The sequence below is a fragment of the Nothoprocta perdicaria genome, unplaced genomic scaffold, assembly GCF_003342845.1.
Source record: "Nothoprocta perdicaria isolate Ctin4 unplaced genomic scaffold, notPer1 scaffold_141, whole genome shotgun sequence".
Classification (NCBI taxonomy): Eukaryota; Metazoa; Chordata; class Aves; order Tinamiformes; family Tinamidae; genus Nothoprocta; species Nothoprocta perdicaria.
Genome location: NW_020454550.1, coordinates 306,101 through 417,860, shown reverse-complemented (window position 1 = coordinate 417,860; position 111,760 = coordinate 306,101). Strand labels below are relative to the sequence as shown.

General features: G+C 37.3%; 1 protein-coding gene across 1 annotated transcript; it reads right to left on the bottom strand.

Moving 5' to 3' along the window:
• Positions 1-22,443: 22,443 nt before the first annotated feature.
• Positions 22,444-95,186, bottom strand: COL21A1 (collagen type XXI alpha 1 chain). Its single transcript, XM_026034311.1, has 30 exons — positions 95,147-95,186; positions 87,793-87,912; positions 85,852-86,403; positions 82,771-82,939; positions 82,406-82,622; positions 80,336-80,509; positions 77,948-78,025; positions 75,725-75,733; positions 74,205-74,288; positions 73,109-73,171; positions 63,785-63,838; positions 63,543-63,596; positions 60,849-60,902; positions 60,152-60,205; positions 59,306-59,359; positions 59,174-59,227; positions 56,624-56,677; positions 42,875-42,919; positions 42,579-42,632; positions 38,691-38,744; positions 37,350-37,403; positions 36,969-37,040; positions 32,756-32,791; positions 32,051-32,095; positions 29,996-30,028; positions 25,989-26,135; positions 25,835-25,889; positions 25,321-25,521; positions 23,923-24,000; positions 22,444-23,231 (listed from the first exon to the last, which is right to left on the bottom strand). Exons 2-30 carry the CDS (start codon positions 87,878-87,880, stop codon positions 23,044-23,046), a joined length of 2,874 nt encoding a protein of 957 aa, XP_025890096.1. The 5' UTR covers positions 87,881-87,912; positions 95,147-95,186; the 3' UTR covers positions 22,444-23,043.
• Positions 95,187-111,760: the final 16,574 nt, after the last annotated feature.

Sequence of the window (111,760 nt, the reverse complement as noted above, 5' to 3'; positions counted from 1 at the left end):
TGTAGGTGTGCCTGCTTGAGCAGGAAGGTTGGACTAGATGATCTGTAGAGGTCCCTTCCAACCTTAAATATTCTGTGAATTCTGTGAATTGTGACACTCTTTCGTCAACCACACATACAGCAACATTTTGGKTTTTTTGTCTTTTTTTACAAGTAAAAGAAGACACAAGTTAATATTTTGTTTTTATTGCATTTTAAATATGTATTCAATTTAATGAACAGTAAAAGAGGACTTCATGTTATAACACAGTTAAATATGACCCCATGAAATATTTATCTCCGCTAGTCTTCAACATTCAGGTTAAAAAATGACTTTGATCTACAATAGCAGTAGTTCCTGAATCTTTCTGAAAAAAAAAAAAAGATGGATAGGATTGTTTTGAAAGTACAAGCACAGTGTACAAACAATTTGATATAATTCCAGATTAGCACTTTACTACAAAAAGAGAAAGAATGAAAAAAAAAAATTCCTCTTTTGGGATACTGCTAACAAGAATAAGAGGATCTAGAGGGCACTTTTCAGGCACTAATTTCTTTATTAATATTGGGATAAAACTCCMTATATCTGTATTTTGCTACATAAGCCAGAAGTTCCTCTTTCAGAAATTCTAAGTAATCAGCAGTTCCAATTAAATCAGTATATCTGGAACTGATTTTGTTACCAAATAAATCTTGATCAGGATGCTTTGGGACACATCTGTTAACTCTGTCAAGCCACACAGATCTTGTTCTGAGTTTGGCCATAAAGAAGGTGAAAAAAATACCCTGAAGTCTATGTCTTATTACATCCATTGTTTGGATCAGCCAGCAGTATTAATAAGTCACAAACACCAGGTCTGGTACGTAATGTATAGACTGTACATTGTTACATACAAAGCAATCGAAACTTGCCCTTAGCCATGTATGGCAAACCAGATTATATTTCAGTTCACTTGTAAGGCAAGAGGAAGAGCCTACAATAAACACTTGTCCACTTTGTTAAACATCAGCAATAAATGATAGAACAGTGCAGCTTCTCTTTGAGTTCATAATCTTCTTAAATATAGCCTCATGACAGAAGAAAGTGAAATGAACTCGGAGACACTACATGGTTTTCCTTTCTCCTCTAACTCTTCTCACCAAGGTCTAGATATAACCACACTGACCTACTGCTGGGAATGCCTATCACCTAGAGTGTGATTGCTTCCTGGAGTAGTAAAGAAATCTGTGTTATCACTCAACAGTGAACACACTTTGCCTATAACAAGCATTTAAAAACCAACAAAAGGAAGTACTTTTTCACGCAACACATAATTACATTTTGGAACTCGTTGCCACAGGACGTTGTTAAGGCCAAAAGCATAAATGGAGTTAAAAAGAGACTAGACAAATTCATGGAAAAAAGGTCCACCACTGGCTATTAAAATAGGATGGTCCAGATGCTGCCTCTAGCTCAGGAAATCCCTAAGCCGTTGATTGCCAAAAGATGTGGAGAGAGGAAGAAGTCCGTAAGAGCAACCCAGAACATAAGGCTCGGTACTGATGAGTTATTCTTTAGTCTGGATACCTAAGAAAAAAAAATCAGTCTTATATGATAGTATTGTCAGTTCTACCCACTAACTTTGGGTCACCTGGGATGGTTTTTACAAAATTTGGCAAAGATATAGAGGTCTCGTGAAGTGTAGGGAAATAGGCAGTTTAAGAGCAAACAGAATTCTTAATTTTCAAAAGCTACAGCATCAGCTGAACTTTTATTAAATATTAACACAAGACACAAATACGTAGGAGATGGAATCACACTGAAACTTTGTTCACAGAACTACTCAAAGTCATAATTTGTAAATATTACATGACCTATTAAAAAAAATGCAACAGAATGAAAGCTGTAGAGAGGCATATAAATAATATTTAACACTCGTTGCATATTTCGGATCACATTAAAAACATAAATAAGTCAAAGCCCAGGGTCAATCCAGTTGTCCGTATGCAGAAAATACACAAAGTAAAATAAAACAAGGAGAAAAATAGCCTTTAAAAACAATAAAGAATAAAGTTGTTTATATTTCATAGTGAAAATGTACATTGTGCATTACCATTCATTCCCAATCACATGTCATAAAGTCACATCTGCATCAAATGTTCTACTCCGTCTCTTTGAACTCCTTTGAAATGTTTCCTTGGTGTTTTTAAAGGAGTGTAAAAATGGACTCAGACAACTAATTCAAGATCTGTTTTGTTTCTTGCCAAGATTTCATTCCAGATTATTAAGGCGGCCTCAAAATTTAGCTAAACAAAACGATTGTGTTGGAAAAAAAAATTAGTGATTCATTTGAAAAAAAATATGCCTCTTGGCAAAAAGAAAGGAAACTAATAGGAGGCAAAGGCAATAAGTACTTCCTTATAGAAATAAGCATGCATAAATGTCAACACAGATTCCTTATAGTCAGCACGCATGATATGAAACTCTATTAACTGTTTGTGYACTGTGCAATATATTTATACATGGCAGACCACYACAGATAGAACTGTTTGAAAACATCTATGTTGGTTCATGATTTAAGCTTTTTCCCCATYAGAGCATCTTCATGGCATTTCTCAGAGAGCTGAAAAGTTTGTAGAAGATGGAAATAAAAATCTGTCTAAGAAGTTATTGTCCATTGAGGGAAACTCTAAACCTGAACACAAACTGTGAGTATAGAGAGACTACGATGCTTGGCTGGAAAACAAACATGCCTGTGAGGTGGCTTTTTAGATTGACTCTGTGTTCAGTACATTTGTTTCTGAATCTAAAACCGAGCCAGCAATAGCCCCAAACCACAATTTCATTTTTTTTAATATTGCATGAGAAGTGTTTTATAAACTGCCCAAATTAAAGTATGTTACAAACTGAGATAAATCAATGAGAAAGCCCAGAAGGCCAAACTTATTACAAAGGGCTCAATGCTCGATTGCATATAGCCTCAGCTGAGCTCAATAAGGCAGCCCATATGTTTCAGTCTGAAGCCTCAGAACAGCCTAGGGAAAATGAAGAGGGGTAATTGTTTCTAACATATCATTTACATCTTGTGAGCTATTCCCAGTTGGCCACAGGGAAGTCTGCATTAATTCATGGCTCTGCACACAGAGAGGTGAAGAGTCTGGATGCTAATCCAGTAAAAAAGTCAGGGGACAGAGAAGAGAAGAGAAGAGAAGAGAAGAGAAGAGAAGAGAAGAGAAGAGAAGAGAAGAGAAGAGAAGAGAAGAGAAGAGAAGAGAAGAGAAGAGANGAAGAGAAGAGAAGAGAAGAGAAGAGAAGAGAAGAGAAGAGAAGAGAAGAGAAGAGAAGAGAAGAGAAGAGAAGAGAAGAGAAGAGAAGAGAAGATTTAAAAAGAAACCTCAGTCTAAAAGCAAATCTCAATTTTCTCTGTAAGTATTGATATTTCATAAGTAATGAAATGACAATAGTCCATGTCATACTATCCACTTATCTATACAAGTAAAACTATTTTAGTGAAAAAATAATACTGAATCTATTTAAAGAAATAACTATTCCAGTAACTGGGTCAACAAGACCCATTCTACCCAAGACAGATAGCTGTATACATGTGTTTGAACCAGCTTCCAAGCACTTCCATCATGGTAAACCTTAATCCTTGTCTTATTCAGCTAGAATGAGATGCTTAATTAATACCTTGGGTCCATTCGTTCCTGAATATTCAGCAATGATGATACTTGGAAGAAACCACACATATGTCAATAATATGAATATCTGCTGAGATACTCCAGTATCATTTTACATTTATTTCAAAAGAACTTGCACTTAAGGTAAAATCTCATCAATTTCCAGTCCTCCAGCAATCATATTATTGCCTGAGGTAAGCCCACAGGAGTCTACTGGACTCTTTCCAGCCACATTAGTATGTCTGGGGATCAAATATATCAAGTGAACTGACTAGGCAGTAATGTTAAGGCAGATTGCCTACAACTCCAGATGAGTTTCCCTTCAGTTTCCCACAACTCTTCTCCCTGAAGAACATTCTGATTAGGAAATACCAACAGCTATTCTCAGTTGGCTTTGGATAAGGCAGTAAGACTACTGTATGTACATAGTCTGTAAGCTATATATTTCCTTTAGATAAGTCTTGGAAAGATATGAGCTTCATTAGCTTCCAAGGGCTGAAGTTAAGTGTAGAGATGAAGACACAGGAATAAAATGCCTGTTAGTCATAAAAAAGTAAACATGTTTTGCCCAACTCKATTTCTCATGTAAGACCACTCTAAAATAAAGGAAATATTCACTCTTTTCGGTAGCGGAAAGGGTTTGATTCACTCATGCTCACATGGTCATCTAGTGCCATTTTAGATATGCAAAAATCATTTGGAATGCATGATTTTGGAAGTAGAAGAGTATTTTTCCTTTTGGATTAAATAATGCATTTGAGTTAATCAAACTCTGAATTACAAAGGTAAGAGTAAAGTGTAAGTAAATAATTTCTAATGGGCAATACATAAGTATATAAGCATAAATAGGAAAATTTCAAGATAAATGCCATTAATATAATATTGACATTCCAGAGAAAAACATTGGAGAAAAGTTGAAGTACAGTCCACCAATACCTTCCAGCCTGTTACCTGAAACACAACATCTGTTTCCCCATGGAGATAAACCATGTAAACTGTGTTTACAAGATGCGAGGCTAGGATATTTTTCTCACTACTGGCCGAGTCTTAAATCTTACCCAAGTCATCTCTGTGCTCACATAAAATAGCAAATGAAGTAATATTTTCAAAAATTGCAGTACATTTTAGTTCCGCCTTAAAGAAGAAGTATTAATGAACCAACAGAGGCAAAGACAATCTGAGTGAGTATAGTTTGGAAACGTACAATCTGGGTACATACATGTAAAATTCATGAATATTAATAAGGTATGAATATTAATAAGGTCGTCTCTATTGATGGAAAAAAAACATAAAATTAATTTTTTTTCAGCATGATGGGACTCCATACAAATATTAAAGYATCCTTATCTCTGTAGGCACCTAAATATCACTTCTAAATTTTTTCCTAATGCCACAAAAATTTATGTATCTAAAAGTATGTGTCCCTTTAGAAGGGAAACAGCTGCATTAAAGATATTTTGATGGTTCATTTCAATTATTTTTGTAACTGGCATCCCAAAGAGTGACTTAAAAAGAATTACAGAATATTGATTGAAAGTTAAGAATTATTCCAGATCCTTAAAATTTCATTTGAAACATATTTTTCACAGAAACAGGCCTCTCATCTTCTCAAACTGAGAGCTTTATATTATCAAATACTTACTGTAATCATCCTTGTAACAACAACTGATCACGACTAATTTTACAAACTTACTAAGTAAATATTGCATAATGCAATACTTCTGAAAAAACAAKGTTTTTCTCACAACATAGCAAACTAAGAAAAAATCTTTCTTAAGAAATTGTGTTGTTTTAAGTCTGTTTCTGAACTACATTGTGCTAGATCAAGGGGTCATGATCTTGCAAGCAGATTTAAATTTGCAGAAAAGCATTAAATTATCAGCTACATCTATACTACCTTTAAGGCCTTCTGTGTATCCTTTGGCAGCTTCCATCTACTAGAAGCGTCTTCTGGAGTGACCTGGTCCCAGCTGCATAGATCCTTGTGCCCGCTCATATCCCATCCTCTCCATCATGGTCGCACTAGGCACAYCATGAACTTCTGCATAGGTCTCCTTTTAGACTTCAGAGGTTTCTTTTTTATGTAAAGATCTCCCATGGAGAGGTCAAAATCTGCAGTAAGATTGCAATATACCCATAGCTGCCAACACCAGGGGCTTATGCAATTGCAAGCTGTCCTTCAGATCTTGAACTATGGTGCAATTGTCCAGGTCTTTGGCTGGTCTGTGCAAACTGTCTCTGAGCSAGAAACATTTTAACATATAACAAGCAAACTATTCCAAATGTTATGTATGAGAAAAATACATGTCTTACTCCAGAAGAGATCCCACAAGTTATTTAGYATGTGCGTAGTATAGATAATGTAGGAAAGAGCATGACAGGGAGCTTCATGTTGACCATGTAGATGGACAATATGAATATTTACCTATACAGGCACATAAGAATTTAAAATAATAGTTTGGTTAGAACATGCTCTTACTTTTTCAGACAATTTCTGTACTGCGGTGGATCACTGAACCTGCTTATTTCACCCTTTGCTTCATGGAAATAAGAAAAAGCAGTTGAGATGGTACTTTTTCTTAAGCATTCCTCTCATAGTTTTTGTTGAGCATATATATTCACTGTATTCAAATTCCAGTTGTACAGAATTAATACAGATCCATTCATTTGGGGTGCAAAAATAGTAATAAAACTCAGAAAAACCAACCAAAATCTGGCTGATTAAAAGTAAGTTTTAAATCTCTCGTATGTAATCTCTCGTAAGTTTTATCTCTCGTATGAAGAGAGGCTGAGTGAGCTGGGCCTGTTTTCTCTGGAGAAGAGACGGCTCAGARGGGATATGATTAATATGTAHAAGTTCAGGAAGGGAGAATGCAGGGAGGAAGGGGACARGCTGTTYTCACTGGTGGCCAGCGATAGGACGAGGGGTAATGGCCACAAGCTGAARCAYAAGAAGTTCYGTSTCCAGGTGAGGAGCAACTTCTTTACTGTTMGGGTGACAGAGCAGTGGAACAGGCTGCCCAGGGAGGTTGTGGAGTCTCCTACTCTGGAGGTCTTCAAAACCCRCCTGGATGCCACCCTGTGCCACATGCTGTAGGTGTGCCTGCTTGAGCAGGAAGGTTGGACTAGATGACCTGTAGAGGTCCCTTCCAACCTTAAATATTCTGTGAATCTGTAAATAAATGTTGTCCAAACTGTTAATTAATCTAATATTTGAATGAACTCCAGTTTCCACAGTACTTACAACTTGGCCTGAACTTGATGGAACCAAGTAATCACCAAAAGATTGGCAAAACCTGGGGAACCTGGCCTGAGAATATAACAAAAGGCAAAGCCAGAGAATTTTACATTTACAAGCAGATCRTGAAGACACAGTGTGTGTATAGCCGTGTCTGACCAAAGACATAGAATCGTTTTAATGAAAGAGAGATTGTATGGATTTTTCAACTCTGACAGACAGAACAATGGGGAGACATGATATTACAGAGGTTTACATAAATCATGAAATATGTGGAAAAGTACTATTCACTGTTTTTCTTTGTATAAGAATGAGGAGAGTACCCAAGTTATTTACCAGGCAGAAAGTTTAAACCAAACAAAGGAAGTCATTTTTCACAGATAATTAAATCTCATGCAAAATTAAATTGTGGAACTCATTATCTCAGGATGTTGTGAAAGTCAAGGGTCTAAAAGGTTCAAAAAGTCATTAAATATACTCCATGGAGAATAGATCCATCAGAGACTACTTAACATGATAGTCCAGATGCAGCCTACAGTTCAGGAAATCCTTGCAACCACTGATTGTCAGAAATGAAGTTATGCCAGGGGAATGAGCAAGGTAAGCATACTCTTATTTCTAACAAATATATATTAAGCATCTATTACTGACCTCTGCAAAGCACAAAATAAGAGGTATGATGGATGTTTSATCTGATTCAATAAGGCAACACTTAAATTCCTTTCCACTTGTTCTTTATGTGAATGAAAAGTAAATACTGAGTGAGTTTTAGAAAATACTGCCACTATGATTTGGTAGATCTTTAAAAAAAAAAAGAATTGGATAAATGCTCATATGAGGTGCCCAGGAATAATCAAGTGCTCTCCAGGAACACCRTGAAATTGAGTGAGAAAACACAGTTTTCCCCTTGAACTGAACGGGGAAAAAAATGTTCCTTTTGTGTTCCTTAAAAGCAGCCTGAATAAGAAATAAATTGGCTAATCTCTCTACATCTTTCCTTAATGCTGCATATTCCTCCTCTGAAAGTATCATAGATATTACTCCCTCTTGCAGTATGTATTTCATGAGTTATCTATATCACTATACATTCAAATAATATTGTTTAAAATCAAGTTTTCCCCAAAGAGTGCTACAACATTTAAGAAAGGCTGAACAATGCTGAAGGAAAACAAATAAAAAAAGTAAAGGACTTTGACACATATTGCCACCCTACAGAGAACATTTTAACTGCAAATTGATGTATATAATCACACATATATTAAAGCAATACAAATTAACTTCTAGTACATYGTGCCAGAGTATAGCCCAAAGCTATAATAATGTGTCTGAGTAAATAAGCTTCCAGTTTTTCTTACCATGTTCACAGAAAGAAGTGTCATGTTTTAACATTAGGCAGTAAAATAAGTTTCCATAAGTCATAGCAACAAGGAACAAGATGCATTTTGGTAGCCAACACATGTGGTAGTTCTATTAGCTCAGACTTCAAGAAAGAAACCCCAAAGATCAGCTGCACACTGAAGATACTTTATTTTGTGTCATATACATGTACTTTTTTCCAACTCAACAAACTGCGCAAGTAATTTGGCTAGATGTTAAATGGTTCCTGGCAATTCTGAGTACTTGGATGAACAAACATTAAATAATTTTCTGTTTTGTTTTTCTGTTAATGTGTCTGAACAATTAAATGAAAAAGATGAAAAGTATCAAAGACTTGAATAAACTAGGATAAAATATATTTCAGTGTAATAACTAATAACCAGTTCTGACAGGTAAGATTATTTCTAAGCTTGGAGGATTTGCACAATCATTGCATCACAATCAAATGTGATGTTGAGTGATCACATTTGGATTTCAATAGATTTGTGAGATCCTCATTTGTTCCTTCAAGTTTAAGTTTCTATCACTATACTACATCTACAAYATATATTCTTGCAAATTAGGCATGATTCACTCTCATTAATAATTTGAGATATCAAAAAATAAAATTGAAATTTTATATTGCTTTGTCACAAGCAAATAATTTTCCTATTACTTAGGATACTAGCTTCTCTTTTCTTTTTTTTCACTTCTTTTTTCCCTATTAGGACACTATTGCTTGGACTACTATTAGTTTCAGACTAGAGCAAAACTGAACATACTCCTCAATCCTCCTTCAGTCTCCTCACTTTTTTTTTTTTCTTTTAGGCTCTACTCTGAGGCAGTAAAACTAAAGCATAATGGAAAAATCTGAACAGAAATCAGTGCAACTGGTTCCACCAACATCAAATATGAGTATGTTCCAAATGACTTTGTACAAGCTCATAAAATACAGATGTTTGTAACAGATCACATACCCTAAGGCCGTTCTGATGTACATTTTGTAGAGGAATGTGTGATGTGTATGGAACCCTTCTAGGTTATTTATTACTTGCCCAGGGCTAGGCTCAGTCTAGCCCTTCCTCTTTTCCTCATCTCTCCCTTTCCTCAAGAATACCACAGCTCGAAAATTAGATTTGGGTAAAGAAATCATGCCTTGCAATAATGAAAAAGGTAAATAAAAGTAGTCTTTCCAAACCTATGTAAAATTACTTCTCTATGACTGGTGCACTGAAGATGCAACAAAGAACAGTAACTCAGCTTTCCTGATCCTACCTTTTTCTACCTTTTTCTATTGCTCCTGAGATTTCTTTCATGCTTTGAATCCTGTTCCCTTCTTCACGGTGCCCTTAACATAGTCAGTATTGCAGCCTCTCCATGAAGCAACAACAATCTATAAAACAATCTATAAAAAGATATACGTACAGTAAATAGAAAACAATAGTTTCTGCCATCACATGAAACAGGAAGCACTGTCCATAGTTTAAGAGGCCTAATAAAACTGCTGATCTTATGGATTTGACCTTAAGCATCTTGACCTAAATTCAAAGTTGGATTTAACTTCAAAGTTGGCCCTGCTTTGAGCAGGGGCTTAGAAGAGATGACTTCCAGAGTCTCTTCCAACCTAAATTATTCTATGTGTCTAAGTCCTGCAAAGAGAGTTTGGCTACTAACATTCAATCACAACAGCTCCCAAAGGAGACATTCACTCATAATAACCACTTATTTGTACACATTTCTATCATTAACATCTTACAGAAACAGGCTCTCTAAGCTCCAAAGAACATTTCTTGTCCTACAACCACCTAAAGAAAAGCATGGGACAAACGAAAGTGAAAAAAGGGAGCTATGGARGAGGCTCATATCAGTGCTAAAGACAAGACAATGAAATTCACAAGAATATACAAGCATAAAAATTATGCATCCATAATATTTTGTCATAGGCATGCCCTCATCAGCTCTTTCTAGCACTATTTCTGTGAAAGCAGTGTGCAAACAAGGACTCCAGACTCCAATAAATACAAACATGTTGTGTTCAGGAGTTATTAAAGACTGCTCTCACATCCCTAGAAAGCCAGGAAGGGGAAAGTGGGAAAATAGGAGAGAATAAAAAGCATCCATTGCAAGAGTTACGTTAGTCAAACTTTTCAAAAAACAAAGAAAGCAGACAGGGTGGAGTAAATAYATATTCAGCAGAAGGAAATCTGAAAGTACGAAGCCTCTAAATTGTCTAGGGGAACATGAAACAGCTCTATCCAAAGAGAGGGAATAGAGCTGCTCTTCTACAGGAGATGTTTTAGCTCTCAGCATCCAGCAGCCAAGGCCTATAACTGACGACCATCATGGTGACCAACAAAAAAGCTACCCAACAAAGAAAAAGTAATTAAAATAAAAAGGAAAGAAAAAAAAAAGCCGCATACCTAAACAATTCATAAAGATAATATATAAATATCATTTCAAAGGAGCAACAAAGGGCAGTGTTTCAGGGACTCAGCACTGAGGAAGCTCCAAGAATATATTTGCTGGCCTTTGAAATGYCAGAGTCCCCATACAAAGGGCCCTAAAACCATAAAAGTTGCCAGTGTTTATCTGAATCACAGACTACACAACCATGCTGCTAACCCATATAGACACTGATAATTCTGCCAGGATTAAAAGTGAACAGATCAGAAAGGACCAAAACCAGAGGCTCAGATTATATTCTCCTCAACCCTTCCACATATGGGAAAAAGCTAGACGATGACTGACCTCTCTTGGATAATATGATATATGCACAAGCATGAAAGACAGGAAGACAAAAGAAATGCAGACAGGAGAGGAAAGAGAAAATGCATATCACTGTATACATATCTACTCATACAGGATTTTATCTCCCTTGCCTATGCTGCAAAAAGACTGCTAAATAGACATTGTGTGACACCCAAAAAAATAAGAAAGAGGCTTTTTGGATTCAGTATGCCCTAAATTCTTAAAGCAATTAGAATCAATGAGGAATAGTCATTAAGATGGTATGAGAATCAGGAGAAAAATGTCATGCGTCAAGCTGCTGAACACCTTAAATGGCTTCATAATAAAGCATGAAGTGCAAAATCTGGAAGCCTTCATATCATCCAAATTATGATTTGATTGGAATAACAGAGATGTATTGGAAAYAACTTTCACAAATATTTAGTTTGTTCAAACATTATTAACAGTAAGAATATGATCTAGGTGTTACCTGTAAATAATAAATATATCACAGAATCACAGAATAGCTGAGGTTGGAAGGGACCTCTAGAGATCATCTAGTCTAATCCCCCTTTYCCCCCACCCTGCCAAAAATATGTATATACTCCTGTAATATTTAGGATAGAGAGAAGCAGATCACATGTCTGGCAAGGACAATAGTGTAGATATCCRAAACAGGAATAGATGGACAATAGATGAATGTGTTCTGTGGGCAACACATGCAAACATCTAAAGCACAAGAGGTGGTACTAATGGGAATTCTGATACAGGAAGGAAGTGAACAGCACTTTTATCCTGGTAATTTAAGGGATTAGGAACTTTCCCAGGCACCAAGGTCAGTAGACACAGAGTTGTCTGTGTTTAACCTGACAAATTCTCTTAGTCTCAAAAATTTGGTGGCTGCACACTRACAGCTTACTGAGAATGGAGTGTTCCCACTCCAGACCGTGTCTGGAAAAGATCTGGGAGAATATTAGTCATCATGCAAAGGAGTTTTCCAGCAATTCACTGATACCAGAACATTCACTGGCAGTGTTTCACTTTCTAGCATAAACTCAGCCAGAAAGGGAGACCCATCTGRCTTATTTTTAGTATACCTCCAATAGAGATGCTACTTCAAACACAATAACCCTTAGTATTCAGTAGAAGAAAAAAGAACTTTTAGAAACTATTTAAATTGACCTGATTTTTCCATCTGTTTAACTTGAGAAAAAATAAATGCAGACTATTTCTCTCTCCTGATTATGGATTACCAGCTCAGATACAAATGTCTGGATGTTTATGTATACATATGGTCAGATGAATTCCACAGAGAGGGCTCAGTTTATTGCCATACAGAAATGTTTGCACATTATATTAATCAGCTGCRTCTGTTTTCTCTTTCTGAATGAAAAGGATACTTGGGCAAAGCACAGACATAAGAGACTGACATCTAGGCAGGTGGAAATTTCAACTTTTTTATGGAATTTGAGGGCTGAATTTCATGATAGAGAACATTATTCATTCTGGATATTCACAGGAAAGTGAAGGTTCCGTTAAAAAAGTGGAAGATGAACTGAAGTTCACCTTGAGCACAGAAAAGCAGAAAAAAAGAGGTCTAACTCCATGGCTTAAAACAGAATATGGAGAAAACACATACAAGTGTTCCTCATAGTATTAAAGCCACTTGAGAGAAAAAAGTATTTTGTTTGAATGCATTTTTAAGCAGAATATCAGGTTTTAGTTCAGGAAGTAATTCCTCCTCATGGTCAGATAATATAGTGACCACTAATGGGATCTCTCTCCATTGCAGGCAGTTGCTCATTAGAAAAGTTCCTTCTACATTTATCTACAAATATCATCAAACTAATTTGTGGCTACTTCCAAGCACTAGATTTCTGGYGACACCTCTACCATTTCACAGTTTATGCCTGTTGGCCTTTCATAGTCAGTGAAGCTTCCTGTTGGGAAAAATTTTATTTCTGGTGCAGTGGAACAGAGAAAAGACAGCATCAAAATATYACAATTAGCTACAATGGGACTTTTCCTTTTGTTTTAGGAACACTCCTGTAAATGAAATCCATTTTTTCAGCTTCAAATACCCCACAAAGGACCAATGCCAGTAATTTAGGGACTAAATTGTTTATGTAAAAACAGAACGAGTGCAACCAGCTAACCTGTGTATTTCTAACATAAATAGACTTGCTCTTTTCAAAAGTTGTGCCTTTTATGGTGTTAGTTTAGTCTAGAAATTAACAAGTAGATATGCTAAGTAGTAAAAGGAGGCTAGAGYTAGAAAAATTCCTAAAACTCATTGTTTCTACTGTGTTCTTCAATTTCAACAATTGTTTCAGAAACCTTGGCCTGTGCCCTGTGAATTTCTGAAGTCTGTTGATKTGGTTTGCTAGGAATGGGATTGTAACTGCTTCTTCCTCAGAAAAAAATCAAACAACTTTGTCCTACTTGGTGTCTCAAAGCATTGTGCAAAATTTGTSGAAAATGGTAGTGTATGAGCATGATGCCAGCACCTTGTGTTCTGCCCACACTTATTTTCTTAATAAAATCTGAAATATGTATTTTTCTATTAGGCATCTTACAGACGTCTACAATATCTACCTACTASTACAGTAGTATATTATATAATAGCAAATCTATTAATAATAATTGTAAATCTGTATCTACTCTTCTGAATGATAAAACTTCCAGACCTCTGTATTTGGAAATGTTTACTATAGCTTTATGCACAAAACCAAGATGACCCAAAATTATTAGAGGCCTGTGTCTGAATTTATTAGGGAACAGTGTCTTTCTGAGAGTGCAGAAAAAAAGCATACTGACTCTTATAACTTAATGCTAACTGAAAGAAGTTTAAATATCAGAGAGAAAAATATAAAAATGCATTAAATATGATGAAAAACAAGAGGTTCTATGTACAAATAAAAGAATCCACAACCCAGGGAGGTTGTGGAGTCTCCTTCTCTGGAGGTCTTCAAAATCTGCCTGAATGCCATCCTGTGCTATATGCTCTAGGTGTCCCCACAGGAGTAGGAGGATTGGACTAGATGATCTCTAGAGGTCTCTTCCAACCTTAACCATTCTGTGATTCTGTGAAATTTCTAAAGTAATTTCATTTTGTTCTAGTACAGTATTTAACTTAAACATGGCACAGAATCAGCTTTGGACAGTACAGTATTGTGCATAGAATTTTCAATACTTTAATAGCACATGCTTTGGCTGACCAAAAAAAAAGAAAATCAATCATTTTAAACTATATGTGTATCTGTGTTCCTTCTACATCTGTGCTTTCTTGGCTACATATCACTTATATCCATACTTTTTAGTCTCTCAGATCAAATTCAGAGATTAATTCAAATTCATACAAGCTATAGCAAAATTATCAAAGCAATTACATTTCTGCAACATCACTCAGGTACAGAAYGGCTGAGGTTGGAAGGGACCKCTAGAGAGTATCTAGTTCAAACCCCCTGCTCCAGCAGGGACACCCAGGGTAGCACAGGGTGGCATCCAGGCGTGTTTGGAAGACCTCCAGAGAAGGAGACTCCACAACCTCCTTGGGCAGCCTGTTCCAGGGCTCTGTCACCCTCACAGTGAAGAAGTTCCTCCTCATATGGAGATGGAACTGCCTGTGTTGCAGCTTGTACCCATTACCCCTTGTCTTGTCACTGGCCACCACTGAGMAGAGTTTGGCCCCATCCTACCTACATTCTTCCCTCAGGTACTTATATATATATATCAATATATATATAAAAATAACAATATATACTTATATATATATTGATCAGATCTCCTCAGTCATCTCCAGGCTAAACAGGCCCAGCTCGTTTAGTCTTACCTCACACAACAGATGCTTCAGTCCCTTAATCATCTTGGTTGTGCTATGCTAGACCCTCTCTAGAAGCTCCACTTCCCTCTTGTACTGGGGAGCCCAGAACTGCACACAGTACTCCAAGTGCGGCACCACCACAGCTGAGTAGAGGGGCAGGATCACCTCCCTYSACCTGCTGGCCACACTCCTCCTGATGCAGCCAGGATCCCATTGGCCTTCTTGGCCACGAGGGCACACTGCTGMCTCATGGTTAACTTGGTGTCAACCAGGACTCCCAGGTCCCTCTCCRTGGAGCTGCTCTCCAGCAGGTCGACCCCTAATCTGTACTGATGCCTGGGGTTATTCCTCCCCAGGTGCAGGACCCTGCACTTGTCCTTGTTGAACCTCAGGAGGTTCCTCTCTGCCCAACTCTCCAGCCTGTCCAGGTCCCTCTGGATGGCAGCACAGCCCTCTGGAGTGTCGGCCACTCCATCCAACTTGGTATTGTCCACAAACTTGCTCAGGGTGCACTCAGTGCCCTCGTCCAGGTCATTGATGAATAGCTTGAACACCACTGGGCCCAGCACTGACCCCTGCGGGACACCACTGGCGACAGGCCTCTGACTGGACTCGGCCCCATTTCTCACCACCCTCTGGGCTCTGCCATCCAGACACTTCTCATTTCACCTCACTGTGTACCTGTCCAGTCCAGACTTCCAGAGGTTTCCTATGAGGGTATTACAGGAGAGGATGTCTAAAACCTTGCTGAAGTCAAGGTAGACAACATCCACGGCTCTCCCATCATCCATCCGGTTGAGTCATCCATCCATCCGAGTCATCCCGTCATAGAAAGCTATCAGGTTCGTCAACCATGACTTCCCAATGGCGAATCCATGCTGACTACTCCTGATCACCTCCTTCTCCTTCACATGCCTAGAGATACTCTCTAGGATGAGCTGCTCCATCACCTTTCCAGGACAAAGGTCCCTGGAAAGACTAGAGTGACGCTGGCTCTCTTCCAGTCATCTGGTACCTCACCTGCTCTCCATGACCTCTCAAAGATGATGGAGAGCAGCTGAGCAATAACCCCTGCATTCCTGGGTGGATCCCAGCCAGGCCCATAGATTTATTGGTGTCCAGTTTGCCTAAATAATACCTAACCCAATCCTCCTTGACCAGTGGGAGGTCTTCCCCTCTCCCATTTATCTCTTTTACCTGGGCTCTGTAGCTCTTGTGGGCCAGCCTTAGCAGTAAAGACAGAAGCAAAGAAGGCATTTAGTAACTCTGCCTTCTCTGCATCCTCCGTCACCAAGGCACCCTCCCCATTCACCAGCGGCCCAACATTCTCCCTAGTCTTCCTCTTGTGCGGATGTATTTATAGAATGGGATTGGTGTTAAGATTTTCCTGTGTGACCTGCTTGAAATTAATAGTGCATACACTGATAAATACATACACACTTTGGATAAACTTAAAAGAACCTCATGAGGTTTTCTCTGACAYCCTTTGTTAACTCTAATTCTTGACAGGCCTTGGCCTTCCTTGTTGCATATCTGCACAATCAGCCTATATTCTTCTCATGTGTCCTGGCCCTTCTTCCACATGATGTATGCTCTCCTTTTCTCATTAAGTTTGCCTAGCAGCTCCTTGCCCATCCATACAGGTCTCCTGCCTTCCTTACTCGACTTCTTTCTTGTAGGAACGGACTGACCTTGAGCTTTAAGAAACTTACCCAGTTACAGCTTTTCAGGCACATACTGGCTGCAATTTAGGTATATGTGAGGCAAAGAACTCATCTATGCTGCCATCACAGACCATGCAGGATGGTGAAGATGGCAAGTGGAGTCTGGAAAGCATTTCAGTTTTCCATGACTAAGATGTGAAGTTGGTTGGATTCAGGATTGGATTCAGTTATTTAAACACAGGTGCCTAATGCCCTTAACTGGTGGGTATGAGAGAAGTAGGACCTACCTCTGGGAGTCCAAGCCTCTCTTGATCAGCAGCTATATAGAAGACAASATACACCAGAGCATCTCATGTATCATTCATATTGACATTGTATAGTGGCAACTCAATTGAGGCCCAGGTGGACAATGACTCTATAGARAGCTGCAGCACTAGGCCTTGTGTAGACAGCTGTTATGCATACACCTAAATTACACGTCTTGCACTGAATCTCACTTCTCTTGCTGTGTTTTCTCCTAGCCTACTGCATATGGGCTTTGCCACTTCCCCCCAAAGTGCTTTAAGAAGCATGATACTACAAACTTTCCTGATCTTGGCTCCTAATTGCAGATGATTGCAAGGAAGAAATCCAATCTTTAGGTTTTCCACTCACCATATTACCAACATGAAATTTCTTTCCCTTTCATTTTGTGTCCTGCATTTTGCTTTCTGAATCTAAATGGTTGGGAAAGACCTCCTGACATGCTCCAGATGCAGAAGAACTGCAAGAGAGAAGAGAGAGCAGCTGACCCCAGTTGTAATACACCTGTGTAAGTAGAGAAATCTTTCTTTTAACTTTGATTTTCTCCCATAGTCTTCAGGCAAGTGACTCAGAATGACCCTGAAGAATCTCTGGAATAATAAATAGTGGAGCAAAATATCTACTTGTTATTATATACAAATGGAAAATGAGCATATGAGCTTGTTTGAAACGAAAGTACACAAGCAGGTGTCTTTCCTTTGATGAATCAATTTGGGAAGGAGATCGCTGGCCATCAGGGGTACCCTGGAACATTCTTATAGCCATAAAAGAATTCCTATTAGTACATTTACTATAAAAAATGAATTTCCATTTGTCAACACCGGTGCCTAGGACTCTCTGGGCACTTTAACAGATGTCAATTTGTTTAAACATTTGTTTTAAACATTTAGAGGGAGGAACATTTTGTTATGTATATATAAAGTTCTGCAAAATCCAAATATTTTTACTGGAAATTGAAATTTCACTTCATCCAAACCCGGTATTTCTTTGCTTGGTATACAGGCACAACAGATGAACTACGAGACACTGCTTTAATGCTGAGAGAACGTTCCTGCCAATTCTGAAGAGTTTGGGATTGGTGTTAAGATTTTCCTGTGTGACCTGCTTGAAATTAATAGTGCATACACTGATAAATACATACACACTTTGGATAAACTTAAAAGAAATAAATGTTTGTGTCATACTTACTGAGGCACAACACAGCACTCTTCAGATAAGTAATGACACTTTTCTCCTTCCCAGGCATTTTGATATCAGAATTAATTACTGAGCACAGTTTACACAGCCCTCTACCATAGGAACTCTGTGGTTATTTATCATTCCTGTTAATGACTTTGGGTTTTGGGGTTTTTTTTKAGTAGCTCAACACAGCAGGAGAAAAGGAATAAAAAATCCACCATCTCTCAGATAATCAATATTATATGTAAGAAATCTACATTATTAGAAAGAAAAGCATTTTAGATATTCCTGAAGATTTGATTAAAACCATAAATACAGAATTATGGAAATGTAGGAAATGTAATTTCACAGAAATGCATTTTTGAAATACTACATTGTTTTATTTTCAGATTGAAATGAAGAGTTTATGAATTGAAAGCACCTGCCTCAGCCTCCCCAGTACTCCCAAACCTGCACAAACTAGCATAGAAAACCAAACACGACCCCACAGCCCTGCTCTGGCTGAGTATGCTCCCTGTTTTCCACAGTCCAGCAGAACTTTGTTCCCATACAATGGAGAGTTGATCCCTCTCTCTTTCTCCCTCACACACACAGAAACCACAACCTCTTTTCAGCCAATTGTTCCCATTTTGAGATGAAAATATATCTTGTTGGAACAGAATATGAGGTTTTAGGTCAGGAAGGAATTTCTCCCATGGTCAGATACATAGTGGCCACTCACAGCTGAAGGGGAAAGAGCATGCCTCTCCGTTGCATGGAAAATTACTCACTAGAAAGTTCCTTCTAGATACAGCTGGAGTCTGAATCTGCTCCTGCTATAGACTGAATACTCATACGAAGTTCAGAGATGGAAAGATATCCACCATTCATTAGCTGATATTTATTTTTCCTGTTAGAGTCAGATGCTGTTTGGTCCTCTAGTTCACTAACAACTCAAGACTGAAGGTGAACATTGATTTCCCAGAGCCAATGTTATGTACATTTCTGGTGCAGAAGTACCCACCTACGTTCTTGTCACAGCACTATTGTTGTTGCCAAACTCCCCCTTTATAATCCCAAATGCTTGGTCCTAGTATCTACCTACTTCTGTGTTTCTCCACTGAGGTCAGAAACTCAGTTCAGCTACATTAAATCTAGCAGTAACACACCTCAACCTGCTGGGGGGTCATCTCTTAAGATCCAAACCATTTACAAGCTTCACCAAGGACTCCATTTAGCAGCACATATTGTAAAAAGGCTTAGTGCATATACAAAATAACTTCAAACTTTTTAAACTTTTATAACACAAACACAGAGCGTTAGCAGTCTGCTTGCCAATTTCCAGGGGAAAAGTTAGATAACAGCAGGCTGGGACAGATGTTATGATCTCCTGTACTCACAACCAGAACTTCAGCCTTGGCTGCCAGGGATCCCTGATGTGCACTGATATATCTGTCTTGAGCTCGCAGTTCTGGGAGGTCTATCACTTCATAGCGAGTGGATGTTATTTCCATATTTCCCATTACTTTTTCTTTTGTAGGGGACAGGGAGAAGCATAATTCCTTCAAATCATGTTATCTTACAACAGAGGAGTGAAGTGAGTGACCATTTCCTTTTCCTTTGTTTGATAGCTAGGCTACTGTATTGCTTACATTGATTTTTTCTTTAGGATATCTCTTGTCCACACGGTAGCAAAATCCCTTCTTGAATCAGTATGAGCTTCATGTACCTTGAGGAATCTTTTCTACTTACACTACAGATTCTTTCTTTCCATGTCTTAGGATGGTATTGTATTTTCAAACCTTAAAAAAATCATTTTATTTGAAACGCATGGTTTCTAAGAGTGACTTCTTTTTTGGATACTATTTTATATGTGATTTTGATGTGTCACAAAGATACCATAGATTTTGTTCATATTTTACTCAAGGAAAAACTGAAAACATTCTCTGGAATTTATGAGCTTCTATCACAGAGGAGATACTTTTCACAGGCAGTATGGACATAGGCTGCCTTAACAGTCACATGGATAAATCTGATGAATTCACACCTACCTTTTCCTTAAGTGGAAGAATACTATGTACTTTCATCAGTGATCAGAGGAAATTGTGTCCCAAAGTGTCAGAAAACCCAGCACAAAACACTTACATATTTCTATAAGCCCATGGCAGTAAACCAAGGAAGCTCCGACCCGCCAATATACCCCCTGGAGAGCGAGGCGAGCAGCCGGACACTGCTTCTGGAAAACAGCTTCCAGTGCTTGCATCTTGTGCCAAGAAAGGGAAGAAGAGCACAGAACAATATAATGCACTGGAACATCACCAAAATATTTGTTACTGAAAGTACTATATGCAAACACAGTAAACACTGAGAGGGGGAAAATACATCTGAGGAAAAACTCAGGTGTTCCAAAGCAATGATTTGCCTACTGTAAAAAAAAAAAACAGGCTTGGATTCTCCAGTATATGTAGACCCGCAAGTATTTTCTTTGCATGTGTTAATTTAACTTTCAAACATTTCAACATGATCCCACAAGCCAATGGTTCCTACAATGACTTGCTGTCTTCACTGAATATGCATTCCTAAGAGGTGCTTTCATTTATCCTCTGTGTTTTTCACCTAAAACAAAATACTATCACCCCTTTGTACAGAGATTCAAGTCTGTTCAGTTGTTACAGCAGTTTTGACTTTATTTTAATTGGAAAATTAAAATATTTTTTAGCTGAGCAACTGAAGATCTGAGGAACTATATGTATGTGTATGCACATGCATATAAATATATATGTATACATATACACACACATATGCATGCTATGTATCATATATATGTGCACATACATATTCATGAGGTGTGTGTGTACACATTTATGTCGACTTTTCAGATAGACACACACCAAATAAATCTGCCACATGCAGAAGCTAACCGTAACATCTGATCTTTTGTGTAATATATGTAATTTTGTGTAATAATACACATATATGCACATATATACGTACATAAATATAAAACAGATATCACTCCATATTTACTTACTCCAAACTTTCCTAAGAAGATTGTGACTCTTAGAGGTACAAAGTAAATGGCTGAGCTCCGTACACCACTGAGCTTTCTGAAACTTCCATATTTTTTTCTGATGCAGAAGAATGTGTATATGTTGCTTTATGCCACAATGAAGCTAGGTACTGTGATTTTTTGCAAATCAGAAATTCTTGCTTTCCGTTGCTGCTGTTCACTGCCATCAGGTGTCCTCTGGCCTTGATCCTTATTTGTTTCTGCTTCCCCGCAGAGCACCTCCAAGAAGATGTGTCCCTCCAGTCACAATACCATAAATTTTCTTGGAAAAGGTGTCTTAAACAGTGACTTAAACTAGCATGCACTAGGGAAAATGCCTAGAAACCTGCACGTGTTTGACTCCTCATTGATGCAGCACTCATAAACAAATACACCAAGACTGGGCAGACTGAATATGATGTTTCTAGATTCCAGTTACCACATATTCAACTGAACATATGCTCACATGAGCAAAGTCCTGCCAGCGACACTGAACGATCCGAATGACTTACTTTGGAGAGAAAACTGCACACACAACTTCATTTCTCATTTTTTTGCTTCATTCAGTCAGGCAGTGGGTATCTTCCAACAATCATCTCACAGGCTTTCAAACTCACGTTAGGGGACAAATGTTTGCAGTCTGCTGGGCTTCCTGGTATGGCAGAGGTTCAGCTTGGCAGCTCAGGCCTCAATTCCCTCTGTCCTCCCACAGGGAAGGATACCAAGTAAAAAGCACAGTTGGGCAGTGGAAACACCCCTCAAGCAGAAGTACCCTTCAAGCAGATGCTCTTCCCTGCCATGTGCAACACAGGCAACTTGCAATTGGTCATCTAGCTACCACTAGTTCTGTAAAAAATTTTATTTTGCCTTGAATGTCAAGCATATTACCAATCTCTGATAGTATGACAACAGAAAAAAAAAAAAACACATTCAGAAAAGAAAAGCCACTTTGAAAGCTTTGGTTAAGTTCAATACAGGATTCTGCATTAATTTAAGAAAAGGATTTCAGATCCTAATGGGAACTGTGCCTTTGCTCTTTATGGAAAAGCAAGCAATACACCTTATTAGCAAAGCATACAATGAAAATTGCACATRTCTTGCTTTAAATGAACAAGGAAACAGCAAAACAAACATTACAGCTAGTTAGCCAGCAGTTTGACCTTTCTTGCAAACCTGCTTTCTCTGTTCTACAACTGCAGTCCTTGGGGAGAAAGAATAAAGGGTGTATAACATAACCCAGAATTATGCAGAACTGATTAGTTTTGGTGGTACAAACTTTTTTATTATTTTTTTTTTGTCAAATACCAAACCAGGTATACCAGTTTGAAAAAAAAAAAAAAAAGTAATTTTCACATAAGCCAAATCATTCACATGGGAYCTTTTTGTAGTTGAAAGTATCATCTTCTGTAAAATCCTGGCCCTGCTTGAATCAGTAGGTTGCATTCTACCATAATTCTAAACTCACGCCATGCTTAAACTCAGGTAGCTGCATGGCAAGATAGAAGAAATCACTTCCATATAAAGTTCCAGCACTGCTTTTCCTTAATTTATAAAAATTTGATATATGCTGTCGCTACAGGAACACTTTGAGCTAAGACACGTGAAAAAGTACACAAGCCAAGGAGATTCACACACATATGAAATAAAAGCCAGCCACATTCTTTCAATCCAAATACCATATAGGTAGGCTGCATGTGAAAATTTTCACAGTAATTTACACCTGACCAATAACTGTTAATGCCTAACCCTGCTCCCAGTGGAGTCACAAGACRCTTTGTAAAAGACTTCAGTGGTAGCAGGAATATGATAGGGCACTTAAATAGTAAACCTCAAATATTACAGTTAATTTTATTCCTATTAAAAGTGATCTCTATTTAAAACCACTTGAGATTCCATCAATGCAAACTATAAAAATCACTGGAGTTTCTTTCAAAAAAGAATGTATAATCTTTGGGATTCTTATTAATTTATAATATCCGAGGTACTTTTATTCCTGTTTATGAGATTATTGTTGGTCACCTTCCTGAGACTTTAAAGACCATAAAAGACAAGCACCATACCTATTCTCTAATGTATCATATCACAAATTAATAGTTTGGTCCCTTTCTAAATGGATCTCTTCCCACAATGACACTGAAACACAGTGATGGATCACAGATTCCAGGCGGTCCGACCGGCCCTGGCATCCCGGGACTGCCACGATCTCCGTCTTTACCCGGCTGCCCACGTTCTCCAGGACGTCCTTCCTTGCTCATACCTGGAGGACCTTCAGGACCTTAACAACACACATGCAATAAACAAATACGTTATGGAAGATGCATTAATATAAAAGCATGGGCAAATACAGACCCATAACCTCCTGCTTTTAAGAACACTATCCAGACAAAGAAAACTTTGTTCTGCAGAAAAAACACTTCTTGTCACAAAGTGTTTATATGTTCATATTATTAACGTATTACCTGATCAAGAATTTAGATCAAAAAGCAAACATGGAGAAGACTTTAAATCTAACTAAAGCTGCACTTTAAAAGGCAGTATAAAAAACTGCTCTCGTACACTGTTTAGACTTTTTATCATTTAATCTAAAAGCCCAGTGCATGAATCAGAGTCCTCTGATTTCTATTCTTTCTTCAGCTTTGGATCAGGTTCTAATAAACACTTAGTTCTGTATTCTGCAAAAACTCACTGCTGTAAGGAAGACCCTTCTCTGAGCAATGGTCACTAGTACATGAATATATCAGGACTCAGTTTTCAAATCAAACAGATAGTGCTCTGCCAAACAGTACCCGACCCAGTGTACTAAGAAATAGGGACCGCTGACGACAATCTCATTAGACGGCATTAAAAGGTAATTAAGATGTGTAGAAACTATTGCATTTTTTCCAAATTCCATTAACAAATTATATAAAATACACTTTTAAAAATGTTCCCAATCACTGAATCTGCACAGCTGAACCATCTCTCACCTGGAGGACCAGGGGGACCTTGGATTCCAGGAAACCCAGTTCCTTGACTGCCTTTCGCTCCATTTTTTCCTGGCAGGCCTGTGGATTAGCAAACACACACATGTATATCTTTTGCACACTAAGAATATTTTATCAGAGAATTTCAGAAATCAGAACTTGAGAAAAGTTATGAATAAAAAACATAACAGTTCAAAAGCAAATTATGTTATTTAAAATAAGTATTTCCTTGTAATCTGTAGAGTATAAAAGGCTTCTTAGCTATCCCCATTCCTACTAAATTAACAGTCAGTCAAACAACACCTATTAAAGGAGATAGATACTATGTAGTGAAACAGATAATAAGGAATTAAGATTTTCGCTAAGTATCTTTGGCTTTTCATTGGTAGAATCTTTCAGAAGTGCAGCATTGCAGAGTGTATGAAGGAAGTGTAAGATACTGACCACCACCCCCGTGAAACACTAACTACAGAGTCAATCCTCCCAAGTGTTCAGCTGGATGAAAATCTCCACCAAAGAAGAAATCCCCCTCCACCAAGGGAAGCTACATCTGTTCTCTTTCACGCTAGTACAACCACATGAATTTAGTTTCTTTGTAGGACATCTATGTTCCCATCTCTTATGGAGTAGCCAGAAAGATTATTCAGTATCAGTTCCAGAAAAAAAAAATTGTGGGGATGAAATAATGCAAAAACTACAGATAAATCATGATCAAATCATGAAGGAAACGGACATTCTGAGTAGCAGTTATGCCTGTCCAGCTGTGGTATATTAGTAGCTAGCGATGATTTCCTAATTATTTTAATGCTATAGAAAATACAGCGGCTGCTGGGGCCACAGTTACCAAATTACTCGTTATCCCTGTACAGTTCCTGACTGCATATGTGTACTTAAGCTTTAACTTGCAAACAAACACGCAGCAAAAGTGGGAATGCTCATATGGGTGATTTACCTAAAAACATTGACACCAGTTTGGTCATTGCTAATATTATTAAAAAAGAAACTAAATTTTTAAAGAAAACTAGAAAGAAGAGAGTAAAAAGCCTTGGGAGAAAACCCACACAAATTAGGCTAGCATTTGCTAAAAGTTAAGTTATGGAAGAGTCCTGAGAAAAACTGGAACAGTATAAAGGTATCACATGCCAGTGGGAGCCTACAGGGTAAAAATACCAGTCATTTTAAAAACCTTTAAAATAGCACAAAAAAAGTAAGCTTGGGGGGGGGAAAACTCTAGAAAACATGGAAATGCATTTTGACCCATGCCTAGAAAACCTATTGGATCAAAAAAGCAAATAAGTTCCTGTTGAGACCCATTCCCAGCCATTCCCAGAGCCCACCCTGCTCTCCCTCCATACAAAAACCACAAGTGCGGAACAGCACCAGGACCCAAGCACGTGGTACCTCTCATCCCACGAGCGCCGGGGCGGCCCGGAACACCGGTCAGACCTGGAACGCCATCATTTCCTGGCAAACCAGGAAACCCTCGAGGTCCTTCTGGGCCTCGTGGACCTGGTGGCCCTGGGAGTCCCGGCGAGGCACTTTGGGACTGGCAGTGGTTGCAGTTCTGCAGCCTCCCACTCTGCAGGATGGCAGGCAACTGGGCTGGGGAATCCAAACAAACACTGCTTAGAGCCTTGTGGCACTCAAACACCATCAGAAATGCAAAAGTATCAGTCCCCCAAAACATGACAACAGAAAATCTTCCTCTCTGTGGAGGAGATAATCCCCTTTGAAAACAAAATGGTTATGGAAATGGTTATGATAGAGTAATAAATGTAGAYAGATATATAGATAGATAGATCAGTGATACATCAACACTACTGATCTTACTTTCAAGAAAGCATCTCGATAGTTATCAGGAAGCCTCTTTAGCACTTTAGTCTAGAAAGATCCATAGACAAACTGAGGAACTCACTTCTTAGTACATCTGAACACACCTGCCGAATAAATTCTTCTGAAAATTCTCGTGCCTGAATTGAACATAGAAGTGTTACAAAATTAGAGGTCTTGCATTTTTTTTTAATTTTTATTTAGGTGCTGAAAATGTTAAGCCTGAGGTCCAGACATACAGGTTTTCCATCTGATCCAGGTGGTCCTGGGGGTCCTCTGTCTCCTGGCTGACCCCTCATACCAGGAGGTCCAACCAAGCCCTGGATACCAGATTCTCCTTTTTGTCCATTGATGCCTCGAATGCCGGGATCTCCCTTCTCGCCTTTCTGAAATCAAAACCAACAAAACGTAAATCATGTTTTCCACAGGTCATTGGGAAGACCAAGCAAATGCAATCTGAGAAAATCTCCATTGATCATCTTCATAAAATTAACACAATCGAGCAGTCATTGAAAATTAACTTGATACTGATTATTAGGCCTATTTCACTAGCACATACTGAAGTCTTTGGGTTATTTAATAACTATTTCAGATATTTGCCAAATATATCTAGAAATAAATTGTCATCATGGATAATTTAAAAAATCTTCAAATACCTAAATTTAATCTTAACCATATCAATTTTTCTTATTAACTAACATAAAATAAAAAACCAAAAAGTCCTTAAACATATACGGAGGAGAAGGTTTTATTCACTTTTTCAAGATAAATTATCTAAGTCATTACAGTCTATTAAAATTCTTCTTAGAAGGCTGAAAAAATTACAACTGAAATTCTGGCTCCACTGAAATCCCTTTTACTCTAATAGTCAAGAGACAAGTAATCAATAGACAAAAATACAGAAAAATACATTTGATATCAACTAGGATTTTTTTTTCTCCTGACCTCCATAACTTCAAGCTACTCCCCATATGATTTGTAACAACTGTAGTCCATTTGACTTGCTGGAAAAGCTTAAAATCGTGCTGGAAAACATTTTGGTATACCTTCAATTAAAGCAATGATTTGTCAATGTATGGAATTACCTACTTTAATAGTTGATGTTTTGATGTAACTCTTTCCCTAACTTACAGCCAACAGAACTTCAGTACAATGCAACGTGGTACATGCTAGATTAGTGTTAGTATACTGTCTTGGCTCTCTAGTGATTTTTTTTCCTTACATTTTTGAACAGCTTCTGCATGGTGCTATCAGCAACTTTAATATTTTCCTTTATCTCTTCTAACTATTTTATGTGGAACTATGAAAAAAAGGCAACAGGACTACTCTACATAACAAAAAAAAAAAAAAAAAAAAAACTTACTTGGGCAAATTATGGAAGGGTAAGAACCACTCAGACACATATTCTTTATAGGCTCACTCTGGATTTTAAATTATGTGATTTCTATTATATTGTACCGTTCTACCTAGTACTTTCAAAATTCTTAACATCAGAAAAATACATGATTTGTTCAAAGCTTTGTGGAGGCTCTGAATTAGTAACAATGACCATAGTTTTCCCTCTGGAATATTCTGGGGTAGCTAGCTTCAAATCCAGCATCTGCTTACTCAGTTTTATGCAGAAATATTTAGATGCCTTTTTATCTGAAAATTGTAACTGATACCTACATGAATTAAAAAAGAAAAGACTTTACAGTGTACCTGGCACCACAAAAGGATCACAGTTTGCTCAAGTTAACCAAGCGCTTCCACTAAGTCATTTAGGTTTGCTGTAAGTGAAATGTTAAGCCAGTGTGGCAGTGCAACTCTACTCTGAAAAGCCTTTAAACAAAAACATACTCAAGCCACTGGTCTTCCAAGCTTTCTTGCAACTCATTTATTACAAGCTCTTTATTTTTATTTCCGTTTCTACTACCTTTCAAGAAACACACGGCAAAACTATATATGCATAAAGGACACCACTAAAAGAAGACAAGTGCACAAACAACAGCAGTCTGTACCCTCTTCCCATGACAGAAGTTGTGCACTAATTCAGAACTGATTTCTTCTAATGATGTAATCATATTTATTTTCTCAACGCTGCCAGCTTGATTGTAGTAGTCATAGGGACTTGGCATAGCAGAACTTGCAAGGACTGGGCTACGAAAATCTGCTGATTTTATAGATTTCCAACTATTACCTATCTATCTATCTATCTATCTACTTATCTGTGGGATTATTTCTAGAATTCATAGGTGGGACACCTGGTCCAAGAAAATATTTCTAATAGATTAAAAATTATAATGTTTTTATTTTAATTGTGTTTACAGATAAAAACTAAGTTTGCATATAGACATSTGAGTAGTAAATTGTTTCATTTGAAATAAATGTTAAAAATGCTAGAAAATATTAGGAATCTTAACAATATTTGGAAAATGGCACCTATTGTAGAAAATATTACAGGCAGGAAGCCAGTGTATATAAAAAAATCAGGACAAAATGCTGGAATCATCAGCACAATTGCCTGCAGAACTTGCCAAAAAGCAAATGGAATGGCTGAGGGAACATTTTCTGCAGAATATTTTGATCTTTTAATGGTCAGCCACGTCCTGTGTGTGGCCTTGTTTGTCAATCCTAAAAAAGTCCAAAAAAAATCCCCCCCCCCCCCCAAAAAAGAGAAGATTTCAGTAACTGTTGAGAGTTAAATACTGAAGAAACTTTTTATTGAGGAGTTTTTTATGGAATCTGATAAGTAAACACATGGCATGCTTTAGTATTTAGTAAGAATATTCTTAATAGGATTTTTCATGAGAAATATACTATGATCATTATTTAAATTTAGAGGGGTTAGCGTGTAGATGTAAAAGTAATCTTTAAACAATTTTGGCTATAATTAGTAAGGCACCTTAGCCAAATTGTGATTTTAACTATTCAATAGAACCCTAGAGGCCTATAAGACAATTTACAAAGTTAAATGCAGAAACACATTTACTTATTTCTTCTGAGCTGAGCTTCCAAGGAATATGCCCAGTTACAGATATATGACAATACATTACCAAAAATGAAAAATAACTGAACCTAGAAATTTCTAAGCAAGGTTGAAGTAGAATTACATTAATGGATCTGTGTGCACCCTGATTTCACTTTCACTTCAATGCTGGAATTAAAAAAAAATCTAAGAAAATTAATTATTTAAATCATTTAAATTCCAGCATTTTAACAACATGTAGCATGAAGATCAAAAAGTATATAAAATATAAAGCTGGACCTTGTAGAAGACTCCTAGAAATCAATACTCCCAAAAATCATGTAGGTTCTGACAGGCAATGATGCTCCAGATGTGCTTCCCCTTACATGTAACCCCTCAAGTTGCATGCTGAGTTCAGTACAAACTTAATAAGAGAGCAAGAGCCCTGCCCGGGATTTACAGAGCCAGTCTCGCCAGATAATCCTCTAAAAAAAGATAGTTATAAACGCTCCACTGTATTCTTTTCTTTTTTCTTTTTTCTTTTTTCTTTTTTCTTTTTTCTTTTTTCTTTTTTCATTTTTCTTTTTTCTTTTTTCTTTTTTCTTTTTTTTTTCTTTTTTAAAAATATTATTATCTATGAAACCACAGCCAAAAACACTCAAATAGTTGAGCTATTCCTACATCCTTCCCACAGACTTTTCTGGAAACTAAAAAGTGTAGTAGACCAGCATAGTTCAGAAAGAAGTAGACAAGGTGATGAACGACATTAAATTCAATGTTTTGGATGTAGCTGTTAGTGTAAATGCTCCTTCCTTGCTGACTGCTAAACCCAGTACACAAGAATACACAAGATCATCTTTAGGTGTCTTTAGGTTCTTTAAGTGTCCCGTTCCTTACATTTACATCCTAAGCTATATTGAATGCTGCTGATATTGGAGTAGATGGACCATTTTGATCAAATATTCAGTATTCTTCTATGAATTATTTCCTATTTTCAATGAACTTTAAGCTTCCAGATTTTTTAAAATTCAATTATTTAGTTTCTTCGGCCAGCATCTTCTCTGTCTTTTTAATTCTTTTAGAGGCAATGCTTGCCTTTAAAATTCTTTGTTTAAATCTTGCATTTCATAAACATATACTTTGTCTCTTTTTAACTCCTATTTTTTCCCTGCTCTGATATTTCTCAAGTAATTTCTCTTAGAGTACAGAAATAAAATCATGAACATTCACTTTACAAATCAAATAATTTGCAGGAAAAAATAGAATACTTATGCAACTTTGTGGTTACAAAGTACATACCTCTCCTTGTTCTCCATGCAATCCTTTTGGCCCCTTGAGAAAGTAATACAAAACACAAATATTAACAAAGCTAGTTACCTGGAAACAAAACCATGATATTTTTGTATTTAAAAAATAATCACAAATGTTAATTTTAACGGCTCTGTGATCCCTTTTGTAATACCTTTAATATCATGTACTACAAGATAAGCTGGGAATATGTCGTACATAATATAAGCTATATATTATAGCTAATGTATAAGAAGTGACTAGAGAAAGTGTTACTAACTCAACAAAACACAAAAGAAATAAAATTCTGTTGTCTACCTAAAGGAAACTCTGGATTCTATTTGTTTAATACTGCCTTACTAAGCAGAAATTAAGCTCAGAGTTTCTGAAATGCTGATGCAGTGTGTATGCCAGAGGCTGCATTTTGGCCAACAGCTCCAGTGTCCTTTCCGCCAATTGATTCAACGGAGTTACTGATCCTTCAGGTCCATGGCAGGATGTCAGCTCAGATCAGCATTTTTTCACTTTTCTGATGGTTTCTTATGGGCAAAGGAATATGCATGGTATCTTTGAGAAGTCTTGAAGCTTCCAGAAACTTGGGGAAGGACCCACAAATAGCATTGCCTACCAAAACTATCTGAATGACTAATTTTTCTGGTTGTTGGCCAAACTAGATAAGTGTGGGAAAATAGTGTTAGACTAAATTCATAATATTTTTTCAGCTTTCTCAAAAAAGCTAGAAATAACAGTTCAGGTTGTATGATTCTATCTGAATAAAATGTTCTTTCACTGTCATTTTATTTTTTATTTAAAATAATAAGTATTATGTAAATATGCTCATTATTTTCAAAATAAAAAAATAATTTGTAAAGTGTTAGAGTAGGATGTTACACTTTTGGTTACAAAAAACTGTTGGCCTTTTAGTTTAATTCTTTTTTTTTTTCAAAAATTTCTGTTCAGCTTTACTACCAGACTTATGTCAAGGCAGACACATACCCCTGTGWGTGATAACACCAGGCTAACACACAATGTAGATGCTCTGCCCCTGTTTCAYTGGAATTAGCCCAGCCTGCCTAGACAGGCAGCTGTATCAATGTCGTAATTCTGAAAAGCATAACTATGACTTCCTTCCAAGCCTACTTTCAGCTATGTATCTCTAATAAATACTTTTCTGTTTAGACATGACATAGATTATGTAGTTAACAAGTATTTATAAACACTAACAGTTATTTTGTGCAGTGCAATTTTCTGCATAGCCAACTATGACACAATCAAAATACACTGGCCCAGAGTTAAAAGAAAGAGAAATAACTGGATCTCACAGCATCGCAGCTGAAACGGGAAACATCTATAATTTATGAGCACAGAAGATGTCAGCAATGACTCCCAATACTACAGAAATTAATGAAGTGCATAAAACTGTAGCAGGCTGCATGCAAAACCTTAAAATGTTGAGTTCAACTCATAACCTTTTCACAAAAGGTCCTATGCACTGTTGGGTATTTTATGTTATTTGCAACTGTTTCTTGAAAATCTTCCACCATGATGGATTTAATTAACTTACGTAGGAAAATGCACTTCCGTTCTCCTCCAAACATTATCTCTCTTAACTACAGAATCATGTTGGTTGGAAGGGACCTYCAAGGTTGATGCTCCTGCTCGGGGCAGATCCCATTGGAGTAAGCAGCTTGGGGTCATCTCTAGTTGGGGTTCGGGTGTCTCCAAGGATGGAGACTCCACAGACTCTCCGGACATCCGGCTCCAGTGTTTGACCCCGCTCATGGCAAAATGTTTTCCCTTGCATCAAGCTGGAATTTCCTGCATTCCAGCTTGTGTCTATTTCCTCTTGTCCCGCCACCACGCACCTMTGAGAAGACAGTGGCTCTGTCTTCTCTACAAACTTGCTGCACTTGTTATTTTTAAAATAGTCATTGTTTTAGTCAGATAAATACTTACATTAAATATATTTTATCTGATGCAAAGAGCTACCCATGGTGATGGAAGCAATCTTATGAAATGAATACGAATTGTGGCTCTCTAGAGCTGAGCTCATTATTTTAACAGTACCTGCAAGCCTGAGATTCCTTGTCTTCCTTTCTCTCCTTTTTGTCCCTTCAGAAAAAAAAAAAAAAAAAAAAAAAAAAAAAAAGGGACAGTCTTAAAACATACAGTTACTTGGGAGGAAGATTTAACCTGTTGAAAAGAATACAAGGAGGTAAATCCTATAATCTCATCTTAAACTGAGCTCAATGAATCTACAGGCTTATTTTCTTGAAGAGCTCAAAGTAGAAGAGAACCCATGCTGAGAAGATGTAGTGTCCTCCCTGAATACACAGAACAAGTTTAGCAGCTGAGCAGTGACAGGATACTCTCCTTTTCTTGCATTAATCATAGTTTATATAATCATCTTAGCAAGAYAGATAATTCTAGAATATTTACATTTTGGAATAATTCAATAATATTCRGATAATTTCTGAGTATTTTAAAATATGTAGATAGTGTCACTGGTTATAATATCATAGGCGGGGGGGGGCAGTTTAGTTACTTGGGTTAGGAGAGCTTATAGGTGTAGCAGGCAGCTTGTCCTTAGGCCAGCCCCAGATGGCGCAAGGTGACTCCCCCACGTCCTGAGCAGCCGTGTGCGTCATGGCTGGAGCCATCTTCAACCATACCCTCCAAGCAGCTTCATTTTTTAAATTCTCTTGAATCAACCTTTACACTTACATTAACACTGTTGGCAAATTATTTTGATTAGAAACAAAGTTGGTATACCTGGATCCCGCTTTCACCTTGGCTTCCTTTGTCTCCCTGTAAGACATTAGAAGAAAAGCCTCCACTGTAACATGATTCATCCCACAGACTTGTTGTCTCTGCTCTAAGTTAATTCAGTAAATATAAGAGAAGCATCTAATGGCCTTTATTTATGTTGAATGAAAATAAACTACTTTATCCCATGTACACAAACACAGAAGTCCTGAGCATCACAGTAAGAAAGAAATCTTCTACAGAGAGAACCAATAATACTCATATACCCAGTTAATATTAAAAAATACAACAAAGCCAGACAGTGTTCAAGAGTGTACATACAGAAGAAAGGGATTAGTTTTTAATGGATTAAATTCAGTTCGGACACAAACCACTATGTATGTCTGCCTTTACCCCACAGAGAATAGTGTATAAATAATTTTTGTAACGTTTACTACAAGGCCATTAAATGTCTAAATTTGACTTTGCACCACAAAGAAATAAAAAAGGCAGATTTTTTTAAACTATAAAAAATATTTATATTTAATCAAAACTGTGCAATGACTGAGTTTTAGTTTCAACTTGCTCCTCTTGACCTTAAACTTACTGGGGTGGTAAGCAATGGAATGGTGCAAATGGTACTTAAAAGCCAGGCACCCAGTTTACCCAGTGAACATCAACTAATTGCCAGTGGAAAGAAACAGGCAGCTCTTGAAAAAAAAATGCAAAATTTTTTTGCAAAAATGCAAAATTAGCAACAGACATGTAAAATACTTGTGCCAGGTGCCATTAGCTTAGCATTATGACCTGTGACATCTTAAGTCAGTGTGGGACTTAAAAAACAAAAGATGGAACCATGGGGGCCATGCAAAATTTTCTCATAAAGAAAAGATACTGGGTGGAGGTTTTGTTTTGCCAATTATCTAGTAAGAGTCAAATGTGTGCATGTTATTTTGTTTCTGTTTTTGTTGTTTTTTTAAGAGATACTATTTAGTTAAATGCAGAGACAATATCTTTGCAATGGCAAATATTTTCCTGATCAAAAATACCTCAAGATAGGAAGGCATTTATGCCAACTGTATTTGGCTGTATTGTACTTGAATATGAAATATTTTACTTGGTTTTGTTAAAATAAACTCTAACCAAAGGGCTTCAATCTTATTGTCATATGTCCAAACTGTACTTTTTTGAGATGTCAATATTCATGAGTTGTAACTTCAGTTAACCTGCAACGCATAGCCTGACTTGCATCTCTATACATATGCTTTTTTTCAAAACATACCATCCTCAATTCAAAGTTTAAAGATGTTCCACATAAAATCTCCCTTCTTAAAATTAGCACATGCCCCTATTTGACCCCTAGATATTGAAACTGAGCTTATGGTGATAATGGAACTAATTAAACTATTGTTACGATGTTGGCTCAACTTCCAGTTGGCTCAACTTCCAGTGGTTTCAGTGTTTTGTGAAAGACTTCAGCCCGGAAGCTTTTGTCTTTACATGATCTAGAAATCACTGCCTCAAAACCTGTCAAGAGAATAATTTCTCCACATTTGGCGGTGGAAAAAGGAACTCAGATTCAGACACCTTCACCTAAATTTGGATTGCCATCTAGCCTCCCTTGTCTGCATTGACCAGGGACTTGACTTCCCCTTGACTTTGCCTACACACACAGCACTTTCTAAGATGCTCTAGACAACTTAAGGCAACCCCATATTCAAATGCTATAGCCTAATATATCCATATTCAGCTGGCACATACGACAGGTGACATTCGGTAGACCTGTGGCTTTCTGGAGCAGAAGCTATAGTCTATCAAGTAGCTCCTCATGACATTTCCCACAAAACCTTAAACACAACAGCCCCCTTCTAACTCACTGCTTTGCTCCCCTGCTTATTTCTACAGTAAAATATCTGATTCAACTCTGATTCTGAAATGTCTCTTCAGAAGGGGGTTTCTCTACAGTTCTGGTGTTTCTACACAGGTGTTTCAGGAGAAATCTTTGCCCTAGTTGACACTCCATTATTCCATTACTCTGCAGGAAATACTGCTAAGCTTCTAACAACACGTCAGCTACATGACTTAAGCACACCTAATTTACTTTCATATAAATATTTCTACAAGCTCAAAGGTATAATTTGGGCTGATGACAAATACAGCAACATTTTAAACCTTGAGAGCTTGTTGCTTGAATTACTTGTTATTTGAATAGCTAGAGAGATTTCAGGTGGAGCTTTTCAATTGTAATAAATTACATTTTAAGAACCTACGGAAAGAAATCTGTTGTTTAACATCCATTCCAAAGACATAGTATAACAGCAAAAGAAGCCTCATATTCACATACACCAATTAAGGAACTCAGTTTTTACAGATATTTTCTTTGGCCAATTTGTAATGTTTTCCCATAGAAATATAATGAAATGCAGAAAGTAATAGCAGTACTCATTATCTTGGAAAACAATGAAACATTTATTTTTTCAGGATACACATATTGTTCCATTAACGTTCTCCAGAATAAAGAAATCTGAAGTTAACATGTAATGAATATAAATCAGAACTTCAGCTACAATCAGAAGTAATAGATMAGCAGCAATAGAATTGGCTTTGAGAATTTATTGACTCAAGCTAACCACAAATACTGCAAGGTCTTCAACACTGAAATTTTCTCAATTTTCTCCCCAAATCTTTTCTTTTTCTTTTTTTTTTCATTTGAAGATCACAGGGAACTAAAAAGAGCAGTATTTTTTCCTTCATATTAATTTACTTWAAAGTATATGGAAAGAATAAATTCCTGAACTTTCTCTATTTTCTTGGTCAAGTGATACTGAATCAAGGTGCCACCCTGAAATAACATCATCTTGAAAATGCAGTTTTGTTAAATTCTGATAAAAATCTTTCCAGTTGCCAACAGGACATAGTCAATAATAATTTTAATTTACCTCTAATTTGCAACTTCTTAAATCCCATCTTAAATCTCACTCTATAACTACTCTATAACATAGTTGATTTTTCCTCAAGAAAAATCTCCTCTCACACTTCAGTGATTCTGTGAGTAACAGTAAAGGACAAAAAGTTAGCATTTGAAAAATAGATTTATTGCAGGCTGTTTTTAGCTCACAGTCAAATTTAAAGTAGTGCCTTATTGGCTGATAAAAAAAACAAGAAGTTTCAACAACATGTCCTGTAGAAGAAAATTTCAAAATAGAGTATCTAAAGTAATATTAATATTTTGAAATTATGCAGATTTCAGAAAAACCTGAGACTCTTTAAAGACATTTGATTGTCATAAAATATGTATCTATGCTTTAAAAATAAGGGTAACTATTACAAGATTCAAGTGTCAATACTAAATTTTGCAATGTTTTCACAAAACAATTCTTCAGCACTTCTTCAGAATTTCAATACAGCCACATGTTTCTGATACTGCTTGATAGATGCAATGTTGCACCAAGAGACTGAAAGATCCTGAAGGCGTGATCTCTGTGAGAACTCAACTTGCAAGAAGAAAAAACACAAGTTCTTATTTGAAAAGAAGATAAAATTTCCAACACTGGCCACAGAAGCTTGATCTCTCTGTAATCTCTACCATCTAAAATTTCAATATTTAATTTAGTCAATTGTCTAGGATTCTTCTACAGTCAAAGGGTAATACTTAAGTACTTCCAGATGCATCCCATACTAAGAAAGCCATGTAATAAAGATGTGAATAATGACCCTTGAGAAGCTCAGACTCCCTCAACTARATACGGAGAGAACCTGTACTAACTGATACGATCAGTTACCATGGGCTAAGGCTCATGGAGATTAATTTGTCCTAGYTCCATACAGTGAACTGTTCCAGTTCCTGGGGGATCTCCACAAAAGTCTTTGTAGGGTAGACTTTATCTATATAGTACTTGTGAGAAGAAGATAGAATACAAAGATCATATCCTTATAYGTGTATATATCGTACACATATATACCATACCATTATACCAGCATATACACTATACCACTATAGTTCATAACGAAATGTCCATTAATATCTACTTTAAAACAGTTTATTTTAACTCTTTCTCTCTTTTGGTCTTTCTTTCTCCTCTATGAGGAGTGATTGGTTTTCTAGAGAACAAAACTTGCAAACTTTACTAACTATTGTCCAATAAAAATGTATTAAAAAGAAACATTTTCATTTAATGATGATCACTTATAAGAAAAGCTCTGTAATCAATGTAAAACCATTAAAAAACAAACCTCTTACCTTTATACCTTGTGTGCCTGGGATACCTGGGTAGCCTGGTTCTCCTGGAGCACCTAATCCTCCTAGTTCTCCCTGATTAATACAATAACACCATAAATATCAATGATGTCGTGTGTAAGAACAAATATTGAATGTTTTTCAAGATCACTTCATAGTTTCAGCTATGATATTCTGAAATTCTGTAACCTAGGATAAATAAAATGTCTGGAGAACTTGGGAAGGGATGTTGAATAAAGACAAGCTGCTTATTGCCACAAAAGATGATCCTAATTCTTCTCCTTAGTATTCAAGTACCTATGTATTGTAACTAAGAAGTAAATCACACAAAATATTTACTTTCCATCTCTCCTTTACCTAGATTACTTCCATATGCATACCTACCTTGGCTCCTGGTGATCCTGGTTTTCCCTGTATTCCAGGTTCACCTTTATCACCCTATAAAACAACATGAGAGCAGCTGGTGCATCAGTATGTTTTGTCACATGTGGTATTAACACCAAATATAAACAGACATTGATGGGAAATCTGCCCTTAAAAACAGCTACAGCAAATGACCAGAAGGATAAAGTTCAATTTTCATTCTGTAAAACTGAATTTTCAGCCCTCTTTTAGGAAAGGCATAATGATGACAAAACAGACCTTACCTCTGCTCACCAGTGCCTTCCATTTTCCTTGCCCAGTCATGCCATATTTGTTTATATTGACTTCACTTCATTTAATAAGACTCTCAAAAATCTTGAATTTGTCTGAGCCAAAATATACACTTATATTTTGCTTTTTATTGAAGTTTATATATGTTAATACAAAAACAAAGTTGCATTTGCTTTTTATTAGCTGCGTATTTAGTATTAAACTTTCAATAAAATCTAAGAATGTGTATGCTTTTTCACACTTTTCTGTAAGAATTAGATAAATATATCGGGGACTTTTTTGTACAAAGGCATATTTTTCCCAAAATAAAATAAAACTTTTTTTTGTTGTTATATCATASATGTTCAGTTTTCTTGACAAAGGCAAAATGTCCCCTTTAAATAATGTTACCTTTAGCATGCAATTTTAAATAAGTCTCTACTTTGGGATATAAAATGTGGATATAAAATGGGGATGTAGAAATGGAGCTACATGTATTTACAAAGTTTGAGAAATTGAATCTGTATTCATAAATATTCTCTAGGACATACAATTCACTGATTACTAGCCAAAACTCACCTCAGATAAAATTAAACAGTTRCACTAACAGATAAGGATTTATAGTGTCTATACTAGTTTCTGAGAGCATGGGTCAAATTAATTCTTGCTGTAGCTGAAGTGCAATCAATTATGTGATATCTGAGATACATTTGGCTCCCTCGATGGAAAACGCAGCCCGTAACTTTATTTAACACAATTAAAATATAAATAAATGTAGCACAGGCGTTCTGGTGCGTACTGAGAACTCCCTGGCTGCTAGCATGGGAGAACATTTTCCAGGACTGTGCAGCTCAAACAAAATCTCATGAGCATCTCTGGAGGAATTTCAAGCTTCATGAGATGACAGACACCATTCACTAAGTTGAGTTAAGCTCCCTTGGGCACAGATACTGAACTGTCATATTAGGTAATATATAAAAAACCACATGCTTACTTTCTAATCCTCAATATACTGAACAACTAGCTGCAAAACTCAGAATCCTTCCAGTTTGTCATTGATGAAGTCACAACAAAAACAGCACAAATGCTCACCTTAGGCCCAGGAACTCCAGGTAGACCAAATGAGCCTTCTGGTCCCATCAAACCCTAGTTATTTTTGAAAAGGCAGAGACAATTCTAAAACAAGCTAGAGGCACAATGGGTTTTACAGTGTAAAAATATTATTTTTCACATACATGACTATAATGAAATAAGCAGATAGAAAATAGAGTCTTGCTCAGTAGTAGGCCTTCAATGACTAAAGGAAGTATAGCGACACTTCTACACGATGGGAAAAGAAAAACCAAACCTACACTTAGTGGATCCTTAGCTATAATTGAAAGCGACACAAGAAAGAATTTCTTAGTTTCTCTTTGGGTTCCCCAAAGCAATGGAAGCACAACTTGTATTTCAGGGCTCACTTGCRGCTTTCTGACAGTGCCTTTCTCAAGGTTGTGAATGTGAAGACTTCACTCCATCTCCAAACTCTGGGGACATTTAGGSAGAGCAGTTAACTTGGGGGCCACGCTGTCACTCCATGTGCAGAGGCTTCAGAACTGAACCAGCTCGTACCATTTCACATGACACATGACCTCATGGACTGATGGGCATGTGTTGGTAAAAGCACRTTTAGCCACCTTTGGTCATACACAAACTATGAACTAAAGGATATTAAACATCAAAAGCTTGGATTTTTTTTTCTCTCCCCCCYTTTTTTTCCTGTTTAAAGTTACTTTCAAGTATACTTTAAAAGAGAGGTCATAWTTTTAATCATCTTTCTTTCCAAGAAAGAATTCCCATTTTTATTATTTTCCACATCTGTTGTTAATATATGTCTCCCTCATCACTTCATCTCACTTCTTTTGACTCTAGAACTCCATGTGTCAACAAAAACAATGCATTATTCTTGTTTTATTTGGATGTGCATCTATACTATGAAACACGATCTACCGTTAAAGTTTATATACTAAGATACAGCCTAAAATACAAGCATACAGAAAGTCAAATATTTAAATTAGGCCATGAAATTTAATTTGTTAGAGATTAAGATTTATCAGTGCTTCTAGTTAGTATTTCCAAGAGCCATTGTTATTTTTATTATGTAACCTAATACAAAACCCACCTTCTATTCAGTATTAAATGTCAGGACTATTCAGAATATACTGACAATGACATTATCCCAGATCTTCAAATGTTATGTGTGATGAAAAATAAWTAACAAAATAGCAATTTGTTACAAATGTTATGAACTCAGTTTTGCCAAAAAATGAAAAAGGAAAACCAAAATATTTGGAATATGAGGTAATTCATAGTACCAGGGTTTTAATAAGCATTTCACCAATTTTATAGCATTTCATCTGTGAGGCAACCCAGATAACTCAGGCTTCTTTCTTGCTGTGTTATAAGAAGCTAGTAGATACCCAATTTTTACTTTCTATCAACAAAATGAGCAACTTGCTCTTTGGACCACAGATGTAGGGCTGTGAGTGCACAGACTAAAAGGCATAAATCACAAGACTAAAACTAAAGTAACTTCCCTGCTAATTGTCCTGGGGGTCAGACTTTCCCATACAGACAGTTACAAATTAAAACTCCATTATACCTGGCAAATCGGACAACAGACAGTATATAATAAAGTCAGGTATATGTGGGCAGGAAAAGGAGAGATAAAACCAAGCTGTCCTGATTCCTTTCTTCACTTTTATTACTAGGCCATATTTAATGCATTTCATTAAAAATTTGCAGTAAGATAGCTACATTGAATCAGCATGAATCAAAAAAGAAACTCTCTCACACAATATAAGAGCTTGAGAACATAATTTGAAACCTATGGCATAAAAATTGAGAGAGAAGAGTATGTCCTGAACAGAAAATAAATAAAAATTTATTTTTATGCAAGGACAGAAAACATAGGACAAGCACAGAAAACATAGTGTTACCTCCCCATTTTCCAGGTCTATCATTATTTATGCGTCAGATAAATTAACAAATTGCTGAAGCTGGCAACATATTAAGGATACTCATTACTGAAGAACTTGTTACTGGGGATTTTCCCTGCAGTATTAATAGTGCATCCACAAGTTTTCCATCTGCTTTTTTTTTTTTTTTTCTGGAACAAACATAGTCAGCGTGACTAACACAAGGAAAATCTCACTATCCTTTCTGGTTGAAATTCCCTCATGATATAAAAAATACTCATATATTCCATGCATCAATTTCCTACTTATTTTATCAGGTGACAAAAGATGCATTAAAATAAGTTGATAGGAAACATTAATAAATTATTTCAAGTGTATTACAGAACCAGATGTTACTTATCTAAAGAATATATGAAGCTGAATGGTTGGTGAATTATTGACTAAGTAGATATCCTTCGAAATCCCACATGGTTTTATTATATTTGCAACCTCACTTTGAGTGTTTTGTTCAGGTTTGTTCAGGAGGAAGGGAGCAAAATTCTCCACTGACAGTCAAAGGAAAAAAATCAGAGGTTAGAGACCAAATGTGCATCTGTTAGCAAAGAGACAGAATGCTTCTGCTAAAGATAAGGTGGAAAGGTAGAGAGAGAAGTCATGCTTTGCACTGTCCCCCTCTCAGGTAATGTTTCTGCCGACTGTGAGACAGACAATTGTAGTAACTGGTTCTTGAGGAAATGTATTTTTTCCAGAGGTCTATAAWGGGCAGGAAAAGTCCTCTAAGATTGCAAGCATGCTTGCTTTATACAGACCAGATTTGGACAGTTGTTGTGCAGTGCTCAACAGTAGAGGTAGAGGTGGGAACAAAAGAGCTGATAAATGGAATCACCATAAAGGAATTTGGTGAAGAAATGCCAATTGGTCCTCTTTCAGARAGCCATTCACTGTCCTGCATTAGATCTTAGAGATATAGACATGGATTTATGTTCAAAATAAGCTTTTCATGGCCTTCCATTTCAGCACTGGAAAGCAGCCACAGAGAAGTTTTCCTCTTTYGGAATGGAGGTAATCAGGTCTGACAGGTCATGAGAGCAAAAGAAAACTCTCCACTGATGAAGCATCTTCAAAAGGAAAGATCTTGAAAGAAGATGAGATAGGTAAATTAGGAGACAGCAAAGTGATAGAAGTGAATAGGACAATCTCTGTTAGTAATCTCCAAAATCCAAGAATCCATAGTAATATTCTCTCACCTGATGCCAAAATAGCAAGTGGCTTAAAGTAAGAGCAAAGGCAGCAGAGAGAACAGTTTGCACCCAAAATCTCCAAACTTCAAAGCTGCCACTGAACTAACAAACTACATTTGCCATTTGTCATCTGCTATTGATAGATGAAATATAACAACTTCTAAGGATAGCTTCCCTATTCAGGAAAAAAAAAAAAAAAAAAAAAAAAAGTCAGTGCCATCTGCACCCACAAAACAGACTTCCACTTCCAAGCTGCTCAGTCTCCTCTTCATATGTTTATTCCTAAGGATTTTTCTGAAATTCTGTCCAGAATATTTTTCCCTTGCTACTATTTAAGTCTCTTTGCTTAGTCCATTTTTTTTATTGTTTCCTTTAATTTTCCTACCCTTTCAGATAGACTGAATGATTAATGTTCCAAGATTATTTTTTGCAAAATGCTTTCTATCTTCATGTGTCAGTTCTGTATTAATGTTTTAGTTTATATGTTCACGTTAGATTTATTTATCAAAACAATGCTATGAAAGTAATTATAGGAATCTTGTACTTTTTGTCTCTTTAGATGTTAGAAAGCTGATCACCAGCATGAACAAATGGAAATCACAGATAAATCTGGACTCTACCTTCAAACAAGTATCTTTACCCCTGTTGTCATTCATCAGAATGCATGCACATATCAATGAGCTACCTTGTTTTTCCCATTGACAGGGAATATTCATTCTGTGTGCTGAATGCAATTACATAAAATTATTTGTAGTTCCTGATCTAAGATCGGTATTGCTTACTGTTTCCCCTGGAGATCCTTTTGCTCCTGGCTGCCCTGGTGGTCCAATTTCACCCTGTAAATATTTTTCAAAGTGTTAGAAGATTTTGCTGTTTATTTTTGTTTGTTTTTTTTTCACTCACTCATGCATTCCTGAAATCACAAAAGTAAGACTAAATGAGATATTTGCAAATATTGCCACTCCAAATATTCTCCCTTCAGGGCAAACAGAACCCATAGTTTGGAAACAGTATATRTATATTTGTATATGTATATATATGCACTGGCTGTAATTGCGGTATAAACTATTATTAATACCTTTTGTCCTTTTGCTCCTTGATTTCCAGGGATTCCAGGAATTCCCTGCAGAGAAGGAAAAAAAAAAAAAAGAGAGAGAAAGAAACAAATAAAATCTTTAAAATATGTAGAATAGTTTCTCCATAAAGCAATATATTGAAAAAAAATGTCCTTACATTTGTGAGTAGAGTTCAAAAATGGGCAGAAAATASAAAAACATAAAAATAAAAAAGTTTCATCTGCAAACATGAAAACCCACGGATACAGTAACCTGCCTAGAGTTTTCCTTCAACATGAAAGTACCAAATAGGAACCACATGACTCTTTTCTTTTAGAATCCCATTTGTGCAACACTGGCTTGGAAAGGGTAGCTCAGTTATTTTTGCAGTTGACACCTGCCTTCCAGATACTAATGACCATCTAATACTAATACTAATGACCAGCAACCTTTTCTACTGAAGGGACATACTAAAGCCATCTGTGGTTATATCTTTGTGCTAGTGTCAGGGCAGACAGGGGACTACTCCACATACACAATCCTGAGAATTATTTATGAACATATAAGCATGCCAAAGAGGAAAAATTCAACATTTTGCTGAGCTGTATTGATCGTTCTTGCCTAAAAGGAATCAGTGATACAAGTCATTTAACTTTATCTTCATTTCAATAGCAAAAAAGAAAAAAAATCAAAGAATAGTAAAATTAAGCCACTAAGTCATAATTTCTCTCTTTCTCTCTTTTTCTTTCCTTCCTTCTTTCCTTCCTTCTTTCCCTCTTTCTTTCTCTTTCTTTCTCTCATTCTTTCTCTCTTTCTTTCTTTGATTCTGCTTAAGTGAATATAATTTAGGGTTTTATTTTGGTGGGACCAGCTCCAGACCGTTAAAATTTCTGTATAGCTCACTGGCATTCACACAGCTAAGAACGAATCTATTGCTTACACTAATCTGGGTGATTCCCAGCATACATGGGGTGGGGATTTTCACAGTTATTCACCACATGTCATTTGGCACTGAAGAAGGGGAATGAAGTGGCTAATTTGGTCATAAAACAAAGTTTTTTCCCCGTGAGAGTTACTTTCCTATATAGCTTCCATGGTTCAGCAATTGTAAAGACTAATTTCTGTAGGATCAAGTCCAGCATGCCTAAAAAAATAAATTAAATTTCCCTCTCAATATGTACTCCCAATCTATTACTTCCTTATACATAGTATAACACCTGGTCATGCCAATTAGAATTACTTGCACTTTCCCAAAGGAGAAGGTTAAAAAGTAGTTTAGCTATCCTGAGTTTCTTCCCTAACTCTAAGTTAAAAGCCAAACCAAGTTTTATAATTGTATTAGAAACTTTGTTTCCAAACAGAGAGAGGTTACACATGCAGTATAAGTCTTCAGAATCCGAGCAGGCTTTTTTTTCCACCACGAGTAATAAAACACTTTTCACAGGAAGTTCTGTTTATTAGGGTGACATAGCACTAAATAAGCCATCACAGAAATCTTACTGTAACTATCAAAAGATGTATTCTTATTCTAAAGCATGAGCTGAAACAGTTTTATTCCATTTGCAAAATAAAAATGTAATTTTTGTGAAGTGTATCTTGTAACTCGAATTATCACAAATGCCTGTCTTTAATCAAAACTTAATATGAAACAGAACTGTCATGCAATTTTTCTGCCATTAAGGGAAACACAATGTTTGGAGCTACTACAAATGGGAAAATTGCCACCCACTGGGAGTAACAGAATAAATGCTATGGAATAATTCATGATTCACTGGTCCAGGAAAAAAAAAATGCCTTTGGGGATGTCCCTTGCAAAACTTTCAGACAACATTTGGTTCATATGAAATAAAAAAGGAGGTGGCAGTTCTAGATTCTCTTTTCTTCCTCTGTTCAGAAAGCTTATTTTAAATGGTTCATGTTTATCATATATTCAGCTATAATACCAATAAGACTCAGCATTTAATTTGCAACCAGAATAGCCTAAAAAATAGTCAAAACCCAAATTTCTGTCATTATACATGAGTTAGACTATATTACTCCCCATAATCAATCAATTTGGTCTTCTACAAATTTCATATAATGTTTATTCACCTTTTATTTTTTTTTAATTATGTTTATTACAAGCCTGACTAGCTCCTTAGCTTTTCCAGGGACATCAGTCCGACTTCTTCTATTAACTCCCTCAATTATTTCATTTCCTTCAAATGCCTTCCAAGCTTCCCGAGTTGAGGTTGTGTCTGGGAACTACATGATCCATCAGCTACGGGACGTTACTGCATTATTTAGACACCCCTGTCCTACCTGTCCTTTACTTGCCCTCCTTTCCAGTTCAACCATCTCTTTCCGCCTTACACCTTCCAGTCTGGCATCTACCTCAATCCCGCAGGCACCCACTCTAGGGACCTAAAGTGACACCTGAATGTCATGGAAACCAAGACACATAGAACTTGTTATAAACATGGGGTTTTATCCCAACTTACACAACTTAAATAAATCTTCCATTCTTTGATAATACGTGGCAAATATTATGGATTTAACTGTAAAGGGAACATGGTTTCACAGTTTCTGGAAAATCTTTCTGTAACTTTCACTAATAACATTGTCTATTTTTGTTTTTGGATGATGTTAAACAGCTGGGTTTTTTTCCATGCTTTTTTAAAATAAATCCATTAAGGAGGTTGCCTGAAGCCTTATATTTTCAAACCAACTAGATGTAAGCATTTTTATCTAAGGCACAAGATACATTTCTTAATATTTCTTCCCCATTTTTTTCAGTCAGGATTATAAATTATTTATATTTCCTCCTACGCTTAACTTTATGTTCATGAACAGTAGAAGAAACCATGCATAAAGAGTTCTTCTGGAACAAAACAAAATAAAAAATATTTTATTCCCCAAATGGATATTTGTTGGTCTATTAAGTTCTTTATTTTCTGCTACTTCATTTAATATCCCCAGTCTTTTCAGTATCTGATAGTGCTTTATTCTTTGGTACTAGCATACTAGCCCTCACAGAACAAGTGGAAATTTCTAGACTAGACCTAACAAATTAATTATCATAAAACTCTATCTTTGGAAGACAAAAAAATCATATACAAGTTTCCAAAAGCTTTTCTGCTATGAGCAAGCTGTTTTGCAAACAGCTCCCCAAGGAGACTGAGGCAGTATTAGCATAATTCTCTTCAAGGATTTTATTTTCTTATGGCAGGTATACAAAACCGTACCCTTTCAGCATACTGCCTTAAACCAGCTCTCACTGAATACAGCACATCTGGACTTATTTTGTAACGTGCCAGACATCTGACAAATAAGGTCTAGGACAAATCACTACAGGATAGATTTTCAAACCATCCATTCTTCTTTCAGCATCAACACAAAAATGCCTAAAATAATATCAGCTTTCACAATTCAAAAGGGTTGTGATTTTAGAGGTTATTTTATGATGAAAGACRGTATCTGCTTTCACGGTTTATTTTAATGAGAATGTTCTACAAAGTTCCTTCTTAGTGACTCATTTAAATTATACTCATTTTCATACACCGATCCATTAACAGTGTTCAGAGACTTTTGTTAGGAGAGGGACACATTCCAGTCGGTTGCCCATTTTCACAAGGAAAACTGGGTCACACAGAATCACACAATGGTTGAGGTTGGAAAGGACCTCTAGACCATCCTCTAGGACCATCCAGTCCAGCTCCCTGCTCCAGCAGGGACACCTGGAAGGTGGAGCCCACAAGCTCAGCCTATAAAGTTCACAGGCTTCCCAGGAAGGTTGCCCAAAACCTGCTAATTTGACCCTTTTCTATTTTCAACAGTATTACTGTTATTCAGAGTCAGCCACAGTACTAGGCTTAAAACAAATGAAAGGCCAGATTGCTGCTAAAAAGATGACTTTTCTACTTTATATGAGTTCCCTCAATGACACTGCAGTTTAGTTTTTCAGCTACGTTGCTCCTTCCCCTCTGAAGAATCTGCATAAAAATCTCATTCTGGGAGGACACTAAYAGACATTACACAAATTACATCAATACAACAAGATTCACAAAATACAACTATCTATCCAGCCATTCCCATAATCTCTTTAAGCACATTTAAGTGCCTGAAACGTATGCCTGTTTATGCATTCTTTACTTGAACAAACAGTACTGATGCTACATGAGAGATCTACTACCAGCATGGGAAAAAAAAAAAAAATAAGTACAAGTGACATTTTGGATAAAAATACAACAGCCTTTTTTTTTCAGAAGCATTCCCACAGACCTAACACATATTCATCGGATTAATAGCTTTTAAAAAAATGTAGGAAGAGGGAAAGCATACGGAATAGCTTCACAGTTACAAAAGCAAGGTTTCAAGCACTTTCTTTGGCAAATTGATTATTAAAAATAAAAATTGCTAATATTTTAAATGTGGAACACCATGGCTACTGTTGCATTGCCAGCAACACGAGACTTGGAAAACTGTATAGTTGGGATGCACATTTTGCCATAGGGTGGAACTGATGTCTTGTCAAATTGTTCTAGATCCGCACCTGACCAGGCAGGTCCCAACCCCACCGGTCCCAACCCCACCGGTCCCAACCCCACCGGTGAAACCAGGGTGTCCACTCTGAGACCAAAGGCTGAGCCCCAGACCTGAGGACTGAGTGAGCCAACAACCTCCCTTCTCTCCAAGCAGCTGAGCCCTCACCCGTGTGCCATGTGTGCACACACGGATATTTAAGCACCTGGATGCAGCATCCACAGCTCTCAGTTCTACAAGACAGGAATTGCAGTTCTCCATGTGGAAGAAGGCAATTTTGGGCACCTCCCATCCCCATAATGTAATCCATGGGGAATTGGTTGTAAAGGGTCCCCTMATGAAGTCAGCAGGGAACAGGCTGTTTGCTGAAAAATGAATCATCTCTTTTTTTCCACATGGTGCATACAGTGAAACTTCTTGTCACAGGATGGACACAATCACAAAAGGAAATGATAAAAATGATTTCCAAAAAACACTGTAAAATTACTAGAGAATTGTCTGATTGGTGGCTATTAAACAGGATAATCCAGCATGCACTTTTGGCCAACAGAAACTGGCAGTCAATATGCAGAAAAAAAATTCTCTATTGCCCTACCCACTGCCAGAGAAAGATTTCTGTGATAATTCCTGCAGTTTGACTCTGCTAATCAGTTCCTACCAGTGTTCAGGTTGTAGACAGTGAAACTTGACCCGAGAGTTCAAATCCTTCTAGATGACGAGAAGCAAAAATCATACCTTGACTCACATGGTAATCACCAAGAAAAATCACAAGGAGTAATCACTAAAGCAAAAATAAAGTTGTGCAGCGAGAGATTATTTCTTAAATGGTTTTATATTGCTGTACTACATTACATCATTCTTGGACTTATTCTTGGTCTTATGGGACCAAATAACTTGGTTTTGGCTGATCACGTAGTATGAGTGCTCACATCGGACCTGACGTTTTATTGGTTCAACACGAGTAAGAGATGTAAATTAAATAGACTTTTTTGTTTTCCCCCAGCGTGTCCTAAGAAGAGTATGCCCATACCTACTGCATATCCTGTGCTTCATTAGCCCACACCACCATTTCATTTGTGAAATGTCATCTTTTCAGAACAATAGTTAAGCGCAAATATATCTGAAAAGAAAAGTTGGCTATAACATATGTATCAATGAAGCTTTCCAAGGCAATAACATATGGTACAAATGAAGTATTTTTAGCAGGTTTTTGTAGTTTGTGGAAAAGAGGCCTTTGACGATTGAAATATTTTAATCTTGCCAGAAGTTTTTAACTAAACCTTACAAATGAATTCAAACTCACATTGATGAAAGATTGCTTAGGTTTTTGTTAAACTGTGGATGAAAAGCTACCCTTTACTCAGACTCAGATTTCCATAGCTTCAGTTTACTGGAATTTTGACATGGAAAAATTGCAAAAATGAGAACACTGTCACACCAAATTTCCCTATATTTGCTAGTTCAATATTTTTTACAGTAAATACTTTTTTACAGCAAAAATAAAGTTGTTCCCAGTTGTAAATCCCAGAAGAAAGGCAGGATGATTATTCCAAGTGCTASAGCTGCAAAGAAAAGAGCTCTAGTGCTAACAGCAGCCAGACTGAAAGGAGTAAAGGGAGATAAACACCAAAGAAAAGGTGGAAACACAAGACAGAGGAAAGCAACAGCATCTTGATTTGGGATTTTAAGTTCCTTGAGGACAGGGACTGTACTTTTTTCCCTCAAATAATGTTGAAAAAATGATTTCAAAAAAATTATTATCACCATTTTTCCACTGCACAACTTTGTTTCCACTGACTTCAATAGCAAGAAGATGGAGTAAATGCAATACAAAGGCAATTTTCACTTTCTGGGGAATTTGTTAGAATCACAGATACCGCAGTTCTTCATTAATTAACTTCACTACATAGCATGTAATCATTTATCTTGGACAACAGACATTTCCCTAATTCAGTACAGTGCACAAGACCAGTGCAATCCTATTGATTCTGAGTGAAGGAACAAGGAGAACCTTTTCAGAAAACATTTCAATATTTTGAAACAATGTTGAAAAATACAGGCCTGTCTTGATCTCCTATGTAATTCATCTTCTGACTACTGGCAAAGATGAAAGACCTCAGGGAGAACAGYGTACAATGACTTGCTGCTTACAATAGCTACATATTTTTACAATTTACAGTCTAACGTACATGACACTTTCTTCCTGAAATTTGTAGCAGTGATTGAACACAGTTGCTGGGTAAAAGTGATGAAGACACCTGCTTTGCATTATAGGTAAAAGCATTTCGTTAATGTCATTTGTAACTTACTTTATAGGATTATAAATGTTCCGTATTGTATTTTTGCATAAAATGTGATTMTAAGAATACATGGTTATTGCTTATTGTTACTAAAATATTTTTATCCTATCATCATATGTTAAAACCTGAGGTATTTCACATCCTGCCTATGAAATAAGTGAGAGTGGATACTTGRTACAGATAAATACCTAGACAACAAAATTAGGATTGCTGTAAAATATTTAAATACAAAGACGGGGAAAAAAAAAGGCATCATAATTTCTCAGTCACAAGTTTTACTTTGGGATGTTTTGCTCTGCTGATTGACAATTTCTTTCTTTATAAAATAGCTCTTTTTTTTTCCTTTCTTTCTCAAAGAACTGCAAAAACGTTGCTTTAATGACTTTAAATATTTTGTCATACCACATACCTGGTTAAAAGGAGATGCAMAAAAGACTATGGTAGAGAAAAATTGTTAAATATGCCATTTCCAAATGTTATCTAAATCACTGGATGATTTGATAATTTCCTGTAGTTTCTTTGAAACCTCAACTTCTACAAAAACTACGCGTTAGCAACAAAATTGTAAGGTGAAAATATAGTACAGATGTTGCTTTTACAAGATCAATCGGCACATGGAATATTGCTTGCTGGAAGTATAAATGCCATCTTTCTTGGTATTAAAGAGGAAGACAACAGCGCAATACACAACATTGCAAACAGCAATTCAAACACTTCCTTTGAGCATCTCCTGCTTCAGAACAACCTTTCATGGATGAAATTACCAAGCCGGTTCAGGAATCATGTACCTATAATTATTGACATCAACTGGATCAAAAAGAATGAACTGAGTAATTTTCCAAAAAACACTCCAAAAATTTTTTTAATGCATGGAACAAACTTCATTCTTCTTACGATCTTTTAATTTTTATGTACAAACAGGACTAGGTCATTGGAATCACTAATGGAGTATAAATAAATAAGCACTACCTATATGTTTGGGTGAGCATATACATACTGCATACTTTAACAAAAATGTTTAAAAACTTTTTAAACATTTATAAACATTGTTTATTTCAAGACCAGCTTTCTTCAGAATGCAAAAGCAGTCCATTTTAACATTTTTTTAAAATTTATAAAATGATATAAGGGACATTTTAGCAACTGCCTAACATTTACTCACTGCAATAGAACTCCGCATGTCAATAGAGAGATTTTAAATTGGTGCAACACACTTGGTTATGCTTGGATCTATCACTACGCTTACAAACCAGCTGCAGTGGAGGAGGAATGTGGGTATGTAATGTCCTACAGGACATGAATTAACAAGAAAAGCACTAACATATCCAAAGAAAGGTCACTACAGCGTACAAGCATAAAACAGACCACTCTAAGTACTGCTTGTAGCTATTTATAGTATATGCCATTCGTGTCCATAATAGGCTTACAACAGCTCTTTGGAAGTCCCTTTCAAGTATTTTAGAAATTGCCTCTGCATTGTGAACATTGCATTTGTAAAACAGTCTTTAATAAATATCAGTAGGGTATGCAACCGTTTTTCCTCTTGATTTTCCAGATTAAATTACCTGATTTGAAAAGTTACTAACTGTTAACTTTCAGAAAATAAGAGATCCTAAGTCTCTGCAAGCAAAATAAAAATAAACATACCATGTATAACTACAGAATATGAATATAAATAATCTAGTTGCATGCTCTATGAAGATATATATTTAAAAATCAGAAATCATGATGGAGAGACAAAGTGAGGATTCAATGGGAGAGAACTGTTTGACCTTATAACTCTGAAAAGAATTATTTTCCAAGTTGCATTAGGTCAGTATGTCCAAGTCTGTTACAGCATTTCTGGCCCCTGTCCAGACTAAATTTATTGGGACTCTTTCCCCAGACTTCAAAAGACTTTGGATCAGCAACTATGCTGTCATGTTTTACATAATTTTTGTCAACTGGGAAAAATAGAGTCGTTGAGACTAATCTGCCTGAAGTCCCAGAGTTCTTCAATCACCTGTTTCTTTACAGTCTCAAATTTGTCTTCTACAAAGCAATTAACTCTGCAGACAAGGTAGTACGGAATTAATTTAATTAAAATAGCTTGTCAGACAGAATAGTGAAGATGAGCTATATTGCAAGTTAATTATTTTAAAAATACACATACAGCTACAGTGAGCTTAAAAGTAATAACTGAGGGGAAACATCTGCATTTAGTCTAAAAAAATGTAGTGAAGCTTACAGCCATCACTACGTAATTAAAGAAAGATTATTGAAATTATCATGTGTCAAAGCTGTCATCACCCATTTCTCAATCGGTAACAAAAACTAACAACATGTGTTATAGTAGCTCCAGAAATCAGAAAGTCATCATAGCTCTCCCAGTTTAGGGTAGGATCCACGGGGAAAATACTAGTCCTTGTTGTTTCCCTCCTGACTGTGATGCTGACACCTTTGAGGAGTAGCTCACTGACATTCAGAGATCTGCAGCTGCTCCTGAAACATCTCAGATGAGTTGAAAGGCTTGGAAATTAAACTTGAAGCTAAAAGTTGACTGACTGAAACCAACCAGTTTGCTGAGTCTCCCGTGCAAGTGGATCACTTCTTTCTTAAGGATTTCCTAGAAGTCATTTCTTCTTAATGCATTACTTTGAAAGCAGACACTACTTCATAGAAATAGAAGTTCATAAATAATCAGACTATATTAGAATAAGCTAAGTTACATTTTCAGATAAAAGATTTTTGGCACAAGGCCTGCTGCATATATACATACTCTAAAGTCTTCACATTTGTTTTCAACTGCAAGGTCAGAAGTATTTCACAATTATATGACCAGAAATTAAATACAAGTGTTGAATAAATGGCATCTTAACAGTCAGTGAAAACTGGTAAAAAAGGACATATTATCTTATCAAGAAAAGGATATCACAGTGATCACTGAAAAGCAGGTATGTGCATATGTGCACTGTTAATATTTCACTTCCACTTACCTCATCATCATTCTTTTCAATCAGCATTAAAGCCGAGTGAATAATCATTGAAATATAAACTAACTAATGCTCCTTCTTTTATTTTTCAATGAGAAAGACAGGACTAACAAAGTAATCACACATGATGTCTTAAGTATATATGTATATATGTCTCAAATATAGACTGTGTCTGAAAAAACTCAGCAAATAATTTTGGTGACTATGATCATTAAAAGCACAGAACTAGAACTATCGTAAAAGAGACAAATTAAATAATACCTTTATTTCTGAAGGCCTAGTATACCTCTAAAACTGCTGTCTATTGCTGCAGTTACTAATCTGTGTAGTTAATATATAGTCAATATCTCACAAAAAGTATTATTCTCTACACAGAATTCTTTTCATATTTCCTCTGAGATGCAGTATAGTGTTAGGTTTATTCCAGGTTTCCATCCAGGTTTATTCATTAGAATGTAGAATGCAACTGAAGTGAAAGAAAACTTGTTTAGGCAGGTAAGTTGTTGCAGATTATTATTTTTCAGAATTTCCTCAAGTGAGGGGGATAGGTGTAATAGCAGGAGCCAGGTCTGAAGCTGCGAGCTGATTTATCCAGTTGTCACTGCCACAAACAAGAGGCCACGTATGAGGCCCTGTGATGTGACCTAAAAACAAAGTGCAAACTCTACCACTTTTTAAGTGTTTGCAGCTGTATTTCTTAAAAAAAAAAAAAAAAAAAAAAAAAAAAAAAAAGATTTTTGAAGGGTAAACTTTGACAGTTGACAATGCTCAGATCTACTCAGACCTACTGTGGCAGCACGGTATAGACAAGGCACCAGAGAGGGCTATGGATCTCATGCCAATGGCACCAAAAGCACTCGGCTCAGAGCTCCCTTTGGTAGAACAGCAAATATAAGGAGCAGAGTCATATAACTCTGCTGCCACTGAAATCAAGCTCTGACAAGACTCATTACCTACATGAAAAAGAAGAATGAGGCTGAAATTAAGCCCAAATAYATTTTGACTTTTTTTTTCTTTTTTTTTATATACATTTGATAGCTGGCCTTTTTCTAATAAGACTGTTATTTGCATTATGAAAGCTCYAAAAATTTATTATTTACCCAAACTTTAGGTTTTTTTTAGTCTTTAGAAAGACATACAGTGAGCAATCTATAACTGAAGTGACAATATGACTGCACTTGGAGCATGGCCCATTTTTGTCATTGGCAAACTAAGCCTGATTACTAGCTTGCCTAAATGCAAAGTCAATTATTCTCTCCATGCTGTCAAATGTTTTTCTGACCTAAAGCGGGCAGGAAAAGAGGATGGTCTGCCTAACTGCAGTTCCAGCTGGTACTATTGAGGGAAAACAACCACATCATTTGGAATTACTTACTTAGCTTTACAATCTACTTTATCCTGCTCATAAATTTGGTGATTAATAAGAGTAGTAGTATACCAGAAAGTATGTCGTGCAGAATAACTAAGCTCGGAGGCCCAAGGCAATGCGAGATCAGCTGGCCCACATGTCACATCCTGGACAATTGTCTCTTAATTATTGTCTCAGGGTGCATTCATTTTGCAACCAGGCTGCTCCATTAGTTGCTACAGAAAGATACTAAGATGGCTATTTTTAAAAAGGCCAACTAGAAGAATTCGGCTATGCCTAACACTCACGTGGCTGAAGGGAAGCAGGACTGTTTGCATGTATGTTTGTGTGGGCAGAAGCATCCATGCAACTCATTGAGGAGACCCATGTCTAACAGCAGCTGGTCCAACAGCATCACCCCAGGTTTGCATCCAGCTTACACAGCCCGTGTGGCTATAAGGGGTGAGGCAGATCAGAGGTGAGACCCTCTCTCCCACCCCACAGGAGAATACCACGGTGAATATCCAAGTGAGACATGGTGCCAGAAGATGGGAAGAAGGAAGTGCTGACTCATTCCCCATCATAGACACGGAGGAACAACAGGGCCACAAGTGGCACCAGGCATCCTGCACGGTCCCAGCTGCAGGAGAAGGAAACACTTCTCAGCTCTGCTAGAGATGTTTCCCTTTGACTTGCCAGCCCATTACACACTTCTTTCCGTACCGGCCCATGTCCCATGGCACGGAGGCCAATGGGCCCCTCCTTGGGCTGCCAATCCCAGCGGCTCCAGCTGAGGAAGCTTTTCCCACGGCCCGAGCACGGCTGCACACAGATGTCCCTGCTCCTGCTTCAGGCAGATGGTGCCCACGTTGCACACGTGGTGTGGGGCCACGCCAGCACGGCCACACAGCATCCGGCACAACCGGCGTCCCACAGCTCCTGCAGACCTTGCACTCTTCTAAAGAAACCCCACCAACCACAGATGAAGCATCTGCAGTGCAGTCTGCCTTGCACACTTAGTATCATGTAAATATGATGTAAATTTTYACCCATTGAAAGCCTTTACCTATGTTATTTTATGATTATAAGAACCCATAGTGATTTGAACATTTTAAATCTGCCACTTTGTTTTTCTTCAAAAAAGAAGTATGCAATAAAAATAATCATTTACATTTTTGTTTAAACTGTATTATTAAACATTATTATTAATCTTAAATCAAAACATAGCTCTTTAGATAAAACTCAGACTTCATCAAAACTGTGCTGTTGAAGGATTAAATATTCAGCATATTCAAGCTTATAAATGCCTTCTATTTATTTTTTTTTAAGTTTACAATGATTAATTAGCATTTTTAATGAAAAGGGACATAATTAGACTATGTTGAAAAATATGTGTCTTGCTACTGTCTTAAATTTGTAAAAAAAGTATATTATAAAACCTTCACTTACATTTTATTGCTTTTAGTTAACATTTGTTTTCAGTTTTTATTACATGTGAAGATTTTATGATGAGTGTAAAAGGTTAATAGATCTTAGCAAGTCACATGGTTCTTTGGGGCTTAAAAAGACGAAGCAAAGCCAAGTGAGGAATTATGTGTATTCTTCATTTAAGCCAGTCGAGTGGGAAGGAAGCCTCTTAGGAATAATTGCCCAGTATTTTGCAGTGTATTCATAGTGTTCTTAGGAGGGTTTGGTGATTAAATAAATAATCTAAAGGAAAGAGCGTGAGCATACTTTAGTTTGGATTGCTATTTCCATCTCCGAGCCAGCAGAACACTCCACCACGTTTCAGGACCAGATAATACACCTTGCCTTTCACAAGGTGTCACACTCAGTACTCCAGAAGTTCCTGAATGCATCTTCTCATCTTACGGTTAGAAATGCAAGTCATGTGGAAGGCAGCGATTCACCAGCTGAGCTGAGCTCCATTTACCACTCGTGGTCTACAGAAGGTTACTGGTGGTTTGCAGACAGCTGGCTCCTTCTCAGTGCTCCAAGATTTCAGCTGTTTCTACAGATATCTTGGCTCTGCTGCCTAAAGCAAAGCCTAGTGGCCTGAAAGAACAGCTGGAAATGAGGACACAGCCTAGCTACTACACACAAAGAAGACGTTAAAGGAGCTGCCCTGTAGAGCTATCTGAGCACATAATGCCTTGGGAAACAAGCAAAACAAAAAGGCCAGCAGCATTTTCACCTGKTGAAACCAAAGACCAAGACACCATGAAGAGTGTGAGAAGATGCAAGGAAGCAAATGACCAAAGAACCTGGGSAAAAGGGAAAAGGGGATGGTATTCTGTGAAGAAAACAACCCTTAGCAAGGGAGTAAAAGGATATATCCCATATTGCAGAAAGGAGAATTAAGAATACCCATAAGAAGGCAACAGCAGGATAATTTTATACTATATATGAAAAGTGGTGTGTAACAGGAATATATTTGCAAATCGTATCTTAAAAGGCACCCTTCGACTTCAAACACTTGTTGCATTCCTTTACTAAATGAAAATTTGAAGATGAATAAYGGGAAATAAAAGCACAGCAACCAATTCAAAATCAGAACGGGTGAAATATGAATGCAGCATCCATTAACAACAAAAYACTATGTAAGGATATGTCAGCAATTTAATCACTTACAGGTTCTCCTCGATGTCCTTCTAGGCCTGGAGACCCAGGCTGTCCAACTTCTCCCTTCAAAATGAAAAATACTGTTAATATGTTATTTAAAAAAAAAAAGCTTTCCATGAAAAAAATAGAATTCAAGTAGTAAATTTTTATTTTAAAATAATAATCTAGTAAAATGTAGAACAAATGTAGAACAAATACACAGGCTAATGGCTTCTTCAAAAATCTCTTGAAAATATCTTGGAATACAGTTTTGTCAAATGAAAATTCTCTCATAAAGTGTCCAACCAAAGCTGTTAAACCATTTGCAGAAAGAGATCAAAGATCATTTTCTTTTGAAATCTGAGAAGAGCTGAAAGGCAATAATTGGTTGAATGGCAAATGACAATAATAAAATGACAATATTAAAAAAGTGTGGCAAGTGTGCATGGAAAATAATAGATTTTAATTCTGCTGGGAAATGAATCAAACTTTACTCTTTGAWGTAACAAAAAATGGGAACAAAATGATTATAAAAGGACTAAGAATACTTTGGCCACTGAAAATATTGGCATTTTGTTCAATCAAGAGAGGAAAAAAATCTGCGTAATTCTTAAAATCAAGCCCAGAGATTTGGTTTTCAGACATAAAGATTACTGCTCGAAGTCTTTATGCTTTAAATAAGGTTTAGCCAAAGTTTTGACAAATCTGTTCATAACATAGATTATTCCCAACTATCTAGGTAGTCCAAACTCTTAAACTAGTTTAAAATCATCATTACCAGAAAAATACCAGAAATTCGTGGTTAAATAGCAAACTAATCAGAGAGCGCTTTGGTACTGGTCTATGATCATCCACTTCTGCTTAATGCTGAGTGTTTTATATACATGGTTTTCCTCATGCCAGCTTGCCCCTTCCAAGAAATGTCCAGGCATAGGACACTTGATGGACAGCCTAAGTAAGTCGGGCATTGGGCTCTAAAGTACATGTGAATGASGCCACCTTATTTTAGAAACAGAAGCCATGCTGTACTACCATTCTTCAGGGGCAGTTCGTAGTGTTTTTCTGTTTGTTTGCTTATTTTTTTAATAAAAAATAGATGTGACCAATGACATCATGTAGTCTATTGTTCTAAGAGATAGTACAACTAATAGTTTGAAAACTGCTTCAAAACACTTCAACACCAGACATGAACAAATCATTATGTCCTTATTCAAAATATACAGGCTGACAAAAAAAAAAAAAAAAWWAWKGRAAAWWAWTYCMRRRRWKRRRWWMMWWAAAAAAAAAATGAACAGATGAATTAATACATATAATGAACTGGAAATACTGGAAATAATTCACTTAAAATTAACAAACTGGTCTTGAAGCCACAATGGGTAGCAACTGGGTTTGAAGCCACACTTTTTTTCCCACCTTCTTTCTCAGAACAAATACTATAAGAGAACAGGAAAGCTCCAGCAGAAATTTCCTTCAAAGATAGTCTGTTAGTTAGTGCTTTGAATTTGGTTACAACAGACCCAGCAATATTTTATAGCAAACAGATGTTAAAGTCAAGCTGACAAAAGATTTGAATGGAGAATACAGCTTCTGTTAACTATTATATTCCAAAATGAATGAAAACTAATGAGTGTGGCACTGTTTTGTACTACTGTATTTAAATTACRTAAAATAGCCAAGAGAAAAATCTTTAAGTTTGAATATAGATGGACTCATTCAGCCAACAGACTACATAAATAACTCAATATGGTTTAAAAGGATAAAAAATAGTTTAACATATCCTCCAAATTCATGCTTTATCAATGTAATACTCCACCACTGACAGTTAATACTGTCATTATCGTAATAAGAAAAGCATCTAATATATCCCATATAATAATATGATTATAACTAATATTATATTGTTGTTATTATTATTAGCATATTATTACTATCATATTACTATCATAGATCTATTTCTTTCTCCTCTTCCATAAGTACCAGAGAAGGAATTTCTCCTCCCACTTAGCAGAGCTATGTGCATACACACACATAGATACACAAATATAATATGAAAAATGACCAGGATCCATTTCAAATAAAGACATTTAGGTGAGATGTAGGTGCTCAGGCTCCCATAACAGCCTACAGTAATCTAGCCAAGACAGTCTGTAGATCCTTGGTTCATTTTCTAAACCAGGAGCTCAATTCACTGCCCACATACAGACATTTGCTCATATTTGAGATACCAAGGTTGGCCTCTACTCACACTCACAAGGTACTGGTTTTCCACAGCACTTGTGTCATGTTTGATAGCCCGTGTAGGGTTGCTTTTGATGCTCTAAGACATCTCAAATGGCACTTCAAACCTGTATGTAGGCAACTGGGCCCTACGAGTCTTCTTTATCCAAGCTGAATTGCTCTCCAGACTCCACTGACTTGAAAGGTCATGTAGGTATCTGCTATACCCATAGAAAGAGCAGAATTTGGGTGTTTAAAACTCCAATTTCCATTCTCAGTATACAATGTATGTGATATTTCAAATGGAGTTTATTATTCTGAGTGCACTAGGATGTATTGTCTTCACTGGATGTATTTACATACCTTGAAACCAGGACTCCCCGGTAATCCATCTTTTCCACTTCTGCCAGGGTCTCCCTGTGGCAATAATCAACAGTCATCAGTAGATGAMCTAATAAGCTAAAATTAAAGGCAAGCTGTCTTGATAGAACTTACAGAACGCCCAGGCATTCCTGGAAATCCTGTATCACCTTTCTCTCCTTTTGAACCCTGAAAAATCACACAAACCAAATGTTTATGTTGAGAGTACTTAGTTAATAATTCACATGTTATTTCCTTGTTTTGGAAGTTTATGGAGGATATGTTTTGTTCTTTAGAAAGTAGTCTAACAATAATTATTATCCATTACATAAATGTAAATATCTTCCAAAAAAAATTGAAATGTGACCACAGACCCTCTTTCAACTTGCATTAAAATCTAGACTAATAAAAAAAAAATTAAGAAAGGGTAAGGACAGGTAAAATGGAAGTGTCACACTGGACAACCTACATATCATCTCTCATACATACACTGCTTTATGTGTCATTTTTCATAATATATAAAGCAATGTATTTTTTCTAGTACACTAACATTACTATATTCATATAATTCCTCTCCTTTCCTTCCCTTTCTATTTTTCTCTCTCCCTCTTTTTTATACTGTGCACATACGTTGCTATATATTAAAAAGCTCACACTTTTTCAATATAATTATTCCAAGTATACAAAATCCTTATTCATAAGGATCCATAAGCATATTTGTAATCAAAAATATATTTACAAGCAATTTGTATTAAAAAGAATTATATAGATATGTTGACGGAAGAAAGAAAAACTTTCCAAGATATAAGATGAGCATGAAAGCCTAGTATGACTAGATAAAAATATATGCATTGTCTTCAGCTTAAGTTTTTTTGAGTTAGGACTGCAGAACCAAATTCTTGATGAATAAAATCTATTCTAAAATATGAACAATGTCAATAAAATAATGTCACTTCCTTATCTAAATTCTTTTTTACTTGCCTTTTTGCCATATATTCCTGGTACTCCTTGATCTCCCTTAGGACCCCGTTCTCCCTAAACAAAGTAATATGTGTAAGTTATTTTAAAATACAACTATTCATATAAATATATATTAAAATATTTAAAAAAAAACATATAGCAGACCTAAAACTAAGTGGACAAAGAGCAGCATTTCATATTATAAAAATATGCACAAGACAGTAAAAGCACATTCTGAATTTTCCAACCTCTCCTAAAGGAAGAGACCAAAATGAAAGACAGGTCAAAGCACTTGGAATGCCCCACCACTTCATATACATAGGCACCTAAATTCAAATTTAGCTCTTTAAGTGCTGGCTTCAAGTGCTAGCTTCAAGACAATTATATCATTAATCATTTAATATTTTTGATACATTGCATGTGATGAAGGTTTTATGCAGTATTTAAAAAAATGTTACAAATACATCAAGATATTCACAAAACAAGATAAAATGAAAAAAACCCAGCAATTTACACTGCTRTTGATAGATATTTAAGGCCCATATCTTGTATTACCTTTCAATTCTAACTGAATTCTATCTACAGATATAGATTTTATGTATTAAAGAAAATACACTAACATTATATGGTATATAAAGTCACTCTTTTTTTTAATTAAATTATAGAGCAAGGTCAGATATATGAATATCACAGCACAATTAAGTTATTTAATTTCAACCTTTGGTGCTGGCATCCCATGTAATCCAGGAAAACCAGGAAGTCCACGGTCACCCTAAAATAGCAAGTATATTTGAAAAATTTATTTCTAAAATAACAGTAACATATTAAAATAGCATTCATAACCCAAATGTTCAACAAATAGTGGAAAGACAGTAAGTGCCAGCATATCAACAATGCAACATTGGTAAGATGACTGAGGAGAGCTTGTTGGTCTTCAGGTAATTATTACCTTATTTGGCTTCTAACATTCTGCAATCTCTAACATGCCATGCCTTATTTTCACAAAGAGGATTTTAAGATGCCTTTCCATGGATAAGTGCTGGATTGCTTAGCTGCTCATAAGGCTACTATAAGTTCAAAATTAAGATTGTATGGTCTACCTTTACATATAAACTATACAAGCAGGAAGGATCTAACCAAGCCACTGATACATTATGTCTCAAAAATCAATACTTTCTTGCTTTATCATGACTTTTTGGTCATGTCATGTTTGGTTATGACATCTCCATTCCTCATGTTACAAGAGCAGGGAAATTCCCTAGGATCAGGATGTATTTGCATCCACCTCTTCCCGAAAATATGACAGGCTTATTGATCTTATCAAATTTCTTACCAGCTTACTCTGGATGAGCAATGTATTCAATATTAAGTACTTTCTCAAAAAATTAAACTAAATAGAACCAAAATAACTTGATTAAACAACTTCAGGCACTTTGATAGATGAGTTCTCATTTCAGAGGAAGAAAGCATGCACTGCGTAAGAGCAGTTGGCAATGGAAAATACAAACCGAAAAATCAAACCAATCCTTTTCCGAAGCTTCCAAAAGCTATTAAAAATTAACAGATAGCTCTGTGTATAATACTGGTCTTTCTATTTTCCTCACAAGTGTCAGGTGTCAGGATCCCAAAGCTTTTGCTGTTGGTACTGGAGATATTTATCTGATGATTTGCCTTCAAACTCCCTTGAGCTATTATAGCAGAAGGCTAAATTATAACTTAGCACTACGTGGTTTGAAACAATAAAAGCAAGATAAGTTGCTTTTTTCAGTATATGAATATATTTCAGCCAGGATACAAGGCCAAACTCTAAATAATTTTGGCCAATCACAACGGTTTCTCTCTGTTAATATCTACTAGCTTTTTATTGTGCAATAGTTTTCAATTTGCTCAGTGTCTTTCAAACATAAAAACAAATATTAAGTCATGCTCAAGATTTTGTATTTCAAGTCTGGGGCCAAAGACCCCTCAGCAGTATTTATCAAAACCATTCACGCCCAAGTAGATTTGGAGGTCTGTCACATATTCACAGGAGACAGAAACATGACCACAGAAATGAGAGCTTGTCAGCTAATGCTGTGAGCCATATCTCTCAACAAGTAAGTACTGCAAACAGCCAATACAAATGGAATGTAATTCCAAAAGTCAGCAAAGTTTATTTATAAACTCGTCACGCTTCCGTTGATCCTTATTGCAAGAAGAATGGAGCCCTGAATTCGGTTTGCAAATGGTGGTTTAATTATTGGACAGACTGAAACACTTGGCAATGGAAATAGTTTTAAAATAGTTGCTATAGAAACTTTACAAGTAATGGGACAAAATTTAGAAAATTTAGGCTGAATCATCAGGAAAAAAATTCTAATGGCAAGACCTACTTTACAGTGGAAGTTTTCTAAAAAAGTGGTGGAACTCCCATTCCTTGGCACGTTTTAAACAAGGCTGGACTAAACATTAGGAAATATTCTATCTGTCAAATCCCTGCACTGCCAGAAGAATAGTAGTTTTCATCAGTGATATCTTACTCTCTGAACATGTCTGACTCTGAACATGTCCCCGTACTGACTGATCAATTAGATTAATGTAAGACCCCTAAAACACTGGAACACATAAGCACATTTTTCAGCTTTAACCATGCATTAGAGAATTCTGCTGAAAAGGGAGGAATTTAAGGATCTGCTTTTAGGAACACCAGAGGAAGGAAATTCTACAGTATAATTTGGTTGGAAAGCAAGTGTTTATTTTACAAAGAACAAACAATAAACAAACTTGTTTCAAAACATGCTTTAAACTTTTCTAAACATACTTTTCACAGGGAAAAAGTGTAAGAGAGCACGAGGGAAGAGTGTGCACAGATATTCACATGTCAAAGAGACCTGCCAACAGCCAGTGGCTAGCTTATACACTGTGTATGGGAGATCCAGATTCAAGTTCATCCTGATTATCAGAAGGGACTTACATATGAGCTTCCACATATGTCTTCCATAAGATTTTTTCCACAGAACACTCTGGTTTCAATTAGTCAGTATTTTCTGATGAAAAATGSTATCCAAAAATTGTTACACAGCTCGTCTGGATGCTCATTAATAAGGTCAAAAAGAGATAGAAAGTAGCTATTCTGACAGATATCTGTATCATGCTTCCCGATAACCATATTTAGATATGCTTTCTAAATATAAATTATTCAGTGCAATAAAGGTGTTACTGGCAGTGTTAAGGTCTATATAAACTTTATTGAATAAAGCAGACAGATGTAGAATTGAAAGAGTATTCTAAATTTAGAATTCTACTACCTTTCTAGCAAGCAGCTTTCACAGAAGCTTCATATGGAAACATGGAGACTATTAATTGTACCAACCAAAAAATGGTAAGAATAACATTCGTGGTTTTGTTGTTGCTGATTTTTTTTTGTTTTTACCTTAGCCCCATCTTTCCCTGGCTCTCCCTTGGTACCCGGTAAGCCACGTGGTCCCTAAAAGGGAAAAAAAATGAAGAACAGCTTAAAGTACTAATACATTTTAATCAGGAATGAGGCCACAAATCTAAGTATATGACACAGAGACTGATGTGTCATTCTCAGCGACAAAGGGTGAAAATAAAGAGCGAATTCACAGGGTTTGCCTCAGACTTCCAGACTCAAGGAATGAAACAGGAACTTACTTGAATTCCTGGTGTTCCTGGAATACCTGGATTTCCAGCTGATCCTTGATATCCCTAATGAAAGGAGATGAAGACTTGTAACTTTTCATAAGTTATATTCACAAATACCCAACAATTATTTGAGGAAAAAAAAAAAACAATCCTCCTAGTTATTAAAGAAATTGGCCTTTTAGGGCACCAAGTTTTCAATAGCTGCTATCACAATCTTTTATCCCAGATTTAGATGTCAGCTATCGGAAGCTTTCATCTCTGCATCTGAAATCTGCAGCCTCTGTGTTTTATGCAAAGTGTTTTTTTCAGGCAGCAAAAAAATATATATTCTTTAGAATTATTACATGAGAAAGTAACAAATGTATTGTTTTATTCTCCATTGTAAGAAAAGCACAAATTGACCCACATACTTTWTTTTTTTTGGGTCTCCGCAACAATAACTAAAGAATGCCTGGGCTTTTAAAGGCTTATATTTCTAGGTTCAGGAATAAGCTTTAACAAACAGCGTATGTTCTAATACATTATGCAGCTAGTTTTATAATGTCTCTAAATAATAAGCATTCCATTCTGAATACCACGAACTTATCTATGAACTTAAAGGTATGTAACAGGCTATTCAAATTGAAAAATAATTTAAGTCTCTGGGACTAGAAAAAGAAATAATTTGCAAGTTAGGGAGAGATTTTTAGGAACCCTTCACTAAAAATCAGTCAGAAAGAGACAATCTTAACAGAACCTAAAATACATGCCGAGCTGCTTTAGTAAATTGCATAAATGTGTGCTCATGGCTCATGTTTGTAGGAAGACATTTCTTTCTATACAAAATTAATGATGTTATAGAGGAACACTTTAATATGAGCAGGTGATTGAAGAAAAGTGGGGTTGCCAAACTCCACCAAAACACATGTGATTCTAATGGACAAAAATGAGCTACAAAGAAGTATTTTTTTGTCTGTGAGAAAGATGAAAACTGGGAAAAAAAATCCTATAAAATTCTGAGGCTATTTGGCCTCACAGGTAGCTTGAACAGGTAGCTCAAACTACATGCAAACTTTATTTCATTTGATAAATGCCATAAAATGGACTGTGTAATTTCAGGAATCCCATAATTTTATTTTTATTTGATCTGAAAGCATTAACACTTTCATTTTTAAATGAATTTTCAGTCTTAAAAAAAAAAAAAACAGCACAAAGTTTAACGGCCACTGCCACATGAGCACAAGGAGATAACAGCACCATTTTACAAGGGCGGCAAATGTCTGGCTTGTTCTTTCTATCAGACCTGACTAGAAATAATAAATAGAGCTAAAATTATTTGCCATGCCCTCTTCCCAGAAGACAGCTGAGCAGATGCTTGGAGGGGCAGCTGGTAATGTTTAGCACAGAAGTAAACAAAATTCTAGGTCTCTGTCATACATGGATCCTTTATCAGGCATTTCACTCCTACTGCCCAAGGCAGCTCCAGCAAAATCTGCTTTAGCTGTAAACGCAGTAACATTCCCAGCTTGCTTATAAGCCTCTTGGGTAGCTGAAACAATTCACCAAGCCAAAAATACTTTCTTAAATGTTTCTCCTTTTATTTCTGCTCCAAAAAAAAAGCAAAAAGTGTGTACAACTTCCTGTAAGATACAGGCCTATATAAACAAAACTTTATTTCCCATTTTAGATCTCTGAAATGCAATTTCCCTTCCTTTTCCTTCTCACTGAGCACTTGCAGAAAGAGAGAAGGATAATTTCCTGAATGAACTGAATTTCAAAATTTGGCAGATGAATGGAGAATGGCAGAAGAGTTTTCAGGTTACAAAACTGTCTAAACCTAGCTCTAGCTAGGTCTTTCAATATGATTTTACAGTAAGTCTAACACATTATCAGTGTGCTTGTGAAATGGAAAGCTGGAACACAGAAGATTCAAAAGGAAATTCCCTGAAATTTCAGAACATGAGAATCGACGTGACAGATAAACCCTGTTTTGACAAACTGAAAACACCTTTTATAAATTCTGGCAACTCACTTTCATAAAAGCTGATTACCTTTTTCTACAATAACCCATTTGTCAGATGGGTGTCAGGAATGGCATATTACTTTACTGCTACCTATTCACATAGCTTTCTTCTGTCCCCATAAATAACCTTCATTGTATGCTTATCCATTACTCAATTTAAAAACAGTTATATCCTAAACAACAAGTCTTTTGCAGGTAGTCAACCTATATGCTAAAGTCTTGGTCAAATCTAAGGTCTAAAGTCTAGGTAAAGTCTATCTTTCTTGATAGTAAAGTCAGCTTATGTCCTCTTTCCCCCGTCTCTAAGCCCTCAGCAGGAGAACGTGCATGACAAACCCCACCACTACCAGTTATGCCACAGCATTTTATATTTTATGTAAAAGGGATAGAAGTGAAAGTTCTTTCTTCATCTGACATTTTTCCAGTTTGGAATTGTAGATTCACTTTTTGATAAGGTGAAGTCATCAAATTTGTCACAAAATAGCTTCTTTTTCCTTTTTTTTGTTTTTTTTTTTTTTTTTTACTTCTCTCATGAAATCATCAAACATACAAAAGGTATGAAATTGTTATAGTTAAACCTGAAACTGAAACTCAGTTCTGGATCCAGCTCCCTATGTTTTCTGCCTGCATTTCACACATACAGACTCCTGTGCAGTRCTAGGAGATACTGGCACAAAATCTGCAGGAGGAATTTGTCCGTCTAAAGCAGCAGCTGGAGGCACGACAGGGCACCCTAGGATAAACAAAATGACACTAGTTGCCTATATTTAGGCAACTGAATCATAGCACTTTTGGGGTATATTAGATAATTATCTGTTAACTAATATAGGGACCAGATACCCAGTACCTGTGTATACATGTAAACACTAAATGAACTTAAACTGAAATTTAACTTAAACTTTCTTAAACTGAATTCCACCTATAATGCCTCAGAACATGAATATACAGCAGAATCTGACAGGCTTAATTTTACACAAAATGGCTGGGTATTAAAAAATATAGAGACAAAATATAGAGTAATTTGAATATCTGAATGAAATGACAATAATTTACAAATAACGGCAAAAAAAATAGATGTAAGGATTATCCAGGCAAAACAAATTATATAAAGAGCATAGACAAATTAGCAACACTGACATAGGCAGGGAAATAGGAGCATATTTAGAAAACTGAGATTTACTACAGGGGAAACTACAGGGTAAAAAAACGAGCAAGAGGGACATAGGACAAGTAAAGAGCTTTAAACTGCAATAGTAAATTAAATCTCAGAAGTTTATCTTCTTTACCCCTGCATAGCTAAAGGATGAAATTCAGACAGTATTCATGGGTGAATCACGTGACAGAAATTTTAAAATAACAAAAATAAAAAATAAATAAAAAGAGGCGGTCCTGATAAGGTAGTGCCGGTTGCTCTGCTAACTTTCTTACTGAAAAGCTATCCACCAACACACACACACGATAGAAGGATGACAAGTGGATTGCTTGGGCAAGACTTGGGAAGAAAAAGCAAACAAATGTAATTTTGCTAGGAATACCCAAGGATCAACAGTAACAGTCTAAAGATATCTAAAGACTGTAAACAGCAAGTAAACAGAACTATTTCGGGTGATGTAACTAAGCATAATGGAATTCAACTGTGAAAGAAAATTCTGACTTCATGTTAGGAAAATATCCTAACAGAGATGCCTACTCCCTGCAACTGTGAAAGTGCCTTGTGGAAAACACTTATACACTTTAAACCCAACTATCTAATGCAAAAGAAGAGAACCTTTTCATACCTTTTTACAAAATACGTTACATATTCTAGGTGAGAAAGTCTTATAGTTGCTCACCAGATATCCATAACTCAAATGCATGGTCATGGTATATCCTAAATACTCCCAGGCAATATTCCTATAGCAAATAAAACTAGTCATGTAAGGCCACAGAAATGTTAGGAAGTGTCTAATGTACTTGAATTTAGGATTTTAGTCTTTATTAGAGGAACTGTCTATCTCCTGATATCTGTGCCCTAGGTCTTGTTTCCTTCCTCCCTCAAGAAGTTTCTTTCCTCCTCTCTTCCCCCCAAAACCCTCCCCAACCGCTTTCCATGCTTTACATAGATATCTGTCTACTGCTCTTATTTTATTCCTACCCCTCTGGACACACTGAACAGCCAGTTGGTCCTCTCTTTACACCATGTGCCTTCCTCATTTCTCCAGGGTTTTCTTAGAGTTCACAGTTCCACTAGTACCTCAGGACACCAAGGGACAAGTCCAAGATCCTCTGTCCTTCGTCTCTTACATGGCTGGAGGCCAGTACTAGGACTCCTCATGTACATCTACTTCCAAAGAGTACCAGGACTATCTCTGCAAWGATGCCCCTACAGCTACGTATATTAAAACATGAAAATGATGGTCGGATTCAGCACTGGATCAAAAGGCTAAATGAATGGAGCTTTTACCCTCCCAAATTCATTTGAGGGGAGGACTCCTGACCAAACAATTGCTAACCCATGAACATTATTATGGAACAGTAAGGTTGCTCATTGCCCTGGGTTCTCTTGGCTGTTTCACTCTTCCCTTAGATTACATCTCCTTCCACTGGCTGTGCCAACATGGGCCAAGGCTTTCACAGCTCAGCTCTACCAGCCTCGTGCTTTCACCGAGCCCAGCTCCAAACRATAAACATCCACACGGCTGCAAAACACACACACAAGAAAAAACCCAGCAAGATTACTAAACACAAGGCCATSAAGTATGGCTTGAAGAGGTTTGTTCTTGTTTTTCCAGATCAGAGAGCACCATTTTAYAGTGCATTCTCAAATCTGTGTGTGAAAAGTTTCCTGAAAAATGTAGCTGTGGAGTTTTAATCAACTGAAATTCCGACATAGATCATCCAATGGCCACAGGTAATGTATATGTGAAACCACTGCTCTTTTTTTTTTTTTTCTTTCAAGAGTACCATTGAAACGACTGGCTTTTATACAAAGTACATAAGAAAAGATTCAATCTTCATTCAGCCAACTAATATGAATAAATTGTATGCAGCACAGCTATAAAATATTCTGCATTTTTTCAAGAGGTATTGAAATAATCCAAAATTATTTTATTATGTGAGACTTTTGATATGTTATGAACTGTCCATCTGGATATATCAGTAAAGTCAGTCTCACCACATTATTTTAAACTGTTTATTGCTCACAGACACTGTAAAGAAAAGGCAAATAGTTCTAAACGCACACGAATGAAACTAATGRTATACTGGAAAATTCCCCAGACTTGTCAGCCATGTAGCTCAAAACTGACAAATATTTTTCATTTATTTCAACAAACTGATAACCTATCCCCTTTAGTAACCACAAGTGATTGCTGCATTCTCTCTCTCTCTCTTTCTTTCTTTTTTTTTTTTTTTTTTTAAGAGTTTTTCCTAGAGTTTTTCCTCAGTATGTCTAGAGTATCCTTTGGAATAAAAAATGGCTTTGTGACCACACAGTGAGGCCGCTGAGTATTCTCCAGGCCCGTAAACACGCCAGCTGCTGCTTTCTGATGAATAATGCCCATTAAAATAAGATCCCAAAGAGATCCAAATACTATTTTTTACCACCATCCTTACTTACCAGTGATATTTCTTCTGACAGAACAATTTAATCATTTCAGGTTAGGACTGCAGTTTTTGACTAATAGCAAATGTATTTTTATTATTGTTATCAAACTTCTAATTTCTCCAGTTATTTCAACAGATCCTTTGTGTATATATTAAAGTATATAAAATAAATAGTGATTAAAGAAAAAAACTAAAATCAAAACTTTTTTWAAAAAAATAATATTATATGGCTTTGATTCATGTTTTTGATCATTTTCCCCAAACACTACAGCATATGATTTTACTTGGAGAACAAATAAAACAAGGACAATTATTTTATATTATTATTGATCATATTCAGGAGAATTGGTTTAAATTTTTCCACACTAAAACTAACTATATGTGCTAGAAAGATATAGCCAGCCCACAAGCAATAAACTTTTTTTTTTTTTGCTCCTTTAMAAATCAATTGCATATAGCAATATATGCCCAAAACCTTTCTGAGAGACAGAAACATTTTCTTGGGCAGTCATCCTGTTCAGAGAAAATGAATACCAGATAGGCAAACTGGAATAAGTTTAGAGAAGAACACAAAAATGTGTTTGGGAACAGAAAAGACTCACTTTCCAGGAAAAGCTTTTCATGCAAAAGCCACTTGATCAAGCAAGGCTGACTAGCTACCTATAAGCCTGTGCTGTCTGAATTGATAGCCTGCTTTTCAGTGTCCCCCGAGGAGATGTAGTTAAAGAGATTCAAATGAGTAAAGTCATCTCAAACAAGGAAAATCACTGACAGCACAGATAAACTGTAAAGTAGCATTAGCAAAAGAAAGTGTACGTAAAAGGTCTCTCCCATGGTTCACGGCTAAGAGCAAYGCTGGAAAGCGCTCAAGAATCCTACTGTAAGGAACAATAATACACTGGCCCGAGCTGCAGATGATCTAATAGGTTTGCAATTATGTCCTTGCAAAGMACAAGTGCAAAAAATCATATCTGATTTTTCAGAAAGATAAAACTAACGGATTTAACCTGCAGTCCTTTAAAACAACATTACCTTCTGTTCAGCAAAGTTTAAACTTTAATCTTTCTCTCCACTAGCAGGGTGTGTTGATTCCAGTTGATTCTATTGTAATTGCCTGAGACAGTTTTGTTAATCTTTTCCATGTTCACAGAATGCCCTTCTTTGCACACTATGACTCATTTGCAGGAAAAAAAGGAAAAAAAAAGAAAGAAAGAAAGGAAAAAAAAACATATACAGAAAGTCTATAGAATTAATTTATTTCTCCTCTGTAATTCACACTATTACATATTTCTGTGCTTATGAGAAGGTATGTGGCACTGAAGTGGAAATCTGTTTTCATGAATGTCTGAAAATAATTCATTCTAAATAACAGATTTTTTTCTAAATAACAAGATTCCTTCAAAAACCATTCCAACTGCATATTACCGGACACTTTAAAAAATAAAGTGTTTATCTCTTCTTTTAGGAAAGTGATGGATGCTTCTCTGCAAATACCAGGTGATTCCAGCTTCCGCAGACTACACAGTATCTAAACCATATCATTTATTTTTCACAGCACCGAAGTCAGCTGGATTGAACACTAAGTTCTGCAAAGCTTATCCACTTGCAGCTCTGCTTGTAGCGTTTCCCTCAGTGAAACTGTGATGCCCAATGCCCCCCATGCAAGTCCTGGCTGAGGCAGTCTGTATACTTGTCTCTGTACTGAAGAACTGTACTGCTCTTCTGAAATTGCTCAGTTTCCACCCTTCCCCATTCTGAAACTTGTGTTTTCATTATTTTCTAGAATCAGCATTCTATAGCACTGTCAATCTCAGTTCAAAGAAGGCTACCTCTATTGTTGGTTCAAAAATACTTCCAAGGCAATGGGCATCAAAATCTGATAGGAACCAAAGCAAAAGAGTAAAAAAAGAGTCCAGACATTTTAGAAACTGGAGAGCAGAATTATCCACCTCASCAACTATCCATAATAGCAAGGTCTCAATTTACCAAACCCTATTTTATAAAATAGTAAGTTACTTATTTCTAAAAGAAAAAAGAAAAAAAAAAGTAAATTTCCTGATTCCAGTTGCTATTTTTCTCACTCATACAAACCTTGCTTTCAAAGGAATAGTCATAGTTAAATCAAGCATCTGCTGTCTATAACAAAAGGCCAAAATGTAACTAAGCAACAAAATAAGAGAAATGTGAACATTTTATACAGTGCAGCATGGAGCTTTCCCTTTCTGACAATATTTATTAACTTTAAAACATACACACTTCCAAGTAAGCATAAATCTCACTGTTTCCATCTTTAGCTGACACAGAAACAGAATGTATTAAAAATTCTTAACAAAAATAGAATGTGAGGTGTTTTTATTAGGTCATCAAAATTGACAGGTGTTGCCTTTTTAGCAAGAAGAACTACTAAGATTGGTAAGCAAGCACRGATTTGGGTAAGACCCATCATTAGCTACAACATCAATCTTTCTAGGGGACAGAACGATTGCTAACACAGAGAACTAAGTTGAAAGGCCCAGTCTAGCTCTTTGCTGCCTTTTTCTGCAGTCTGTTTTGTAAAGCATGATCAAATAGCCCCAAATAAGAGAACACTGCTAATTCTCACTAAAAAAATAAGGAGTGTTGGTTCCCCCATCCATGGCAATGTCTCTTGCCTAATGGATTGTGTCTTCTCTGCACACATCCACTTAAACTTCCGAGTGTTTTGGGTCATCTTGTTCAGGTTCCTCTTACCAAGCATGAACAGAGCACTCCTAGAGAAGACTCATGACCTGCATGACCAAACTCATAGGCATACATATGCAGTTACTCACTTTCACTGCCTTTTTCTTTTTTTTTCTTTTCTTTTTTTTTTTTTTTTAGCTATGTAGAATTGAGTAAGATAAAAACATCCTAGGAACTCAAGTATATGATTTACTCATCAAAAGAAAGAGAGGCTGAAGGTTCTCAATCCGGTCTTGCCCAAATGAGGAGTTCAGGGGTCAAGAGCTTAGCTGCTATATACTTTAAAATGAAAATGCTGACTATCCTAATATATGGTATGTATTCTGTTAAAATTTATCACAATAAAAACATGTTAGTCACGAAGGCCAGTCTCACCATTGCCAAATTGGTCATTTTTATTTCGGGGACATCTGTTACTCATCTACTTTCTTTTGGTCTTTATCATTCACACAAATTCAATGCCAGCTTAAAAAGTACAGTTTAGGGTGAGAGAAATATACAGACATTTTGTGACTTGTTTTAGCACATAATGCGTAGTACCACAAAATATTTGTATGTTTAACATTATGTAGAGCTATATATTTTATTGGTTATTGCTACAGGACTCAGACCAAAAGAAATTATATGCGTTAAGCCTAAACATGAGATGCAATCCATAAAACAAAATGGACAGGATTTTCCTTGTCCTAAACAGAAAAATCTAAWTCAAAAAATCCAAGCAGTAAAAGATCAGGTGATAACTGCTATGAAATGACATAACGACCACCAGGAGCACTCACACTGTTTTCTGCTTTACAAAAGTGCCTAAACTCATGCAATCATATTCACATATTTTTGATCGAAATAAAGAAATTGTTATTAACATGTTCATAGACTCATTACATTTAGGTGGAGCTTAAATCACATTCACAGTTTCATAAACTGGCAACCAAATCATCTGAATTTGAGACTCTGATATGAATAATACATGTACTTCTTCCTGTTAGTTTACAGTTTCAATATATGACTAAGTTTTTAGTACTCACAGGCTTACCATCTGGACCAGGCTGTCCAGGATAACCATGATTCCCGGGCTGCCCAGGGTCACCCTATAGGGATATAATATGTTAATACACAAAGGACATGAGACAGCAGTTTAATATTAGCAGAGTGCTACCTTAATCCTAATCCTAATGCAAACTGTGGCTGCAAARAGAGTTACCTGCCACTGTTCCTACAGCAAAAAGCAACGCATTTCATAACCCAAACCACACGGGAAAGCCCTCCAGAGTGCCTTGCACAGGACATGGAGACATTGGCCCAGGTGCAGTGTCTCCTTGCACATCTGGCCCTTGGGGTCATATGATTTCAAGCTTTTTAGCATTCTCAACAAGAGAAGTAAAAATACTTTTCACCAAATAGATAAAAAAAAAATTGCTATTAAAACCTTGTTACTCTAGCAGTTCTCCTCTGACAAAACTTCCATCTCTTTACCAAAGATTTGGCCAAGTCTAGCTCTTACAGTCAAAAAAAATGGGAAAGCCAGAGTCAGGATCCAAATCTGTTAATAACAAGCTCCTCCCTGCACATTTATCGCTTAGTTGTTTTTTTTTTTTTACATAAACAACAACAAAAAAGGAATTACTTTGCAATTCTTATAAGACTATCTTAGCAACTATATCGGTAGCCTTTAGCGTGATCATACTAAAGGAAAAACAAAACTCCATTCCTGAGACATCATGTTTACAGTAAGAACATAGCTTCCTACTCAGTATATCCTCTTAGCGTCCATTTATGTCTTCTATGTTTAGTTAACATAAGGACTTGATTTGGGACCAACAAAATCCAGTTAGACTTGGCTCATAAAAGCCTTTTACTTCTACAGGAGATTAAATCCTGTTCTTCAGCCCAGTTCCTGACRAGGCTCTCAGCTCCTTTACAGATTCAGAATTGTCACTGTCAGGAAGGACATAGGAAGGGAACCACCTAACTGGCTCACAGGGTGACTTCACATACAAACCAGAGATGTGTTATAATGAATGAAATGGGAATGTATATGGAATAATGTGTCTTTACACAGAGTATAAGCAGTTATTATCACTCCAGCAATACTAGGTTTAATAAGAAAGCCTAGAAACTTACTTTGGGGCCTGGAGGTCCTTGTTTTCCTGGTGGGCATATGCAGGGGGCAGGTGTTGAGCCTACGTCACTAGGACCATTCATACACTAYCAAGAGTGAGACCAATCATCAATACACATGCCAAAAATGTTCAGCAAATACAATATTATACCAAGCTGATCCCCCTTAGGTTGCACAGAAACATTTGTTCTGTTGGAACTTCTGTTTATCTAAATATTATCCCCTCCACCCCCAACAACTTTGAATGAACAAATCCATCACTTGATGGAAGAAAAATAAATAAATAATTAACTCTATTGGGCTGACTTCTGAAACCAGCTTTTTTCTTCCTCAAATATTTTATTAAATGTTTGTTGACAGTTTTCAACCTACCAACATGTAAAACCTTTCTCCAAAACTACTGGACAGCCATCACTTACAGGGTGACCAAAAATGCAAGTATCAGTATTTAAAACTTAAAAAAAAAAAAAACCTAAAAACTAAAAAAATGTTACTTAGAGGAAACTGACCACAACTGATACTGAGATTAGCATGATACTGAGATTARCATTAGTTGTCACGTGGGTCAAGTCTGAAAAGAACTCGGAGCTCAGGTGTCCCACCTCCTGGACAAGTGTCCAACCACCAAGGATACAAGGGACATGGCTGCTACTCTCGTGTTCCTGACAGCTCCCAACCCCTGCTCAGAGCTGCCTCTCCTCCAAAAAGCATTAACTGACCTGACTCAGGTCTATGACCACTTTGCTGCCACTGCAAACAGTGGCAGCAATAGACCTTGTCACACTGTCACCTTCTGCAGATATTTTTTTCTGAGGGATCTACTTCCCTCCAGGGATGTCACAAGAAACTCAAGTGTTTTATGACAGTCACAGAGTGGGAGTGCAGAGGAGAAAACTGCTAAGGGCAGGGAACTGAAGTCCCTTTATCCAAAGTAAGGAATCAAAAACCTAGGTGCACTGGCACTGAATTCATACATCAATGGTGGAATCACTGAATCCTCTTTCATACAGCAAGTGCTTAGAACTATGCCAAGGCAGAAAGTAAGGAACCCAGGGTGTGGAGGGACAGATTTATATTTAATTTCATATTCACTTTCAAATCCATGTTTTATTTGCAACAGCACCAAGCACGAATGGAGTTATCAGAGTGGTTAAGGGAACTATTATATTAAACTTTCTTATTAGCACCCATTCACGTGATCACATGATGCTGGAACAGCGACCTGACTCTGCATATACCCATTCATTTTGCAATAGCATCTAGCCCTGCAAATAAGAGCAACTGAATTGAAAAACACACAAACAAACAAACAAATTATGCTAATAAACATGGGTTTATTCAGAAGGCTGATTTTGAATTTATATATTAACTTGCGTTCAATTCATGACACTCTAGGAATTTAAAATGTTGCAAACCTCTGTCCACTTTTCAAAATGTAGTATATCTTCCCTATAATTATAATAAGTTTATAGAAAGTCAAATACTACCTTAAACTGAGTGAGCAGTTTAGGATTGAGCCTACCTCTCCATTCTGAAACAAGAAGAAACATAGTTTAAGAGAACAGCAAAATCTGTAATAAGCAAAATCCATTCATTTGCAAACGCTAACACAAATCCTCATAATTTTGGGGCATTAACTGCCAAGCAATTACAACTCAACATTTCACACTTTCTCAAATATATGCTGCACATTTAAGAGTTCTTCAACAGCAGCAGTTTTTAAAGGAAATGACAAAACTAAAAATAAAACCAAATGATGCAAGCATTTATACACTATATATTTAGATTTGTGTCAAGTTGTTTGCCAGAAGTAATTTCTCATCAACTAAATCCTCTGCTTATTCATTCACATCCAAGAAGGTACCATAACATGGACATGGCAARCTACAAAAGATCTAAAAACTTTAAATATAAGAAATGTACCACAACACTACAAAACTTTGTGATCTCAACCTGCATCCAGCACCTAGGAAAACACATGGCAACACAGAGGTAGGGTTGTTTTTTATTCCTGACTTGCTTTCCCATGTGATGTTATGAAGCTGCTATGAACTGAAGTGAGTTTTCTGGTGTCTGCAATACTACAGAATGATGTGTCCCCAAATATTTCAGCATGCCAACTCTGAAATGGTCTTACTTATTTAGGAATCCCATCACTTGTACCATGCACAGGAAGGAGACTGATGCAAACAGTCACCATGGATTTCATCCACAGCCAGTGGAGAGACAGTTCCCTCTCTATCCCGCCTACATCTTAGGCAACCTCTAGAGATTACTTTCCTCCATCGTTTTAGGGAGCTTAAAACAACTCCTCATCCTGGGAGCCGGGTAGCAGGGTGAAATCAGGCCATATTTAGCACATAAAGGCCCTGCTTAGTTTCAAGACACTGACACAAACACAGTCCATCAGAATATAACCACAAACCATATATACCTTGCTGCTGCTTTACTTCCTCAGACAGTATCCAACATATTTATTTTTTGAAATATTTCAACCCAGAATTTTCATGGGTGAAGTCCAAATTTAATTTATAACAGCAAGTGAAATTCAACTGGCAAAAGTCAATCTTTTTTTCTCTGACTTCTTGTCAAAATATTGATGGGGTTTTGAGTGTTYATTTTCTATAATGCCAATATTTTTTCATGTGTTTACTTTACATATCCTACATGATATAGGATATCCTGTAAAAATATGTGGGGCAGTTAATATGTGGGTCTTAACGAGTGCTACACTGTCTGACTGATTATTATGGACAAACTGGGCCTCATTTAAAAGATGCAAGACAAGTTGGTTCTGGATTTATACAAGAGTTGGCAGAAAAGGAACTRCTTGCATGGTGAAGAATCACAAGTTTTGCTACCAAGTTCGCAAAATCATCCTAATACTAGACCGAGTCAAAACAAAATGCAAAATGCAAAATATGGTTTTACATTCTAAGACACTGGTGTTTGTTTGATTATCTTTAAACCTGGTATTTTCAAACATCACTGAAAGGATGGCATTTTCAAGGCAACTGCACATATAAAACAATTCTCTGTATTTTAAAAAGAGAATTGACCCCTTTTGAAAATCTGTTCACATGTGTTTTACATTTCATTGCATAATTAACTCTAAATAAAAGGGAAAGGCTAAAGCAGACTCTTAAGCATGAGCTGGACTGGTTTTCAGCTTTCTATTATCCAAAACACACTTTATGAAGTCTTGGCATCACTTCACTCAAGTGGAGTTTTAACACAGATTTCAATACAGGTAGTTACAATAGTAAAAAAAAAAAAATGTAAAAGATGGTTCTGCTGGCTATATTAAAAAAAAAGAGATTAAATGAACTCCTGGTGAGTATCAATATATTGGTGAGTATATTAGACACATTAAATAATAGTTAAAATACTTTATACTGTTATAATCTGGTTCTTTTATTAATTCATAAAATTTGAATCCTGAAGTTGTGATGTAAGATTCTGAGATTATTCTATACTATTGTCAAATTTGCAACAYCAAATATCTAAATTAACATTAAAGTTTGTTATGCTACCTATGTCAGGAAAAACACTTGTGCTAAAATAAGGCTCAGAATAAGAGAAGTTCCAGGTCATTKGAATGATCCTGCATAGTAAAAAGCATTTGTGTGCAGCACCTAAATCAACGTATTCTTACATACTTTAAGAACTCATTAATAATTTAGCTTTAAATAATGATTTGTAAAAAAAGCCAACAAATCCTCAGAAAGTCATCTATCATACTCACAAATCCTGGGATCTCACAGACTGTTTCTCGGTTATTTTGCTCTGGGTCACAGTAGATTCGCAGTTTTTGTAAATCAAACTGTAATTTGAAACATAAGAGACTTTTTAAAAATAACTTCATWTGTCTTTAAAAAAGGTCTAACTAATTACATTTAAGCTACACTCTTAAATTGTCATCCACAGGCATACAAAATGAAGAAGGGAAAAAAAAGCAACAGAAACTGGAAGCTCTGTGAGTGCAGTACAAAGTAATTCAAAAATGTAAAAGCATTTTTCCTTATGCTCCTCACAATGATTCTTATATACAATAATTTGCATGGTCTGTAACAAAAATTTTTAAAGGAAAATAATCACTTCAAGTTTTTGTTTTCTGCAATAATGGAAATTAATGGTCCCAATCCTTGACAATAAAACAAAATATGCACAGCACAAAATGTAAATAAGTACATAAGTTTATTACTGTTATACTGGAAAGTGCTTAAGCCTGTAAGACCCTAAGTACTTGGAGAACACTTGCAGATTATCACTGGAAAACATCTGATCCAGAGYACATGAAGATAACCAAAATTCAATATTTCTGAACTTGGTTTTTTTTTTTTTCCCCAAATTGGTTTCTCTAGCTTATTGTGAAATCTCAACTCTGTGAGACTCTTTGTATTAGATTCTTTGGATCCAGCTCCAACATGAATTTCAAAATACCTTKTCACCTGAAATATGTTATGCAGATTCATTACAATATTCATTACAATAACAGTTTAAATAGATATATGTTGGCAAATTCTGACTGCTCATGGCTCAAAGTCTGAGATACTGTAGAAATAAAATAACTTTTTTAGATTACCGAAATTACCATGAAATATGAAATATAAAAATGCTCCCAGGTATAGATTTTCTATTTTTCTTCCAGGTCACTACTAAAAGTGGATCTTTTGCAATTCTACATTCCTAAAARGTTTTCATTTTTATTTTAGATAAAATTTCTTGATGACAACATTCCCTAACTGAGAAGCATAATTATTGGGCATCTAAAATTCCCATTTCTGCAGCTACCTAAGAGGGATGGAAAACAAAAGCCAACCAAAAAGAAAAAAAATCTCCACAAGCAGCCTAAAATCCTACCTTGCAAGCAGCCTAAAATCCTAACTTGCACAGTTATTAAAATGCAACATATGGGATAATTGTGCACTGACAAAAAGAATGTATGAATGGATTCATTGTAATTCTGAAATATCTACTTGCCTTGAAACAAATGGCCGAAGGTCTACCAGAAATCTGTCACAATACTTAATTTTTTTTTCTTGCAAAGAGAATTACTAATTCTCTTTACAAATTACATTACACTTCTACCAGACACAGAACAYTGTGACATTTCTGAGTCACACAAAGTGTGTGTCAACCAAGCTTTCTGTGCACACAGAATATGATCTGAAGCCTGGCTACAAATAAGCAAAATGCAGGAGTAACTGACTGAAGGCAGTTTACAAGAGTTAATGAAGATGATGATAAACACAGCAAATGAATTAAATGGCAGCAGGAAACATTAAGAAAATTAATAGTAGAGGATGAAAAAGTATAGCTTTCAAAACAGCTAAAAATAATATCCATTTAAGCAGTTTTTCTCAATATTTCATCAATAGTAATTGTAATGTCATTACTACATTGCTAGAATCAAATCATAAGAAATTAAAACAAGAAAATATTTAGCAAGTGTCTGGGACACTGTGAATGTTACAGTCTTTATCACTTGCATTTGCCTGCACAACCTGAAGATTTTACCAACTTTTTGGTAGCTGCATTCAGCTGAAGGCAAAGGAAGCTTAAGGTGCTCAGGAATAGATAAGGATCTCTGCAAGGATTTTTGCAGGKTCCCTTCCAGCACTGCAGCCTCACACAGAGCTACTGGCACACACCAAGTATTTGCAGTTTGAGAGAAACTGAATTTATATGCCTTGTATTTTCTGATGGACAATGATGAGACTGGTGCTTCTTGAAAATGCTGCTCTCTCACTCATGTYCCAGCATTACCCCATACACTGACACTGACACAAGGAAATGATGTGCAAGTGTCACACAGACAGCAGATCCCCTTTTCTGAGACACTAACCCCAAATTTAGGGCGGCACATGGCATGAAATTAATGTTGCAGCACAAACAGATACACCCTGAACCTAGCAAGACCAGCTAAGCACTCCAACTCCTGAGAATTCCTACTATTTCGGAGGAAGGTAACTTCTTTCTTTACTAAAATGTTATATATTCAATGTCCACTCACAGTAAGTTAGAGAAGTAAGTTCAGGAAAACATAAGGCTGCARTGAAAATGTTATCCTGCAGCAGGATTGCTGAATTAGTGAGATACTGAAACTACTGTGTTTCCAATGCATGCTTACCTGTACCGTTTCCTCCTTCCCAGAATACTTTCCAATTTGAGTTAGGCCACTGATGTAAATACCTAAAACAGGATGTAATGGCTCCCTTTGAATTTCTTGATCATCTATATATAAAGTTACAAACTCTTCTGTTACTAAGAGACGGATTTGATGCCAGCCTTCATCAAACAATGTCTAAGAAAAGTGAAGAAAACAGAAATGCTTGAAACAAAATACCTCCAATTTAAACTACTGTAAAACTTCTTTGCTTCATGAGATTAGCAGAAAGAATCACAAATACTACAACAAAAAAAGATTAAGTATGAGAATCATCCTACAGAACTTGTTCTATTTACAGGTTTAAGATTTAGTCTAAACAAATAACCTAGCTTGTCTATACAGGTAACAAAGAATGAGGGATACCTTCAGAGAAATCATCACCAGATTTATCATACAAATGAAATGAAATGAAAGAAATGTCACGTCCTTGAACCTATCCATTAATTAAAAATAAAATTTTAAAAATCTAGCTATTTAATCCTGATATAGCTAATTTGAATTGTAATTAATTCCATACAAGGTTGGTAAACTAAGAGCAGTTGAAACATGAACATGCCTGTACATTTCATAATGYTGTCACCTTTTGTAGGCATAATCAGAAACCAGTCTCACTTTCTGTACTAGCTAGTACACACCCTCAGATAATATCTCTGCCTCTTTGTTATTTTCATTTGTAGACTTGGATTTTATGTATTTATAATGGACCTCATTGTGAGGTAAAAATAAACAAATCARAATATAAAATATTTCCACTTTCCTAATGGGGTGCATAGAGAAACAGGACAGGAGAGAGAAAGAAAAAAAAAAAAAAGCTTATTTTCAGGTTGAAGTTAATTGAAACTTGGGACTGCACGAATAAAATGGATTCTTTTCACTCTGGCAAATTAATCAAACAATTTCAGACTGACTTGGTCTCAAAATTTCTCAGGATTTCTAGTAAATGAAATTAAAAATAACTCGTATTAAAAAAATACGGTAGAGGAAATTTTGAAAGAAAATTCCCTATTTGTTAACAGAAGGAAATACCCCCTTCATCTAAAGCTGAGTAATTAAGATCTTCTCTTGGACAGCTGAGGACTTGTCATTAAAATGCCTTCAGCTTGATTTGAAGGAAACAAATCCAGGCCAACGCTTCCCAGAAAACCAGAAACCACTTGGGACACTAAGTATTCTAAGGGTAAATTTTTCTTGTGGTTTTTTTTTTCCTGAATTGTGCCTCTTACTTGACTTAAGAAAATACTCCCTAAGGTAGGAAAGGGAAACTCCAGGCTCTGTATTCCTGTGCTGCTCTATTCTCATACTGCTGCTACAGATACAAGAGTCCAGACGCTCATTCTCCTTCCCTCTGTGTCTGTCCTGTAAGTGAGATAATCTTTCTCACACAGCTGAATACYTCACTGCTTCACTATACTTCCCAGATAGGCAGGGAACTTGCAGATTGTGGAACTTGAGAAAACAAAAATGTTTTGGACAAGGAAGGGGACCCTCATTCAGTGGAGATGAGCCGAGACAATCTAAAAAATGAGCTGAAAGGAATTACTACTCAAGAGAGCACCGGACAGATGCAAAACAAACTCCTGCAAGCTGCTGACCTGCCTTCTAATGAAGAAAATAACTCCTTTCATTATGTTATTTTTTTCTTACTATGTATTTTTAAGGAATTTAGAAGCTTAATCAAACCTCTATGAAAAAAAAAGAACATTTTTCCTCACATTTTCTGGTCTTTATATGAAAGGCAAATCATACTTTCCAGCTAATGCATATGTTGAGAAATAAGCTGTGTGCAAACAACTCTTCACTTTCACAGATACCTGCTGGAAACTGCTGAACAGAAAGCACGTGCAAAGCGTTTTCATGGATGAACTCTGTGGACACTAAGGAAAGATGGGTAAAGCACCCAGCATCTAGCATCTATGTCTAAATACCTAAGCAGCCAAATATGAGATCATACTTAAAAAATAAATAAATAAATAAATAAATAAATGAAAAAAATGTACAAGTATTCCAGTGGGATGTCAACCTATTCCTTACCTTCACACGAGGGTCAGCAAAAGTAATAACCTGGGTTCCATTTATTAAGCTTGTTGTCGTGAATGACAGCGTTTTCTCTTCTCCATTGATAGTGACTGCTATCTGTGGTCTCTTATCTAGACTTAGAATTCTCCACAAATCCCATGTCTTTTTTACTTTAAACCTCTGAGTGGAAACAAATACATATGATGGAGGCAGACCTTCTGGAAACACATCCCTAAGGGAGAAGGAAGGGGGAAAGAAAAGATCACAGCTGTACATTTGTACAAATCTTAAAACACGTCTATTGTACTTCAAACAACAAAAATGTTGCTAAACTTAGCACTTTTATTTAACTTTTATTTAACTTCTATAAAGTTAAATACCTTGTCAATTCTGACAGATCAACACGTGAGGTTATTTCATAAGCTTTGGCATTGGTAGTTGGTATCTGAATTCTCTTTTTAACCTTCTTCTTCACACCGAGTCCTAGCAGAATGTCAAATCCTTTTTCATCTCGAGCTGCCACTGGAATTCTTGTTGGACATACAGACTCTGCAAAGTAGTAAAGGCAAGAGTAGTTCAAAATATAATTAAACCTTTCAAATACAAGTAATCCTACTTGCCTACTTTTTTTGTAGCTGACTTTTCAGAAAGAACTGCCAGTTAAGTACAGCAAAAGAGAAGAGATATGAAGAATCCTTAAGAAAGAGGAAGCGAGAATATTGAGATGTTGGAATTTCCTCCAATTAGATTCACATACTATTCTGAATTGTGGCTAACTGCATTACAAAAGAATTACAATATAAAATATGGTTATGAAGTCCTCAACATAGTTGCAAAATGCTACTAAACTCCAGTTTTTAATTTCCTTGATGCCCCAATGATTTGGCTTAACTCAGCCTCTCAAATGTGAAATCACACTGAAAGTGGAAAAAAAGATAAAATTAATTTACAACTTTTTTTTGTCTTCTTTCACTTAAGATGGCCTCTAATCCATTTTGTCTATTATACTGTAATCCACTGGACAAAGACTATGTGAGGCATTTTCTTTGGAAAGTAAAGCTGGCTGAACATTATCTCTGTTCAGCTCTTTTCACACAGAAACAATACTAGGCTGAAAGAAAATGAAACTTAATGCTAAAGCCAACATTATAGTAGAGTAATAAARCAACGAAAGGAAAGTAAATATCTTCTCATTTTGTTAAAATTACGTAAGAAGAACTGAAGAACAATCATAGAAACATAATGGTTGGAAAAGACCTTTAAGATCATTCAGTCCAACCATAAGCCCTTCAACACCATGCCTGCCAAACTGGTCCCTCAGTGTCTCATCTAAGCGCCTCTATCAATCACAGCAAATTTCTAAATTGATATCTGGTTTCTTTTTCATATTTGATTTTTCTTTCTAGAATTCTGATGTGAAATTCCATTATCCAATGCAAATTAACTTTTCTCAAAATCTTCCTCATATGCTTCCGAGTCCTACACCGACTATTGCTTTTAAATGCCTTCCTGACATACAACTTTTCTCTACATTTGACTAGAGAATATCAAAGCTATAGAAGCTTAAGAGAGTAAAAATAAAGAAAAAAAATAAATACTTGGGGACCCCTCTAGACACTATTCTTTCAGACACCACTGTCCTCTCTTCACAGATTAATCAGCTTTTTTTCATGCTAACATACTCTAAATTGAACAGTAGAGTCCCCAAATGACAGACAAATGACAGACAAATGACAGCCCTCTGTCTGCAAGGTGCTCCACACCAGTGCTAACTGCTACAAGAGCCACCAAATCTCAGCCTCCTTCTTTCAAAGCAGAGTATTTCCACTATGCCTTTATATATATGTTAATTAAAGTACAAATTGTACAAATTTAACAAAATCAAAGAGTAAAAGCTTTTTTTTTAAAAAAAAAAAAGTCAAGTATGGCCAAGACACAAGTACAAAACCTTCAGAAGTTTCATATGGTTGATCACAGGCATCTCATTGGTGCTTCATCATTATACAACTTCCTCTCAGAAGTCGACATGAAACTTAACCATGTGCATTAAACAATCCACCACTCAGATATAAATTTTCCAGCTTACTAGTCTTTGAAYTCACCTGCTAAAGACACTGTAGCTAGAAATGAGGCTGCCAATTGGCACTGACCACTCTTTGCGAGAGGCAGCTCAAAATGCTAATGCTAGGAAAAAGCAGGGCGTTAAGAGAATGGAAGCCAAGGGTCACTTAAAGTAAAATAGTAAGTATTTTAAAAAAAAAACCACTATTTTGTATTTGTCATCAACCTTCACAGTTTACTGCTGGAAGAGTTGAGTCAAATAGGGCAGCTGAATTTTTAAGACTTCTGTTAATTTTATTTTGAAAGAAATGCATCCTCATGAAGTATCATGTCACTTCTAAACTTTATTTAAATAAATTATTGTGTTTACTTTGGGAAATTTCTCCCAGCATGAGAGACTATTAAAGAATTTAACTGCATTGAGCTGATTTGGTGGCTCTTTATTGTGTCAGGTACAAGGAATTATGATGACTCCTCTAAAGGTATCAAGAAATAAATACTACTAACCTCAAAATAAATATCACCATACTTTATGAAAGAAGTGCATGGTCAAAGTGAGAATAACTGAAAACTATTTTTCACTTCTTTGAGTGCAGAAATACAGTACAATTGAATATGACTTGCATCAATTCCTGATACTAAAACAGGTACAAGATAACACTGACACGTACATAGTCACTGTGTAACACAGTCCTTCTGAGTGATGTATTTGCTTTTTTTTTTAAGATAGGAAAGTCATTTCTTTACAAAGTTATCAAGAACTCAATGCAGTAATGCTGTTGGCATTCTAAAATGAAAAAGTCAAGTTTATGATGTTGGTCTTGGCTAATTCTTCGATAAAAGTCTTTCAGGAAAGAACATAACAGCTTGTTACTTTTCCAGGCACTTTTGCCAGAAGTGTCTCTTCTGGGTTTTTCAACACGTACTAGCGGAAGAACTGCTGAGCATAATGATAGGTTMTGCTACCCACTGACAAGAAGAAAAGATAATTTCTGTTTGATTGTGCACGATTATTAACTGCACCTGGGAAAAGGGCTAAAGTAAGCCCTATATTCTCACCACTATAACAATTGCTCAACTGTTTCAAGGTTCAAAACTTTCTTTTTTTTTTTTTTTTCTTAAAAAAGTGACTGAGGACAAACTTCCATATATTAAAATTAAACACGTACTGTGTTAACACATCGAATCTTTTCCAAATGCACGTCTTTGTTTAACACAGAAGCTAACATTTTGGGAGAATTTCCACAAAAAACATAAAAATCAAGACATGATCATAAAAAAAAAACTTGCCAAGTGCTTTAGGCTACATTCACCAACATGTCTGCTTACGAAATAAAGACATATGGGTACCTCACTACATGCTCCAAACTTTCATAAATACTTTGTGATCATTTACTTACCTTCACAGAGTTTCTGCTTTATAACTTCTTTAATTCTGGATATTGCAATGTAATCTTCAACATAGAATACGTAAGTTGATGAAGGCTTGTTGGCAATAGCTTTAAGTTCATCCTCCTCAATTTCCGAGCCAACACCAATAGCAAACAAAGTGATTTTATTTTTCCTTGCTTCTGCTGCTACATCTTTGACTTCATCTTGAGATTTCCCATCAGTGAGAACAACTGCTATTTTTGTTAAAAATCTTGAGGATTTTGCAAAAAGATGGTCATAGGCAAATTGAATAGCTCTTCCTGTTTTTGTATTTCCTCCTAAGTAATGTATGGATTCCATTTCCCTGATCAGATTTTCAGTGGATTCATGAGTTCCTAGAGGAATTTCAAGTACAGGGTAATCACTGTACTGGACAACTCCAACTTGAATAAACTTTGGTCCTATGTCAAAATTTTGTGTAATATTGACAAGCCATCTTTTGATTATTTCAAAGTTTTCCGGGCCAACACTGTAAGAGCCATCTAAGATAAACACTAAATCTGCTGGAGCAGTTCTGCAACCTAGGAAAAAATAATAAAAATAAATAAATAAAATCATTATTTAAATGAATCCATCTATTTCAGGAAATTGTTTTTCATACAATTACTGATTGTGTTAGAGCCCATATCTACAAAACCACCCTACATTCCATTAAAATAAGTCAGCTGAGTTATCAGCAAAAACAAGACTGTTTCACTAAGCCACACAGATTCAACTTTGCATCTGAAAACCATGTCATTTTCTGGTTTTGACATTATCACCAGCAACAACTATGAAAATTTAAAGAATTCCATTCTTTAACTGGCAGTTATGTTTTATGCAAGCAGCAGGGAGGAATACATATTTGTTTTTCCCATATCTCTATTTGTCTGCAGAACCAAAACCCAAAAAATCCAAAACTTGTTTTTGTTAGCAAAAAAAAACTTGTTTTTGTTAACAAACCAAGCACACTGGGGAGGAAGACCATAACCAGAATGACCCAGAATTAAGCAGTAATATTCACTCCTTCTACAAATATATTTTAATGGACTTCCAGAACACAGCTACACTGCACACACATAGAACTTGTTATTACAATATCATGAATCTCAGTTGAATGTTGCTGGCATCATATTCTGGCAAAATATAAGATTATGTCATTACTTCACAAAYGTAATGCTCTCTCCTTAGAAAGAGCTGCATGTTGACCTAGGTATGGATTCAGCTCACCTAACTGCAGCTACCTAAAAATTGAGCTTTTAGATCAATTGGCCAACTGTAGCCCTTGGAAGAACGTGGGCAGATCTACCGGATGGTCCTTTCCACCTTGCAGGCACATCCTTGCCCAGAGGGAATTCCTCTCTGCAGGAGCAAGTCCAAAAGGATTCTAAAAGGAGCACATGTAACTGGCACCCATGGTGCTGGTGAGATGACAACCAACAGGAGAGGCTAATTGGATCCACTGGCACATGGGGTCAAGGGGCTGGCCAAGTCTTGCTGTATGTGTGGTTTTGGTACAGGCTGCAGCTCTGCAACTGAAAGAAGAGCTCTGATTTGTCCTAACTCCCTTACATATTCTTAAGCAATGCAAAACATCTTTGAAGAAGAAAACAAAAAACACCTTTGAAGAAAAAACAATATAAGCAATCAAGATATAGCTTTAAATTGAGATGAGAGTTTTACAGGGCCATCTGCCTCCTTGAACATTTCCAAGAGAATATAATCAGGTTAGTCTTCTAAAAGAAATAAAGATATTCCCTTCCTAAATGAGAAATAAGATACTGAAGTTACTTCCACATCATGGTGTATCCACCAGTAAAATTATACTGAAAAAAAAAAGCAATATACACACAGATCTGAAAGTGGACATTACAAATTTAATGCATGCTTCTTAAATTACCATTATCCAGAATGTAAATGTTAAGACTTACTTGCTCTTGTTTCACCATCTTCAGTTGAGATGTAATCATGAAGTAGCAGAATTAAAAGCGTCTCAAAAAGTGTTACGATCTGTGCCATGTGTATTGTATTCTCAGGGTCTTGATATTAGACTAGAAGAGGAACAAATGAAACGAAAATGCAATTAYGCCCTTATATTTCCAACAAAACCCAAATTTCCAGGTTTTAAAACGGAGGGCATGAAGAACAGCCTTGAACTGAATCCAGGTCTGCCTGGACACAAGAGCAGACATGAGGCCAGTCTGCAGTGCGGCTCAGACAAAACACATCAGGCAGGCACCTACGTCCAAAATAGGGATTTTTCACTCTCGCATTCGACAACGTCCCTGAGGGAACAGTTCCAGCTCCAGCAGTTCCAGTGTCCCTGTGGGACATCTTGCTGTTCCCAAGGCCCATGCCTCTCCCACGAGTCATGCACAGATGGAGGTTACCCTCCTGCTCACACTCACATCAACCAACCACCAGCCCACCACCAGCCCATTCCTGCCCCTACACCAAAATTTGGCGAGCTTTCCTGTATCCAGCGCTGGGAGACAGCACTGCAGCCTCGACCCACTCACCGGCCTCCTTTGTGCCAGGGAGTCCGGGACTGGAGTCACAGGACCATGACCAGAAACGCAATTCCCCAGCCCCTTCCAGTGTCCCCAGGCCCACCACCATGTCCCGTGACATCCCAGGGGCCGTCCCCTCACATAAATCACAGCCCCTAAATGGGAAGATTTGGCTTCATTTATCTTTTTTTTTTTTGTTCCTTTGCTATCATGGTCTTGTCTGTGAATTATATTCCCAATAGGGAACGCAGACAGTCTTGGCCTCATGTCAACGTCGTAAATATTATTTTAACAAATTTACCAGGATTCAGCCATATTTATAACTTACTCCATATTTACTGCATTAAAAAACAGATTCATCATGAAAAGAGACATATTTCTGGAGTATTGTTTTAGAGATCAATTTATTTCAAGACTCAGAAGAGGAAAAAAACATACTGAATCTCTATTGTATTCTATCTTTTCATCCTTCTAGGCAACATGCCATTTCTCTGACTATATTTCATCCTCAGTTACAAAATATGAACAATCTCACAAAGGGAAAATTTACTATAGGTTTGAATAAATGCATTTCTACTAAGCTATGCAAGGTGGTGTATGTTCATGTAAGCTGTAGATTTGGTGCACTGGATGTCATGAATATAGCAGGGGCAGAATTTAAGACTAATTGGAAAATATTTTTTGCATATTTTAATAGCAAACTTTTCCACACCACGTTATTCACTTGCACTCGAAACAACAGCTTTTTGGGCTGTTTGTGCCAGGCAACTCACTCTCTTCAAATTTTACCTACCACATCTATGGGCTAATCTTTAAACCATGAACAATAAATAACTAAATAAATAAATAAATAAATAACGTGAATGATAAATTCAGGGCCAATTAAGGGCCAATTCCTTGCACCATCACTTAAAGTCTTATGTATTTAAGTATCTTGCATCTGGCTAAAGCACTTTAAACATTTCTCTTCTCAGCTTCTGCTCTGTCAGTCATATTAGTCTTTATCTATTACATATTAATTTATCATTAACATTCTTGCACTCTGTTTTTCAGCCTACTTCCTACAGCTGAAATGCCTTCCTTKAATAAGGACATGAATCTTAGCCTTCTCATATCTTTCTATTCCAGTCATAAACTTTTATTTATACCCATAACAAACTTACCTACATACTCATTCAAACGCTCAAATATATTCAAAAATATTTACTTAACAATAAAATAAAAAGTGAATGTATGGGAGGGAGAGGGAGATATAAATTGTGTGTATTTACCCTTTTCTGAATCACTAGCCTTTATGAATTCTTCAAAGTAGGCAAGTGGTGAACTACATTACTAGTAGGAAGGTACCACTGCCCGTTACAAAACTCCTGATATACCAGAAAATACTGTCCTCCAAAAACAGGCATGCTCTGAATTATTTTTTAGGCATATTTTAAGGACCTCTTAAGAGAAGAAATAGGTAAATGGTAGGTAAATAGGTACAAAAGTGTTTCCTTTCTCAAGAGTAGTCAAGGGAGTAATGTGAAATAAATGCCATATATTTGCTGAACAGTCACTGAATGGGCATCCATCACTTTGCTGGCAAGCTGTTATCTGTAACAACGTTCCAAAGCACTTAAAGATAAACCCTTACTCCTAAAGACATAACGAGATAAGAATAAACAGAACAGTAGCAATTTCATTATCAAGTCAGTTCCTGGTAGGTTCTTGGTCTGTTTTTGCCAAATGGAAGATGTGCCAGAAAAGCAGTATACCATTTTACTGGGGCTTTTCAGAGCTTGTTGTGCTTTTCAACTGCTTAGAAAGTCATTCCGTTAAGAAAATTCCTCACAACCTAGGAGCCGTTTTCAGATTCCAGGATATGCTATTACTAATTAAGTAACTGACAAAATACTACTGATGCAAAAGCATAACTATTATGCTACCAAATACCTCCTTTAGAGACTCTAACACCTTACTTCTTGTTCATATTACCCTGTGAATGGTTGAGAAACCAGCTGAAGGACTTAGGGTTTAAGGACGTTAAGTCACACGGTTCCAAAATGAAAACATGCAACCTACATAGATACTGAGGTAACGATTTCATTAAAGTAGATTACATAGTAATTTCCCATCCCAGATATATCTGTTTACTACTAACTTAAGTGTTTAAATAGTGGGCAAGCAAGGTTTATAATATAAGAAGGTAAGGTAAGCTATTGCGTCAGAATAAGCTTTCTCTTGGTGAAAATCAGGCTCCAGCTTACRTTTCTTCAGAAAAACAGAAAAGCCAGTAAAAGAATTAGCAGAACACGCATATCTGATATTCTCAATTAAACTCTATTCTCTCCACAAATCATTTTTCCCATCTATTTGTGACAGTCCTTATGTATTTCATTAACAGCAAAACCTGAAAAAAAAGAGATACTAGACTTGAGAAATTCATTATAACTATGAAGCCAAATAACTATTCAGTTGTCCAAACCAGACTTGTTAACAGAAACCAAAATTAAAGGGATAAGCTCAAGGCTTAAGCCAGCAGCCTGTAAGGATTCCAGGAATTAGAGAGTTTGCAATTTAGTCTAAAGAGAATAATTATATAGCACTGACATTCGAGTRGTCTAAAGAGATGCCAAACCAACAATGCTGGAGACCAAACTTCTGCATCTTCTCTACCCAGTAGTTATAGCAGAAGCAACAGAAGAGTTCTTGACACTGCTTACAGAAAATGCTTGCCAAAGTGCCTCGGTGTTACCACGGAGGGGCCACCAGCAATATGAGCCCAGGATTGGCCATTTTGCCAAAAGACAGAAAATTCATCACTGCTGATCRTTTCCTTTCCCTCCCCATGGTTTGTAAGAGAAAAGCAGAGAAATCTGCCTCTGCAGTGGTCCACTGAAGCACCCTCTGCTTCACCCTGCTATGCCCTTGGGAGTTCAGCTAAGCTGGGCTCCTCACACCAACTTTCTGCTGCTGGTGCTGTATGGAGAGTAGTGCCAGCTCCTCACCCTGCTACAGGAGTACGGGGACCCTAAGTCTGTTCCAGCACTGAGCAGGCAGAGCGATGTGCTAAATTTAAACAGCGAATTTTAAAGCAGTCCAGATCTATCAGGCGGTAATTGAGATAGGATGTTGGGTTGGGTGGACCTTTAGTCTGACTCAGTATGGTCACTCTTCCAATCTCACCTGTAAGCTTTTGATCTCGCTATTTCACATGGCACTTTGAGAGCAAAAAGGATGTTTGGAATTAGTGAAAATGCCGCCCCGGGTAAGAGAGTCTGTCTTGCTCAGGGAGACCACCACCACCAAAGACCAAAGCAAGCAGAGGCAGCACATGCTGCTTTTCTYCTCACCAAGGGAACATGAGTAGGAGGGTCACATTGAGCTTGCTCACACCAGCCAATATATCATGAACACACGGTCAAACAGGTACATTGGGAGTTCTCCCAATGCACATTCGGACAAGTATAAAAGGAAACTTCATCAAGATTTGAAAATTAATGACTTCAGCCCATTCCCACTGACCAGACGGCTTCATCCTGCAACTGCAAAGGCTTCTTCAATGCATTTTTGGGTACTGCAAATCTGCAGTGCTGGAGCTTTTATGCTAGCAAGCAAGTCAACAATTTAGATTAGGAAGGAGACTGAACTCAGGTCTCCACACAGYGGACATCTGGTGCAGTCACTAATGCAGCAAACAGCCACTACTGGGTTTTGCAACATGCAACTCCCAAAACAGTACTGCTACTCAAAAATACCAGGGAGTTCGAATAACAACAGTCTCACCTTTATGCGTGCACAGCAAAAGAATCTCACATTCAAATTAAGTGTTCAGTAGGAAATTTAGGTGCCTGAACAGCTGAAGAAGCATTTCCACTTTGCATTTAAGCAGCATCTTTTGTGTCTCAAAAGGGAGTCTACCAATCCAGGCCTTCCACACCCAGCTGTCCAGTGCCCAGATGAGTATATCACTTTACTCTTCCTAGAAATACTTTCAGAAGAAACTTTCCATTTAGAGCAACCTGGAATCTTCCAGAATCAAAAATATTTGCTCTTCAGTGCAGTTTTGTCACTATCCAAAACCTGGAAAACGGACAGACACAGAGAGATTCCCCTTCTCTGAAATCTCTGGCTTCTCTTTGTAGCATAAAGATTTCTTGCTCAAGAACTACATGGGAGGGTGCCAAAGGAAGAGGTCATTTCTCCTTTTTCCCTCTTGCTAGCTACTGCCTAAGAAGGCAGCTGGGAAGGGCATGATTTTAACCTTTTCCAGCATTCCAAAAAACAACCAGACTAAAGGTTATGTACATCACGTTGTCRTCCAAGTATAAATTAACACTTCTCTCATATTACATCACTGTATAAACATCTCTTAATTCAGCTAGGGATCGTTAGGCTTGGCTTACAAGGGAGCAAATATTAAAACGTTATGGTTATAATGATTGAAAAGGCATAATGAAGATTYTTTGCATTTCTTTACTTATGCAATAACATAGAAACTATAATGCAGGGGAAAAGCAACTCTAGAAATTGTGATTTACATGCATTAAATAATATGGAAAAGCAATGTAACACTGCATCACCTTCTTTTTATATTCCATCTCCGTGTCTTCAAAATTACTGTGTCTTACCAATAAAACATTGGGACAATGTATATTTCTCTGTTTATTCATATTTCTACCTAATGGTATGAATCCCAAACAAGTCTCTGAAGTTACTTCAAGTCAATTACTTTTAACAACTAATACAGCTGAACCTGTGCTTTTTTCCACTTGGATTTCAGTCCTACTTTACATTCATATTKCCTAGACCAGATATTACTCCTTTTTTTTTGTTTGTTTCTTTTTTGGTGGACACAACTGATGATGTTACACTCACTGTCATCAAAAAGAACCACAGAATTTCCCCAAATGGGTAAAACTGTGAAGCCATCRTGTAGTTTAGGCTTGGTTTGTACAAGCACAGATGTATGAAAGTGCATGCCCGTACACAAATTGAGAAGACGTCCCATGGTAAAAAGTACATCAGCATTCCCCACACTGATTCTTTACATTTCTGTGTCAGAGTGGGCTATTTTGAGATAATCACAGTRTAATTACATTCTTCCAGGAAGTCTTCCACAGCATTAAACAGAGGATTACAGAGTATGTCTAGGTAAGTTTTTACCTCAAGAGGTCAGGAGAGAGGATTATTATATGTTTAAGTAACATGTATGGAGAATTTTCTTCCATTTTTCAATGTGCTTGCTACAAGTGTAAGAGGAATGAAGAGTAGCTAAAAAGCAGTTCTGCTCTGGCTAGGCAGCATCTATACTGATTTTACATCTGTGCACACGGCTATGCAAAGGATGMATTTAAGAGTATGTAGTTAGAGAGATTTTATTCCCTTATGTCAGAATTGAGTGGATACTACCAAATGTAAACAGGCTAATGGGGATTTCTTTCGCTCCCTTCCTCCTGCAGCTCCTTTGCTGCTTTTCCTTTCACTTCCCTCCTTCCATTGCAACACTCGGGCAGCCCAAGCACCCAAATGCTGCGTGATCCCAGTAAACCTTGGATAAAGCCCCCAGCCTACCCAGTGAACACACTTCCAGGACGGAGAGCGCCTGGCAGAGCTGGACGATCTCTCTGGAGGCCGCACAAGGGGAAAGGGCTTCGGCAGCCAGGAAAGGGCTTCGCAGCGACATCCAACGCTCCCTCCTGCGTGATGGAGATGCAGCAGCCTCATCTCCTCACACACGAGTCATGTTTAGCAAAGGAGAAACTCCYAGGCCCGCCAAGCGCGCGCTCCCGGGATCTGTTCCCACCACTCATGCGTTATCTCAGCTTCTCTCCCCAGAGTCCCGCTGAAAGCACCACCACCAGCTTCGTGTTTACATCCAACATTCATTCATTTGTGCTGCAGCCACAGCCTAAAGCCCTCCTTAAAATTGTTCAATCGAACGGTCCAAAAAASCATTGCCCAAACTACTGACACAGCAAACTGTTCAGATCTTCACCCCAAAACACATTTTATGAATAGCTAATAGAAAACAAACAGTAGGCAATAATTTAAGTGAAAATATTTTGCAAGATAATTATGATTTCCACTGTTAGCAGTACTCAGCAAACAAAAACTAACCCCRTAGAAATTTAGACTACATGGTTAGATTAAACGGTTACATGGTGACTCCAGATTTACAGCTTTGATAATTGCTGCATAATACATTCTTGATTAAATCAAGGATATAATTGAGGATAAAGGATTATAAAGGATAATAAATAATGTATTCATTTCTAAATAAAGGAGCAGAGAGGATTAAAGAAATTATCAGACTTTGGCTGGATTTCAGAAAGAAGGTTTTACACCAACAAGATCTTCAGTACATGAAAAGGGAGGTATTTCACATTAAGCTGTGCTTGAATATTGCAAACACACAGGACCAGAAAATAGGTGAGCCGATATATTTCATTAGAAACCAATGCTGCACATCAAAGACCAATGTAAGCAGCTGATGGCAATTTTAAACCAGGCAAAAAAGGCACGTATCACTGAAACCAAAGAATTCTCTTGAGTGGGATGAGTTGTTTATCTTTCATCTGAATCAGGAAAGCACATCAAACCCACAGACTCCTCCGGCCTCCTGCAGCAAAGAAAGTTCCTATTCATCCAGCCTCTGAAGTCCCAGACAGCCTGTATTTCCAAGCCCAGTTTATTCTGGCACTTTGCAGTTCTTGGATTGGCTCCCACTCCAAGAAGATGCTGTGCCAGGTGATGGTAAYTGGCTATTACGGGTTAAAGAAAAAAGAAGCCTTACCGCAGCATGCGAGATGTGCGACGGATACAAGCGAACGGCTGGAAAACTCTATAGGATGGGCAACTTATGTAATCCGCCACAGTTGGCAGTTCAGCCTGCTGGCTGCAGCGAACGAGCTGCAGGTCTCCCTGGAAACCATGATTTCATCCAGGCTATGAAAGGCCCATGCTGTTATTTCACTCTTTATCAAGAAACTTGAGATTCCACAGAATTTTCCCTCCATGGCCTGCTCCAAGGAAAACAAAACAGCTAATCAATAGGATAAAATCTGACACTCAAATTGTACAGTTGCGACTAACCTCGCAGACGGTAACATGATYCTCAGTAACAAACATTCAAACTCGCTTCTTCTGCTGGAAATCCAGTATTTCCAATGTTAAATGTTACAAATATGTGTGTGTATCTGTGCATATTTGTTTATTARGCAAACATAGAGAACAACTGAGTCCAAATGACTACCTGCAGCAGCCATTCAGGAGACTATTTTGTTTCCACTCAGGAACATAAGCCTTAGTACTTGGTAAACAGAGGGAAAACAGTCACTCGGGGCATTTTATAATGACTGGAAATTATTGGAATATTGGAAATACAGAACTTATCTGTGAAAAGACTAYAGAAATTGGCTGAAGTCTGAGAGAAACAACAAATATTGATAGAGACTCGAAGAAGGTCTCTCTCGTTAACTGAACCAGTGCAAGAAAGACCATCTAACTCGACCATTCTACTTAAATGTCCGATAAGACCATGCCTAGCTGATGTGACACGCCAGTCTGCTCCTCCCTCGGGAAAGCAAGACACTGCCATTGCCACCAAAATCTGCAATATCAGATATGCGCTTCTGTCTTCAGTGCTTCACTCATCTCTTTCTCTTTCCCCACCATTTATTTTCTTTCCCTCTGTTTATTTCGCTCTCTACTTTTCAAAAAAGGGAGGGCAGGGCTGGCTTAGCTAAGGCAATGTAATTTGCACTGTGATGACTGTAACCTTTTCTGTGTGAAGTAAGAAAGGAGGAAAGCACACATGAGGTGATTTAATTGAAGCTTTCTATATCAAGAAAAAAAAAAGTAACTCTGAGCTTTTTCTGACTTTTAAGAGTCAATATTAGAAACAGAAGTTGTTTTCTGTTTTTTGTTTTTTCTCTCTGTTTTCCTATCTTTCTCTTCTCCTGTGCATGTCTTGTTTATCCCTCAGAGAAGTTCAGCATCAGGAACAGCAGCCTATGTCCTTTATGGTTATTCACCGTCTTTCTCCACAAACGGCAATTCTCATTTCTGCTCTCAGGGTCAGCTGAAATAGTGTCAAATGTTGAAATGGTAAGGATGGTGACATGGTGAACCTTGCTTTAGCTGAAGATTTCAAACCTTCACCTGAAATCTTATCCCTTTCATTGTTTTTAACYATCATCCCTCTTTCTCCCTCATTTCTGGAAGCATTCAATAAAGAGCAGGCAGATTTGTGTTTGAATGTCAAACCACTGCCAAAGGAAAAAGCAGGGCAAAGTCTCTGTTCCATCTGCCCAACCTGTTCCATCTGTCCAAAATTGATCTGCATACAATGAAAGTTGCTCTTAACATCTTAGACTTCCTTGCACCCTCATTCCATTGAAATTAGCACAACAGCCTTTAGATTCTATATAAAAGGAACATGAAGTTGACTTGCCTTTAAAACATATATCTTAACATTATGACAATTGCATATAAGCTCACTGATGTTAAACAAAAAAGAATCACAAGAGCTAAACAGGTAATAAGGATTTTAGGTTTTGCAATTCTGTGATGTTTAAACCACACAGTTTTGCTTTAATGAAGTCTTATTTTTAGTGAAAACAATGACAAGTCATTTAAAGGAGGCTGTGACTGCTGAAGGAACAGAAATGATAACAATGGATTCTAGAGGAATTCAGCACTTGAACTTGAAAGCCTTGGAAGAACTTCAGTTGTTTTCAGTGGAGCTGAACCAGGCCCTTARCATTTTAAACATTGTTTTTGAGGGAAGAAAACAGAAATGTAGCACATTCATGTTCAAAGGTGAAAACATCTTTACAGCATAAATATTTAGTGTTTAAAGCACATCCAAAATTTGGTATTTTGAGAAGCTCAGGCAGTTACAGAACTGATGTGATACCCAACAAAGATTAAAACCATTCAAGATTTAAAAGCATGGCTGTCTTGCTTTCACAAGAAGACTAAAGACCTCCTAATGAGTATTTGAGCTCACTTCTCTAAAATGTGGTGAATCTTAACATCTACTATGCAAAGACAATTATTTTGAAAACATTTACAAAGTATAAAATTCCTTCCTGGTCATCTCCACATGTTTGTCCTTCTGTTCATCAAACGACTGAAAATGCAACAGCTGCAGGGTTCACTGCRGGTTCAGGAAGGCTCTGTAAAGGTGTAAGCTCTGGGGAAAGGCACTGCCACTCAGCAGCATGCAATGGTGTTTCTGCACAATCTAGCCCCCCAAATTCATGGGTATTCCATTTTGCTCTCATCTTTGCTTCACACAGGCAAAGGAAAAGAGAGCAAGCCATTACATGCATGCAAATCCCATCACGGATATTGCTAATCACCTTCTGACACAGCTTCAACACCAGTACATCCTAAGCCCCCTAGTCTATAGGGTCAAATACTCAGAAGTGCTGTTTTGGTGCCTGTATAGGGAAGTGAAAGTTGATCTGCTTTTCCAAAGCCACTATGTGTGATCTCCCAGAGCCACTATGTGTGATCTCCCAAAGAGCAGTGATGATTCCGCATACGTTAGTCATCTGGTTTGACCCCTATGTGCACGGGCTAACTAACATTAACAAGAAACTGAGTTAAACTGTATTCTTTAGAAAAGTATCTAATTTAATTACTCAAGAGATGGCAAATACATTCCCCCCTAATCTTTGCTATGGTTTAATGGCTCTCACTTTTAGGAAAATGAAATCTTATTTCAAAGTTGAATGTGTCTGAACTTCCAGCCACTGTTTATGTCTCAGCAAAACTCAGAAGTTGCCCTTATTCTTTTCTACCTGTAAGTATCTATACGTAACCCAAGCCATCACACAGCCATCTTTCATGTTCTCAGCAACTTCACCATCTTAAGACTCATACTGCCATGCTTGTTTTCCAAATTTCTTTTCCTTCCTGTGACTTTTCTTCGAACTATGACATACTATTTTTGAGGTGCAGAACAGAACAGAGCACAATATTCTAGTATCCCTGTTATTATAAGATTGTTTCGCTGTTTCTGCTCAGAAGTCTGTATTTCACGCATCCAAACACATTGGTCCACTTTGCCACAGTAATGTAGTAAGTGCATTTTGAGGTGGCCATCTACTTGACAGTGGTAGACCAAAACTATCTCTGAAGTAACCTACAAGAAATAAACCTATGATAAAGTCAGTGTGATCTCAGAAGCTCTGCCATTCTTGGGTATCTCTACAGAAACTGTGTATCCAASAGGTCACTGACAGGAAGGCGGGGCATCTGTGGCTTTGGAGAGGCTGCAGAAGTGTTACTGTTTGAAGGGGCTTTGGTAAGAGATGAATCCTCTTGTGTTCCAGCCGATCCTCAGAGGTTAAAGGGACTAGGGGCAGCTGAACTCATCTCTTAAGAGAGATATCAAAGGCCTGACTGGCAGCACCAGATTTACAATCGGACAGATAGGTCTGATTGCCTTCAAAACAAGCAGTCGAGTTCACAAACAGCATGATTTATTCAAATGCAGCATTTACAAAGCAGGTTGCAGATGTTAGTACAGGAAATGCTCTACTACAGCGTGGGATTCTTGACCAGTTCTGATGTACAAATGCTCAATCATTACCCTAGAAGACGGGAGAGGGCTCTCAGTCTCGAGCAGTCTCCTCAGGCAGCGTCCTGAGCCAAGGGGAGGAAAGGGGATCAATCCATTGACCAATCCCAGAAGTTACCATGGAGTCTTCCCTCCTTAGTTCACCTTTATATATTTTTACATTTAGGTGGAGCGTGTGTGACTGTAGTTATACTCACTTTTGTTATTGATTGATGAAGAGGTGTCTTGCTTTCATTTAAAGGTATAGTTAATTGCAAATCTAGAGCGCATGCTCATTGAGGAGTGGTCAACTCCCGCAGCTGGTAACTTTTGCATCAAAGTGTGTTGACCTTATAATGAGCTTACAATGAGCCAAGTTCAAGCAAAGTTCATCCGAAAGGATGATTTGCCATCCTTGCTGGCTCAGCACCAGACATCTTATCATATATCTCCCACCAGGCAGCTCCTGTGTGGCTTATCAGCGGCCCAGCACCGGGAGCACAGCAGAGTTTGGCCGTGGTGCCTTCACTCTGCTCCACTCTCCGAGACTCCTCTCTGCAGAGAGAGCAGATTGTGCTGCCTGGGGAACTGTGGAGGAGCAGAGTCCGTGTGCACCAACCATCCTGGAAGTGGCAACTGAGTATCACTGCACGCAAGCTTCTGTAATGCCCAAACTTCTGTTAGGCCMTGTTTTTTCTCTAAGTCCCCCCTTTTCAATTAATCCTTCCACAAAAAGAGGAGAGAGCAAAACTAGCAGTGGGCAGTATTGTCAGAAGCTATTACAATACATGGCAGAGTCATCTGATAACTGTTTTAAATTAGATTTTAACTGAACGTCCTCAATCAGTTTATGAGAGACTGAATTCTTGATCACTGTGGAAGAGGTCTTAGCATCCTGAATGAGGAAACTATAACCTTATCCTTCCCAAAATGCTAGTAAACGGTACGGACAGCGTGTCTCACTGATACACTTTATTCTGTTTTATTTCACGGGAAAAAGTGGGAAGCCTAGACATACTTTTTAAAGCACTTTATCGTGGATGAATTTTTCCAGAGCAGTCACCCATCTCAAAATGCACAAAACATATGTACCTTTTTTTCCTGTAGAGTCCATTAAGTAATGTTTACTGTCACCAATGTGGGTTCCAGAAGAAAGAATAAAAGAGTTGCTTTTAACACTTGCTAGGACCTATTATAAGGTGTTCAAACTGCATATTGATGCTATTGCATAAGCATGAACAAATCACAGGCCATACTTTCTTGCATACACAGGTGTATAACACACTTTTCAGAGATCCCCACAACTTTAAAAAGTAGTTTTTATAGTGTCATAGATTCTAATATATGTTTTTCCAAAAAGGTGAAAGGAATACAGTATGTTACTCATGCCAGAAAATTGACATTTTTAAAGATGCCAAATGCATTTTCAGAGTTTATTCAAGTTCAGAAGAGCTTTTTTTATTTTTTAAATGTCAAGCTGCTCCTCTTAGAAAATTAAAAAAAAAAAAAAGAAAAAGAAAAAAGAGAAAAGGGTAGATTCATTTTGGGAAAGAAAAAAAAATCCTGGATTTATCTATAGGGGAGAATTCTAACATATTCAGTGTTCCCACCGCTATGCAAGAACACAAACTCCTGAGCATCCCAAACAGTTACAACTGCTTCCAACATTGATTCTGGCGCTTGATACCGGGGATTATACAGCTGGACAAAAACACTGTGCTCGCAGTCTTAGTGACTTCATATAAAGAAGGCTCGTGGAGATAAATTGATCTGTTAAATGTCAGCTCTAATTTGTCTTTTTTACAGTAAACGAGAAKTCAGAGTTTAAAAGCATTATTAGCACAGGACCTTCAGAGCATGGTGTTCCACAGCCTCCCTCTCGGGAGCCATCCATCCAAATTAAATCCAATCCTTAGCTTTCTGCAAGCGTGTCTAAGAGTCTGGCGATACACCACAGGCATGACCAAAGACCGTGGAGGTAACAGCAGATTTTTACTTCTTTCGCCCTRTTAATTACATACTCGATGCAAAGTACTCACTTCCAAGAGGAGGGTCTGCAAGTGCAACCTCCAAGGCAATTAGACGGCAGTACCTACACTCAACTTATCCTACCAAATATTAACAAAATCATGATCTGTTTCTCTATTTATGCTGTGACCCACAAGATTCATGWTCATTTTAGGGTGTTATTAGAAGGTATCTATTAGTTTTTAAATTGTGAGGTTTATAAAACATTGAAAGTTTAGTAATCCAGCAGCACAAAAAAAATGTTGAACAGAGATAGGACAAGATGAAAATCATAACAAAAGGTCACAGCCAAGTTTTTTACCCAACAGACAGCAATAAATAATGCATGTTAATTAACATGGACAAATTGAGATTAATCTGAATCCAGGCAATCTAAACGCTCTAACRCTCCTTGCTTAATAAACTTCATGGACTTAGCTCACAAGAATTAAGAAGTATTAGCAATGCATTGAAATATTACTGCTATATTACAGTCCCCTGCTACTCCAGTAGTAGAAACATGGGACAACCCCTAGGCTTTGAGGCTCCCGGACCAGAAAGCCACCTCATGGGGCTGCATGGAGCCTGCTGGGCTCTCGTCTGTGGGTGCTGCAGAGCATCAGCAGTGAGAGTCAGAGACRCCTCCCGCTTCGGCCAAAAGCCTCCTTGGAGCGGGAAACCCTGCAGAGGCTCCCGAGTCTGCTCATTTTCAAAGCAGAAGGAGCAATGCATTCATATCCTTCACTTTCACAACTTGGTTTCTAACCCTGCAATGCTCCACGTTTGCCTTTATCCTTGACAAGAATAAACCACGCTTTCCAACCATCTTTCATCATTGTCTAGTGAGCATAACACCTACCAAAGCACACACATGCAAAGTTTATCTCATTTCCATGGCAATGGCAAACTCTTGAGCTGAGTGATATGGCTTTATACCTCTTGCTGTCAAGAGGTCTATCACCCCAAACACATCAGAGCTCTCTGGAGTTGATGATGTTTGGACATGCTGCCACATAATGGCAAAACGGGCTCCATACACAAAATATCTCCCATAACTACACCAAGACTCTTACTTCTCCTACCCTGTTCCWCTTCTCAGTATCCAGAAGTCCACAACTGAAGCATTTACCACAATTCAAACTGCTTCAGACTGAGGAAGGGACTAAACCCAAGTCCTCCTTATTCTGTCTAATGCTCGAACCACATGACATACAGAATAAAAAACTTTCATTCAAGGTGCTTGTTCCAAAGACATGTTTTAGAAATTCTTGCTGGCTCAGGATCCACAGACGAGACAGAGGAATTTCTACCTTGTAAATCTTTCTAGGAATCAGGCTTTTTTTAGGTCCCTTCTGTGCTCTACAGCTCTGGGCATGCCTAGCATCAGGTGTGTAGGTGTGCAGGAATTTTTATTGACAGAAGCCTGGGAATAATGACTCCAGTTACCTCTGGGGTTGCAGAGAAGCAAACCAAGAGTTTAAAGACTCTTTTAAATGGTTTTTAAATGTTGAATACAGACAGCTAAGATAGAAGTCAAATATTTAAGTCCTCAAGCCTTTGAGGAAGCAGGTAAGACAACTCCTTTGCTGTGACTTGGGATGGCCTTTTTTAAATAAGCCAGAAAATAACATAGCTACACAAAACACAGACATTGTGCAGTAGGTTCTGTGCTTCAAAACACAGAAGCAGAATTTCAGATTTTACCATTTGCTGAAGTTGCATTTCTAAAAATACTGATTGCAGTGCTTGCTCCATCTGAAGTTAATTGTTCCAATAATTCCTGTGTTTCCATGTGTCCCATGGAATTTTTAATACTGTGCCTTGGCAAATATCTGTGCCTTTAATACTGTGCCTTTACCTTCGGCTGCAGCAGGGCTGTGCTTCCTCACTGCCTGCCCACATTCAYGACCCGTTTTTAGAAGCTAGTGCAATCCTTCACCCAAACACTTCAGCTGGTTTTAACTCTTGACAGATTTTGACGGTTCATTCATCGCTAATTCAATAGTCCTTTGAATTGATTCATTCATTACATAACTAACTCAATAGTTAGGTTACTCTACCTGCACTGGCTTATATAGAAGATTTTGTAAATACTAAATGGGAAATACAAGAGAGGAAAATTGCTTTTCAGTATAGTGCAACCAATCATACAGCAAGATATATTCAAACCTGTAAAATAAAAATGCARAACATACAGGTCATAAAATTAGCAGCTATGGGTTTAAACCAAACCAGTCACTATATAGGCACACAGCATACCCGGTTCGGCTTAAAATGGTGGTTCCTGTTCCCACTCAAAAAAAGGAAATAAAACTAATTAAYGGTGAAGTCGATAGATCTTAAATTCTCCAACTAGACTGGAATTTGTTGCATTCAGATCTAAACGATTCCAAAGRGAAAGGAACTATCCCCTGCATTACATGCTACAGCTTATGTTTTTAAATAATGGCTATTCTATTTCAAGTTACAGAATGTCTTGCAATGCTCTTACCTCCACCTAGTACTTCCTCCCATGTTAAAGAACAACTGCAGCTCAAGCAGTATTCTTTATTATTTTATTCTGCCATTTTTTAAAAAAAAATTTATAAAAACTATTGTAATAATACTATAAGAATAAAAACTTAAGCCATTAAGGCACAATTTATAGAAGCTATATCTGACCAGTGTACACATTATAGCATTTGGAGGTATTATGGGAGTGAATTCTGCATGCCCTATGCAACAAGCTAATTCATTTCATAAGTTTCACCATCAACTCAGAATGACTTGGTATAAAAGTGTCCTCTCCCTCAAAAACAAGAAAAAAAAACTCTGCATTTTTAAGGGATCTCTGCTATAGAGCACCTATTTCCAGAGCTGGTGTGTTAGCATACAGTGCTCTTTTGTTTAAAGAAACAGTTTAACTAAAACACTTTATCTTACTTATTTAAAAATGGTTGGTTTTATTCTCTGTTCATATATGATCTGCTTAATTCATCAGAATTCATGATTAATATAAAAGTAACAATATTAGCTACAAGCTGAAAAAAAGCACATAYGCAAACACAGAAAGACACATTTCCTTTTCAACAAATACTAGACATTATAAAATACACTTCTGGTACAGTGAAAATCTATTCAAAACACAAAACAATGAAAATATAGAAATAAATATGATTAAAATATATTTGCCTTGGGAAAAAAAAGGGACATAATGTCACAAAAGACTTTTATAATTTCTAATATTTTCTACGGTATCAAATTATCATCTACTTCTTGGATTATACTTTTTTTTTCAGGAGTCAAACACCGGTGCTTGGGTTCTGTAATGGAGCTTTGAGTATGAAATCACCAAATTAAAGAATTTCCAAATTTTCCACTTCTAAACAAAATATTGCATACGCTTGCTGATGAAGACAACTCGCCTTCTCAGAGGCCTTTTATAAATATATGTATTCCACAGATTGCACATGCATCCTTCTGTATGAGCAAGAGATATGTATTAGCACTCCTATTAAAAAAAAAAAAAAAAAAGAAAAAAGAAGTAGAATGAACCAGAAAATTAACCCGAAATCGCATGTGTACAAAGACTAAGCTGTGAGGAATAGAAAGCATAAGAGTTTCTGCAAAGCACCAAAACTTTTTCAAGAAAAATCTTTGGCATTGGACAGCTCCCAGAACAGTTCTGCTGAGAGCCTTTTTCCTGCTTTTGTCAGGTACCATAGAAGCATAAACTATAGCAAGTCTATAGCAACTACTTAACACAATGGGCATTAAATATATATATATATATATATATCCGATGCTAGCAACACCTCTTTCAAAGACTGATACCTTATTTAAATCCAGACCAAAGAAGAAAAGAGGAGGCAGCCTTTAAGCTTTAGGAAATGAACGCTGTGTTTTTCCCTGATAACGGGGTGCTTTCCTAGAAGACAAGCGTGTGGTTCTGCAGCCGGGGTGCAGCCGGGGTGCAGGCGCCCGCGCCGCGAGCTCCCTCTGCCAGGCTTCCCGCTGCAGCTTCCCGCTCCTTTGGCACGGGCGGCGAGGCCGGATTCGGCTGAGTCACGAGCGGGGCCCCTCGGCACAGCCAAGGGACTGAGTCACAGCGACACACAGCTACATTCCTCTCCGCTCAGTGCAAATTCAGCAGGGAATAACACAGAAAAACCTCTATTGTCTACTCTGCAAAAAAGAAAAAAAATCTATTGTTCCAATTCCACAAATGTTCCTCCCTCCCCTCCCTGACCCCATTATTCTGCATGGTAGTAAAAAGCTATTCCTTTCTATTCTATTCTATTTCAGCACTAGATTTTTCACAGTTTAATAGATTGCCAGCATTTGGAAACATTTTATTGTCAGTGATTTCTCATGAACTGTGCAACTTCTACACAGGACCTCAAAGATTCTTGACTTTACTTCTCAGGGACTGCAAGAGTCTCCTGCATATCTTGAACTGACCTACTTTATTCCCCCACTCTTCTTTTTCTGTAACTCACAAGCAGAGCTCTACAAAAAAAAAAAAAAAAACCCACTAATTTATTTATTTGGTTCATTTATTTAGGGTTGTCTATTGATCCTCACTTTCTTCCCAAATTTCCGGATTTCCAAAGTACAAAGCAGATTCCTTCTCAGTAGATGAAAGTGTTAGTGTCCTGAAGTCTCCTTTATTTAAGTTGCAATTAAATAGCTGGCTGCATTCTTTACATACTGACAGCTCTGATTTTCTTGGTATTAATTTTCCTCATTTCTCTACCTCCTGAGCTGATGACAAATTTCACAGTATTTCTCAGATATTTACCTTTCATCTCCCACTTCCACCTCTCCACGTTTGCTTTCATCCTAATGGAAATTTGAAACAAAATGTGATAACTACATAGATAATGGTCCAGTTCGCAAGGAACCGGGTGCCTTTCCTTCCCAAAATGCTGACATTCACTTCAACTCAGCTTTTATTCTGTCAAAATTAACCTGCATATTTATCTTTCAGTCCTGTGTTATCATGGCCRAGATTTTAAAACGTGGAGTCTCCCATATCCATCTCTGAAAGGCAACACTCCGACCAAAGAAAAGCTCAACATTACATAACCTTCCCCCGGATTTTTGAGTTGGACATAAATCCTGGTCTGGGAGAAGGTCTTCCCACGGAGTGCTTTTTGTTTGGAAACTCTTCCTGCAGATGCTTGCACGATCCCGATGCTTTGCTCTCTTTGCCTAACTTGAAGTCTTATTTTGTGTTCTGCAGATCTCATCCACTTGTTATCACACAGGATGCCTCCTTTTCTCCACACATTACGCTCCTCTTCTCCACATATCACACTGTAGCTGCATTTAAGCCATTTATGCCRATCATCTCCTCTTTTGCTCCCTTTTCTTTTTTTAACTGGGAATATGATTTTATGTTCTCTACTTGCACTGAGGAGAGGGGGAATACTGCGAAAACAGGGTCAGATCCCAAGTGCAATTAARTATGAACATGCTGAACTGGTGGGAGAGAGCTGCAAATAAAGAAACATTTATGTAAACAGCCTTGCTCGGATCTCTCTCAACCGGAGTTTATCCAGACCAGAGCTCCGAGGGAGCCACTCGGAAGATCCCAGGGCAGCTGTGCTCAAAAACAGCTCCCCCCTCATCAAAAAAAAATTTTTTTTAAAGAAATTATTAGACTTGGGGCACTTAAGGCAGCAGGCAACTTGCTAATTGGACTTATATTTTAAACCTTTGAAGTGTTTGAGAAAAGAAACAATTAAAAGCACCACTTCTGTACCTGCTCTTGCATGCACGCAGGGCACTATTAGCTTATGAAAACCATGCTGGGACAGGGTGGTCCCTCCAACTACTTCAGCAAAATTCACACTCCCTTATACTGCAGTGAGGCAAGGGTTATGCTGCAAGATGTTACACTGAGCTCCAGAATGTGATATTTTAATAAATCCTGCTGTTGTTAAATCTACAAAATGTTATCTTGACCTCCCCACGTCAGACACTGGCAGCTGGTTTGGAAGGGGGGAACTGATGCAGTAGTGCAGTGTCTACCAAGACCAGCAGAAGCACAAGGGACCCTTGGTTCACGAAGACTTGCCAAGGGTCTGCTCAAGATGCAGCTCACAGGCACTTCTGCTACTAGAGCAAACGCAGCCCTGCTCCTACATCTGCCTCCAAAAYGCCTCCGTGCACGTGCTCGAAACGCACAGAGCAAAAATGCTGCAACAGCTACGACTGAAGATAAAGCTTTTGGAAATCAGCAGCCCTACTTCAGGAAGAAAGCACAGATTGTTATAAAATATTTTGGAAAAYGCAAGAAGGCATGCTTTAAAAATTGTTGGCTTACTCTCAAACTAGAGCTCAGGATGGGKTTTTTTTTAAGTTTCTGCTCATGCAGGATATAAATGAGTTCAGGCAAGTTGGAACATGTTTTATCATCACCACAGCTATACAGTTTATACAAAAAGAAAGGGGAGAAGAGTTACAAGTGGGTTTGGACAATGTAATCAACACTGTACATTTTAAAAGCTAGAAAAAATATATAAAGAGAGCTTTGGGCACAATAAATGATCTTTAAAATATACACAAATGTTCTAAGCTAAGCAAAAATAAGTGCTAATGCACACTCCACCCACAAGACTTGGGACACTCTTCATTCCAGCTACTGAATCTCCCCTTTTCAAAGACAGCTTGGATAAACACGTATTTCAAGCAGCATCCACAGATAAATCATTTCAAAAATTCTAAAAGTCAAGTTCTGWTGCACCAGGAAACACAGAGTGTGCTACAGGCGCTTCAGCTATGGATATTCCATGTTTGGACAGACACACTGAAGAGCCATCCCAGAAAAACCTATCTTCCAAATTAAAACATACAACAGCCCAAGGACCACGTCTTTGTCCAAGGTCTTCTACAGCCCTACACAGACATGTGGGCAGATAAGCAGTCCACTATGCCGAGCAGATTTTCCCTGTGACTAAGATGATGGGGACAGGAGATGGACATCCCACACCACTGATCAGGACCTCCTCAACCACTGCATCCCTCTTCCATACATCTTACTCATGTCAGCCAGAGCAGCAAGAAACGTAAATCCTCTTCTTCCACATCACTGAAGTGCTGTCTTTGCCTCTGCACAGTCCTATAATCTTTCCTCATTCCTCAGTTTATCATCTTCCCCATAGCCAAAATGGGTGACAGTCACAATCAGCCCTTTTCCCAAAGCCTTGGGGATGCAGCAGATTTTGGAGGGGCCAGAGGATTCGGAAGGAAAGCTGATTCTTGTGAAAAACTGGAGGGCTGCAGAGGTGACCAGAGGGCAGCAGGGGAGAAGAAGACAAGGAAAGATGTTCTGGATGCTTTGGGAGATGAAGGAACAAGGGAGATCTTGCTGTCACACAAAGCTCCCCCAAACCTCCTCTGCCCTAAAAATGTTCCAGCCCTCCTAACGCCTGAAGATCCCTGTCCTTCCAGCCCCAAAGCTGCAGCCCAGGGGCCTTTCCAGCCACCTTCCAAGCCCTCCTGCCCTGGCACAGCAGCAATTTCTGCCAGCCCATCCTTGTCTTGCCCCACCGTCTCCAGAGCCCTCTCACATTGCCACATCAACATTAACTTCTTTATGCTGCCTCCAACTTCTCCGTCTTTGTTATTAGCGTCTCCTGCCTCAAACCAGAACTTCTAACCAAGCTACTGGAACAAATCATGGGAGAGAGAAAAATCTTGGAATAAAGAGTATGAATTATAAAGGGGTCTTGAAGGAGGAAATTTAGATTTCCTTTGCTTTAATGCAGAACTCTTTAAAGTGTTACTTTGAACTGATGAAGAATTCAAGGAAAATTTAAACCTCTTGCTGGCATGGATGATRGTTTATTTTTCACCACACCAAGTTCAAACAAACTTCCCTGCAATTTGGGCATGTTCTTAGTTATAAGGAACATATCCCATTCCAATGCCTGCTTTATTTAGAGCAGCTATTGGCTTCTCTCTGCTTAAACCTGCTTTATTGCAGCATAAAACACACTGATAAAAAGATCAATCACTTGATCCAACATTGAAAGTATTTAAATCACATAAAATTCCAAAAGGCTGACATGTATTTACTTTGCACTCTCATTTCCATTCATACTATTATTCAGCACCATCAACACTGCTCATCTCCCTGGTTAAATCTGCTATTAGTCACCAATAGCGTGCCTGACTTCTACCCTGGAAAGCTAAATCCATCAGCACTGCTTTAAAACAATGTCTATACAGATTAATGGCAGCTTAGAAAGAAAAATTTCTTTTGTGACTCTCACGGTACCATAGAAATTAGACAGGGGAAAAAGCCTGTTAGGGCATTTGGTCCAAGCTCCTGTCAGTGTAAGTCTTCTCCTACCACATACTGCTCTTTTCAGGACCAGCCCTCTTCTCAGTGAAGCTACACAGAAGACTACCAGTCCTACCAGTGCTCAGGCCTATTTTGCCAGGCATGAGGAAATAGATACCAAGCTTTTATTTATTTATTTAATTTAACAAAGCAATATTGTCCCAGTTTAACAATATTCTGCCATCCCTAAGCTTTACTTAGGGCTGGTGGAGATGGCTGCTTACAAATAAGCCCTGGCTGGCAATGAACTCTGCRATGCAAAGAGCAACACAAGACCAGTGCTACCACCCAAGGATACCCAAAGCCCACATATTTGGCTACTGTGCTCATGGGCAGATGCCATTTCAGTTCCCATGGTCTATCAGTGAAGCTTTCAATGTGGCAGCTCCCTGAGGGCTCCCCCAGCCCTGCCTGGCTCTGGCCTGGCCCCACTGGCAGACCCAACAACACCAGCCCTAGGAGCCCCTGCCCCATGGAGCAAGGACACAACACACATAGAGCTGGAGTAAAACAGCCAGAGACCCTTTAAGTCAACGGGGGCAAAGGGAGAGAAACAACCACAGAAGTCTCATTCCAGCCAGCAATGTCCATAATGACTTAGTGAAGTTCTGAGGCATCTGCTTAGGGACCCTGTTGGAAATGAAACATTGGTCTGGGCAGAAAATGTGTTCAATCAGTAGGATAAAGTACACTCTTCAAAGGAAGCTTAAGAACTGAAATGTAAGAGAAGTAAGTTTAAAGACAGTGACTATAGCTACGCAGTACTAAGAGAAACCCTAGCAGTCAAGATCCCTACACACAATGTCATACCTGCATCGCTGTGGACCACAAAAGAGTAAAGTCAGGGTTTACTAAACTGCACTTTGGAATTTAACTCAAATTTCTTAACATCTACCAAGAAGACAGTTTACTGGTTATGATGGTGCCAAACCAAGTTGTTCTTCAAGTGACCATCTGCCTTCAGGGATTGTTCTGAAAACTCCACTGTGAAGGCAGTTTGGGAAGAAGAAAAACAAAATCACAAAATCTAAGTAGACTAGTTAGGCAATGAAAGCCAATACATGGAAAACTGTGCAGTATTCACCTTATAAAGCTGCCTCTCTGAAATACAGACAGCTASCAAGGGCCTGAGTTCATGGGCTGACCTGCTGGTACCTCCACAGCCCCGGAGTCACCAAGGGACCCAGAGGAGTCACATAGACACTCTCACAGTCAGAGCACAGGGTCACCTTTGCCTTACACACTTCTGGTAAACAGTAGTTACATTCTGTTCTTAAAAGGCTCCAGCAATAGAAATTCCCACCTAGAGAATCAAACCCAATGCTTAATCACTCATGAGTCCTCATCACTAATGAGGACTGTCCCTAATGTTTAATCTAATCTCTCTTGCTGCAGTTTAGCATGCTCTTTCTTGCTGCATCTCCAGTGAGCATGGAGAGCATTTCCCTCCATGCTGTTGCAACCACTTACATATTTGAAGATGGTTATCACAGCTCTCATCACTCTTTGCATCCTCACGCTATAAAAATCCATCTTTTTTCACTCTTTCCTACAATCACATTTTCTGACCACCTCTGTTACTCCTCTCCAGACCCTGCTGGACTGGACTGTGCTGGAATGGTGGTGCCCAATTCCCATGCCACAAGTGACACACCGTAACTAGTGCAAGATGCTCCACACTTCTACTGTTACACATTCCTGCTATACATCAGAGTGATGGCTGTCTTTATTTATAATCTATACATATCTACACATACAGATATAGTATATGCATAGAGGCATAGCATATGCATCCATCCATGTACATATATATATATGTTTTTAAAATTGTGTGGATTTTTTCTGTCTCTTGCTCAGTTTGTGGCCCTAACTTTTCCACCTTCCTTTCGCAGGAGGCTGCTTTGCCAAAGCTCTCCTCACCTTCAGCTTATTAAGCTGATTATTATTATTACACAAATCACACTTCTATTAGGAGACTTCATGCTGCAAAGCCACGTTTCCTAAAGAATTCAAGTGATTTTTCAGTGTGTTTCAAATATTAGGACCATTCTTTCATTCTGTATTATATGTTTGAGTATATACCTGGGAGAAGCACATCCTAAGCACCAAGAAGGTTCGGATAAACCTTGCCAGAAAGGCAATTTATTAGAGGAAAGGTTTATTAGAGGAAGTCTAATAAGCCCTAAAGCACAGTGAGTGCCCTGAAAGGCTCCAAGGGAGGCTTTTCCACRCTCCAAAGCCATTATAATCCAGAGCAGACCCCTTCAGCACGCCGAATACTGTGCACGTCCGAGCATCACCTAAGCGCGCGGCAGGGACCAGCCCCGCGGCGCGGAGCGCGCCCCGCGGAGCAGCAGGAACACCTGCAGCGCTGCTGGGCGCGGGGCTGCCGCTCCTGCCGCGCTCGAAACGAAAAAGAGAACCGCGATTTCTGCGACACCCCCGCGGCCCGCAGAGCTCCGCGGCGCCCGCCCGGCCCGGCCCGCGCCGCTCACCTG

Coding starts and splice junctions, on each gene's coding strand:
- COL21A1 (XM_026034311.1), bottom strand. CDS start 87,880: ATGGCACAGATCGTAACACTTTTTGAGACGCTTTTAATTCTGCTACTT. Junction 42,633..42,874: donor AAGGAGCAAAAGGACAAAAG/GTATTAATAATA, acceptor AAATATTTACAG/GGTGAAATTGGACCACCAGG. Junction 32,096..32,755: donor AAGGTGAAAGCGGGATCCAG/GTATACCAACTT, acceptor TTTTTTCTGAAG/GGACAAAAAGGAGAGAAAGG.